At 42.7% G+C, this 121,896-nt stretch overlaps 2 protein-coding genes across 5 annotated transcripts; both read left to right on the top strand.

Annotated features, from left to right (window-relative positions):
• The first annotated feature begins 1,356 nt into the window (after positions 1 to 1,356).
• On the top strand, positions 1,357 to 97,479 carry MAP3K20 (mitogen-activated protein kinase kinase kinase 20). 3 transcript variants are annotated; one of them, XM_049812293.1, is made up of 20 exons: positions 1,357 to 1,521; positions 8,125 to 8,314; positions 33,723 to 33,810; positions 38,043 to 38,144; positions 38,907 to 38,972; positions 39,957 to 39,985; positions 40,097 to 40,234; positions 46,319 to 46,405; positions 50,017 to 50,091; positions 55,585 to 55,691; positions 61,585 to 61,720; positions 74,086 to 74,130; positions 75,073 to 75,103; positions 75,221 to 75,360; positions 76,549 to 76,611; positions 77,619 to 77,711; positions 88,697 to 88,813; positions 90,359 to 90,433; positions 91,493 to 91,643; positions 95,921 to 97,479. In XM_049812293.1, the coding sequence occupies exons 2-20, from the start codon at positions 8,156 to 8,158 to the stop codon at positions 96,598 to 96,600; spliced, it is 2,382 nt and encodes a 793-aa protein (XP_049668250.1). In that variant the 5' UTR covers positions 1,357 to 1,521; positions 8,125 to 8,155; the 3' UTR covers positions 96,601 to 97,479. The 3 variants fall into 3 exon arrangements, 2 of the variants coding, with proteins under 2 accessions (XP_049668250.1, XP_049668238.1); XR_007507481.1 differs by lacking the exons at positions 74,086 to 74,130; positions 75,073 to 75,103; positions 75,221 to 75,360; ... (4 more) ...; positions 91,493 to 91,643; positions 95,921 to 97,479 and adding exons at positions 66,215 to 69,077; positions 69,830 to 71,292 and having other exon boundaries at positions 1,367 to 1,521; XM_049812281.1 differs by lacking the exons at positions 74,086 to 74,130; positions 75,073 to 75,103; positions 75,221 to 75,360; ... (4 more) ...; positions 91,493 to 91,643; positions 95,921 to 97,479 and adding an exon at positions 66,215 to 71,292 and having other exon boundaries at positions 1,367 to 1,521.
• A 9,972-nt stretch (positions 97,480 to 107,451) lies between these two features.
• Positions 107,452 to 117,276, top strand: CDCA7 (cell division cycle associated 7). Of its 2 annotated transcripts, none has more exons than XM_049812324.1 (10): positions 107,452 to 107,536; positions 109,323 to 109,448; positions 109,850 to 109,960; positions 111,450 to 111,701; positions 112,097 to 112,174; positions 112,761 to 112,949; positions 113,379 to 113,519; positions 113,958 to 114,107; positions 114,697 to 114,833; positions 115,151 to 117,276. In XM_049812324.1, exons 1-10 carry the CDS (start codon positions 107,516 to 107,518, stop codon positions 115,179 to 115,181), a joined length of 1,236 nt encoding a protein of 411 aa, XP_049668281.1. In that variant the 5' UTR covers positions 107,452 to 107,515; the 3' UTR covers positions 115,182 to 117,276. The 2 variants fall into 2 exon arrangements, with proteins under 2 accessions (XP_049668281.1, XP_049668290.1); XM_049812333.1 differs by lacking the exon at positions 107,452 to 107,536 and adding an exon at positions 108,296 to 108,808.
• Positions 117,277 to 121,896: the final 4,620 nt, after the last annotated feature.

The raw sequence follows: 121,896 nt of genomic DNA, 5'->3' as shown, positions 1-121,896 counted from the left end.
CACATACATATAACAATAGCCAAATACGAGAGATAATGAGGAGTCGAGATTCTCCAGTGAATGCAAAACCCCAGCATACAGACACTGGTAGATGAGCTGGGGAGCATGGTGTAAAGTGGTGATGGGCACTGAATCTTCCACGATACTGATACAAAAAATGCACTGTCACAGCAGCCATGCGATATGTTTGCCTCAGTAGAAGAATTGTTTGCCCTCCAGTCTTCTGATTCACTTCCCTTTAAGCACGACAGCTTATTTTCAATTTGCAAAAAAGTATTCTGCGACAGCAGAGTACCTCAACACCATTAGAACGTTTGGATAAGAAAGGGTCTGTGTGGCTTCAGAGGGTGGAGGTGGGTTGTCTCTCCCTTTTCTTCCTGACCTGGGGTGACCGTCCTGAGGGCAGCTGGGGTATACGGACAGGGGATGAGGGGGTTGCGCTGGCCAGTCAAGTGCTCCTCTTCTTCCACGCTCCTAAAAGGAGGGCTGGCTATAGCAGTGCAACCTGCGCCCTTCCTGCTCCTAGGGACCTCCAAACCCTCTCACCAACCCACAGCCACAGCAGCTTGGCAACCCCAGGCGACACCCAGCACTCAAAAGATGCTGCTGCTTGCGGTAACACCATCCCAGCTCTGGTGGCACAAGGACGACGAAGCAGTTTTCAAAGATTACGGTCACCTGGTCATGTCGGTAATAATTTTAGATAAATGTAGCCATATTGCCTGTCACTGAAGCAGCAACCCTGGAAGGAAGGAACTCGTGTTTCCAAAGCTGCGGCCATGGCAGCGCAGCCCGGTGCCAGGACTCCCTCCATCTGCAACCGCAGGGCCGCGCTTGTCAACCAAAACCACCCAGGCTGACAGGCCCCGCTCGGTCCAGAAAGCTCTTCCTAGATGTGGCGCGGCCAACCGACAAGCAGCCGCCCTGCCTCCGTCGAAGGCCATCCTCTCCGGTCGGCCCAAGCCGCCCACGGAGCCAACGCTCCATCCCGCTCGCCTCACACCAGCCCCACCGTGCCGGCCGACGCTGGGGCCCAGGGGTGCGCAGGCGGTGAGGGGCCGGGTGCCCCGTTACCCATCAGGGCGTCGGGGACGAGGCCTGCGGGCACGCGGCCTTCCTCGCCCGCCGCCCCACGCACCCTCGGCCGGGCCGGGGGCGCTGCCGTGGGGCCGCAGCCGCGCCGGCCCCGGCAGACCCGGCGCCTCACCGCCCCACGCGCGGCCCGCCCGGCCCCGGTCACCGCGCCCCCTATAGGCGGGGCGGCCGCGCTGCCCGCTACCCTGAGGCGGCGGCGGCGGCGGCGGCGGCCTCGCCTCCCCCGGCGGGCTCGGCGCAGAGCGCGGGGTGGCGCCGCTGCGAGGCGGCGCGGGGGCGGCGGCGGCGGCGGCTCCGGCTCCCCGGCACCAACCGGAAGCGCGGGGGACGGAGCGGGAGACGCGGTCGCGCCGGTTTCAGCCTCCCTCGGCGGTTCCGGGGATCGGCGCCGCTCGGGTCCCGCCAGCCCGGAGTCCCTCGGGGAAGGTGAGGAGGGCGAGGCGCCCCCCGCCACGGCCGGGCCGGGGGGGGGGGGGCGGTGTGTGTGCAGCGCTGGGGTCGGCGGAGCGGTCGGCGCTGGGCGGAGGGCGGGCGGCCGGCGGGGCCGGAGAGCGGGGCCGGGCCGGGCCGCAGGTGTCCCCGCCGGCTTTGACGTTTCCCGCCCGCTGAAGGAACTTTGGAAGTCCGCGGGGGGAAGGGGCCGGGCCCTCCCGGCGCACGGCCTGACCTTGCGTCGCCCCGGGGCGGCAGCCGCCGGCCGGTCCCGCGGCGCCGGCCAACTTCCCCGGGAGGCAGCGGCGCCCACGCGCGGCCGCGGCGTGGGGTCCCGCGGAGGCCGCTTGGGGGCCGGGAGAGGGGCCGTGCCTCGCCGGGCAGGGCACGGGGGTGTCCGCCGAGGGGCACCCGGGGGGTGGGGGGCGGCGGCGGCGGCGGCGCGGGGTGGGCCCACGCGGGAAGGGGGCTGCCAGCTGTTGTCTTCCGGGGGGGGGGGGTGGGGGGGTGGCCGCGGGACGTGGACAGCCGGCGGGTGGCCGGGGGCTGCTACCCTCGCCCACCCCTGCGCTCCTCAGAGGGTGTTTGAACATGTTCACTTTGCGTGCACCTGCTGCGTTTTTCTCTTGTTTTGGGCATAAAATCCCTCAGGTTGGGCTTTGAGGTGTGACTGTCCTTCCCCTCTGTCTTTTTTCTTTCCCCACCTCATTTTTAAAGTAAACTGGCATTCTTTTTTTTTTTTTTTTTTTTTTTGGTATGTTTGCTCAAGTTAGTTCCTTTCTACCGGTATGCCTTTTTTTTTTTTTTTTTTTTTTAATAGCACGTGTGTGTGTGAACCATCCATTACCCCTCTATCCCGCGTGCTTTATTGTGAGTTGTAGCGACAGAGCCATCGGGAAAGCCATGGATCATTGCTTTTTCTAAACTCCAGAAGCAGAAATAATTTGAAAGCAATGGATTAACTGGGTCACTGCCTGAAAACATCATAGCTTTCTGCTGGAGGCACGCAGTTAGATGTTTTCAGGACTTTGCCCTGAAATTGTAAGTCCTCAGGAGCCTGCTTGTTTTCTCTATCAATAATATGCTTTGCATACCAGTGGCATCCTGTGAATAATGGTGACCCTGAGGAGAAGGCAGAAACCCTGACAGAACCACGGCCCGGATCCTGCAGTCGTGCCTGTGCAAAGACCGAGTGACTCTCTGGGCCAGGGTGCAGGTTTAGCTGCCTTGTCGTTCTTGTGTGTTGTTGCCTTTGTAGTCCTGGTAGACATCACTGACGAGGTATAATGTAAGCAAAGTGAGCAGTTTAGGGTTTCTCCGAGATAAAATATTTTCTATTTAAAGTGAAGGCTTTAAACCCGTCAGTCTCTGCCACTGACACCGCTTGGGTGGAAAATAGTTCTTTTCCTGAAGTACTCAAGTTAGGCTTAGTTGAGCTCTTTTGCCATAGCACTGATGGTTGTAAAAATTCAAATAAAATTAGAAATGTTATTAATGGAAGTTATGCAGAATTCTTGGGTTCTGACAAAGAACAGGCTCAAATGTTGTTGCTTCAGTAACTAAGGTAGGCAGAGCCGTGCCTCAAGTCTCACCATCTGCAGGGCTGCTGCTCAGTCTGATTAAGAAAGTTTAGGAATTGTAGGAGTTGTTGACTTTATTTTAACTTATTGGGAGATTAGAAGATTAGGATATATTTAATTTGGAGTTGTGCTTGGAGTTTGTTTGCATCTTATCCATCAGAAGTTCATGATAGAATTAAAGGATCTTTTATTTATAAAAACTTTCTGCTGTATCTCTTGTAGCTCGATATCACTGTAACTCCCTTTTCTGTTTAGACAAGGCAGTGGTTAACCATGTTTTGGTGTTTGAGGTTTTTTTTTGTTGGGCTTTTTTTTTTTTTTTTTTAGGCTAGATAAATATTCTGCTGCAAACCCCCAGGTTGATATGCTCAGGGACTGTAGGCCATGTTAGATACAAAGGATGATTTGGGTCTAAAAATGGATGGTCAAAGATCCTGAAAGCAAATGGGCTGTTTTGCCAAATAAGGAAACTTGGCACATTCTGCTGTGTATTTTAAGATAGCACAAGTGTAGTGTGCTACTACTTTATTGGCAATATGTTGGCAGCATGCCTTCCTGAAAGAAGCACTGAATCCTGCTTCGTGGAACCACACAGTGAAGTGAGGGCAGCGAGTTGTGTGGTTGTTCCCTTTAATACATTACAAAGTGTTTTCCTGGAGTAATTGAATATTTAAGCAGCGTCAGGTGCACGTGCAAGACGAGGGATGCAATTTTCAGTTTTGCAGCCACGCGCTAAGCAAAATATGAGTTGCAGTTATTGTGCAATTTCTGCTAAATTCTTTCCTGCCTCCTGTCTCGGAGTTCTAAGTCCCTCAGTGGAAGCTCTATACTCCGGGAGCAGTAGCCGAATGACAAATAGTAGGGTCTTCTGGCTTGTACATGGAATAAAGCAGAGAGTTGGGCATGGCAGCACTTCCCCTACGGCACAGGCTGGTTTTGGGAAGCTGGGAGGTACAAGTGAATGTGTCGGGTTCTTCCAGTGTTGCTGTGCTGGGATGCAGGGCAGGGCAGCCTGCAGCGGGGTTGGTTTGCAACCCGTCTGCCTGAGTGTGTGGGGGTTCCCTCACCTTGGGGGGGGCCTGGGGGAAGCAGCAAGTGTGGGACCTCAGCCGGGGTCCTGGGAAGGGACCCCCACACAGGTTACTCTGCTAAAGTGCTGTGATCGCAACAAGCCAGTGATAGCGGATGGTTTCCTATACCATGCACTTACTACTGTACCAAACTGAGCTGCTTGTGGCTTAATAGCTTGCTGTAAAGTGACTCTGTGTAATGGAGTCCTGACATATTAAATACTGACGTGTTAAATACTGCCAAACGCAGCTCAGATCTGTTTCTTTTTCCTATGAAATGAACAGCTTCTAACAGCATGCTCAAATAAGTTACAATGAGGAAAAATAGGACACAGAAGATAGAGATGATGTTGCAAGATTACAAGCTCATGTTAACCATTATAAATAAAACAGAAAAATGAGAAAGTTCTTTTTTCCCCAAAAAAGATCCCATAGGAATAATTGAAATAACTAGCAATTGAATGACTTCTTGAAATACGTGTCATTCGCTGTTTCTGAACTGTCGTGTTTTCATTCCATCAACAGCAAGCAACAAAGTGAGGCGACGTAGTGTTGTTCCCCACTGCTACACAACAGTAGTGGTTAAACGCTTGAAAGTGTGTTAGTGGGGAACGGTGGTGCTGATGCCAAACCTTAGTTATGGTGTGTGCAGGCATGCAGGGGAATGGCTGTAATGCCCCCAGCCCCAAGCCTGGAGACCCTGTTGCAGAGGACTGCTCTCCTGACTGCGGAAGTGTAAGGTGTGAGGAAGCACCGTTGTTGGAATGATGCACTCGTGTCAGAGGCAAGTGTAAGACTATGGAGTGGAATGAAATACCTGATTATTTTTTTTTTTCTTAACCATTGGTATAAACTGAGATTGTTAAGTATCTTTTAAAACAGAATGACAGGTTAATAACTGTGTGTGGATTTGTCACATGCAGTTACTCTAAACAGTTGTTTTCTCAAACATAACAAAGAGATTGATCTGTTTAATTGAGGATTAACTACCATGCATCTGAAAACATGGAGTAATATTTAAACAGGTCTGTTCTTTCATCTAGAAGGAGAAAACTGTATACCTAACTTAGGATGTCATTAATTACAGGTCTGTAAATAAAAGCATCCCATGTAAATCTCATCTACTTTCTCTGGAGAAAAGCATCTGGAAGAACCTGATACAAACCAATGAATCATTCTTTAAATTATATTACTTTATTGTATGCTGGTACCTATAGTGTCTGCAGCTGATTGACTGCTGTAGATAAATCTGAAGTTGGGAAGGTGTTGAAAGAATGAACGGTAGCTTCTGCAAATGCTTGTGTGCAGGGCACTGCGTTGCAATTGCGTAAATGTTTAGGTAAACTTTAAGCAGCAAGGAGAACTCATCAGAAAAGTACGCACTTGTATTTATCAAGTGTCTGGTGTGCATGTTGTACCATCCTGAGGTCTGTTTTCTGTGAGATCTTGGAACAAGATCTTGTTCTATGTTAGATTAACTTTCAGAAGTCAAATCGTTTACTTGTTTATATGGATGATTTGGTTCTTCTGGGTGAACAATAATTTCAAATAATTTGACAGCTCTTCAGAACTATTGAATTCAGATAGTGAAGGCCAGAAATATTTGTTTCGTGCAATGTATTTTTCTTTTTGCTTGGTTTTCTATTCCTTCTGCCATTCCAAACGCAACCATCTGTTATCAGCTGTTTAGACTTTCCTGTTAAATTTATGGTCCAGTCGGTGCATATGCTTTTCCCTACAAGTAACATTACTCTTCTGAATAATTCTGTTGTCAGTAAGGAGATTATTCACTGGAGCATAATTATCCATGTGCATAAACGTGTGCAGGACTGTGGCCTTAAATTGTGAGGTCTCTGGGTTGGGAAGCCGACCTGTTTTATTTTTCTATAAAGTGTCACATATGCTTGAGACACCGTGTACACAGTGTTAACTTGGAGCAACTGCTGGAGTAAACGAGGCAAATGAGCTTTTGTTTCTGAAGACCTGATAATTAAGCAGCGCTGGCAGAGAGCAGAAAGTTAAAACTGGCTTTGCCACCTTCCTGATTTGCAGGAGTGACCAATTTCCTTTCCCTTGAGCTTTCTCTAAAAGACATGTGTGAAGGGTGGTGCAAAAAGATGATTCTGGGATGACAGGAAATCTAACGACAACAGCAACAAGTATAAAACGAGAACGGAAGGTCAGCAGAAGAGTTCAGGCACTTGTATCGGGTAAGGAGTTGGCAGGGTAGTGGAAGAATGGACTTTATTTCACATCCCACGGGTAACCCCTGCTCTGACTCTGGGGAGAGAACATTCGTGTTCCTCACCGAGAGCTTTGCAGGTTGGCTGTCAGCGAAAGGTGTGCTTGAAGCCTGCTCCCTCCTAAATGTGATGCCTTCTGTAAACATAGTAAAGTTGTCATGGTCTGGTCAGCGCTTGCCCTTACCCTTATGGGTGGTGAAGAGACGTAAAACGAAGCAGGCAGTTTCAGAAAAGGGTCTATGTTATCTTATGCAGTATGAAGAAAAGCATTGGTGTCTTCATCTCTCATTTGCAGAACAGCTGCAACCAAATAGGGCCAGAAATTGCTGGTCAAATGATATCTCAAAATTTTAATCAGTTTAGCTGCACAATCAGGGGAGCCGGGGGGGGGGGGAGGGGGGTGCGGGAATTCTGTCTTTGTGTTTGTTACGGAAGGGACTGGGATGAAGAGGTTTTGGCAGTTGCCAGTGCTAGGTGTGTTACAGGTGCATTTCCCAGCCCCGGACAACACATAATGCGTGGATTCCATCTCAAAAAGCCCTATGGATTGCAGACTCCCAGAAGATACAGTATGTTTTGGTACGATAGGTAGACTAGTATAATTGGAGGTGTAATTTTCACCCGCAACCCAAAGTCTCTGTGTCTTTTTTTGGCTTGTTTTATTCAAACCCATCTCTTTCACTTTATGCTGATAAGTTTACTTTCATTAATTGGAAGTGTAGTAACTTTTGGTGGTAATTAAAACTACTTTGTCTAAACTGGTGCATCTGAAATGATCCCGCAGCAGGCTTGCACATGGTTCGGGAGGATGCCGTGTCCTGCAGTCCCACTAAGGACCTGAGACTTCCTGATCTTACACCATTAAAAAAAGAAACCTAAAATCAGTCATTATTCAGTCATTTAGGTGATAACGTTTCTTGAAATTCGCTACGGGCATAAGCTTTATCGCTGTGAAATCTCCAAGAAGGACGTTCTGTTCCTCTGGCAGCAGGCATGGGATCATCTCATGAAACTGCCGACACTGGTCTTGGCACGGGCTGCAGAATTTCACATATTGTAACCCAGATGAATTACCGCGTACTTGCGCTTTGTTGTAACACGCGAACAGAACTGAGTCACTTGGGAAGAGACGTTTTACCGTGGCCAGGTTTTTCCACATCCTTGCGCAAAGCACCCCTGCCTTGCACCGAGCACCGGCCGCGCGCGTGGTGCGTGCCAGGGTGCCGCTGCCGGCCCTGCCTGCCGGAAGGCTGCCGGCCCAGCTGGGGTGGTGCGCGCCTCGTGCGCGGCCGTCGCGGCGGGAGAGCCAGCGTGCCTGGCATGCCTGAGCTCCGAGGCAAAAGCTCGGAGCGGGGAGCGCGCTTCCCGTCCGTTGGCACGCTTCGGTTGCGTTGGGGTAGACAGCGATGTGCCTGCCTTTCACGGAGCCGCTTCCATGGTGTTTGGGAAACATCAGTATCGCTCTGAGGAACGTTTTTAGTCATTTCTGTCTCCCAGCTGCTCATAACAGCTCGTGCAAATTATGCAAACGTTTGCACAGCCTGTTGGAGTGTCAGTTCCCAGGCTCTTTTCCTCTTGTGCCCTGCGGATTTTACTGTAGCGTGTTTATGGCAACTGGTTCTGGTTTTGGAGTGTCTGAGCATGGGTAAGAAAGTCCATAAATCCGCAGAGCATATGTGTTAATGAAAGCTTTTCTCTTCACAGGTTTTGCTGTGGTATATTTTGTCATTATGAGATGTCGTCTACCCGTGCTTCATTTGTGCAAATTAGATTTGATGACTTGCAGTTTTTTGAGAACTGCGGTGGAGGGAGTTTCGGGAGTGTCTACCGAGCCCGATGGATTTCTCAGGACAAGGAGGTGGCTGTAAAGAAGCTGCTCAAAATAGAAAAAGAGGTAAGAGTTTACTTTTCACTTCTGTCTGCTGTGGAAACAAGGACAGAAACTCTTTTCTAGTGTCTTCCACCCTCTAGCTAATTGAAGCAAACTACCTCGGGCTTTTTGTTGGTTTAATTATAAAACCCTGTAACTAGATGATGCTATAATAAAGACATACCGAGGGGGCCCCAGCCAAGGGTGTCTCTCATTTAAAGCATTATTGTTTTACTGTTTACTGTCCTCCCCGACTTTTCTTGTTTAGCAGCTCCTCTCTGTCCTGGCCCTGACGAGGAGGAGGGCTAGGTGCATCTGTGGACCTAGTCATTTCCCTTTGATACCGCTGGGCATGTTGCTAGATAGGAAGAGGTAGCGTTCACTGTCTTTGCTTCTGTTTTCTCCTCTACATCTGTTCTCTTAAGTGCTGTGGTTCATGTCTGTATGTTCGCTATAGGCTTAGCGTGTGTTGCTCGGCATTGTCTCTTCCCTGCCTGCTGCAGGTTTTGATGTGGGGCTCCACTAGCTCTGAGTTAGACCAAGCTGAAGTGTGGCTATGACTCATCTTGCAGGAAGGTTTAAGCCTAACCATTCTACCAGTCACCTTCCCTTGCTACGTCCTGCGCACTTGGAATGGCAGACAGGTCCTTGCCAATCATGTGGGAAAAGGCAGAATTAATTGCACCTTTACCATTTAAGGTTGGTTTGAGATTTTTTTTTTTAAAAGAGATTTTTAGGTTTACCTAAAAATCCTCTTGACCCTCAGCTTTGTACAGTCCCAGCAGAGACACAGTGTCTGTGGTTGTCACGGTGCTCCAGTCTGCCTGCTGGTCACCACCACTGATGTAGCAGTGAGGACACACCAGTGTGATGGACAGCACAGTTACTGGACCGCTGTTCCAGCATGACTACATCTAACTGGTATACAATATCCTCAAAGTATTTTAGGAAGACGTAAGCTGGAGAACAGCAGAGCAGCACTAGGGATAATACACTTAGTACACCAAAGTTCACCCACTGCTACAGCAACCGAGTTAGTGTGATTAAGTCATGCTTAGTGATGTGATAAGCATGTTTGATAATGATTAAGCAGTTTGCTGTCTAAAATAATGTGGAACGATCTCATGACCTTTCCAGGATGGTGGGAGATGTATACCTTCTGTTGAATGTCAGTTTGTACTGTTCTGTTTATTTCTACTATTTGTTAATATCAAAAGATATACAAAGACAAGTGAAATTGGTGCTATGCAGTATCAGTAATGCGCTCCTTAAAAATCAACTGGCTGGCAGATCTCAGTAGAGGTCAGTGAAGTATCTTTATTGAATAGGTGTGTTTCTGATGGGATTACACAGGAGCCTGTCCTAGACCTATTGCTAGGTACTTCAAGCATTTTTGAAAGGAAATTTAAAAACAATGTTACTGTATCTTGTGATGGCATAAACCTTAGTGGAACGGGAAATGATAGAGAAAGTAGGACAATCATATGTATTGCTTGACACAGATGGACCATGCAACAAAAATATTTTTTTTAAAACAGCCAAATACAATGTTCAGCTTATAGTAACAAGGAACACAGTTTGTACACTAGGAAAAGGAATATGCTGGAAAGAATTTAGTATAATTTAAGGGTTTATTTAGGGATTAATGAAGACCTGCAACTCATTAAGAGCTCATATCATGGTGCTGTTAGGCAAATTAGATTAATGCCTTTACATATCCAAATGAGGATCAAGTCATCTGTAAGAACCAGGAGTGCTTTATCTTGGTATGTGGTACTGGAGAAATGGGTGTTAGGCAGTAGGTGCAGACCTGGTTCTCTTGTGTTTAAAAGAATGTAAGCAAACTGGAGGGACAGCCCAAGGGGCACTGCAAAACGCACTCAAAGAGTAGAAAGTAGGGAGGCTGTGGGGGTGTATGTTTCAGAAGGGGGTGATGGACATCATCCATCACGATGAGTTGACAGAAGGGGAGTGAGTGCCTTCCAGCACAAAATTGTTTATTTTCCTTCAGACTGGTCATCATTTGCAGCTTAAACTAGCATGATGCATTATAGTTGGGGAGCAGCTTGGTGTGGGCACCTTCTCTTGAAAGTTTTCTGGGGAGGCAGCAGGGAGGCAAGTGGTGATGCTAGACTTAAATAAGTCTAGCAAGTTTTGCCATAACTTGTCTGTCAAAAACCTTAGAGAATTAAAAAATAAGAGCTTGTTTACGAAAATTGCGTTTTCATGTGGAGAAAATGCTGGGCTTGTTTAATCTACTGCAGAAAGTTATTACAAGAGCTAATGGTTGGGATCTGAAGCCAGACAAATTAGAATGGGAAATAAAGCACAAATTATAAGGAGTGAGGATGAGTAACACTTGGAGCAGACTACAAGTAGAAGGAGTGAAGATGGAGAATCCTCTCCATCTCCTCATGTTTTCATACTGAGATGTCTTTTTGGACAGTTGGTTTTTTTGAGTTGTTGCGCTCAAGACAAGAGCAGTATAGTGGCCTGTGATGCACCAGAGACCAACCTTGGTGGCCTAAAGGTCTCTTCTTAACCTAGTGGCTGTCAGTCTGTTTACATATGTAGTATGTTTATCTGTAGTGATGACAATAATGAATGCCTGTGACTGAACTGTGCTGAAAGTCATGGTGAGTCAATGGCTTTTCTGATAGCAATAGAAAAACTTGCCATAACTATCTGCATTTAGTGGATATATGGATGCTTTGCATTTAGTCCAGAAAACTAATTATTACTCTTTCTGGTTTATTTTAAAGGCAGTGTCCTTTTAACTCCATGACTGATTGTCTTGTATTTCTGTTAACTGCTGCCAATAATCCATAACAACTGATTAAAGGGAAAACAGAGCAGATTTGGGAAAAGCTTTTTCAGAGGAATTTTGTGCTAGCACAAGCCAAGTCAACAGAGCTGTGGTATCATTCTGCAAATATGTTATATCTGTTTCATTTTATTGAACAAGCCAATCAAAACCAGCAAAGATCTTGAAGGCTTTATATTAGCTAAGTGGCTAACAAGTTATAACATGTGAAACAAAGCAATTTTTGTTCCAGTATATAGCAGCATATCATACTAAAACATGTGCTCAGAAAAACTTACAAATACTTGGAAGGGTGTTGTTCAGACAGATTTCTTCAAAACTTTAAAATTTGAGAAATGGGAAGACCTCCGCAAGGCATTAACTTTTTATAGATGGGCAGTAAAATGTGACTGTACAGGAAGACGTGTATTTTTGTGCATAAAATACAGCTAAATAGGTATGCTGAGAAAAATAAATATGTTGCAAGGCCTTGATTAGAGTATCAGATCTGAAACTCTGGACAAGACTTCTGCTGATTAAGTAAACCATAGGAGTGTGTCTTGAGTGATTAAATAACATCAAAACCAAAATTAAATTGCCTTTTTTACTGTCTAGTCCAAGCACTTTAGCAGTTTTGGCTTTTAAGCAAGGAACAGGAGTTCCTTGTGTATTGTTTTATGGAAAATCAAACTATCGGTGTGATGTTTATGATGCACGTGGGGGGGAGTAGAAATACCTTCTGTAGTAGGATGTGCACTCGCTCCTTTTGCCCTAAGTGGTAATTATGCGCACTCATTGAAGAAAATTGCACACCTACTACTCGGGAAGTTATTTGATATTTTTGTGAATGATTTATATGAATTATTGGATAAGCCCATAATTTGGCTCCCACTGAAATGGATGGGAGACATTGGGCCCAAAGGCCTTATTCTGCAAATTGCTAGCAGTTCTTTTGACTCCATTATCTTGAGCAGATAACTGCTGAAGTAAGATGTTACAAATGTTGTTTTATGCCTTGCCACCTTAGCTTTTCACTGAATAGCACTTGCCTCCGATTGTCTGTACATCTCTGAAGTTCACCTGTTATTAGTCACTGTTTTTGAAGGCTGTGCTTTTGGTGGCTTTTTTTTGGCAGCTGGCATCTGATCCGGAGTGTGGTTCTTCACTGGGAGATTTATTACTACTGGAATTTTACCTGAATTCTGAATTTAATTTTAATGTCACTGCTCTTTGGAAGTACTCCATGATCCATGAACTGTCTCTGTGCTATTGATGGACAGCAGCATTGCATCTGATTTGCTTGCTTCAGCTGTTACAACCACACTACTTAGGTACAAGATCGTTTGCTTTCATGCAGTACAGCTGTTCCTGGATTCCTTCAAAATGCTGGCAGTGGTCTGTGAAAACTGCAGGAGAGTGGTGAAAAAAAACCCAGTAAAATGTAACTGTGATGTTACTGGGAAAAACTTCTGGTGAACTGACAGAACTAACTTGTGGATAAAAGATGTGAAATTGAGTAGGATTAACTGTGCATGTTTTGTTCAGTCATGTCTATGCAGTGCATTTGAGTTTTATAAGACTCGAAAATAAAAACATGTTTTTACTAGTTTTGATGCTGTATGGCTGGAATTCTGACTACTGTGGAAATTAATTTTATATTGTCAGATTTTCTTGTATGTAATACATGTGCAATAAGCTTTAGGAGATCTTTTAGTGCTTCATAAAACTTTTCATATGGAGTATTGTGCAGTTTGTTCACTTTTTTGATTTCATGATCCACTTCTGGAAGGGACTGTCCAGAAAGCATGGATTGGGCCTGTACCTTCTCTGAAGGGGATGAGTTAAGTATAACCACATGCATGTCACTGGACTTACCTCACTCATGTTTGTAGTCCTAAAAGAGAGCATGTGGTAATTTTGAAGTGGGTCATGAGAGTAAGGACTGGGAATTACTTTTCAAGAGCAACAAGAGAAAAACAACAGAGTAAAACAGAGCAAACCAAACCAAACCAAACTGAAATTGATACTTAGCCCTGACAGGACTAAAAATAGTGGGTGTTCTTGTTGCTTGCAGTTCACAGCTGGTATAGGTGCTTGGGTGCCAGCCTTGAATGACTCTCCACACTGGAACCTGGCTGTAATGAAGGGCAATTTTGATGATTTTTTTATTATTTTGTTAGCTCTTTCTAGGAGTTCCTACTCCCTTACCCCTCTCATGTCTGAGTCAGCAAGTATTGAGAGTGATTCAAGGTCACATCTGCCAAGATATGTCTGGATTTACCTGGTTCCAGCTCGGAGTGGGGAGACGACAAACCCGGTGTTTCCAAGCCATGGTCCTTTGGTGCAGGGCTATTGCTAATGAATGGTGAGAGAGGGCTTAGAGTCTGTGCTATATAGAGGTACGTAAGGTGTAGGAGTCAAATAAATTAACTTTCCAGAGACATCTGCACCTATATTGGAAAATTATGGAGTTCACAAAAAAAAAGGTTGTATATCCCTAGAGTGAGTGATCTCATGGGAACACTTCCACCCCCATATCATTTAAAGAAATACTGCTGTATCTTGTTGTCCTGGTTTCAGCTGGGATAGAGTTAACTGTCTTCCTAGTAGCTGGTGCAGTGCTACGTTTTGAGTTCAGTATGCAAAGAACCTTGATAACACTGATGTTTTCAGTTGTTGCTCAGTAGTGTTTAGACTAAATCAAGGATTTTTCAGCTTCTCATGCCCAGCCAGCGAGAAAGCTGGAGGGGCACAAGAAGTTGGCACAGGACACAGCCAGGGCACCTGACTCAAACTGGCCAACAGGGTATTCCATACCATGGGACGTCCCATCTAGTTTAGGAACTGGGAAGTGGGGGCGGGGAATCGCCGCTCGGGGACTGGCTGGGTGTCGGTCGGCGGGTGGTGAGCAATTGCCCTGCCCATCATTTGTACATTCCAATCCTTTCATTATTGCTGTTGTCATTTTATTAGTGTTATCATTATCATTATTAGTTTCTTCTTTTCTGTTCTATTAAACCGTTCTTATCTCAACCCACGGGTTTTGCTTCTTTTCCCGATTTTCTCCCCCATCCCACTGGATGGGGGGGAGTGAGTGAGTGGCTGTGTGGTGCTTAGTTGCTGGCTGGGGTTAAACCATGACACTTGTTAACAGCTAAGAGGAAATAAAACTGTATTTATTATACCAGAGGGGTGTCTGAAAATGTCTTTGTTTCTTTTTACAGAGTGGTTATTTTGCAGGGTTTTCTATTTTGTTTTTTACGTTCTGGTACAGGAAATGGCTTAGAGCAGTCCTCTTGGTGCTGACAAAGGTATTCCCAAAAGGTATCAAGAGGATACTCGGTACCCTTTCCAAATGGTGGAAGTTGTCAAAATGGGTTCAGATGCCCCAGCTGTTGCATATTCTGTATCTTAGAGAATAAATCATTTTGTATAGGACAGACTTATGCAATAAATCTCTGCTTTTGAGTTTGCCTTACTCTTGGCTTTCATTCAAGGGCTATTTTCTGGAGGACTTTATTTTGTAAATGAATGTCATGTTTTCAGGTGTCATAGTCTCACCGCATTAGATTTTCTTAGTGGGTGCTTTGGATAAGACTGTATCGTAAGTGTTGAGTGGCCTATGTGTTGCAACCAAAATGACATCAAAACCCCACTGGTATTTCGGAGATACCTGTATAATGAAAGATGATGTAGCATTGACAGAATACAATAATTCTTGGGAAGAATAGGCTTTAGTTTAATTTTGTCTGTTTTAAGAAGAAACTTCATTACCCTGTGACTCTGCTCCCCAAAACAATCTCAGAAATGTCGGAGTCCAGGCACAGAAACATATCTGTCTGTATTTTGCTACATTTTATTGTAACGGATTTTTTTACTTATGTATTTAAACATTTTTATACCAAGTTTTTCATTAGATGAGTAACGTCTTTCAGAGTTGCTTCATGTAAATAATGAGTATTTGTAGTATGAGTTGTGTGGCTTACTGAGGTTTTTTGACCAGCTTAATTTGAGATTCTTACTTACACAGGCTTGTGTATACATGTTCTTTTAAATCAAGCCAATTTTGGCTTAATTTGATTTAGACATCAGCTTCACTGGAACTGGCATGTCAGGGCCCAGACTGGCAATCTGTGGCTTCAAAAGTTATTTTGGGTCAATTGAGACATAGTGACTGTCAGTGTTGTCATCTTAGCTTGCAATAAATGAAAAGCAATTTCACAGTGCTGGGAATCTTGCTGTAGCTGTATTTAAGAAGTTAACCTATCCTTTTTTTTAATCAGCTAAACCACCAGATTTTGTACTGAAATTGTAAAGGATTAAGTACACGTGTCCTTCTGATGACTGGTGGGCAGTTTTGAACAGTTACTACATAAACAAACTTGATAAATGGGTAAATTAATAAGCTAAGATGCACCAGATTTGACTGATGCTTCCTTTCACTTGACTTTTGAATCACCCTAAACTTTTTCAGTGTGAAGCAAAATTACCTTGCATGTGCTGCTGGTCAAGAATACATGTGCAGTTGCTGTAGCTTGGTTGAGACACAGGAACTTACTGTGCACCTGATCCCTGGGTTAGGAATATCTCTGTGAGGTCTGGACCCTTTTACCTCAATTATCTTTAATTTTGTTTTTTCAGAAGGTGCAACATCTGCAGGTGAACAAGTTTTTATGCCAGTTTCCTACAAATCATGAATGAACGTTGTTTAGAATAGAGAGAAAATCTGTCTGATTATTTAGAAAGGACTCTTTGTTATACTTTTTGCTATCCACAATATGCAGCCTGTTAGGATATTATTAAATATTCTTTAGTTTCGTAATTAGTTTAATTCTATCCTATATTGTCTTAAAAATTATTCTGTCAACCTGGTGCAAATTTTTGTTTGACAGGGGGTTGCTGAAGTTGCCAGTAGATACTTAGCTGCAATTAAGGCTATTTTTCCTAGTTTTTTGGTTTTGGGTTTTTTTTTCCTCTAGACATGTTTATCCCTTTTCTGCTTTCTTTTTGTATGGGCTCAGTTATTATTTATAATTTGGAGGAGAGGTTGTTTTGCTTATTTCTCCATGCCAGCAACCCTTGACATCAAATGGCAGCTCTTTTGTTTCCCCTCCCACGACATTCTCTGACCCCGAGCTTCTGTTGAAGTGATCAACTGCAAAATGGTATTTTTGGATGTTCAAGCTGTCCTGAAGCTTTGCTGTAGAAATCTCATGGATGCGGAAGAGATCCTTTTGTCTCAAGGTGGTGTGTGAGGCTGTTGCAGGCTCAAGCAATTGAGGGTTGGTTCAAGTTAGTCTTATCTCTTCTTTTATCTAACTACATAGTTTTCTTGAAACAAGGTTACAGTACAAAATTGCATGGCAGGTGAGATCTAGCGGTAACTTTAGAGTATGGTAAGTGATTGCATGTTTGAGTCTCAAGTGCTTTGAGGGACAGCTGAGTATTTAAAGATCTGTGACCTGCATTGAAATCTGTTGGTTTTGTAGTCCCTGGGGACTTTAATTAAATAATTTACACTCACTGCAGCATATAGAATGACAAATTACTGTTTCTGGTGATACCAAAGATGCTGTTGAGGTGTGTGGAAGTATTGTTTGAATCTAATGCAGTTTCGGGCTTGTTGCACGCCCGTGTGATGGTTCAGATAAAGTCAGGGATCTGTGCTGGAGTTGATGTGGATGGAGTTTGGGACCATTGGTCTCCTGGAGGCTGTTTTTTCACGGGTGTATTGAAAGCTGAGTGCGGGGGCCACAGTCTTTGGTTGGGGACCCAGAACTACCCACCATGCACATGGTAGCAGTGGAATTTTTGAACAACATGTTTTGTCTTCTTAAGAGGGCAGTAAAACACTCAGTAGGACTAGACATGCTCTCCTTTACTTGCTTTGTTTTTTTGGGGTTGCGGGTTGGGTTTTTTTTGTCCTTAATTTTTGACTGGCTGTGTGTGAGTTGTATAAGGTCTGGGGCACAAGATTTCATTGAAAACAAAGTTGAAGAAAAAAATATACACAAATATATATCCTAACTTTAAGGGAAGTATCAAAATAAATCTTTTTAATCGTAATGCAACTAAGATTATAAAAGTTATTTTACATTTACCTATTGCCACTTATTAAGGTGCTGCTAGAGAAAGTTTCCTTTTTAAGAGGACAATATAAACAGTCACAAGGAAGCATTCAGACCTGTTTATGTTAGCTGGAGGCTGCAGAGGAGCCCAGAGAACAGCTTCAGCCTTAACTCTTTCTCTCATACTCAATTGATTGCACTAACACACTGGGGAGATGAGGCCAATAAGGGCAAATACGGAGCTGCTCTTCTGATCCAGCTGCCTCCAAACTGCCCTGTTTGTCTTTTTAAATGTATTTCATCTGTTACAGTTCAGCTACTGGGGAAGAATCATATTTGCAAATACATGTTCGTTTATTAGATTAATGTTTCGTGAATCTACATTATGCATAATTTCTATTTAAGAAAGCCAGCTCCACTGGGAAACTGGGTGACTCAAGTAACAGTGACCATTTCTATGCCTCCTTGGTCCCCTCTGCAGCTCAGCTGCCTGATGCCTGGAGAGTGGGGCAGCCTCCTGCACACAGGAGGGGCCCCCGTACGGCTGCACCTCCTCGGCGAAGTAGTGCCTGGCCCCTGGACATCACTGAAAGGGGACACTGCCACACGTCTTCCACTTCTCCTGTCTCTGGTTGCTCATTTATTTTACTCCAAAACTTCTAAATTGAGGTTCCTTATGGCTAAATGTTGTAAGCAGGGGAGAGAAAAAATCATGTCATGGTACATGATACACACCTGACCAAATAGCTGTGGGTTTTGTGTATCAGGCACATGAGTTTCCAGTAGCTGCATCAAAAATAAGCACGGTTTGTAAAACCCCTGAGCTGCTGTAGGAGAAGCGAGGAAGCTACTGGTAGATACAGGAAGACAACATGCAGTTGCTTTGTGCAAAGTTCATCTTTGAAAGGTGGAAAAACCAAAAGGCAAGCATGCAGGCTGGGGGGATGTCAGCTTTTCAATGAAAGCTGAGGCTCTCTGCAAATTTTTATCTGGCAGAGGCAGAATAGGAGGGGTGAGTAGGTGGTTGTTCTGGAAACTTGTTAAAATAATCTAGTTGATGCACCCTTGAGTGAGCGAGTGACATTTTCCAGGAAGATATCTTTTCCTCTTCCTTGGAAGAATCACAGAGCAGAGGAGATGTAGTGCGTGCCTGTGTGCAGTTAGAGGAGGAAAAGCACAGAAATCACTTTTTGTCTAGTCATATAATAACCTCAATTTTTGTAATGTCATCTGCATTTGAGGCAATCCTTTCAAAGATGATGGCTTATAAGCAAGTAGTGATTGGTGGTTTTCCTTTTTGGTGAACTCTGTTCTTTTAATCTCCTAAACCCAGGAAAAGGCTTTTACCTTTGACCTCTTCGTGACGTGTCTGTCTATGCTGAGGTGCTGTATGTGATGTGAGCATGTAGCAACAGATGGATAAAATTTGGAGCTGTTGAATTGCTCTTCCTTTCGGATGTCGCCTTGGTAGTAACCCCCTCTAAGAGTTTGCGAGGGCCCTAAAGGCAAATTCAAGATCCAGAACCCCGCTTGTTAGGACCACGCATTTTGGAGTTCTGCTCTTAAATTTTTCTTTTTTGGTTGTTCATGTATTTGTACAAAGTCTTTATTGTAAAGTCGTCTTTCCAAGCCAGTGTCCCATCTGTCCTGTGCAGAAGTTGGCAGTAATGTGGTTTCTGGCGCTGTGTCCCAAGTGGTTTACTCTGTTCCCATTGCAAACTGCTTCCCTGTTAACACTGGAATTCTGGAAGGAGTCCTGGGACTTTTCACTGACTGGGAATAAAGTTTGGTCCTCCTGGGGTAAACAAGCATACTGTTGTTACTTAATAAATTTGAAATCTGCAGTATGAAACCTCCTACCTTTTCATTACTGTGTTTCTGTGCTATACTGTGATAAGGGAGAGATTCCCTCTCTGTTACAGCTGTTAGAGACAAACGTGGAGTAACAGCACTAAGGGGGTGCCTGGCTCAAGAAATTCAGGGCAAGTGATACTTGAGTCTGTAATGACACTGGCATCGACTGTTAGCCCTAGTGACGTGGTCGTTGCCTTGAAACTGCGACCTGTGTTCCCTTTTTGGGAAAAAAAGCAAAACCAAAACAAAACCAACCCGCAGGCCCATTTCAAAGACCAGGGCAGCTGCTTTGTTTGTCTTCTAAAATCTCTATTTCTGCCTTTTTGCTTGGTCAGTGTTTAGAACCATTAAAAAAGTAAACGTGACATGGGGACTGAAATCCTGCAGCTAGAGCTCCTTTATAATTACATATTCAGCCGCAACCGTACAAAGGAAAATGAGAGTCGCTTTTCCTTCATGTACTGTATTTCAGTTTTCCCTTAGGTTTAAATTGGCATTTTGGACTATGTTCACTGGAGCCACTGAAGAGCTTATCAGAAAAGGAAGGAAACAGAGGGAGGGAAAGAAAGATAGATTTCCAAATGACAACCTTTTGAATAGTCCAAGTTCAATCCCTAAAACAAAAAGTGGAATCTTTTTTTTTTCTAAATAATGTGCTCTACAGTCTCACCTCTCATCTTGAGAAACATGAAAGAGCAAGTAAAAGAGATGACCCAAATCACAGAGTTCCTTTGAAAGAAGAAATTCAGCTGTTTTGAACACTTACAATCAAAGGAAGTGGTTTCCCTAATTACATGAACTATGTGAAAGCTCTCAGAATAGCTCTTCCACCCCAGGATTCCTTGCACTTTAGAAGTTTGCATAAAAGCTCACATGGAGAATCAGATGCAAAGTGTTTGATTCAAATTTTATTAGGCAGAAGTGAGCATACATTCATATCTCTGGGTTTGACAGCTGGTTGGGTTTGGACCGCAGTCCTCGGTTTGATGGATTTCAGTCCTATACTTTAAAATCTTTCACTCTTCCGGTTCTCTGGTGAGACACTCCTTTCAAGAGAAAAGTGGAAATGAAAAAATGGAGAACGGATAGAGGGGTCCCTTTGTGAGCTTTCAGTTGAGGATTCTTCACCCCGATTAGGCTGTTCATCGTTGTGAAAATCCATCCCTGTACACAGCTTTTAAAAGAATGAGGAGTTTTACTTCCTCTCATTTTAAAGAAGCTCTATATCTTAAAATATCTATTTGGAAGAATTGGGATCTGACTTGTACAACTTCAGTAGTATTCTAGCACCGCCATTTACTTCAACCCATCAAAATTCTGAATTCACCTGAGACTTTTAACAAAAAGCAATATTTTCAGAAGGCTACTACACCTTGTGCTTTCTTTTTGTTCATACACAATAATAAAGGTATGTTAGTCTATATTAAACAGTGAGTGTGTATGAAAAGATGCAGGGCACTTCTCAAAGCTTAAGATCTCTGTTCCTCAAGATTTCCTTTTCAAAAAAAGAGTTTTGTTTTTTGGTGGTTTGGGAGTAATGGGAGCAAGCAATGGAGACCTTGAAGCAGTATCAAAATAATTTTTGAATGCAGGCACCTAAAGTTAGATGCATCATTGACCCAATTGAAATGCTCTGTAGGAAATGTCTTTATTTCTCAAAGTTTACTAGCTAAAAATGTAGTTAAATTTTTAGCAAGAGTTATGTCTGTTCATCACAAAATTGTGTGTCCTGAAAGTGCTGAAGATGGGTATCTAATCTTTACCCAGCTAAAACAAAAAATGATTCTTCCTTTCCAAACCATCTCTGAAACTAATAACAAGGTGCCGTCCCTGAGAATACAATATGGAATAATTAATGGTTGAAATGTTTATTAATATTTGCAAGGTTTGCAGTAATGTGCAAGACCATCACACTTACTCTACACAATAGTGATCTCCAAATGGTCTTATATTCTCCACTCAGAGCCAACTATAGTAATTATATCCAGATTTTATAAAAACAGAGATAATTGATAAAATTGCCCTTGAGGAGAAATCTCAAAAGCCCTCCAAACTGCAACAATTCAAACTCAAGAAGGGAAAAAAGCGGAAGGGTTATGACTGCCTTCCAGATACACGGGACCAGCCAAACCCTCTTTAGGGTAACACTGTATACCAATAATAAGGTATCGCTAACTCTACTTCAAGAGAAGAAGAAATGTTTCTCTGGGTGCTTTTTTCCTGCCAATACTGCATCTTTCTTGTAAGTTAGCTTTCCTAAGCTCCATTTCTTTTCTTTTTTGCCAGGCAGAAGGAAGGACTTTCCCTGGAATCAGGGAATTGTCTCCTAGAAGTGAACACCCTCAGCAGGCCAGTGGTGTTGCAAGTAAAGTGCACAGCACAATAGCAGCACACAAGGAAAAGGAGAGGAAATGTCATGTAGCCATACAGCACTGACAGGGTGGAAAAGAGTTCTGGATGTGCCCTCTGGAGAGATGTATCTCGGGCAGCAAAGATTTGTGATCAGTATTGCTAGAGGATGATTTTGCTTGGACGAAGGAGAATGCTTAAAGTCATCCCGACCTTGCCTGACTTGAAGGTCACATAGAAAATTACATTTGCTCCTGTCTGATCCTTGATGGGAGTTGATTTCTCCCTGTATGTAAATTAGAATAGTCCTCAGATGAGTTTTTGCATACCTTTGCCATTGGAAAATGGGAAACTGTGGTATACATGATGATGTTATTCTTCCACACCAAAAGAGATGTTGCAGGTTTGAATGTGCTCTGTGCCACCGAAACAGCACGGAGCTCCTGGGCCCTAGATCCAGCTTGTGAGCTCAGTTCATTGCTGTGAACTTTGCCAATGTAGTCCTTGTCATACTCAGAGCATAAATCAGTTAGTAATTGTGCAAGGACTCAGGCGTTGCTAGAATAGGAAGAGAAATGACAGTTATTTTTGCTGCGCTCAGATTCAGACTGGAATTGTCATTTGCTGCAGCATGTTGCCTCCTCTTTGGCTCTTCAGATACAGCCTGTCGGAAAGAGGTTTCATTGGTACACTGCATGATGTGACCCCAGTCCTGGTGTTTCTGTGGGCTCATGTAATGCAGTGTTCCTGCTTCCTCTGTGCTGTTTCATTTATTGCAGGTCCTTGGGAAGCACAATGCAGGGCGATGGAGGAAGTAGTGCAAGTCAATTGTTTTGTAATCACAAAATAGATCATCTCTATTTTCTAACTGGCCTTTTAAATGTTCTTAATCTCCCACTGGGGTATGTGTGTGGTATTCCTCATTTATTTCTGATGTGTCTGGAAGTTTTCTAATAAAATGATGAAAGTGAAGATTCAAATGAAGTCTGAAGGTGCAGATTACTGGTGTGGAAGTAGAAATTCACAAATGGGGAAATGCTAAAGCTGAATGTGGTTGCAAGATGTTCTTTCCCTTTACATGTTTACCCTAAAATGTACTGTGGTTACATTGTGGAGTATTACTGCAGTACTGTTATTTTCACATTCAACTGTCTTCTATTTAGCGCTTTTTCCTACGTCTGTATTCTTTTAGAAATTTTGGTCTATTCATGTGTGTGAGTTAGAGCAGTTCTCAGAAACATTTTGTCCGTGTTGGAGGATGAGAATTAATGGCATGCGTGATGCTGTGATTTTTTTCACATTTCCAACTCTCCTTAGAGGAAATGCTCCTTGCTTGCACGTGCTCTGTTCTACCAAACCATCGTGAAGGAGTTAGAGCAGGTCTCAGGCTTTGTGTTCTCAGTTTGGCTCATTATTCATTTTTACTCTTTCTGGTGGGTTTGAACTGCAGAGCCAAGGTTGTGGCACAGACATGGGTAGAGGTTACGGCACCTCTGGTCATTCTGTTGTAGTTTTGGGGAAGGAACTGGCTTGGGATATTGCTGTTTGGTTGGAAAAGAGCAATGAGAAAGACTTTTGGCTTAATTTGGTATCCTGTGGTGGTACAAAAACCACTAGTTCCTGCTCCTTTTAAGTCTGCTGTTCGTGAAACTCAAAGCCACTGCCTTCACAGGATACCAGGTCACTCTGTAATTAGTCTCTATCACTCTTCTAGATGGGTTCTTCTAGATTTCCACTTTCTACAGAGTTCAGAGATACTGGTATTCAAGTTACTGCCTTTTTAAACAATTTATTTTGAGGCTGACAGCTTGTATTCTTAATAGATATGATGTCAACATAATTTAAAAAAAAAGTTTTCTGAAAATAAGGGCTTTTAATAACAAAGATTAAAAATGAAATAGTTGTTATTGACATATCTATGTAAGCAGATAGCTATAAAGAAGTCTAGGTAAGATAAGGAGTTCTGTGTACAAGAAATTAATCAAAGAGAAGTAGGGGAAAAGCTGAAGTTACATGTCAGACATACATAGTACAGTAATACTAATAAATGTGTTTTTATGACACTAAAACCAATTTTAAAATATTGCTAGTTTTCCTCTAAATTTTTTGCCTTGGACGTTGGGTTTTTTTCTGAATTATTTTAGTCTCAATGGAAAAAGATTGAGCTACCATGAAGGTAGCTTGAAGAATTCCAAGAAATAATAAACAGTGGATCTATATTGCATAAAGGTAAAAACTTGAAATTTCAGAAGTTTTGTCTGGTTTCATTTTTTGACCATTGCTACCCAGTAGGGGTAGCATTTGAGCCAAGTTTCTAACTAAAATACAATTTTCAATCTTAGATAAAAGTAACTCTTCTGAAAAGTGGGTAAGGAATTTATGTCCTGAAACTTTAGTTTTGTTGGGAGTGGAGACTCTGGTCTGTAGTGGTCTATGTGGTAGTGTGGACATTAGGCAGTGAGCTGCTGTGAAGTCTGCTGTTCTGGCTACTGTTTGATGGCATGGTCCTGGCTGATGGGCAGTCATACTTAGTTGGAGAAGGTACAAGTCAGATTTTGGTGGAGTCCTGTGCTCTTGCTTATGTTCTTGCCAGTCTCAGCAAGGTGAAAGGAAGGTCTGGCTGTAACCAGAGAGAGGATACTTACTGCTTAAGTTGTGGTAAAGAGAAAGAAGAGGTGGTAAATCACAGAGACAGCTTGCTGGTTTGGATTCAGGAGAGAAGATGATACATCACTAGTACATGGTAATACCAAAACTGCGAGCAGATTTGGACAGTTGCACATAAAACCATGATGTGTGTCATTCAGATAATGCACAGCAGTCAGAGATTCAGATTATAGTGACAGCTCATTTTCTTGAACACCCCAGATTTTGTGAGCTTGTGCTATGGCATAGGTAAATGTGGCATGAAAATTGCTTCTGATCCGTGGAGGACTCTCAGACACTTCAGCAGAAGGTGGTCTGTAGTTGGCAACTACTTTCTTTCCTTTCTTTTATGCCAGATGGCCACAGCCAGAATTTCTGTGCTGAAAGTTTTTTGTCTTTTTAAGGTAGGTGGTCTCTGGGTAGGGAGTGATTCTTTGTTTTTCTGCAGGGGCAGGTCATTTTTGAGTGATAACTGGGGAGAGCCTTCTACAGAGCTCTGACAGCCCATGTGGAAAGCAAAACCCCACATGGTTCCTCAGCAGTTGCTGTTAACGTATAACAGGGAGGTGACACATTTTGTGATGTGCTGTTTTCATGAGGGTGGGCTCAGCCTGTCTGATTGAGGAACATTTTCTGGAATTATAACAATCACTGGGATTCATTCCTAAGAGGAATCCCCATCAAGTGCTGTTCCTATCATTAGCTACAGTAGGTTGGGTTTATCTACTCTAAGACAGGCTTAAAGTGAGTGCTCATCAAGAGCATGATGTTTTTTTTCCGTGGTTAAATTGCAGTTTTCATTATCAAGTTTGAGAAAATACTTCAGTGGAAAGATCATAGCTGCTTTAGACGAGTGGATCAGGATCCATGAGTATAGCTGCTGCTGTCTCTGGAGTCTGTGCTAATTGTTCAGTAAAAGCCACGATGATTAGACTTACTCTTCTAAGTTATCTTATCCAGATTCCTTGCTAATACTCTGCAGACCTCGGAAAAATCACTGCTCTAGCTGGATATGTGTGAACATGGCCTTTCTCCAGATACCTTTTCTTTGATATCATTTTCTCTTCTGTTGCTCCTAAGTACTGCAAGAGACTCCTTGAGAGGGGGTTGGTTTTGCCCATCACTGTGGTACCAAATGTCTTTCCAACAAGGTGCTCATGAGACTTACAGTGACTTCGATCTCAGAAGTAATCTCCTTGGATATTTTTCCATTTGTTGGGTCTGGGAAGATTCAGGTGTTGCATATTAGCCATGATACCTGCTCACCTGTGGAGTGAGCAGGGAGTCACAAAGTTTCACATTTTGTTATTCCCTTGCATTTTAGAGATGTTGTGGGTTTTGTTTGGTGTACTCTATAGTCAAAGCAGATTTGCGTTCAAAATGATTGCGAGTAAATGGGAAAATTTCCCAATATTGAGAAGAGAAATGATGATTGCTGAAAATAAACTGCTCTCTGGGAGCTCAGGTATTTCAAACCTGCTTTTTAGTCCACTCATCTATTGTTTCTATTCTGTTGCTGGTATTGCTTTGCAGCTGGAGGCAGTTTCTTACTCTAAATCTGCCTGAATGAAGTATTTATAATATTGCAAGACATTGCTCATTTCTACACTCTTACACCATTACAAATACATAGTTTATGCACAGTTTGAAGGGGTTTACTGACTGCGAATAACACTAGTAAAATCCAAACTACTCGTTCTTGGCAGATCTCCCTTTATCAAGTACCTTAATATTAAATGCTGATACAATCTCAAGCTGTATGCTGCAAAATGTAACGCTCCTGTGAGATATGCTTGGATGTTGTGGATTTCTAGTTGAAATCTGTGTGAAAATGAGTTATTTGTCCATGATCTTTGTGGTTTGTAGTTTGGGTTTGTTTTGTTTTGTTTTAGTAACTGGCAGTGTGTTTGTAACTCAAAATGTCACTTTCAAGCTTATTAAACCTTCTGTAAGGATTTTCTGTAGAAAGTGCCCTTGCTTAGTTTTATCCTAAATGCTGCAGCTTCTGTTAACAGCCTCTTCTGTCGCTGATAGCAAGTTTCTAACTCCCATCATGAGGAACACCAACACCATGATCCTGCAATTGCTTGGTTACTGCTGGGTGGGCTCCATGTGGTTAATTGTACTGGCCTGATGTACGTCAGTGGCAGGGTCGAGCCAGGTAGCTTGATCTAACTGCCTCTTTCTGCGTAAGGCAGGAGGTGTGCTGCCACATCACAAGGACAGAGCTCCCTGTGATTTTTTTGAGAGACCAACTTGCTTTCCATGAGCTCAGCAAGCCTGTGCAGTGTTTTGACAGGGATGTTCTGAATTCACTAGATAGTGCTCCTAATCCCATAGCCTTCAAATTATCCTTAAAACTGCCAAGTTACGTGCAAAGGTTGCTATAAAAATTTATAGGAGATTATAAAACTCAGTTTTCTTTTAAAAGGGCCAGTATCCAATATATTTTACTACTAACATGTCCTCTGGTGTTCCTTACCTCCAAAAATGCCATACACATTTGCTATTGCATGGTGCAAATGAAGTATTTTAAAGTAAATTACATAAGATGGGGTGAACCTGTAACAACACATAATAAATTTATGTCTGTGTTCCTTCAGCGCGGTACATTATGACAGTTGCAGTATCTTGCTTTTTTTTTTCTTCCTTCAAGATTTAAACCTAAAACTCAATACAAGGTATTTAAAGAGTGTTTCTACCACAGGATTTAAAAAAATGAGAATTGTGTGGTGATACAAAACAATGGGTTTAAAATAATGATAAGATGATTATATAGCAATGGGAATTTATTAGTTTCCTTTATATTTTCACTTTTAATTGCTGGGATTTTTAAGAGTGTAGGACATAATTTTGGATGCAAATTTGATGCTTTGAAACATTTGCTCAATCAAAATGCTTTTAAATGCATGTTTTGTATGTCATTGTAGATGTACTTATGAGAATTTAATTCTGTTGTTTGCAAAAGTGCTGGTGGCATCAATCTGAGAATGTAATTTAACCCTTCTTCTCTGTGTGGTTTGTGAAATAGTATCCCTGAAACACTGAATATATGGCTGTCTTCTAAGACATAACAAATGCTGACAGAGTTTTAACTTGTTAATGGGCTATAGAAAGTGATCCTCAAAATGAGTACTGAAAAAGAACCCCAGACTCACACAGATTTAGCGATACGCAGCCATAGTCTTAAGAACTATGATTGCCTTTTGAAAGGGATGGTAACACATTTGTGCTGGGAGGGTGTCCACAGCACTCATCAAAGCATGTGGTAACTCTGCTTATTTGCAGTTAGAAAATCTCACTGATGATTCTTTGACTTTGCTATGTTCATGTGGTTTTCCTCTTGCTTTGTTAATATCAAAGACAGTTTAATTGGTTTAACAAACATTGTCAATGGATAATCACTGTGCTTTGCTTATTAATAGCTTTCTTCTTGGGGACCACAAAACCTTTTTTTTTTTTCCTTACAAAAATTTATGAGAACAGACGAAACACTAGGCAGAGTCCTAAATTTTTATTTTGTATCTGCTTGATTTTTCTTTCTAATATTAAAAACTGTAATAATTGCATAACAACCCTGCTGTAAAATTCTTAGTAGTTTTATATTTCTAAAATTCTTTTCGTATCCCTTTATTTGTTGCATATTGAGAGGAACATTTGTTAGCAATGATAGAACTTTAGGTGTCTAAGACTATGGCATGATAATAATCCAGAAAGAGCTAAATTACATGAACTGTTTCTATATCCTGCTTATTAAGAATTGTATTCAGTTTTCACTTTCGAAAAGACAGAAACAATGAAACAGTAAAAATTATCTGCTGTGGGTAATTTCTGGCTTCTATCAAAACCTTAATGTGCTTTAAAAAGAATCATCGTGAGGCTTTATAATATTTATGTTCAAGCATGTAAAACATAAAAATATCTTGTGAAAAATATACATTTTTTTTTGGCTTAATGATTTGTCAGCATTACATTTAAAAAATCATAAGCCTGTAGGATTTTAAGATGCATATTTTACTAGTGTTTTGTAGCGGAACTGTAGCTTTAGATGCTCATTGTGTTAGTATTGCATCTGTAAAATGATTTGGGCTCATTTACCTAGAGAAACTAATGTATTAGAGACATCATCCCTTATTAGACATCAGTGAATTCACAGGAGATCATTCCTGAGACATGAAAATGGACACAGACTGAATGTATTTTTGAGCAGGAATCTGGAAATAAAGGTTTTGTGTTAGCATTCTATTATCCTTTTTGTATGTGATTGTCAGTAAATAGAACGATTTTAATAAAACATCAGCTGGCCTCTTCCAGCTGCCCTTTTATTAGACTATAAAACCCCCTGAGAGTAGCGAAGTTGCAACTCTCCCAAGAACATGACAAAGGTCAAAGCCTTTAAAATGCTATGAGACTTAGGAAAAAATATCTTTTCAAAGCTGCCTTAAGTGTGTCTAAATATCTCCTTAATAAACATGGCAAGCATTTCTTTGGAAAAGTAAAATAACCAAACTGTTGCATAATGTTATAATAACTATTAGAAGGCAGTTAAGGAAGTTGTATTAATCAGATTCATTAAGTAGCTAACCATGTCTAACCCTGTAATTCTGCGTGGTGAGAAGGTGCCTCTTGCTGTGCAATTAACTGGTTTATTAACAGGAGAGTCGGTTGGCTGCTGGCTGACCCGACGGTCTCACAAGGGGCTGCAGCTATTTCCTGTGTTAATCCTAAACCAGCACGCTCAGACCAGGGTGGAAGGGTAGCCGGCTGTACTTTGTCCTCTCTGTCCAGTGGCTCCAAAGGGACCTGGAAGAAATGGTGGTTAAGTTGCTGTGGGCCTAGTTTGCCCAGACCCAAGCAAAAAAGTCTTTTGATACTGAAAAAACTCTGTGGACAGATGTTCTTTTGCAGATCCAGCTGTGTTGCTGGAATAGGCTGCTAGCCCAAACCCTTGATCACTTCTCTTGACTACAAGTGTGAGCGTAACAACTTTCTAACGTATTTCCAGAGAGGACCAGAGTAACTAAAATATGCTGAGTTGTTTGGTCTTTGCTAACTTTAGCTGCCTTGGGATAGGGAGCTCTAACAAGAGCAGCTGCGGCTGGTATGAGTAGCTGGCAGGCAACAACACAGCTGTATGCAAAGTGCCTCCGTCCACATCCTTACTGCCGTTGCAGCTACAATTAAAGATCTGATGGTAGGGCCTGTCTGCGTTCCTGAGTAATGCCAGCTCAGCATCAGGTGGCCGTTGCCTACATCTGTAGTCAGCGCTGACCTTGAAGATCTCGTCAGGGCTATGCTGCGTTTGCTGCTCTTCTTGCACTGGCAGTGGACAGAGCAAAAGCGAGGTAGGACTTGTGTCATCCCAGTGAGCTGAGGCTTGTGCTGCTCGTAACGAGACCACGCTGTCCAGGTAGCTTGCTTCGTCCCCTCATCTGCTGCTGGCCACGCTCAAAATCTATGTCGGTGGTTTCTGTTCAGCAGTTGCTGAACAGACGAGGCATAGAGGAGGACCCTGGGTTTACCTGCTGAAAATACTGAGGATATGAGTATTCATGCATAGTTGTTTGTACCAGAAGGTTAAGAGCAGCCCTAGCAGGTCTAGAGGCAGCCGTAGGGTGATGTCAGTCAGAGATGATGTAATTGACATTTTCACATTTGCCAATAACCAGAGATTAAACAGGCATAAAAATAAATTAGCCGTTAAGCACTGTGATGTAGACCATGGTTGATAGGATGCAATTAGTTTGTACACTGAGGGATTACCTGAGTTCGTAAGTCTTACACTGTAGTTGTCTTATGAATTGGGTTTGATTTACAGTAACGCCACAGGAGCCAGTAAGTGAGAATTAAATTAAAATGTTTTTAGTGTAATTTGCTCTGACCTTGGATTTCATGATAGTGATTGAATTATGTAAACAGTGGATTAGGTTTGTTTAGACTTCTGAATCCCTTTGCCTTCAAGAAATGGCATCTAGTCTGTAATTCCTTTCAGCAGGACTCTAGAGAGGGACATAATTTTACCCGTGCCTGTGGTGCAAGTATGGGGTGAATGGTTTTTAGCATGGTTTGATGATCAGTACCAGGCTGTGACTAAGCTTATCATGGGACTAAATGTAATACTCAACTCCACTGCAGTCACCTTGTGTGTCTGATTGTGTCTCTATGTTATGTCCAAGGAGTTTGTATTTACGTGTTTGGGTTGTGTCTTTCCTTCAGCTGAGCTCCTTCTAGTTCTGCTTTGATCCAACATTTAAAAAAAAATAAAATAAAAAAAAAAATCTGTCTTTCACACAAAAAAGTAATATAATGAAATAACTGAAGACTTGTTACTTGTCATCACCATGGCTTTAGGAAGGAAAATGATGCTCATTTAAGTTGCGTAAGATAGATAGCAACTTTACCGACGGAAGTGAGCATGTCATGCCCAAGCCAGTGAGGGCTGGCTTCTTCAGTGGCCTTTAGGCAGACAGATGCATGGCAGGATTTTCTTCCAAGCTTTTAGGCGTTTTGGATTTAAGTATGAGTTTGATGCTTAAAGGTGATTCTAAATATTCTTGTAAGTGCTAAGAGACCTTTGAAATACCAGTCTTTAACCACCACTTTGTAATTTGCTACCTGAAAGTCAGTCTTTCATTGAAATATGGCACCTTCTTGTCAAAAAAAGTACAAAAGCTTCAAAGATGTGGATTGACTTGCATCTGGTTCTCACTGTAAGGAATAAGTGTCTTTAAATTGGCTAATAGAGTTCACAGCTGATCTATAGCAACTGAAAAGAGCAAAACTTGAAAGGAATAGTCTAGAATCGCTAGTGCTAACAACAGCAGAGTGATTAAAAGTGTTTAGAAAGGATTTTTTTTCAGAACTAATGGTCCTTAGAAAGAGTTGGCAATTCCGCCCCCCCCGCCCCCAGGTTCTTAATATGGGATATCTGTGGGCAATTAGTAGATGCCTTTCCTTATTCTTAGGTGGAAGCTTGCTTTGGTGTTTTTTAAATCCCAGTTTAGAGTATGAACACCAATGTGAAGATGAGGCTATTAGCCATGGTTGACACAGCATTTCTTCATACTCCTGGAATGCGATCTTGGTGTGTAATATTCTGTAAATAAGATAATCTTAGAAAATAATTATTTTTGAATCTCCAAATAATAAAAGCACTGCGTGTCTGTATGCCCGTGGCAGCGAAGGACTCGTCTTCTTGGCCCAGTGCTCCTATCTTGCTTGTTGTCCATTTCACGGTAGCACCGGGTGATTGGTAGGCCTGGGTTTTGCTGGTGGCTGCAGTGTGGCCCTTCCTGTTGTCCAGTGACTCTGGTGGGCTTTTACGGGATCCAGCAACATCTTGTGTGAGATGGAGGACAGTCACTGGGTTCTGCACATTGCTGCAGTGGAATTGGGAGCTATGGCACTTGGATATGTTCATCATGTGGCATTTTAAATCATTCTTTAAAAAGATTCATCTAGTACTACTTCTATAGCCAGGGTCTAAATACATTATGCTATGGGAAAGTTAAATGTGAGACCAGTCAATTTAATTCTAATGGCCTGTTGAGGTACATGTATTGTAAATATCAGCAGGTGGTGTGCACAGTGCTTTGAAGACATGGATTTTTAAGTACTGTACCAGAAGATAGTTTTATTCCACTCTTCTTGACCAAGGAGTTCAAGAAAAGATGGTCTAGATAGTTTTGTCTAATGTTGTTTGCGGCTGGTATTCCTGTCTCATTTCTTACAATACTCAGATAGGCAGTCAAGGAGTATTAGGTCTCCTGGTTATCCAGTAGTAATGCTGGTAGGTATTAGAGGACATTCCCCAATTTAATATTTCCTAAAGAAGATATAATACAGAAGCTTTTGAAGTGTAGGGGTCTTGCATTTGCTAGGCCGTGGAGGTGGAGTTTTGAATGACTAGGCTGTCATCTGCATCCTCCAGGCTACTGAAGGAGGTAGGAGGTACAGCTCATGAAACGGGCAGTGCTGCTGCTGCGAGTCCCCTGCCTTGGGAGGCTGGTGGGGCTGCAGCTGGAGGGCAGAGCTCCTTCTGCCAACAGATCCCTTGTTGATCTATGGATTCCTTCTCGGATCCCTTGACTGGCTGTAGGAGTGCTGCTGCAGGTCAGTCTTCCAACATGTGCTTAGATAGCTGCCAATTAAATTATTTTGTGGACTTGTAGGTAAGTCAGTCTGCAGTATGATTTGCTGAAAACAGCATACATTTAAAAAATTACTTTTCTGGTATTGTGAAAAAAGATGACTAACTTCACGTTAACACTGTTTCCCTTGCTGAGCAGGCTAAGCAGCATGAAGAACTAGTGGAACCCAAGTTAAGTTCAAAGCTATAGTTAAAGATTTAATTGAATATGTGTAAATATCAGTGCATTACCTAAAGATAAAGGTCTTATCTCAAACCTTTGTTGAAGTTACTCAGAACAGGGTTTAAACAACAATAGCAAAAAATTGAGCCGACACCTTTGTAAGAATGTAGTTACACACGTGTATCATCGTACCAGCAATAAAACACAGGCCAAAAAAATGACTGTTTTGCTATGTCTACGTTTATTACAGTAGCACTACCTGATGTACCATGGTTTTCTGCATCAAAGCTGCTATAGTATTCCTGTTTTCGGTGAATCTACAAAATAATTTAAGTGGCAACTATCTAAGCAACTGTGGGAAGACTCACCTGCAAGTAAACAGCAACACTCCTACAGCTAGCTACTCAAGGGATCCAAGAAGGGATCTGTCAGATCAGATACTTTCGATAAGTTCAGAGGAATTAATTGTGATTTTGTTCTTACTAGATGCTGTTGGCTGGTTTAGAGTTAACATAATCTCAAAGTCTTAAAGTAATGCATTGCTGTAGAGAAAAATATATAATAGCATATCTCTGTATTTGTATAATACATATATTTCTGTAAAAACGTGTATAAAATTTCTTGAATATTTATTTTAATATACTACAGAGGCGAAACTGTTGAGAGACCTTGAATGAGACATCTGACCTTCTTTTCTTGCAAAAATCATTGGGACTCTATGCCTTAATTTGTGTGGATGTGTTCTCATTTCCTCAGTCTCTTTCAAACCTAGAAGTATTGTTCAAGTGGAATTTGAAAGTTTTGTATATTTACCCAGAGTTTCCAAACATCTGCAGCCTGCTCTGAGGAGCAGTTTCAACTGTACTGCTGGCTATTTGGCAATCTCAAGCATACTTGCTCTGTGTATTCAATCAGACTCCACAGCGCATGCCTGGAAACTCCACGTTTCCAGTAAACATTGGATGGAGCTGTGTGTGCATGGTATGCTCTAACAGCCTAAAGTGCTGGACTCGCTGAACCCATAGTACTTTGTGCATAAACACAAATTCTGGATAGGACTGCTGCAACTCTGCCAAAAATCCCAGATCTTTCTTTGAACAAAGTTTTCCAAGGCCTTCAGTTTTTCCAAAGACTTAGCTTCTACATCTGTGCCTTGGCCATGAAAGAATAGTCTGACAAAAAAAAATATATTTTTTTTTTCACCAAACATACTAAGCATTCACCTGCCAAACTCCCTCATGAGGTTTTCAAATGCCAAGCATTTGTAGACAGTCTTTCCTAGATATCTGTGTATTTATATGTTACACATATGTGTATACCCGCTTGGGTATAAACTAAACTACTATAGCAAATGCCCCATTCCTAATTGTCTAACAGTTTTGTTTGCTTGTTTTCAACAGGCAGAAATACTCAGTGTGCTCAGTCACAAAAACATCATTCAGTTCTACGGAGCTGTCATTGAACCTCCAAATTATGGCATAGTTACAGGTAAGGATTTTTGTCTGACCTTTGTCTTGATTCTGTAAAACTCCAGTGTTACAAGGTATTAGCTTTACCCAATTTCAGTGTTTTGCTAATTGTTCTGGCCTTCTTTGAATGTTAGAGTGCTCAGCACTACCTGCCTCAATGTAAATGGCAGTGCTGGAGGTAGAACTAGGCTGGGAGCATGGCTGGTAGCAGCACAGAGGCAGTCGGAGCCTGTGACGTTCTTAATGCACAAACTCAGCACTCCGTTAAATAGAAAGTTTCACTCTGTTCTGTGAATTGCTTTTCCCTTTTAACTGATGTGTGACAGAAGTAGAGGTTTTCATGATACAAAGTTCTGGTAAGTTCTGTGAAAAGGGAAGGCTGAGAGTGTACTCAGAGCAGAGCTGCACCATGAATTCTGCCTGTATTGAAAACAGGAGAATCTGCACTGGGAACCTCCCAGCCATGGAAAGAATTTGAAATAGAGTCAAGGGTTTATTAGACCCCATAAGACAACTCCGTTTATTCACCTAGGTGTGAAACCTAGGTTTCATTCATTCTGGCACTCCTAGAATTACGTAGAGGTTGGGTTTTGTGATTTTGTTGGTTTGTTGGGGTTTTGGGGTTTTTTTCCTATCACCACTTTAAGCTTCCTTCCCTTATCTTGGGAGTTGGTCAAGATAAAAAATTACATTACAGGTAATGTAATTCCTCCCTTTTCTGTATGGGAGAAACTAGGTAAAATAGTAGTAGAAAATAAACCCAAAGCAAAGAAATCTCCAATCTGCTGAAACAAATGTTTGGAGAGGTAAAAACCGTGAAAGTGTGGATTAGGAGGCATGTTTTGGCATGTCTGTAACACTTCAAAGAGCTTGATGCGAAGAGTAGTCTTTGCATGGTGGCACAGTCTAATAGCAGTTTGAAACACTGCCCTTCAGGTTTTTATTGGTTCTCAGATGGTGGACAGAACCTGTGAAAATTCAGTTATTTCTACCTGTCTCTTAGATGTCTGATTATCACAGTAGATGGCAGCGTAATCTGGTGGGAGTGCATCTGAGATAGGGGAGCTTTGCTTACAGGAGTATCTGCCTACTGGAGGTTATGGTGTTGCTGTGAGTACTCCAGAGGTGCATGGGTGTTCATCAGTCTACGCCACTCAGAGGATGCACTGGTGATAGTGTATAGACAGGAACTTGAATACCTTCTTGAAGCAATGAAAATAACAGCAAGTTAATAAATCCAGTAATGTAATTTTACTGTAATTTATAACGTAAGTAATAAGTGTAAATCAGCAAGCTGAGTAACAAAGGAGACGTGTAATCAACAACTCAGGATGATGTCTGGATCAGAAAGTCCTCAGTTTGATCTCACAAAAGGTCAGTGTTCAGAGGACATTTGACCTGCTTGCCAGTCACAGGACAGACAGCCGCTAAAGTAGTTCATTATGTCATTGGGCATGGGGACTCTAACCATCTGTGAAAAAGAGACTACACTATGTAGTCCAATCACTTTGTTACTCAGGGAGCTCTGATTCCATCCTGGCTAAAGAAAAAAGCTTTTTTTAACAAACTGCATTGGTTCTCCCTGCAACTTCCAAGGAGACTGGCATCCCATGGGTTGCAAGGGAAACAAGGTTCCGTTTCCCCACACCATCTTCAAATGAGAGAATGGCTACTGAGAAATGTTAACTGTGCTTGAAATATTTTTTAGAGGGATTTTCACTCCATGATCTTCTGGATGGCCTTCAGTGTTGCAGACTTAATCCTGTGTTTAGTCAGATCCACTTCTTATAAGGGAAAATCCCAAACAAGAATAAATCCTGAGAAGCTAATGTTTCTTCAGAGTGATGGAGATGAGGGCATTCAGCCAAGCGCTGGCATGTACCAAGCAGTACCTGCATGTAACGTCTTATGTGGGATTGTCTAAAGCATTCTCTGAGAAAGGCTACATCTGCAGTCAAAACACGTTTTCCTGCTGGGATGTATGTTAGTGTGATAACCGATCATCCCACCTGGCGAGCTGCTAACATGGATCACGTCATTCTAGATGTCACTGGCTGTCTCTGTCAACAGCAGTCTCAATGCCTAGCTTTCAGATCTGGTTTTTGACCACAGCTGCCTCCTTCCAAAAGGTTCTCAGAGCTTGTGCTCCCCATCCACACAGAAACATACGGTGTATCCCACAGCCCATCACAGACTGGGTCCAGTCAGGCATTCAGAGCTTTTCTTTCTAAAGCAAATACCTCTTTTCCATTATTGACAGAAAATTATGCTCACGATATGATTTCCAAATCCATAAGCTTCTAGTAAAAACCTGTGGCACAATAAATATGTAGAAGCAATACTAAAGGATAGAGCTTTGTTGAATGAAGCTTGCGTGCCTCCGTTCACACAGAGTGGCAAAGGGCTCAGGGAGCTGAGTTGTCCCTGACCCTGGTGGATCAAATTATGCATTGTAAAGGCATGCAAAGCATGCAGCCAGCCTATTCCTGAAGAATCCATTTATAAGACAGATGATGACATCATGGGTAAAAAAAGCTTATGTTTTAATTGAGGAAATGTGCAGGTCAGCAGCTTACTCCTCTTTCGGTGACATCAGAAGCAACACTTGTGTCTCCTGCAGAGACTCCTTTTAGCGGGAGGTCCTGCAGTAATGACCCAAAACTAACTTGCCACTTGAGTGTTTACTTTCAAGCGACTTCCTATTTTTTCCCTCTTTCCTTTCGTTTAGTGCTGTTATCTTCTCATATGGCCTACCATGTTCTAGGCTGCAGATTCAGTCTCATCCCAGAGTTTCCTTCCCCATGCAGCAGTCTCCCAGTGGTTTTGATTTCCTTGATGAGGAGCAATGTTTATTTTTTATGCATTTAACCTATCATGTGTCATGCATTGATTAATATTATTATTAACAACAATTCAGATATATTTGATGTAGTCTTAGAGGGAGTGATCTTGTGGCTGCTTTGAAGTGGCTGAAATTAAGCATTTCAATTGTATACCAGCTGCTTTGCCACCTTAGATATGAAGATTTTGGGAGTTGTGTAAGTAGGTTTTAAATTCTGCCCAAGAAGCACACTGAATAGCCTTGGGAGAGAGGGATGAAAGGCTTGAAATTGCTTCTTGCATCCCCCTGGTCTTTGTGTTACTTGGGCTACACTGGGTGACATGTGCCCACTCTGTCTTGGCAACCAGATAGAAGAAAATATATCGGCTGCTTCAATTCACAAACATCGTGTTGTGTTTTCACTGAAACATGAATGGATGCTAAATAAACATAAAGCTTACTTAATAAATACTAAGCAGAGGAGCTACAGCCTTTAGACTGCTGAACATGGCCTGCAGCATGTGGAAATCTGGCCTGCTTACCTCAGGGTTAGACCTCTAGTTTCATCCTTACATTTTTTTTCATGAACAAATGATTTGATCTGCTAACCCTTTCTTCCTAACAGAATGTTCTATATTTAACATCTGCTTTTACTTTTAAAAAAAAAAAAAAATTAGAAAAAATCCTTTGTTATGTGGCATCATTTGTACGCAGTACTGCTTACCATTGGGGAATATCCTCTGTCTTTGGATACAATAACTCATCCGTTAACTGCTTTTCTGATCAGGAGCAGCAAATGCACTGTTTAAATATGTAAGAATTTGAAGTTATATAAAAGTGGCGCTATGGAGGTTTCAGTTGTCTCCATTTTCACACCTAAATGTGTGTAGGTGTAACTACCTTGTTACTCCAGCTCTCAGACCTGCGAACTCTGACAGTTGGACTGGATTCCATCTGCCACATTTGCAAACACCAATGGGCCAAAAAAGTCCTTGTTTGTACCTATATAATCCTGCTGTGGGTTCCTGTAGGTGTAGCTGAGAGAAGTTAAGAAAAAGGTCTGTTGATTCTGAACAAGGAGCATCCAGAACCTTTTACTCTGGAATTTGAACTGGTTTGCCTTAGCTTTCTTGACACCAGACCTTGCTAATGCCTTTTCATTTTAATGCCTGTTGTTATATATGATTTTACTTTTTTTTTTTTTTTTTTTCCTTCCCCCAAGCGGTAGATTATATCTGTGTTGGGATAATCAGAACAAACTACCACTCTTCTACTACACTACAAACAGTATTAGCTGCTGGACTCAAATTCTTCATCATTAAGGCAGAGGTTGACTGCTTTCTGGAACTGGCAGTTTCCATTAGGTCTTTCAGTTTAGGTGCAATATTTTAAAAAGTCATGTGAGTGACTTTGTTGTTGTTTGTTAACAGAGTATGCTTCTGCTGGCTCACTGTTTGATTACATTAATAGCAACAAAAGTGAAGAGATGGATATGGATCATATCATGACCTGGGCAACTGACATAGCTAAAGGTAAGCAAGATGAGTAGTGCATTACTATCGTACACAGCCAGCAAAGTGTACAGCTGGAGATGCTTTCCTTATGAAGTCAGGAATGCCTTCCTATACGTTCCTATTCAAATTGTAAAAAAAGCCAAACAAACAAACATAAAAAAAGCAAACCCCATTCACTATGCTTTTTAATGTGTTCCTTGGTTATTTTGAATCTGAAATAATTTATGGAGTGAAAATGGCTTCTATGAGCCAGTTTTACTTCTGGTTTGCCCCTGAGTCCCAAGAGGATAATTTTGCTGATGTAGAGTAATTATGAGGTAAAGTGCATAATTATCCTTACATTTGATTTGAATTGGGACGTTTAAGGAAGCTAAGGGCTTATTCTCAGCAAACATACTGAGATTCTTCATACAATAATGCAGAACAAGCTGTTTCGTCCTTTGTATTCTCTGTGACCAAGAATTACTGTAAACTAATGAACGAACAGTAAATTCATGTATTGGCTTCCCTGTGTAGGCACCACATTAGAGAAAATAACTAAATGTGACGTTAAAAAGCATTAACATACCCATATAGATGCTCTGAAAGATATATGAGCCTTGCTTAGTGGTTTTTTTACTCAAAGTAGCTTATGGGAAGCTTTGCTTCTCCTGCAGCATATGGCATACTGGTATGCCAACTCGTAATGAATACAATTAATGGGAACCAGAAAACATGACTGCTGATAGGTGATGGCCACGCTCAGCCTGCCTAACTAGATTGTTCCCTTGTTTTGTGTAGGAATGCACTATTTACACATGGAAGCTCCTGTCAAAGTAATCCACAGGGATCTGAAGTCCAGGAATGGTAAAGTAGCAAAACACTGAAACGCTCTGCATTTACTGTTACATGTTAAAGTAGCGTTTAAATCTGTACCTGAGCTTTGTGAACAAGCAGAACTAACTAATGCCTTGGCTGTCATCAAGCTGCACTTGTTGAGGCACAGAAGAGTCTGTTCATCCTCCCCATCCTGAGCCTGTCTGACCTTTGTTACAGTCCCTGGCATCATTTAGAGCATTGTGGAGGGCTCTTTCAAGTTGTGTCTTGCTGACCATGATTGCACCCACCTTATCAGCTGTCAGACATTGTCTGGACACTCCTCACTTCCTTTTTCTATTTGCAAAGGCTGAGTACCAGGAAAGGCTGGCAGACACCAGACACAATAGACTGGATAAGTCTATTCTTATATTTCTTATCTGAAAATCTTGTCTTTACTGTGGCCAGTTTTGAGGTCTGACAAATATTCATGCTTTTGAGTAATATGCACTCAGCGTGGAACTGCGCTGGTTAATCTGTACTTGGCAGCTGACAACCATGTATGAAATTTGCTGAACGTTGGCTTTTAACTGAAACTTTCACTACTAGTAGTGGGATAGGAGGGACACAGATTTTTATAATGCACGTAGGGAGATAATAGTCAAGAAAAGTTTAGATCTCACCTCAGTTGTAAGTTTTCTCCTTTTATTAATGAATCTTTCAGCAGGCTTCTTGTTAAGCCTAACTACATTGGGGAGAATGGAGTTTATCTGTATTTTAGCTATAGTTGTATTGTTATCTTTGAACTCAGTAAGGCCTGAAAGGTTTTGTGTTTGTTCAGAGGCTTGCAGGTATTCAGCAGATGTTCTCTAAAGCTTCTCAAAGAAACCAGGACAATCGTGTATGTGTGCCTTTTCAGGTGCTGGCTCACCGTAGGATCATTTTTCTTGATAAAAAAGCAAAGTCTTTTGCTGTGAAAATGTATTGTGTTTATTTTTAATAGCATTCTTGTAACATTGTTTTTTCATTTTTCAGTTGTTATAGCTGCTGATGGCGTGTTAAAGGTATGAAGACTTTAATTACTTGTAGAAAGATGCTGCTGCTTGACTCGATGTTTTGATGCCTGATGAATGAGTTTGGTACTCTAATATCTGTTTATTTTTAATTTTTGCCAGATCTGTGATTTTGGTGCCTCAAGGTTCCACTCCCATACAACACACATGTCATTAGTGGGCACTTTTCCATGGATGGCCCCAGAAGTTATACAGAGTCTCCCGGTGTCTGAAACATGTGACACATACTCGTACGGAGTGGTGAGTGCCTCTCATTTCCTTACGTGTAGTAGCAGATCACTAGTGTGACAGAATTCATGTGATGCAAGAACAACAATTCTAAATAAGGACAACAAAAAAATATCACGCTTTCTTTCAAGACTGACCCATAATTTATAATTGCATGCTTGAAAATTATAGGAAGAAGGGTGTGTTGCATGTTTAGTAAGATCCTTATCTCATTAGATTAGCAGCATGCCAGTGTGGGAAGTGCATGTTTTACCACAAGTATTCAGCATATGTCTGAAGGCTTGCAGGAGCCACTGAACAATCTGCATCATGAATCTCTGCTTGTGTTTTTTAGTGGAACAGAAGAGAAAAAAGGTTGTTGTCTTGCCATAGGTGTGTAACAGGATGAAATGATTAGGATTCCATGTTTCATAAAATGGAGTATCACTAATTTTATATTAAAAAGCAAGCCACTTCTCCATGCTTAATTGTTTAAAAGACCCTGCTATCATTAGCTGTGAGAATAGAGACTGTACCCCTTGGGGCAGTAGAGGCCCCATCTAAAAAATATAGAAAAGGCCAGCATTGCTTTGCCATTTTTCTGAAGGAGGAGCAATCAGTTATAGTTCATCAGAATGTCAGGTTTGCAGGAACAGTAATGTGAATTATTTCATTCTGTCCCCAGTTAAACTCTAATTTGGTTTTGCTCTGCAATACAAAAATAGGGTAGAAGTAGCCCCAGTCAGACCAATTGTGTGCCTAGCCCTTTAGCCTTTCCCTGAGAGACAACAATAATGAATAGTTTGGGGGGAAAAGGAAAGGAAGTGGGGTTGTAGTTACCATGCATATCTGTGTATTAACCATTTTTGAGTTTGGATTCCACAGTGGGTGATAGAATGAGGAATTCTTTCAGTATCTGTCAAGTATTGCCTCTTCCTCTTTGAAGGATGGGATGAGATAGATGTGAGGGACGCACTATGGTTTTAAGCTAGCACCTGTGGCTTTACATAGCTAAGCTGATGTCCTGATGGAAGATGACTTGAACAACCAGTTGTTCATAGTGATAAAAATGTGAGAGATTATGTGGCGTTGCTTACAAAATGGAAAGTTGAAGGTTTGCAAGGAGGGAGAAAGAGCCTATATTGGCAGTTTGAAAATCCTTGCTTATTTAATTGAACTAGGTCACAAACAGTAAGAGAACATAAGCTAACAAATGTTAATGTTAATGTAAACTGTTACTGGAAGCAATCACAAATTACCCATTGAAGGGAAGCATTCCAGTTTCAAAACAAAGCAAAAATGTTAGAGGAGAAATTCCAAACGTGGTCTTATAGCTCAAGCTGCTCACATAGTCATCTTGGTGTGAATTGGCTTTAAGTAACATTCAAGAAGTGGGAGAAGGTAAGAAATTGTTTAACATCTTATCATGTCCAGTATTACCAGAGCCTTGGGAGCAGTATGTTGCACATAGGTTATTTTTCCTTGTCCAAAAAGTAAAGCTCCTTTGACAGTTCTGTGCTTGGAGGTGAAACTCAACTACCCTCTGTATGAAAACAGTTCAGTGTTACTAGAGTATATTAATGTGGTTATGGGTGTATAGTGCTACTTTAGTATGCCTACTAATATATGACCCACATTGTTTAATATATTGTTTTTGAGCTAATGGGGTCGACTATGGGTAGAAGCTTATGAAAATCATAAGCACTTAGGAATGAATTTGTCTTTTTATAACTCCAGTCTTGGAACACCATCGTTTTCAGAGGAGTTACAAGGATAGAAATTAAGAATGGCAGTGGCCCAAGTTCTCTGTTGATGAAATTACTGACATAATGGGGTTATACTAGCAAGAAATTGTCCGAATATAACATCGAAAGTTGGAATCTCCCTATAGTAAGTGTTAGGCTATCACAGAATTAGCAAGGAGACTGAAAACAAAACAAAAAAATCTTAGAAATGGTATTTTTGTCTCTTCAAATTACTATAATCTATAAAAACAAAATGCAAAGAATCCCTTTTCAAAGTGTAACACTTGCCAGCAGTTTTTGTGCTAGAGAGACAAATCTGCTTTTCTTCAGTTAAAGTCCTGTTAACAAAGAACAGAATCCTTTCAAATGTAAACTAGTAAGATGCTAGGAATAGATATTCTGTTTGCAATATTTGTTGCCTTCCCCATGGTTTTCTTTAATTTATTTTCTGCTATTTTTTTTTCCTGACTGGTTTTTCTTTTTACAAACCAGTCTGTGATTTTAAACATTCTGCTTAAGGTGTGCAAGAGTTTTTTTCTATGAAGTGTCAAAGACTTTCTGCAACCTTATAGGTCTGAGTTGCTCCTCAGCTGAAGTGAATTTTCCTCTTTGTGAACAGTTGCATACATGTTTATAGCTAATGTTCAGATTAGTTTGTCCTGCTCTTCACGGATGGTTAAACAGTTCTGTATATTCTCTTTGAGATATACAGTAAATAATTTATAATACTGCCATGAAATGCTAAAGCTAAATGTTCCAGGAGATTCATTACAACACAAAGACAGATCTTGCACTTTCCTTCAGCCATGCTGTGATTCTCTTTTCTAATCCATTTCCAAATCCATATTCTAAACAACAGATACCAAGTGTTAAAAGCGATCAACCCAGAAATTGACTGCATGTCATTGTGTGTGTTGCTCAAAAACGATTCCTTGCATCTCTTCCAGTTAGGAAAGTGTATGCGGAATGACAATGTTCACTCTAAAAGCTATTTTGAAATCATGAAGATATATGCTTAGAATATGTTATCCTGGCAAAACTATTTGTAGTGCACTGCAATGTGTGTTTGTGTATCTGTATAATTGTGTTTAATGTGAGAAAGCTTATGCAATGTAGCTGAATTGTTTTAACACTTAAAAGAAGAAAAATGTAAAACCATTAATTGGCTATTGGTAGCGTACAGACTGCCATTAAATGTAGCAGCTGTTATGCTCCTAGCAATAGTTCATAGATTGCTTTAGCTATGAGAACATAGGTTATTTATAGAGGGAATGTTGGCCAGCTCCAGGGGTTATCCCTTATTCTTTTTGAAAAGAGTTATGAGATCTTTGACTTCCACTTGGATGAATGCAGAGAAGACTGACCTAATTTTCATGCCTAAGGGCAGTACCTCTAAGAGTACACTTCCTGCTCATGCTGTACTTCTGCTAATTGTGGTTCCTGACCCTCATTTGTGAACACTTTCCTGCCAAGAGAAAACATTTCTTTTTTTCAGTGAACATGTTCAGAGTGTTTGCTTTTTCTCAAATTACTCATTTGGATGTTCCCTATCCTGTATGGCACTTTGAATCTTTATTAGCTTTGCACTGGGGTGGGGATGTGAGGGGTTTGTTGGTTTTTTTTTTTTCCTTTTGGTTGTTGCCACATAGTTGAGAGGATAAGAATTGAAATGTACAGCTGAGCTGACAGAAGTAAGTGTGTGAGCTTTTTCTGAAGACCATATAATTCTTATTCTCAGCTTCATGCATAGGGTGAACAGTCATAAATTTGTCTCTCCTTTCTGTTTCTCTGTATGCAAAGAAGAGCCCAACATCTTCAGAGGCCGCAGCTTACAAACCACTACATTAAATGATCTTGCTTTTGTTTTCCATCATTGTGTCTAGCTTGGCTGTTTCTCTGTAAGCACCTACTGTCTGTCATCACAGAGATGTGATGTGATCAGGAAAGCAGGTGATCCTCACCATCAGAGATGGGAGGGGAAGTGAACCATGCCAGTCTCAATTAAATTACACCAGAAATGGAAGATAGATTAATTTCCATATGAGGTGAGCTGGGGAGCCAGTTCTGGAAATGAACAGAGTGTATCTCGCAATAAAGAGGCCAGGGTAAGTCAGGTTGAGGTGTTTTTTCTGCTGCTGAATGACCCTGGGGACAGGAAGAGACAAATGGGAATGCAGAAGATATCCATTTGCTGCTTTTTAAAAGACTGATAATGCAATCATTCACCTTGACTGATGATTCAGAGCAGCTAATTCATGAGATGGGGTTGAAGGTCCTATAAAACTGAAGATGGAGACACGTCACCATTGGAAGGAAAGGCTTTATCTACACTATTGGCGTGAACATGAAATCTGCATTGTTGTTAAAACATTTTCTAAACCTGTATAAATAAATACAAGGATTTCTGACATCCCACTCTTGTATCTTTTACTTTCTTCTACTATTAGTAAAAAATAAGACATTAAGAAAAAATCTTCATATTGTGTCAGATTGCTGTACTTTTCTTGACCTATGTGCAGTCTTGAAGTGTTTTAAGCTAGCACTGTTGGTTTAGGAAGGCAGTGATCCATACAGGCAGTGGAAATAAACACTAAAGGTGTCATGATAAAGGAATTCAATGCAAAATGTTCTGCACAAACTTATGTGCATGAATGAAACAAGACAACCCTAATAATTTATGGTCTTCTGAAAGAAAGGTAGCAGAGGAGTAGAGTTTTTCTGCTCAGTGCTCTTGGAGACATTTAGCATGTGTTTCATTATGTTCTTTACTTGGATGATGTATTTAGATACTGCTCTATCTGAAGTGCAAATTCAAGTTTCTTCTCTGCGGTTTCATGGTACAGCCGTACAGATGAGGTGGTTCTGCAAGGCTGCTCAACTGCATGTTTGATTTGGTCCAGGGGCTTTCGTTTTAAACTGGCTGTTTTGTACACGGCTTTTTTGTCTGAAGGACACAGGACTGCTAAATTATTTCCTTCTCTCGCAGTTAAATTTCCTTCTCTACCAGTAGAGAGATGATAATTGGTATTACAAACTGAGGTGCCTTTTTTTTTCTTCTAAAAGGAATGAATTGAGGCAAACAGGAGAGTTCAATACCTCTGTGATAGCTTTCCCCATGTATTTCTTATTCTCAGGAAGGTTGTCCTTTTATTTATTTTTCCAAGATACCCTTACCTTTACTGATCAGTCTTCTGACTCAAGCAGAATTATTCAAATAGGTCTATTGATGGAGCACCCTGTTTGCTTGATTAAAGGCCCAACTCTGCTTCAATGCATTTTTTCTGCTTGAGCAGCATCTGCCAATATTCTCACATTTTCTTTCTAATTACCTTCATAGCTGGCCAGAATCCATTTAAAATGATGTAGCTGGAATAAGCTTGGGTACTAACCCAAGTAGTGAGGATACAGAGACTCGCATAAGGATCTTAATGTGTTTGGTCAGATCCTACATAAATAATGTCTTTTTTTGTTCGTATGCTTGCTACATGAGCAGAAGAAAAAGGTTGTATGTAGATATTTGTAACAAGGTACGTATATGAAGGTTTGCATTTAAGCAATAAAAAAAAGAGACATATACAAGTGAAAGTACAAAGTGCCTGTTAATTTGGTCGAACTCCAATGGCAGAAAAGCAAGTTGGATTCACTGACTTGAAGCCTTTTTGGTGATGCCAAACTCTTTTCTACAGAGTAGCATTGATTCTCAGGTACTGTGTTACCAAAGTGCTAAAAGCATGCGAAATTAGGAGATCTTTCCATATTTAAGGACAGTGCATCTATAAGATACTGACAAGAACAGAGTGATTTTTTATATGCTATATATTGTTTAGTTTAACATAGTCACATACTTGGAGATAAACAATTGTAGTTTTACTTGCAAAATTATATTCAGTATTTTCATAGGCGTATCATAGGAGCAAAATACCATTTGCATCGTATTCTGACTCCTGAGAAGCACTAGTTGCAATCATATTGAAATATTTTTAAATGCAAAATGACTACAAAGCAAAGATGTGTCTAGTTGGGGCTGAGAAGTAGAGGAAGAGTTCATTGTCTTCCCAAGTCTCAACTGCCAAATGTGAACTTTATAGTGGTTGAAGAAAGTAAAAAGCATTTTCCATTGCTTTCACAAAATTGCAGGCATTAGACCCCACACAACCCAGTTTTTCATCTGGGCTTTTCTGTAGAGGAAAAAGCAGAAACATTCAAATTAATTTAGTGAGAGGATCTTGCACACAAACACTGGTCCAAGTTCCTGCAAATGGAAACTGGTTGCCTGATAATTGGATACAGAATAGTGCTGTATCAAGGTTTAATAATGTATTTAAAATACAAAGTACAGAAATAAAAATTCTTTTCTTTTTTTCTGTTCCAGGTTCTCTGGGAGATGCTAACAAGGGAGGTCCCCTTTAAAGGCTTGGAAGGATTACAAGTAGCTTGGCTTGTAGTGGAAAAAAACGAGGTAAGACTACGTTTCTACATTCAGGTACATAGATCAGAAAACAGTATTGGGGTTTTGCAAAAGACTTTTTCATCTTCTTCAAATTGAAAGTAAGTTCACGCGTATGGAAAGATTAGCAGTAGGAGCTAACACAAAGGGTCAAAGTGATGTTATTCCTCATGAATGGACCCTTTACATCTAATTGTTGCAGCTTCACGTCGTGATGCTGTAGATCAAAAATTGTACAAGTACTGTACTAGTTTCTCAGTCTCAATTGTAAAACCTAGGGGTTTGTTCTTAGTGATGAAAGAAGCCATTGCGTCCAAGGTAGGGGAACAGTTTAACTCCATCTCCTGCGTTTAGGACATCTTTTTACTGGCCGGGAGTTGATATATCTGTAAGAGACCTTCAGCTACTTCAACTTAACTCTCCCAGCAGGAGTCACTATAGTACAAGAAACTGCCGCTTAGATGAAAATTTCAAAAATAAAAGAAGAAAAAATAGTTTTAAAAAAAGACAGAAATTACAGTTTTGCCACCTACGTTCAACACTACATTGAAGATGAGCTCCTCACTGGTATCGGCAAGGCTGTGGCATAGCTGTAAGCCTCCTCATGCAGAGTCTTTCCATTTCAAAAGCACTTCAGTGGTGTAAACACCGTTTGTACAGTTGTCCCCAGCCTCGCTTTTCTTCTTCTCACAAATTGAGGCTTTCAGTTAGTTGGACATGTGAGCGTATATCTGAACACATAGTCCCTTGATATCAAAGACAGTAACTACATTTAAAAAACATTTAAAGTTGTGACTGTACCACACACAGACAAGCATGGAAATCCTCCACAAAGATGAAACCTCCTCTATCTAGACACAGTGGAAGCTTGGGAAACATTACAATGGCAAGGCAGTGGCTGTACAATACGGATTCCTATTATTCTACATAAACTGTTTCTCAAAATGCTTCAGAGTTAAACAGAGGAGTTAGGTTTCCTCCTCTTAGTTTAATATTTTTTGTTGGTGTTTTTTTTCCTCTCTCTTTTTTCCTTCTATTTGAGGACTGGATTAATTCCAGTGAGTGATACTGTGATATACTGATTAGTTGGAAATGCTACACTAACAGTGTGAAGATTAAGACTGTAGTCTTCTACAATGTTTATCAGAGCAGGAGGCACGATGAGACTCTTTCTCCTGGTTTAGGAAAAGCCAAATACATCAGTTTGAAGGAGGAACCATAAAGCCTTCCATCAACAGTATTTCTTTCCTATCCCTACCATGTGCAGTTTTACGTAAGGGTGCCGAGTGGCATTGGGAAGATTGTAAAGAGATGTAGTCACGTGCTGAAAGATGTCAGAGGGTACAACACACATTTCTCTACAGTTTTCCAGAGCAAAGAACTGTGTAAAATACAGTATGAACAAAATGTGGACATGACGACTATTTTACTCATGGCTGAAGAACCCTAAGGGGTGACATTTTCAGAGCCAGCTGTTTGTCTGCCAGGTACCACTAGCCCGTTGCTGCCATCTTCTTTGGAAGGGTGCCAGGGAGCTTAGAGGGCATTAACACTTGCTTACATAGTTTTTATTTTTTCTGGCCATGACTTAGGGAACATGCCCAGCATAAACCTTGTAAAAGTCAGCTTGTGCTACTTTTCTTCATAATTTCTGTGTCCCAAAGCAAGTGTGAGGGTCAGGTTCTGCTCTCAGTTCAATCTGTTGACATCAATGGGGTTGCATGATTCCAGTTCGCAACAGAACTGAATCACTGTTGAGCCAGTCCTTCATTTTTTGCACTGCAAGTGTCTTGTTAAAATCAGTGTGGGACTGAGGCCAAAGTGTAATTGCGTAGGGTGAAAAATCCCCCTTTGCAAAGCCTGAGCCCAACAAATGAAGTGGATTTTAATGATTCTGTATGGGTCTTCTTTGACTCTGCATAATTTCACAGTGTTATTTTTATTCTGGTAGAGTTTCTATATAATTATATGTATTTTTTTAATCCAGAAAAGAAAAACATGAGAGTTCAGATTATGCTAGGTGTGATCTCGTAATAAACTGCCACAGAGAAACGTCATCTTTATTATAATAACGACACTTTTGGAACCTGCTACCTCTGTAATACATGACAGATAACATTCTGCACAAGCGAGACACATATAAATGGTGATTGCAGCTAAGTTTCCACCTCCTGGAACAGCAAGGGTTACAGACAAATACTGTAGCAAGACTAGCCAGTGTATTTTTAGGCTAATGACTCAACCAGAGATCGAGCACCAGTACAATTTGTTTATGCATTGTACAAATTTCTCTGTATTGCACAGAAAGCTTTGCACCTTAAGTTATTACATTAATTTATTAATCATACTCCTGCAGTGCCCTAGCTCAGTATCTCATGTTTCCAGTTTTCATGGTGTTCAAATGCTTGTGCAGCAGAATTTGTTAACTCTGCTTTGGCTGCTGCGACTTGCAAGGCTGTGCAGGTCACATTGCAGTAATGTAATGGTACGGTTTGACACAACTTGCTCTGCTTTGCTTCTGAACAAGAGTAGGACAGATCAAAGGGTCTTCCTGGCAGGTTGGTCTGAACAGGACTGTAATACCTGGTTCTCACCTGTTAACAGGACATGGAACCCCTTTTCCAGCTTGACCCCTCTAATATTTGGACCAAGTTCCTCAGTGAGCTGAGAACTGGTATTTTTTATCTACATATTTTTTTAATTTAGTATGAAACATCTGAAGTCAGTTAACTGAAGTCAGTTAAACTGCCTTAGCGAGAGCAGAGGGGTCTCCTTATATGTGTAATGTTGTTGGGATGCACGTTTAATCTCAACTGGAGAGGCTTCGATATCTGAATATGTATATATGAGACTCGATTTGGTTTTAGGCTTTCCGTTGTGGAGGCAGAGTCTTTAAACTAAAAGACTTGTAAGACTGACTGAGGGAATCTTTTAACGGTTTAAAACTCTCAGCAAAGGAAACCAAGTAAGCTTCAAACTAATTCTCTGTAGTCAGTGGTCCTGGCTATAACCAGCAACTCCTTGTCTTCAGTCATCAGGAAATATTTATATGAGTTCACTGTGCCCTGTGAGTGCTCTCTGAGATCTGCATGTCCTCATTAATCCTTCTGACCACAGGCTCATGAAATGTCTCGTGTCATGTAGAGCTTCACTTAACTCTTTTTAACTCACTTACTGCAATCTATATTTCAGCCATTTGTTATCTCAAAAGTGATTATAGTATTGTACATCTGGATCATCTGTGTGGGAGAAAGGAATTAAGGCAGGCTGTTCGTTACACCTATCTTGACAAGCATCTTAGAATACCATGCAGTAACCTCCACAAACTATTATGTTTTCATATTAAAAGTTATTTGCCTTGTTTTCACTTCCTTGTCTCTAAGCCTTCTTAAGCAACTCCATTTGTTCCAATCCTTCTTTATAGGCCTATTAATTAATTTGTATGTCTTGCTAGTGTTAGTAATTTTGATTTTTCTTTTTAATATGTCAATCTTCAGGTTTTATATTGTGGTTAAAAGAAGAGTGTGTTTTACTTCTTTAATTGCATTGCTTTTATGGGAAATCTATTAGTAGTAGCTTAAAGGGGAACATTTCCAATAACTGGTACATTCTCCCTCCTTTAGAGATTAACCATTCCAAGCAGTTGTCCCAGAAGTTTTGCGGAACTGATGCACCAATGTTGGGATGCTGATTCAAAGGTAATTTAATTTCTGTTTGATTTCTAAACCACCACTCCCTGCCTTGTTTTGCTAAGTGTGTTAGTGTTTCTTTGGAGGACAAGTCCCAGCTAACACCATTGCTGCATGCTAGTAGACACGTTTCTTCACAAAGATAGCTGAGGCTGACTCTTTTAATGTGTTTACATATTTATATCTAAATGTCTGTCTTTCCCTTTTAATCAAGGGTTATTATGCTACTAACTTACCTGACTACTCAAGACAATGCCTCTAAATAGGGTGAGATAGCAAGAATGTAGCCATTTTTGAGCAAGTGAAAAATTGTTCTTTTCTGTTTTCTTTCAGGAGTTAATAGTTAATTTTTCTTGGATATATGTGAGCATCACGTATGAAATATCTATTTCAAGGTCCAACTTTGATGGCTTCCTTGTGTTGAAAACATGTAAAGAATAAGTTAATCCCTAAAATGTGGGTTGGAACAGCAGCAGCATTCTAAATTAATGTTAAACCTCTCCAAATCTTACCCCTTAGGACTTTGAATGATGAGCTTTATGATGATTATACTGTAATAATATAATAATAGAAGTACTGTAATATACTGTTTAACCATGAAAACAGAGTAAAAATACAAGTCAAAGAGTCAAACCATTGTCACTATTAATCTGCCTCTGTGAGAATTAACTAAAAGGGAAATTAAAGAGAGTGTTTACTCAGCAAAAGCTTTTGTAGGTTATGGGAGTTACCTTCTTTAAATTGACTCTGCTACCACCCTGTTCTACATAAAACTGGCTGGAAAGAGCCTGTGGACATACTAGCTTTATTACCAAGTATTAGCATCCATTTCCTTTGTCTATGAAGGTATTTGAGAGAGGGAAGGATAGATAAGGAAAGGAAATTATGCTCTTTTTCTTAAGTCAAAGCACCAGCAAGAACTTTGCTTCTTTAAAATCTGAAGAAAGTTAGCTAATACTTCAGAGATACTAAGATTAATCCCAAGTGAATTATAGCGCTTAGGTGCTCTAAAGCTAGAACTTGTTATCACCAGAGAGTAGCCATAGAAGAGCAGTATGAGAAAGGAGATTTCCCTTCTTGGTTTCTTTTTTTTTTTAAGCAAGAAGTTGCTTTCCTACAGAATAGAAGCCTGAGATCAATCATCAGTGTGTGGTTTCCACATGAACAACTATTGAAATGCCATTCCCCTAATATTTCCCTCTTTATCCTCTCCATAGAAGGGGCAGGAGGAAAATGCTTTGAGTCTTTGAATCTACAAGTAGACTGTTTAAGTTCTAGGTCTGTAATTACTGAAGAGCACTTTCCAGTGGTATCTACATATCTTAAATAACTATGCCCAAGCATCAGCATCGCTACCAAATGCCACAGAAGAAGAATTATTGGAGCGTCTTTTGTGTAATTGCAGGACATACTAGAAAGCTCACTCTCTGGCTTGCTTTAGCCACATATGTGTGTCCAGAAGGCTGTTGCTGTTTTTCAAGGAGAGGGAGGGATCTGCATGTTGTATAAGAAGGATGCCCGACCATCAGGCTGAGTTCTGTGTGCCTGAGTAAATCACCTGGGTGTGGGCTGGTTCCTGGGAGCGTTATTCCCAGAGGCGTCTCTGAAGTGTGCAAAAGAGTGAATCTCATGTTAGATGAGTTTTTCTGACACTCTGCTCTTTGCTACTTTTTTCATGCAGCTTCTCTTCTGTTAAGCAATTATAAATGCTTTGTTCACATGACTGAAATGGAGTAATCTCTGGTCACAGTTTGGGCATGTGACTGACTTATTCAGTCATGTGTTGGGAAAGGATCGCTACTTAGAGCTCTCAAAATGCCTCAATAAAAGGTTGTGTGGCCTGCATGAGCCAAAAGATGGAGCACACTCCTCTAAAATACCGCTCTGTGTAACGTTCCCTTTTCCCCAGGATTAGCTTTAGAAAATCAGGTAGTCGATGCATGCACAAGTTACTGAAGGTCAAGTGGGGGTGAGCTTGAGGATGTCAGCTGCTCAAAAGCAATTGCTAACGTGTATACTTTTAGCCTGCAGAAAGCACAAGGTATCTTTAGGTGGCTTACCCCTGAGAAAAGAGGGGGTGGAGGCTAAGGAATACACTTGAAGAGCTGCTGCAGAGCAGCTGGAGTGTCAAACACTGCTCACACCATACCTTCCTTATGGGAATGGACAGAGTTATTAACTTTGCTTTAAAATCTTAAGAATTTCTTCATACGTGGAGAAAAATGTTCATAGTGCATTGCTTCCACATGATATTTGTAATGGTAGTCTTTATAAAGTTTGAACTGTGCTAGTTGAAACAGTCCCTAGTGGGTTCAAAGAATTTTACTGAAATGTTAATTACTAATTATTTTAAGTCAGTAATTATTAAAGGACAATCTCCGTGGTAACTAAGTATCTTAAATAACTACTTCCGCATGTTAAAATCCCTACCAAACAAGCTGCTTTTGCTTGGGTACTAGATAATTGTACAAACAAGGTTGCTCATCACTGGTGCCTTTGTTTACTGGGGATACTTGCTTCTGAAACACAGGTGAGTGGTTCTTTCTCATTTCATCTGTTCCTTCAGTTTATCCCCACTTTAACATCAAAGATGTTTATAAATTACTAGGTATTTTAATGGAAATCAGAAACCTGGGAACAGAGAAGCAGCAAGAAAGGAAAGCCATGTGGATTAAATATTCTGGTTTTATGCAGACCTATTTAGTAAGAAATACTGAGTGGAAGGAAACAGTAAAAACATTAGCCAGAATTATTTCTAGAGGGGCATATATTTTAAAGATTTTTGTGTGAGACATCACAGATATAAAGGGAAACAATTTGCAAAGGCGACTCATGCCTTGATATTTTAAGAATCTCTTATAAGGAATGACTTGAGATGCCTGATTTTCTAGAAAGTGCTGAGCAGTCATCCACTGAAAATAAGACTTCTTTTTTTAAAAAAAGCTTCTCATCTTGGGCTCCCAATTTCAACAGTCACTTCTTGCCAGTTTTAGCCAAGGTATCAGCCTGCACTTAGAGTGCATTTATTAAAAATGAAATTATTCTTGCCTAGGGGAAAGAAACCAACAAAACCCACATGGCAGTTGTAGGCTTGTGTCTTCCTGTCAGCTTCGCCTCCAGGGAAAGCTGGTACCTGTAAATCTGGCAGCTACAAAGCTGGCAGGGTAGCTGCTGGCTTTTCACAGAAACTGCACAGCCAGAGATGTACAAGCTTTGTCAGTACTGTGTGACTGTGCATTTGTTCCAGGTCTAGTTGCGCAACTCAACAGTTCCTTGGCCTGTAGTGTGGGACCTAAAGAGTGTGTGTTGCTGCTCCTCCCAAATCAGTTGGTGCTTTCACCCACCTTTTGTAAAAGCCCTGTTCTCTGTCATTATCTGCACTTCAGTTGCTCCAGGCAGACCCAACTATAGGGTTGACTGTGCTCACTTAGTGTCAGCCCTGCCCTATACTTCCCAGTATACCCCCAAGAAAGGAGCAAGTGAAACTCACGGAAGTCCTTTGTAAAGGAACCCTAAATAAGCCATAAAATATGGTAATTAATGCAGCATAGGGATGTTTGCCCTTCATCTCTTCCTGAAAATAGGATTAGTTTAGTAAAGGCACATTATGTACCTGCCAGTCCTTTGGACAGTATCTAGCAGCACCACCACCCTGCTGTATTGGTGGAGACCCACAATCTCCTGTCTGGCAGTTTCCTCACCATTTGGGAGGCCCTTGAATCCCTTGAACAGTTCACACCCACTGGAGTGGTTACAAGAGCTGCAGCTGTAGCAACAAGAAGGGTGTGAGGGCTGTTGGAAGGTTCTCCTGCCCCAAAACTGCACCAGAGTTGTCCGTCCTGGTTGGTGCCAGGGTTGAATTTTGTTCCCTGTACCCCCGGTGCGGCACACTCCCTTATCAGGGAAGTTCGTGCTCTTCCAGGTCACGTTCAGAGGATCTGCTTAGCCGTGGCAGGTCCAGCAGCATCATGCATATAGGGGGGGCTCCTGCTCCCCCCCCCCCCCCCCCCCCCAATAAATGCAGGGGGACCCTGCTGGTTTCCACACTGGCACTAGCTCAACAAGTGCAAGCAATGTGCTGCTGAATAGACCTGCTGCCACGCTGCTTGGCGCACCCAGGTTGTCGCTCAATGGGCGCTGGGCTGGGGGCCAAATCGCGTAAGCACATGGTGGCTGGGGCAAGCGCTGTCTGTTGCAAAGAAAATCTGCATAGCTCATCCAACTGCCTGTTGCCTGAAATCATGGAGATGGACCAAAAAATGATAGACAAAGCCTCCAGTTACAGCCGAATAGTGCAGCATTACAGTATAAGAGAGCTTGTCTTTTTTTTTTGTTATGCATTTGACACTTTTTCATGCTGTTTGACATTTAAAATAAAGAAATTGTCTTTCTTTTATAATGTGGAAATCACTTGGATCTTCCTGGGAGAGACACCTCAGCATTGTTCCTAATTGTTTTTGTGCTCCCAAATTAAAATGCACGTTTTAATTGCGGCATCTGTAATTTTAGCAGAAATGGTATAATTACAGGCGCGATAAAGAGAGAATGTGCATCATCCTCTTATTATGTATCTACATTTTGTTTCAACCTTTTGTCTCAACCTTGTCTGGGGTCTGTCAAACAGACTAACAGAGTCAGCGCTCTTTCAAGAAACACATTTAACTGTGGCTTTTTTCAGTTTTCAGTTATTATCCTACTTCACAGCTTCCTTTTGGGGCGAAGGGGAAAGTAGAAAATACAGAGAAGTTTTAACTGCTCTCTGTGACTAGTGAGCACAGTGGGTGCTGGATGGAGAGCCATGGAACAGAAAGTTCAGTAAATGAGCCCAGGACAGAAGAGCGCAGACACCGCTGACATGAGCTCAGCTGCCAGGGGAGACATCCTCATCTAGCCTCAATCTTCACTTCTTCCCCAGCTGCTCCTGAGGTAGCTAAGTGAGAGGTTTTTCTGGAAAGTCTGTCCTTCTCTGCAAGAGGGGAACTGCAGCCAGAAACCCTTTTTTGATGGGCAGCTAAATAGCTTGTTCACACATTAAAGAGTTTGGGTTCCTACCTGTGAAAAGCCATCTGTCTTAATTACCAGCTGGTAATGGGTCCAGCCTTCTCTTTTTGGCAGTATTTTCCTTCTTAGCTTGAGGAGAACTTTATTCTTTAGACTTAAGAATCTTGATGGATATTGATGCTACTAGTGTTGTTTAATGCTCTTCTTGAGCAACAAAGTGTTTTACTGGTAGATAGGGGAGACTAAGCTAAGGCCTGAGTCCTACAAGCTTACGTAACTCTTTTGAAACGGACCTTTTCTTCAATGGGACAAACAAAAAAAACCAAAACCCATTTACAAATCTACAGTCATCTTGTAGGATGCTGTGTTCAGAAAGCAGCGTTCCAACTTCTGTTGTTTGCAGTCTTTCAGTTGAAAAATTCCTGCAAATAATTTTACACAGTGGTAGTTGTATATGAATGCAAATGCTGTGTTTTGTTTTGGGCTTTTTTTTGTCTTCAGAAAAGGCCATCTTTCAAGCAGATCATTTCAATCTTGGAATCTATGTCAAATGACAGCAACCTTCCAGACCAGTGTAACTCATTCCTGCATAACAAGGCGGAGTGGAGGTAAGTTTCCTTCCTCCCAAGATGAATTGATGTGGTTTTCCTTTGAAATGGTATGAGTCCATATTCTTTTCAGAAAGACATCAGACTTTGATGATGTATTGGTAGAAAATATCTATGCTTGAGGTATTTTCAGAACATAACTTACCTTGTTTTTCAGGAATGCCCAGAATGTTGTGAAACTTGTATTAGGAGCCACTGTACTTAGCTGTACCCTATATTTATTACTACACTGGTTTAGGTGTCTTGGTATTTATGGTTTCATGATTCACTTCTTAAAACCAATTATGCGTTTTTAGTCAATAGTGTGAGGGCAAAACAACTCAGGTATATGTACGTTTGATGCAATTTTCATAGGAAGTGTATAGGTGTATGTTTATATTTTAAAAAAGATAAAGGGCATAAAGAAATATTCAGGTCAAGCCTGCGTTTGTCTTCACTTGTACGTGTGTTGCCATTTTTTTGTGCATTCTCTCCTTTGTACGGACTTTGTGTCCACGCATTCGGCCTACGCCTAGGCCAGCCCTGTTTTGGCATAGTGCACCAGCATTGCTTAAGCATGTGATTTTACCTATCGCTGATTGTAATTTTTATTCCTAAGTGATTATAAATGGAGATGAGATTTGAGAAAATTTTATTACATGACACAGGTTTTTTTACACTGTAAAAGTTTCAGCCTATTTTCTATACATGCCAAAAATTCAAAAACCTGGTCCCCAAAGCTCATTTGTCAGTTGGAAAGCTTGCTGCCTCACAGTACATCCTTCTGTTTGGAAAAGAAAATTGAAAACAGATCTGCATAGGCAGAAGATTTTTGCCAGATGATCGTGCCTCAGTCTATATTAAGAAGAGCTGGCCCTGCTCCAGGTAAGCTGGGAGCAGAAATACTGCAAGATTCCCTGCCTGCAGCCAGCGCAGGAATCGAAGAAACCTGGAGCAGGGGTGCGCGGAGGATGGGGAAGAGCACACGGAAAGGCGGCTTGTACCAAAACCGGCGTCCCAGTTTCCTCCGCAGCCCTCCAAGGAAAAGCACGACGTACAGTTTTAATGGGGCGAGTGGAAAAAGTGAGCCGACGGTGGGACGCGTCCCCGGTCACACGGCGGGACTATAAATAGCCTGTGCCGGGGCCGGGGCCGGGGCCGGGGCCGGGGCCGGGACCGCTCCTGCCCTGACTCAGCAGCGGGCCGGCGGCAGCCCGGCGGCCTCGGCGACCGGCGGCGGCGGCGGCGGCGCGCCACCTCCTGGCGACAGCGACGACCTGCGCCTCCCCGCCGCCGGGCCGGGGCCGCGGGCGCCGGGGACCGGCCGGCCCGCGCTCCGCCCCGGGACACCGGGGGCCGGGGGACTGGGGGACCGGCCGGCCCGCGCTCCGCCCCGGGACACCGGGGGCTGGGACCCCGGGGGCCGGGACAGCGGCCGGCCCGCGCTCCGCCCCGGCGCCTCGCTCCCCTGCGGGCGGCGCCGCGAGGTTCCCCGGCCGGAGCGGCCCCTTCCGCTAGGTTCGGTGCTGCCTCTCGCCAGCACCCGGCGCTCGTACGTTCGTCAACGATTTTGTCCCCGTGGCGTTGCTTTGACAGTGGATCGGTACGCCCTCTCGCCCCCCCAGATCCACATTCTAAGGCTCGGGACAAATGTCGGGTACTTAGAAACGTATTTCTTGGCCACCATTACTTAAGCAGACTCTGGACTTCATCCTGTGGTGTTGGTAGCAGACAGAATACAAGGAGGGCTGGAAGAAAAATATCCCCCGGGGCTATACGCCCCTATATAGCAAAAATATTTATTTAAAAGATAAGCAAGTACTCAAATTCCTTTAGGAAAACCAGCTGCTTACTGCTTGCTAATGCAGCAGAATAAAAGCTGTGGTAGTTGACATTTGGTAACATTAAACGTCTATTCTTTTACTAAATTGATTCATTTCTTGGAGTGTGACTCAGGTAGCCCAAGTATTTCTTGCAAATTTTATTCTGATGCACCTAAATTGCCCAGATGAGGAGTGGCTAACTAGGTGTTAATGAGAAGCCATGGAGAAACAAAAAGTTCTTCGGTGGCTTTTTTTTTTTTTTTTTTTTTTTTTCTTTTGGAAAAACTTCTTGCCATGGAGACTTGTTTTAAAGGTAAAATTAGCGCTTTTTTTTTTTTTTTTTTTTTTTTTGGTAAGAATAAATAACTTGGAGACAAAGAAATACAAGAGAGAAAATACAAATTCATGATGGGGCATGATTTGCCTGAAAGCAAAGATGATTTCTGAATTAAGCCAAAATGAAAACACGAAGTGCAGAAAGAGCGCAAGTCCTGTGGGGACTTGCTCAGAAGCTGGGTAAGAGGGGCACTCTCTTGCCTGAATTCTGGTAATGGCTGCCTTCCCTGATGCGAAAGCCATGTTTGTATGGAGGCACTCATGAAGGTTAAGCCAAATTAACAGAAAGTATGCAAAAAAATATGCAAGTTAAAGTAGATTAAAGACTTGTATGCATAAAATGATCCCAAGGGATAAACAGACTTAAGACCATTTCTGAGAACAGTTGCACGGAAGTTTAATGGGTTTTAATTTCTGCATTGAAAAATCTTTGCTTTTACTCATTGCTTTATTTTTTTTATACCATAGTGATTTGCAAAGAGATAGTTGAAGCAGCAATAGGAAAAGAATGAGATGTGTTACCAAGAAATAGGGAATTTTAATGAAGCCTGGTTATAAGAGCCCTGGAGAAGAGTGGGCTTGGGAAAAGCGAAGGTTACGCTTGTTCCTTTGAGGAACCTCCGAATTAGTGATCCAGATACTGTACTTTCACAACGGTACTGCACTTTTCAAAGCAAATCAAACCTCAGACAAGCTGGGTTACATTTTTTCCCACTCTTAAAAAAAGGCAAGGTGAGGTTCTTTCTGTATAGGGATGTGCAAGAAATGCATCTGTAACGGCGAGTAACAAGAGTCTTCAACAACTCTGGGTGGCTGGTGTGAAAACTGAGAGTGGGCTGAGTGTATAGATGACTGACAGAGGTGATAAAATAAATGACACTTTGACCTATTTTTAATGTGGTCTTATTTGCAACATTTACTGGGCTTGATGTTTATATTAATAATACATTTTAACCTACCTGTTCTATCATTTCCTTAAAATAATTCAATATCTTATTTCCTAACTGTTCTACCCTTCATATTTTTGTTATTTAATCGAAAAGGGGCACTGTATTACGACTAAGTTGCACAGGTCTGCCTTATGTCTAAGTTCATATTGTGTGATCTTTTTAGAGCTCTCTCTCAAGTCGCTTTTATTACAGTAGGAAAAAATTGCTGTTGAAGTAATGATGTTCCAATTCAGTGAGAGATCACATTTGCCTGCATTTAGTCATATATACTAACTGCATTTCTCCTTCCACGAGTGGCTGTTCTAATGATTAAAATAGTCTATTAGTGATACTTACGTTAGTGTATCAGTAGCAATTCAAGACATATAAACAAATGCCAGTCATTGTTTTTAATCTGTGACTGCTTGTCATTATAGTTTCTAATAATACAGTATACATTCTTCAGTGTCAGAGAGCGAGATTATTCTAGAAAAGCCGGTAAGCTCAGACTGCAGAACTACAGAAGCAAACAAATCCACATGCCCTACCATGTATAATGTTTCAAGCTGCTTCATTTATGAAGTAAGACTCATTAAGTGGGCAATGTACGGTAGCTTTCTCTTTAATTACACAGTTTTATTATACAGTGGAATTATTTTTCAGAATGCAACTGTTTTCACAGACTGACCTTTTATTATAAGAGAAGTTTCTATCTAATGAAGAGAGGTAATTACAGCACAAAATAGACTTTTGACATATAGAAAGCTATTGTTACCAGGATTTTACTAGTGCAGAATGTTATTTAAAAGAGAACTTAATTTACATATTTTAAAAATTATAGAGTTGCGTGTAAGTAGCAGTGATGTTGAGAGACAAACTAAGAAAAGTGGAGCTTGCAACTATCCTCAAATTGCTCTGTAGTTCTCACAGTAGATTGCATAGTATATGTTGCACCTGACAGAAAAGGTTTATGATAGGGAAATGAATGTTTGGAGGGGAGTCACTTTCTGACCTTCTGTCCAGTGCTTTTTAGTTTTGTTCTTTTATTGTCTCTTCATTAGGCTGTGTGACACTTTCTACCCAGCACTGAGATCAGCCTTGACCTTTGCATGCCTAAATACGAGAGAGAATTTTGCTTGAAATCTGAAGCATAGTAATTGTGAGGGGCATTTGTTCTGACCACCACATGGAACAGCTCACTCAGCAGGATTTAAGTGTGATAAATGCCCTTGCCCCAGGTGGCTGATTTTTGCAGTAGAATTAAGTGTGGTGGTAGTTTGCAGTAGAGTTCGCTAGTTATTCCAGCTCTGAATCCTTTCACTGTACTTTTTTAGCATTACTCTCTGACAGAGATGTCTTATTAAAATAAGAAACCTATAAGATTTGGAATATTTAAATTATTTCATTTACTTAAATAGGCTATTTGGGTATGCATTTTCCCACAATGAGAGCCTGAACTCCTTTAGGTTGATACCGGAGAAGAGCTTAATCATTCCATGCTAGGACAGGAGATTTACGGGAAGAAATAACTCTCTTTTTTTCTCCCCCAACCCCCCCCAGTAGAAATGACAACGAACTCTATTAGTCCTTTTATTTTCTTTTTGAAAACGTCAGAAGGAGCAGATTTTGTTTGCAGTGTGTTTACAAAGGAAAAATGTTGTGAAAGTTTGAGCAGAAGATTTGGCATTGCAGAGTCCCAGTAGCTATCTTCAGAGCTCTCTTCAGAATTTCTGTCTCCTTAGGAGCTTGCTTTCTCTAGGAGGAAAATGAAACGCTCTGATTGACTATTCCTACAATGTGAATAGGAAACAGTCAAAGTAATAGTCAGGGCACAGGTGGCAGGCAGCGCACATTCTCCCAAACAGTCATGGAAACGGTTTGTTAAATGCTAATACAACCTCATACAAATTGGAGGTTTTTCTTTGGCTATCCCACAAGCCAAAAATGTGGCTGAACTTAGTGACAGAATTATTTTTCTATACCTTCTAGTATACACCCATGCATTTGTAGTGCAAAACTCATTAAACTCTTCTCCAAGAGCAGGTCAGTTCATGTGTTTAAAAGATACTGTCCATCAGAAAGCATATCAAATGAAACCACTTTGTTAAGAGAAGAGGTACACGCAATGCAACCCAATATAGTATCTGAAGCTTCTTAGAGTACTGCCTTCACTTCCTGCCTTTCTTACTGTTCACACCTTTTCATGTATGGAGAGAAGCAGAGAAAAGTAAACCAAATCCTTTTATTAGCTGTTCCTAACTTGAGAAGCTTGTATTTGTAACCATTTGCGAGGCTGGGTCGTATCATGGTTTATATTCTTGCTCTTGTATCTTCACCTAGAGAAACAGGAAGGTAAGCGGGAAAAACACCCCAGTGCTGCTTCTGTGTATTTTGAGTGTAAGTCCCAATAATACTTGTAGCCAAGCTATAAACCCACACAAATGGGCTTCTTGAACTGACCATATTGAGTTGCTGATGATTGTCCCGTTACCAGTTCTTAATGCAGTTTCTTTATGGATAAGATCATGCTTCATGATGTTGAGGGAAAAGAAGGCATTTTAGTTCTTAAAATGTTGTTATTATATGGCATTTTACTCTTCTAAATATTATTTTTCTTCAACTGAAGGTAGTATGGTTATTCTCAAGTATAAACATTGCCGGTTTTTCTTAAAGCTCTGAAAGACTTTGCATTTGGTAATTAAATGAACTGCTTGAGTTAGTATTGTACTTTTCAGCTTTTCACATTTAATTAACATTCAAGTGGGAACTATGAACAATTTATATCTGTCAGGAAAAGACAAGACGTAACAAATTGTCTCCGTGCAGATGTGAAATTGAGGCAACCTTAGAGAGACTAAAGAAACTGGAGCGTGATCTGAGCTTTAAAGAGCAGGAGCTAAAGGAACGGGAGCGACGTTTGAGGATGTGGGAGCAGAAGTTAACCGAACAGTCCAATACTCCTGTAAGTAGACAATAATTCAACCTTTCATCTTACTTCAGAAAGTATTTGGAGCTTTGTCTATGAAAATCTAAAGACACACCAAGGAAATAGAGCCCTTTTTCTTTAGCTGTTCCTTTGGGCCAGTTAAAAACTATTTTATTACATCACTGCAAATAACTATACTATTTTTTTTTTATTTCATCTAATACATTAGATATTAGATATTGCTGATAGTTCATATTGTGCCATGGGCACTTAAGTAGTTTCCCATTGATTAAATTATAGTTCTTAGCTTTAAAAGTTGATTGCATTCAATAAATTCATTTTTCAACTAGAAAGCTATTGACTTTAATGGATGCAGTATTTGGTCTTTTACGTAAGAATCATCTGTTTCTTGCAGAAGAAGTCTTGAGAAACCTATGTAGATTTTTTTTTTTTTTTTTTAATTCTGTTGTTTTTCTTTGAGAAGAAGCAAATTTCCATTCTGTGAAAAAGGGGGTCAAAATTTGAAGCTTAATTTAGGGCTTTGTTCATAATTACAGTTAACATACTTGTACTGGCCAGTTATTAGCTGTTAGGACTGCCATATTTCTATTAATAACTTGAACAAAAAAACTTTCTTGGATTATCTTGAATTTCTTAATGAAATATGATGCTCTTGACTACTGATTGGCAGAGGGAGGACCACAGGGTTAGTGCATGGCTAGACATACTACAACAGAATTGTTGTTAGGAAAAATACTGCATTACCTACTTGTTTTTAAAGCACTAGCCAAAACAAATACCAAATTGAGATTGCAGTAGCATATGATTTTTCATATGCACAATTTTATCCTACTTATAACCTTGATTCCAGCCAGACCCATTTATATACAACTTGTTTTTAAGGCATAGCTTATTGCTGTTGTTTGAATGAAGTTGCATTCATGTTCCAGCTGTGAACATGCAGTAATGAAATCATGAAGAATGAATGTTTTCCTATGTGCAGATACTGTATGTTCTCAGTAGATATCTATGCCTGCTTTAATGCTTGCAAAATTCCAGTAACTGAGCTGTGGGCCATCATCTATCCTGAGCACAGCATGAGACACAGCCTTAATGAGCAAATCTTTTCACGAGCAAGGCCCTAGGGTTTTTTATGCTGTACTTGCTTATGACTTCTACTTTTCACTTAGAGCTGGCATTGCTGAAAGAATAAAGCATTGTGCTAAGGCCTATTGTGCTAAGCATGAACTATCTTTCTGCATAACATTAACCCAACTCTCCTATTGCATTTAAATGCAATTTCTTCTAATAGAGAAATATAGGTTTGTTTTTTCTGTAGATCTTTAGTGAGCTGTTACACAGAATGGCTTTAAAAAAAGCCCTTTTGTTGGGAAAAAAAAAATTGACATACTGGAAAAAATTGGCTTGTTCAAGCAGGTTTGGTCTTTTCATAGCAAATGAAGTTCTACAAGGCACTGGTTACAAATACAGCTATATTTTAGATTCATAGCTGTAAATAATTTGCAAAATATCCCTGGGCATTCTGTTTGCAAGCTGTAATCCTTGGAGCCAAGTGTCTCCCTCCCTCTCTTGGTTCAGGGTATATCTGCTCAGCAGTATCAAACTGGAGGATTGCAACAAGGAGGTGCACTGCTCAATTTTAAGCTACCTTGGCTGTAAAAACAATAGTAAAGATACAGCAACCAGAGCTAATAACACAGCTTAGGGTGCCCACTAGGCTTATACCTGGTTCTTAACCAACACTAGGCCTTGTTGTATCTTAGCTGGTACTGTCATCCCTGCTTTACGCTCTGCAGTCACTTCTTTGTTTTGCTCTGCAGCAAAGACCAGAGGCCAGCAAATACTATTGAAGTGGTGTGCAGGAGGAGAAACTCAAAGCAAGTGAGAGGAGAACAGGGAAGCTGTCTCTGCCACTTGATTCTCCAGTGTTTTAGGGTTGGTAGACACTTCATCCTGCATGGTAGGTAGCTATGAGTGGCAGGCTGTTCCTAGTCAAAAGAATAAAGTATAGCTTTATATACATGAGCATGTGATTCCCAGGCAGCCCAGGGAAGTGGTTGAGTCACCATCCCTGGAGGTATTCAAAAAGCGAGTAGATGGGGTACTCCAGAACATGGTTTAGTGGGCATGGATGATGGTTGGACTCAATGATCTTGAAGGCCTTTTCCAACCTAAATGATTCTATGAGAGAAGGATGAGGCCAATCTTTTAAAAACACTTCTGTGAAAGCAGTGTTTCTCCCTGCTCTTGTTTTGACCCTGTTTCTGCTGTGTCTTATGCAACAGACACCTTTGAGTCTGATCTCTGCCAATTCCCATTGTGCAGATCTCCCAGAGCCTCTTGCACAAGGGGATCTGGAGCTTTTTGGAGGAGTAAAATATATCCATAGCTGTAGTGAAATGGGAGACTTCTTCTGAAAGAGGACCTGGCTTTAAGAAGGGAGTGTATGTAGCTAAGCTGAAGCTCATATTTAGAGGAAGACAGTGAGCAAGACATGAAATCCAGATATTCACCTGTGGTGCCGTGCACCTGCAGGTGGTCATTTAAGAAGAACAGTGGCTTGTACAGAGACTGGGGATCCCAGCCATCTATAAAAGTGTCTTCATGATAGTTACCATATGCAGTGCGACACCAAAGGCAGGGCCTGTCGCAAAGAGCTCCTAAGTTCCCCAGGTAACAAGATGGCAAAATATGGAGGAAGGTGATCATAACTTGCAAAATGAGCCACAGTTATGGCCCATTCGCAGCTTGCCACTGCCAGGCACTGCACAAACACTGAAACGTGTTTTAGAGGAAAGCTGTTTTGCAGCTTTGTTGCTTTTTATAGGGAGTTCTTCCCGTATGTCAAGGGATGCTTTTCCATGGATCTAAAGTGACTAAAACTCCGCTAGCTCGTGGAAGAACTACCTGGCACTGAATAATGTGTGCTGGCTGTCTTGTTTCTGTGGCTAGATGTTGTTTTTAAAACATTCCTACTCTTTATCAGTAGGAGCTTTTGGTGTCCTTGATCCAAGTAGCGCTCTGTTGATGGTGTAATTGTTTTTTTCCTGTACAGCCTAGCTGCAGGTTCTTTCGTCACTTAGCCATTAGAAGCTTGAAGAGTATTTAGGTCACCCCATCTCCCAACTTCTTAATTTTATTCTCATTTCTTAAGCCATGATCACAACACAAATAGAAAGCCTATGTGAGTAGGGAAAACTCGAGAGGAACAAAAGACAGATATTGTCCTTTTTAATGATAGACAACTTGTCAATATAAATTGTTTTGCCAAGAAGTGGGCACTCTTTGAGCAGCCTGGCCATGAAGCCTCCTGTCTTACAGACCAGGGCATCACCATAATCACCCCTGTAACCCGTTGCGACCAACTGCCATTGACACTTCAGTCAGTTTGCTGATTAGGTTAAAAAAAGATATGGAAAACTGTGAATTTTGGACAGGTATTTTTGCAAACAGCTTTGGAAAGAAAGGCCAGTTCAGGTGTTCACACACAGCTCTTTTGCTGTTGCTTTAATAGGTAGTTTAATGTGATATGAAACTCCTGAGTTTTTACTCCCTGTGGAGAACAGGCAAGTGTGTCACAGAGGTTCCTAGCCCAGCCACTCTGAAGAGGCATTAATCATTATTTAGCTTGAGAGGGTACGTTTCATTTGTTATTACAAACAGACTGGGTCAGGAAAATACTGTTATTTGTAGGTGAAGATCAAATCAGTGGAGATTTAATATGATGTACAACCAAATGGCAGATATCTATTGATATCACTAAAAAAAACCCACAAAAAACCCAAACAAAAAAAACCCAAACAGCCAAGCTGAAGAAGCTGACCAGCTGACCAAACAGCCCCTCTTCCCCTGCCTGCCTCTCCCTGGGACAGCTGCCAGAAGCAAGGTGCTGGTACGGGCTGGAGGCCGATCCCCGTGTCCTTTGCATTGGTGAGAGGCTTGTTTCTGATTGTGGCCGTCGCAGGGTGCCCCCTTCCTCTCCTTTTGAGTATATGCTCAAAACCAGTCTTTGCACAAATAATACTGCTGCTGTTATTTCTGGTATTTAGAGGGCTGCTACTTCTGCACCAAACTTTGGGAGCTTGTTTGGGTTCTCTGATCTTAATGTGATTTATTCTTCAATCCTGAAAGTTTCAATTAAGCAACTCACTCAGACTTATGTTGTACCTGTGTTGCCTTGGGAGCCAGTCCCCCTGGCTGGGAAATGTCACATTCTGGTTTACGCTGTCCAAAATGAAGGATTGAAGAGTTTGAACCTTCTTTTGTCATGAAAGCTCTGCTACCTGTGGTTCTTGCCATGCAACTCGGTGATTTTGCACTTCCGTTTAAGAACAATGACCCCAGAATGAAGCTGTCTGGTTTAATGAATTCTTACTTGATCTCCGTGTTTACATTCACTAATCGTTGTGCTTTCTGTTGATTGCCAACTAATCTGGTGGTGTCTTTTTCCTTGATTTTTAAATTGGTTCTAACTTTCACTTTTGCTCTGTCCTTTCCTCCTTTAAATAGTTTTTCTTACCTCTTGCTGGAAGAATGTCTGAGGAGTCTTACTTTGAATCTAAAACAGAGGAGTCAAACAGTGCAGAGGTGTCATGTCAGATCACAGCAACAAGTAACGGGGAGGTAGCTGGCATGAACCAAAGTCTGAAGGCCTTGATGATGACGGGCTTTGGGGATATCTTCTCTCTGAACCAAGCAGGATCTGTCCTGCATTCTGGAATGCAGATAAACATGCAAGCCAAAAAGAATTCTTCTAAAACCACCTCTATGAGAAAAGGAAAGAAAATCAACGTGGCTTTGGGTTTCAGTGAATTCGACTGGTCAGATGACGATGATGATGATGATGATGATTTTGATGATAGCAGCGATAGCAGCGAATGAAATCAGTTATAGAATTAACCCTGAAATTGGTTTTAGCAAAGCAAAACAATAAAGTTTTAGAACAAGAATCCTGTCAGTTTGGTCTGTTTAAATCCTGTAAAAGAAAAAAAAAAAAGAAAAAAAAAAAGAGAGACGTTTTTCAGGCTGAGCATGTTTGTGTGTAGAAAGACATGTTTTTGTTTAGATTGTGCTGACTTATTTCTGCTTTGATGAAATTTGGAACTAAACTTTTCCAACTAATTGAGATTATTATTATTATTTTAAGAACCGTGATTATATCTATAATTCTTGATGCCTGATTACAGAAACTATGGCTTGATAAACTTAAGATCTGAAAATATTGGGGGAAAACTTCAATGCCTTTAATGCCATTAATGTACTTCAAATTTTTCTTCTGTGTTTTTTTGTCATTTCCCTTACCCCTTTAATTGTCAATCATATGAATATACTTGTACTTCCAGATTTGCTATTCTCTACAATCCATTCTTTCTTACTGTTGCAGTGAAGGGGTTTGCTATGTTTCAAATTTAAAGCCTTTTTCAGGGTGGCATTGTAGGAAGTCACAAATAGGTTTCTAGGAAGAGAGAAGCTTGGTTGAGGGTAAGACAGGGGTTAGCTAAATACACAGTTTAAAAACTGAATAGCAGCAGAATCCAGGTAATCCCTATTAGTAGATGATTTGTATAAATGTTCTTTTTCCCCTCACATGTGTGCGCATGTGTATATAATTCACTCTAGCAAAGCGAACTGCAATCAGACCTCTGCATGTATTATCAGATATTGTGATCTAGAAGCTAATTTTCAGTTATGTTGATGTAAATCCAGGAAGCCTCATTAACTTTGAGGGACTTACTCTTGTACCTGAGAGTAAAAATCAGTGTTAGTAAATTGATTCTGTTGCATCTCCTAAGCCTTGTGTGCTACCCTTATGAAAGGACGAAGAGAAGCCACAATGACATTTCAGCTTGGGCCCTACTGCTGTGGCTTATGTGAAATTCTCTGTGATGGTGGTAACATGAGGAATATTTACTAGTCTCTGCATACCTGTTTTTTGCAGCTAAATCACCTTTGAAGTATTGCCACTGCTGTTACGACTTACCGTAAAACTCAGTGTGTAACAATCTGCTGCAATAATTGCCTGCCAGGCACTTATGTTGAGAGCAGCAAGTACGTTTCTCCTGATGACCCCTTTAGTGGTGATGCAGAAGGAGGGAGGGAAACCAGTGAGAACACAAATGCAGGTTAGAAAGAAAGATGTTGTAAAATATTTGCCCAAGGAAGAAGGGCAGCATTTCAAAAGAAAAATGTTACTGTCTAGTTCAGCTGTAGTGGGAATAAGCCATCAAAATTCCATTCTCAATTACTGGAGGGGTTTCTTTTATGAAAACTTCTGTTTTTGAGTGGCTTCTTTAATTATAGGCTTGCCTGTTACACAGCTCTAACCTACGTATTATGGGGAGTGTTTTTGTAGATGGCTTGGAGAAAAATGGATACATTAGATAACAGCAGGCCTGAAATCATTACATGTTCACTCAACGAAAGAGAAACTTCTTTGAAGGAGTTTTTCTGGACTGACGAGTGGGCACCTCTTTGGGTTGTGAGAGAGAATTGTTTTATCCTTAAGCATCAGCACTGGTCTGGTAACCTGCAAGGCAGCGAGTGCTGCGCTTCAAGCTAGCCTACTCCACTCATTTTGCACAGGATTAGACCTTTAATTTCTGTAGGATGTAATCCCACATTCCACCTTGTTCCTAAGGGTTGCGAATCTATTGGTTCAATGTTAACCCTCTTGTATCAGAAAGCTTTTCTTGTAATTTAAATGATGTAATAAGCTTACAGAGTATCCCAAGGAGAAGCTTGCTCCTTTGGCACAGGTAGGGATGGCTTCTTAGGTCCATCAAAGCAACCTGATTTTAGGGAGAAAAAGGGACATTGAAGGGAAAATAATTAACTGGAAATGAGAGCAAATAGGCTGTTTCCAGTGCAGATTTGTACTATTTTTGTAAGTCTATCTCTGCTAACACCCACAGCAATGATACTATTTTTGTAACTGCCACTTTGCACCTGGGAAAATTTGATGGATTTGTGTAATCTAATCTGTGCACTTTAGATCTTAAGATGTGTGTCATTGTGCATAAATTACTGTACCACATAAGCAATGTAGGGTTGTACAGCTTTAACTGAAAATGAAATTTGGTTCAGTACATTTAGTATTCAAAAAAAACAAAACAAAAAATCTGTCCCTAGCCTTGATGTTTTGCACTTTTTTAGCATCTGACAATCTCAGGGCACTTCATGCACGTTTATATTTGCATGGGTTTTAACTGAATTTGTAAATCCACTCCTTTATCTATACAGAAGTAAAAATAGTCCTTAAGTAGTATGACACAGGTTTTCATAGTTGCAAAATCACAAGATTTAAGTCCATCTTCAAAGGTTTTCTGCTTACCCAAGTATGTAACTTATTTCAGCAAAATATCATCAGAATTTGGTAGCACGGTCATAGGAATTTCCACTATCTACTTAGTTCCAGTAATTTTTTATGAAAACAAAGATGTATTTTTTTCCCCTTTCTTTCCCCATACATTATTTGTCAAAGCAAATTAAGCTATGTTAAGGAAAAATTTAAACTCTTTTAGAACTTACCCATGTGTTCGAAGTAGCAAAGGTGGTCTCTGAATTGTAGAGAAGGTGATAACATATGACAAAATCTTCTGATGCAGTTCCCTTAAGATAGTCTTATACTTAGGATATTGGCTATGCTTATTAAAACAAAAATAATGGTACTGATTGCGTTTTTACTTTCCCGTGATGACTTTCATACCAGATATCTCCAGTTTACAGGCCAAAAATCATATGTGAGAATCGAGCTGTGTTGTTTCTGCCTCTGATATGCCTCTCACTAAACAGAGGTTTTGGAAGTGGCTCTGGTGGACAGGTATGTTGGTTGGAGGAGGTCAGAGTATTTCATCTTCCACACCTGATTTTGCTCTGCAGTTCCACCCAGCCTGTCTTCTGCCTGTGTCATCACCAGGATACATAGATCTCCACAACGGCTTACGGCCACATAGTTTGTCAGCTTATGAAAGCACTAACCAAACCCAGAAAGTGTTTCTCTGGCTGCTCTGGGCTGTGAGCAAAGCCACCAAAAGCTTTCCCGTGCCTCGTATACCTCTCAGCTCACTAGGCCCCACCAGGCCTTTTGGGATCCCAGTTTTCTCTACCTTCCGTAAAGCCCTGGAGGTATCTGCAGTAAAATAATATTGCTGCATTTGATGGAGGGGAAAGGTAAGAACCAGGCCTGAACTTGTCGTTTTTACCTGGCTGTTGTATTGCCAGCATTGACTTAGATGGGTATACATGGCCCAAGAGAAGAACGGTGAGGATAGGCTTTTGGCTTGCTTAAAGGTACAGGGTGAGGTGGGACCAAGGCAGGATGTCCAACTCCCTGTCTTTTCCTTCAGCAGTGGGAAAAAACGGAAGGGGGAATTAATGGAGGAAAACTTCTGATCTAGTAATTTTTGTGATAATCACAGTACCACTAATTCCTTGGAGTAGCAAGTGTCCTAAGGTACGGTGTGTGGTGTGTAGGTGTGCTGCCTTACCAGCTGGCTGCGCGCTGCCTGACGTGGAGATGGTCCCCTCTAGATGGGAAGGGCTTCCAGGAGGTGAGGTCTGGCGCAGCTCCTTGTCACACAGTCATGTTCTTGACCTGACGTTTGTTTTTCGTTCCAGCAGTTTTGTTAGGTGTTGATTCCATTTCCTTCTGGGTTTTAAAGTGGTTGTTCCGAGTTAAATATTTGATTGACAATTATTGCTATCAGCAGTAGCAGTAAATCCATAGTGTGCATATAGCTGTTAAGTGTTTAGCAGTGTTACTCTGTGTCTTTAGTACTGTAGTTCCTTTTTCTGTAATCAGGCAGCTTTTACAGGTTTTTAATAAGGCCTCTAACTTGACAGAGGTTTTAGCTACAGTCCTAGGTAGAACATTCAGGTAGAAAAATAAGTTCATTTAGTAGTTTTCACAGCCCTTAAAATGCACTAGTAGGAATCTGGAGGAGAGACCTTTCCCTTTTCCCCCAGACTTCAACTTAGTGTACACTGTAAAATCTGCACAGAGATATCTGATGTGCGAAGATTTAATTTTAAAACTATAGAACCAACAACCTTCTTTAAACATTTTATATTGTGTGCTAAATATTCATATGCCTTTTAAAGTCAGATATAGTCCACTGCATTTCTTGCTTTTGCACTACTGAAGAAGTTTTTTACTGAATACTCTAGGAGTCAATGCTACTTACACTTCAAGTGTGAACGGATGAAATTTGAATAGAAAATATTTTCACAGTGTTAGAAAATTTCATTTTCCCTTCTGAAAAAACAAAGCTGAGCGCAACGCCTGTGCCAAAACTCTTGTGCTGTAAACTGAATATATCATTTGTGTGGAACATGCGATGTTACACTTCTGTGTGGTAAAACCTTGCAGCGTCAGTTATTCTCTTTATTGCACTTGACATATGATGTCTTGTTTTATTCACACTGTGGATGTGATTTTCCAGTGTAAAACCAAAGCAAACAAACAAAAAGAAATCATGCGATGTATGCAATTTCCTCGATTGGTGTCAAACTTTCTTTTGATGTGAACTTTTTCCTTTGCTTCTCTTTGTTCCAAACTTCTATTTTGCAATAAACATTTTGACAGTAAATTTTATGCATCCGTGTCCCTGTGTAAAATGCTGGTGTTTCAAGAGGTTCTATATTGTCTGCTGGTTTAAGTCACTTTTTGTATTACTGTGTGACATTTCTCCTTTATTCTCCCATCTTTTTTTAAAAAATCTTTGAAATAATACAGAACATACTCTACCACTGGTTATATTTAAACACGGAAAAAGCTGAAAAAAATCCATTGTGCAACTGAAAATGCAATACTGAACTTATGCAGTAAATTATTCAGTTGCACAAATTATTGTACCAGGCTCCTCCCGCAGCACCAGCCGGTTTGACTATAAGAACCTACAAAGGGCAGGACCCACTGCCTTCCTAAGGATGTTTACAATTGCCACTTGCCCTCCCTTGTGCTCAGGTGTTGCCCCCAGCACTACTTTAGTCCCACAGTATCCTGCCCAGGCTGCGGGTAGCTGTTAGCATAGGGAATGCCTGACTAACAGCAGGTAGGTCGAGAAGATTGGCTGGAAGTATGGTGTAGTAGAGAGAAGAAGTCAGGAGGGTCTCTCTTTCTCTGGCAGACACATCTTCCCTTCTGCCACTTCACGCTGATGCCTTTGGTTCTGTCCCTTTTGGGGAAGCAGTGGGCAAAAGGATGAGTTTGAGGGTCTGCTAGGTCCTCCACACAGAGGTGGCTTCAGCTGGTCTCATGGGTGGTTTGTGCCCAGCAAGGCTTGACTGAAGTATTGGTGGAGGAGGAGGAAGAGGATCTGAAGAGTCCTCAAAGTGGGGTGGGCAGCAAAAAGTCATATATCTGGAGGCAGAAGTCAAGGGGTGTTGGGCAGTCACAAGTCCTTCAATGGGAGGTTCACGTGGATGCTGCAAAGGGTGTTCCGCAGCGATGGCTGAAAGTCGTGGGTGGATTACACTCGACCCTGGTCTTGTGCATGGAGGGCCAGGGAAGCACTTAGTGGGCAATTCTGCCCTGGCGCTCAGTGTTCAGCTGGAGGCAGGCAGGGGTGAGTGCCTGGGGGGGGGGCATGCTTGGCCTGTGGGTGGGGGCTGGAGAGCTTGTGGGTGGCCGGGCTCTCTGGAAGAGGTACCAAAGCCTTGGGGGCTGGTGGGTGACCGAGCTGAGTGTCTCATAAGTCAGTGTTATGTACATCGAGTAAGTTTGCAACTACATCGTGGTATTGAGCCTTTGGGAGCCACTGACAGTCCAAATATATACATAGCAATTAATGTTAACCCTTTAACTCGGTAAAAATGCCAAGAAGGTGAAGCTTGGAATACCGTATACTTAAATGAGTACAATGACAATCAGTATTACAGTGACATCTCCTGTGTCAGTTTTCAAATCATCCCAGAATTTCACTTAACGCAGCCATTCTTCTGGGCATCCTCTGTGGTTTCCTTGTACTTCAAGAGCTAACACCATCTTGCATACAACAAAGTGTGCCCTGTGTGGGCTGCAGCAGTGGAGGAGGCTGGGAAGTGCTGCACTCCCCCAGCCTCAGGGGAGCAGTTATGAAGCATTGACAGAAACCAAAAGAGACTTGTCTGTACAGGAAGACTAGCCACAGTGACCCAACTCCAAATTCTGCTTTCACTGCTGTCTAGTGACAGTTTTCCTTCTTTTTGCAGAAAGTACCCATCACTCAGGAGAGTGGTAATCACAGCGTTATTTTCATTGTAGAAATCAGGTGGTGCCACAGACATAGCAAAAGCCTTCCCGTAGTGTTAGAGCCAAGAGGAGAGGCAACTAGAGAGTCTCTCACCATCGGACAGTTTACTTTTGCTTCCTAAATTGTTTCTATCGGAGATCTGCTGATAATTTTATCTACATAAAGCAATGGGATTGATTTAGCACTGCCACCACGCTGTTGGAGTCAGCTTGTGGTCAGTGTGAATCCAAGGGTTTCGTATGTCAGTATGAGAGGTTCAACAAGGCCGAGTGCCGGGTCCTGCGCTTGGGTCACAACAACCCCATGCAGCGCTGCAGGCTTGGGGAAGAGTGGCTGGAAAGCTGCCCGGCAGAGAAAGACCTGGGGGTGCTGGTTGACAGCCAGCTGAATATGAGCCAGCAGTGTGCCCAGGTGGCCAAAAAGGCCAGCGGCATCCTGGCCTGTGTCAGAAATAGTGTGGCCAGCAGGAGCAGGGAAATGATTGTTCCCCTGTACTCGGCACTGGTGAGGCCGCACCTCGAGTCCTGTGTTCAGTTTTGGGCCCCTCACTACAGGAAAGACACTGAGGTGCTGGAGCGTGTCCAGAGAAGGGCAACCAAGCTGGTGAAGGGTCTGGAGATCAAGTCTTATGAGGAGCGGCTGAGGGAACTGAGGTTGTTTATCCTGGGGAAAAGGAGGCTGAGGGGAGACCTTATCGCTCTCTACAACTACCTGCAAGGAGGTTGTAGTGAGGTGGGTGCTGGTCTCTTCTGTCAGGTGGCTGGAGATAGGATAAGAGGAAATGGCCTCAAGTTGCAGCAGGGAGGTTTAGGTTGGATATTAGGAAAAATTTTTTTACTGAGACGGTTGTCAGACATTGGAATGTGCTGCCCAGGGAAGTGGTTGAGTCACCATCCCTGGAGGTATTCAAAAAGTGAGTGGACGGAGTACTTCAGGACATGGTTTAGTGGGCATGGTTAATGGTTGGACTTGATCTTGAAGGTCTTTTCCAACCTAAATGATTCTATGATTCTATGAGAATCGCAGCCTAAAGTCCTGCCCTTTGCAGGGGAAAAGGAACCAAATAAAATCAGCCACCAGACTAAAATTTGGGTGGTGGGGAGAAAAACGGTCAGACGGTTTTCTTTTCAATTCATATCTCTCACACAGTTGCTGCCCTCCTTTGATATTTGTGCGTGGACCGAAGAAGATGTGGTGAGTATTTTGTGTTAATGCGGCCAGTGTTGCACTGCTGAAGCTCTCTAACAAATTACAGTGGGTACGGAGGGAGGGAGAGCCAGATCAGAACATCTAGGTGAAATTTTACTGCTATTTGGTGAAACTTGTGTCCCAGAAAGGCTTTAAAATGGCCACAAGTAAATTAAGGACTCAAGTGACCTTCATAAAACAGCTGTGTTCTCCAATGTCCAGAAAATAATTTGTGCTGGGAGCTGCCAGCAGCCAGGAGGGTATTCCTGAGTGATCATTTAAGGAATGTGGAAGTGCCCCAAGACCTGTCTGAGCAAGACCTGTCCTGGACAGGACAAAATGGGTTTGAAGGTTTTATCCTACTGTGTGCCACCAGGATGGCAATAAACTGAAAGAAAGTTAAGGGATTTTTAAGGGGTGTAGAATCTCTCTTCAATATAAAACAAAGGCATTGAGTCTTTTTTTTTACCTTTTTATTCAGTTAAGAGGCTAAACAAGAAACATCAGTGATTTATCTCTAGCATAGTGATGTGTCATAGTGATTTTAATGTCCCATCTAGTACCCTCCTTGTGTGTTGTCCATCATGGGGTTGTTCAGCTAACGTTTACTGAAGGACTCTCTGGAAAGCCAGTGCAAAAGCCGTAATAGCCCTGGCTTCTTAACTTCAGCCCTTTTAGCATGTGACAGGTAGCTAAGCTTCTGCTTCAGTCATTTCTGTTGTTCCTCATAATGACAAACTGAGGGAGGTGGCTGCAAAATAGAAGGCAGTTTTAAAAAGCTAAATAAAAGTAATCACTTACTATCGGTGAATCTTGAGTCCTTTAATCCAAAGTTAGAAGTATTTTAAAATTTTGTTTTAAAATGGAATGATTACTTGCAAACTCCAAATAACTGCAATAGAAAATTTTGATAATGTGAACTTCAAGACTGATTCCTCTTTTTTGCAGTTTTTCTGGATGCAACAACTTACTAGAAAAGGTAAAAGCTATTCATACGTACTTTCATATTCACATTTATTAATATGTATACATTTGCTCATCTTCTCCCTCCAATAAAGCACCCTATGGATTTCTGAATAACCTCTTTTATCTTAAGGCGATGCTTCTGGTGAAATGAGTGTATATGCTAGCTTGTTTAAGGACCATCATATCACTGGGAAACGATTGCTTCTTCTAGAAGAAGAGGATTTAAAGGACATGGGAATTGTTTCCAGAGGACACATCATCCATTTAAAGGTATTTAACAGCACATGTTGAATGTTGCAATAGGTTATAGTGTGAATGTTAAGAAGGAGTCTATGGGTTTTCAGAAGTGTTAACAACAAAAGATGTTATAGAGGTAAATAGAGAACATACTTGGTATAAAAAAACCCTAGAGTTGCAAGTTCATATGGATCTAGAACCCAAAGCAACCTGAGCACTTTATGAGGCATGAAAATGTGCTGTGGTCTTTATACTCCTCTGCAGTTTTTCATTTTCTTTTAGGCTGGACTGTCAGTACTGCTAAAGATTTGCCTAGGAGGGCCATTCTCCCAGCCAAAAGCTTTGGGTATCTTCAGAGAGAGTTCTCCCTGAAGATTTCTTTTTAGCTGAGGAGGGAGCAGATATGAAAATAGTTATTTGAACCAAAATGTCAAAAATTCTCAACTTTCACATCTCATCTATAGCTTAAAACATACTTGGACTAACAAAACTCCATTAGACAACTTCAAGGCTGGTTGACAGCCAGGTTGCTTTGCCCTTAAAATTTTGTTTCATGGTGTTTTAGATATCTAATATTTGTAATGAGTTAAGAAAATCATGGTCTGGACCATGACAGCAGTAAATAGTATTAATATTGTATCCACAGGAGAGAGTTCAGTTTCCTGGCAGTCAGTTTTGGAAAAGGATTTCTCTAAAAGCAGCATGTATAATTCTGTTAGGTCTCAATGATTTTATACCATAATCTACTAGTAAAGAGCTACTTGTATCCTAATTGCTAGTCCTGCAACTTTAGCTTCATAAGTCACACAGATTTATTCCCCTTTTGCTCATCAGCCATTTTTTTCCATGCCACACACCATTACTGATATATTTCATTTACGTTTCCTACAGGGAAAATTACTGAAACTTAATAAAGTCAATAATGCCCAAAATGAAAGATTTCAGCTTCCTGGGTTGATTGAGCATAAATAAAAACAACCAAAACAACCCCCCAAACATTTCTTTCTCTGATTAAGCAGATCTGATTCTGAATGCGAAATGGGGCCGATCTACCACAACAGTTTCCACAACAGGGCTGTATTTTAAACTCTTCTCACATGCCCTAATGTATCCACAATGGGAAACACAGTGCATACAGAGTTGCACTGTTTTTCATGCTGGTATTTGCAGTATGAGATACTGAATAACTCTCATCTGATTTTGTTGATTTTTTTTTTCTAGACTGCTATTGAGAAGTTAACCCATGACTACCTAAATCTGTTTCATTTCCCACCATTAATTAAGGCAAGTCTCATTGTTTATATAAGAAGTGCTTCTCATGTTGGTATGAATATTTTACTGTTCTCGCGTCCCAACTTCCCTACTCTTCATGGGAGGGCAAAGCAGCAGTTCCTGCAGAGGCTTGTGACAAATGCAGAGGGTCAACAGCAGCAATGGGTCACATCAGAAGAAGTAATAGGATAATAAAAGTTGTTTTCAAGGAGGCTCTAAGATTTTATCGTGGAATCGGTAGCATTAAATTAAAAGACTACTGGTTTCAATTCCTTTGCTGTCATTAATCAGAAATTACTCTTAAGAGCCATTCCTCCCAACTGGTGCCACTGACTGCTCACCACTGAAGAACAGGAGAGCCCTGGCCCAGAATGAGCCCATCGTTCCTCAGCTCGTTAATGTTACAGGAGAGAAGGATGATTTATAATGTCTGGTCACCCTTGTGTTAACCTATTGGGTTTCTGATATCAGTAACGAGAGCCACGTAAAAGGGAGAGAGTGTTTGGGAACCTCGGGGTTGCCAGAGCAGATATTTGCCTGATTTAATTCGGTGAGCTAATCAAGCAGTTCTAGACTCCAAAGCCTGAAGTAGCTCTTTTAGTCATAATTTATTGCACAGCTATAGAGTGAAATCCACTTGAAGTGAATTTACATACAGCGAAACCCCGTTCCCCAAAGGCAAAAATGAAAGTTGGGGCTTCGCTGCCGTGCCACCTGCAATTCCAATAGCAGTGGCTGCCAGGATGCTTGCAGGGGCACTGTGCCGCACCGGAGCGGCTCGGCCAGGAGCAGAAATTGCACAGCATCGCCCAGGTGCCATCTGTGGCATGCCGAAAACCCGTGCAGAAGCCCTGGCCCCTCTTGGAGCAGCGTGATGGCGGCAGAGTGGTGGCTCCTTCCTGCTGCCTGCCAGACTTGTAGCATCTGAAAGGCAAATCCTTTCTGCCACCAAACGCCTTGCTCCTGTCTCCCAGGGGGTTGTGGTAGATGTGAATTCTCACCTTGCCTTTTTTTGGCAGGATTCTGCAGGTGGAGCTGAGGAAAACATAGAGAAAGTGGTGAATCTTGAACTCGTTTTTGGTTATCACTTGAAGCCGGGAAATGGTCCAAAGGTAAGCTGGGAGCGCTGGATCGGTTGGTTTGGTTAACAGTCACTACCCAGAGGGTCCAGTATCTTCTGGACACAAAAAGATAATTTTCTGTGAGAATCCTCTTGTTTTGGAAAGTGCTGACCAAATGTCAAGGTGGCAAACGGGGCTGCATCAGTGATGGGGAGCTGCACCCCAGAGCAGGCGAGGAAGAAAAGAGTGGCACAGAAAGTTTTGACTGAAAGCTTTTGTTTCCTTGTGAACAATGTTTTTAACTGCAATTTTTGTAATTTGGGCTTTTGCTTTGTTCCTTTCACCCCAATGGGTGTGAAGTAACAATCCATTTATGCAAAAAAACCCCACTCACAGTTGAGCAGTGCCGTATTCCTGATGTTAGCGGACAGGCTATTACTTTTGTCTCAGCAGAAAGTTGGTGTCTTTCTATGCAACCAAGGGGAGTTTGGAAAATACATGGTATGTATGGCTGCTGGCTGGGGAGGACAGGACTGGCCCTGGTGGTGACTATGTTCACTCACGGTAGTGGGGAAGGAGGGAGGGCTAGGTGCAGCACGTTGCAGATGGCAAAACTACTGTGCAGTGGCTGGTAAAAGGCAATTACCAGCATGCCACATCCTCATCAAACCTCAGCTCCAAGCCGAGCTGGTTCAAGGATCTCTCGTTACACCCTGTGTAACAGGACCATTGATGACTCCAGATGTTCCAGCAAAGCATTTCCACCATGTTGTCTTTTCTCGAGAGTGAGGTTTGTCCCATGCTTTTTGTTTTCTTTATCCAGCCTGCCATGGACTCTGTTCAAGGGTTTTAGAATTAATCATCTATGTGGAAATGGTGTGCAAAGCATCTCTGAGTTGGAGTCAGGGGTTGTGACAGCAGGATTTGTTTCCTTTTGTATTTGACAAATCTGCATTGTGTGTCCACCCTAAACTTGTGGGTGGCTGACTTTCATCTTGTGTTATCTGGCAGCTTTGCTTTCATGGCATATTGTTTGCAGAAGTCTCTTGATTTCTGTACTTGGTGGTGCTTGCAGGGAAAGCATTTAGGTTTGTACTTAGTAGGAACTTGGACTCGTACTGAAATCATTTCATCAATTTGAAATAGCTTTCTGCTTTTTGTCTGGAGATTTCCTTTTTTTGTTTGTTTCTTTTATCCTAAGCACTTTTTTTTCCTATGAAAATCTTCTTTATCACTGTGCGAATTACTTAGACTGTCTCAGTGTTCTTGAATGCATGTAGCTTATGATGCTGTACAGCTGCTTTTTTGTAGGTGTGCATCTTTCTCTCCTATGTGCAACTTTACAAGGAACTGAAAGTCCATGAAATAGCTCTCATCTCCCTTCCATTTTCAATATGGGTTGTGAGCTGTAGTGTAAGGAGGTGGGCAACCTCCCCCAGGAAAGTGCAAGAGAAGGAGTGAATAGGCCTCTGAGTGTTGGAGAGAAATTCAGGTTGCACTAACGCCTACTAAGTTTGAGGACAAGTAGGTATTTTAGCCTTGATGGCAAAATTTGCAAATGAGACAGTGTGCCAAAGTCTACGGGACAGAAGCTGAATGGCTACAAGAGGACAGGGCTAGTTCAGTGGGCCTGCGTAGTGCCAACATAACCTTTGCAGGTTTCTGATGTGCCAAAAGAGAACCCTTTTTTTGGTCCTGCCTTCCCCATGACCTCCTAATTGGTCCTCTCTGCTCTGTCTGCTGTCGGGCCCCTTCCTAAGGAAGCCATTCCCTCTGCAGCCGTGGGCGCATGCCGGGCATGCCTTCCCTGGCATCCGCCCCACCACAGCGCCCGTGTCCCTGATGACATTCTGGGGAATGCGCAATTTGTCACCTGAGTTTCTCTGGGCTGGAAACTTCTGTCTGAGATCTGCCTATTAACTCATACCTGCCTTTAAAGATGTGGCAGCTAAGCTGGTTTTAGAGAGTGGACTGGAAGGAGTAGCCCAACTGAGCTTTCCGGCAGGATGCTAGGGCCAATGTGAGCAAGGTAATTGGGATTAAACATAACACTGACAAAGACTGGTGTGGTACATACAATATAGAAAATTTGGCTAGCTTGCTGCTTTGAAAAACCCTGGATACAATCTTCTAGCTCCCCTAGAGGCTGCTTTAAGCCAACTACTGGTGCCATCCAGATTTGTTGCAAAATGAATTGGAGATACTGGGCAAACCAGGATTGAAGGGTTTAAACTTCTTTTACTGTCACATTTTTGTGAAAGAGTGGTGCCTGTTGCTGTAAAACTGGGTCAGCAGAAGCATTTGGGATCATACCTTCCACCATCTTTATAGCTAAAAAGCTGGCCTACATCAGTTTAAAAATAAATTTCTCAAAGGAACTTTACCCTAATCAGTCCCTATAACCAGCTGCCTAGCTAAGAAGTATTTCTCCTGTTTTAGCCATGAGGAGAAAGAGGCAATAAGCTCAAATCTGGGTTACGAGTTGAGAACGTGTGTTCCCTGGGTGATGGGTAGACTGCTAGACCTGTGTACATCAAGGGAGGTTATTAGGCTCAGCTGGGAGCTGGTGCAGCGCAGCAGGAAGGGCTCTGTACAAGGGAACAGGTCATGCTGGGAGGTTTTACCCCAGGCTGGCTCAGTGCTGGTCTCCTGGGCGGAGTTGCCATTAGTTATCGTAGTGCATCTTCTGGTGTAGTTGCACGTGGAAGCAAGCCAGTCCCTGCACTTGGAGGTGGCTCTGCCAAAGCGTGGGACAGGACAGACGTGTGGGACAAAAGCACGCTCCTGATCCGAACTAAAGCTCTGGTCTGGGCGCAGCGTGACATGCCGCAATGCCACAGGGCATAAAAGTGCGGGATGAGCTAGTCCAGGACCCAGAAACCATCTGAGGGGTGCAGGTTCATTCAGATGCGTTTGACTGGTCAGAGCACAGCACCCTCTCAGGTGTGAAGATGGTTCCTCGGGGCACAGGTGTCCTCTCCCTGGCACTGCACCGAGCCCCATTGGCACAGCCAGCGCAGCTTCTCCGTAAGCAGGCAGAAACTTAAGGGTCTTGGGAATGGCAGTGCCTTTTAGCAGGGATCCTGATGAATATATTTCAGGATGGCATTCGAATGTTCAGCCTTGTCTGTACACTGAAGGAAACATTGACTTCCCAGTATGCGACTTTACCAGCCTCAGATTTGTTATCTAATTTAAACTGCATCTTCTAGTGGGATTATGTTGGTTTCCACCAGCTGACAGATGCAGTCATTTCATTAAAGTTTCCTTCCCTTTTTAGCGGCATCTTTGGAGGTGATGAAAGCTCAGTTGACCTTTGTGCTCTCTGAATGCATCAGGAGTGAGCGCTGCAAAGCTAACATGGTTTTTAGAGGTTTCTTTTCCAACTCTTGTAGTTTGAGTTATGTGGTTACTTCCATTCACTTCCTTTTAATGACCTTTCTGTACACAATTCCCACGGAGCTGAAAGGTGATAGATTTAGACATTTTATATGAATTTTTTTCCACAAATTAAAAAAAAAGGGGGGACACACACCAATTAACTCCAAGATACCAAAGAGGGTAAAAAACCAAACCCTGGCAATTGTGGCTTGAGCTGATTCACAGAACTGCAGAGGGAATTTTCAATGGCTTTCTCATCCTAGGTGGCTCATTAAAATTTCCCAATCAGGGAAAGGTGTCTGAGCTGTGTCGGCTTCGCACTGATGAATCACCTAACCCCTTAAGAAGGATGGTTCACAGCCTTTTTGTCTCCTGTTGATGCATTCTTTAGTTTTGGTCCTCAAAAGGGCAGATTTCACCATGCCTTTGAATGTTTTCATTTTTTACCGTGTGGCACAATCTGACCTATATCCAAACACAAAGCCTTGAAGTTGGCTCACCATTTTGCCTTATTTTTCCCCAGTTAACCTCTCCCTCCATTTGACAAGGTAAGGAGCAGAGCCTCTTCAAAACCTTCTGCTAACTGTGTGAACTATTTTCTAGCCTTGAATATCCAAACTGGGATATATTTTAATGCTACTATATAAATGTGTAGTGCAAAAGTGAATATAATATTAAGGCTACTTTAGAGAGACATTGTGACCAGCTCTTCATGTGGAGAAACCCGGGTTGGCAAAATGCAGGCAGTATCAGACAAAACAGTACTGCAATAGTTGTTGTAACTGGAATGCAGTTGAGGTTGAGACCGTTTCTGCTGCTGCTTCCTCTCCACCCTCCCACTACATCAACACTCATAAAACCTTTCTTTGCTTTCTTAAAAATAATTCCTAGTTCAGACAGACATCATATATCATCACCAGTTCAATTTGCCATGTAAGGTACTCCTCACATTACAAATGTGGGGGGAAAAAAAAAAGCAAGGGCCAAGGTCTAAAATGTAAAATTCCAGTTTTGTAGTTTTTCAGTCACGCATATTCCCCACACTGTGTAGGTATTTTAACCCACTTCGGTAAGTGAAGCCAGCAGAGGAATTGGCTTTATCTGATCCTTCCTTTGCAAGATACTTTCAAGTACCTTGACTTTCTAATGTGGAGTTATTTAACCTTATCTCAAAACCTCATCTTCTAAAGCCTCTCGCTTTAATTACATCTCAAAGCACAATGCTTTCACTACTAAGAGCTAATAGTTAGTGCAAGAATCAGAGTAGCTGTGTTTGTGTGCCATTTTCATAGATTTGCTCCTATTCTAATAAGTAGTCAGTAAAGGGGTAAATAGTTTGTGAAGGAAAAACAAAAAATCACCTAAGCTGTAAAATAAAACCACAGCCAGATTTAAATATAACCAGCACGATTAAGAACTGGTTAATGCAGTCTGCCAAGGAGGTGGATCAGTGGTGGGGTGTTAAGATGTTTAGTGCAGGTGATCTGAGCTCCTTGTATTTTCTTTCAAAAAGGCTTTTCTGGACCACATATTGTTTTCCACGAGGTGGAGTTGGTTTAACTCTGTCACCTCCACTGGGATTGTTCCAGCTGTAGCGTCCAAGAGTAACTGAGGTCAAACTCAAGCCAACACCTTTTAAAATCCTTGTGTAGGCAGTGCTGAGCCAGGGATTCCCATCAGAAATGATTCCATAAACCCGAAGAGGCATATAGACTTTTCAGCTAGGTAATTTGCTCACTGGCCTTTCTAGACTTTTTTAATCTCAAACTTTATTTTTCTACTTTGGCCACTCTGACTTAACTTGCCGCCTTCCACACGTCGTTTCTCACGTGTACAGCCTCGGTCATGGATGCATCTGCAGAAACACAGACAGGTTCCCAGCGGTCTGTAGGCTTGGCACGTCCTCTCCAGACAAAAGCCTGGAAGAGAAGCCTCTGTCCCCGACGTGCGCAGGACATGTCCAGCGGCCCCGCCGTGCCTTTCCCGGGCTCCTGCACCCTCGTCCCCGCGGCCAACGTCCCGCAGGGCTGCGAGCTCCCCGTGTGCGAGCTGTAGTCTCCGCACCGCCCCACCGTCGGTGGGGACATGGTGTCTGCACGGCTCCGGCGCCTCGTTCCCGCGAGCGGTCCGCTGGAAATGCCGCTGGAGGACAGAGCTGGCTCAGGCAGCACAGGAGGGCACCTGCGCCGCCCTCAAGGAAGGGACTCCTGTTTTTCATGCTTCCACCTTTACAGTCCCGCTGTCGCAAGCAGGCTGCTCATGTGGATGATGATGATGCCTGCAGCCGCAGCAATCCCCGATTGCTTCTGATCACATGGCAAGGGCAGCTTTGGGTAAATGCTGTGGCAAGGCTCGGGACCGCTGTTATCGCAGAGCTCTCCGTCTCAGCTGCTGCAACCTGCTCTTCTTGGGGCACCAGCCCCCAGCACATAGCGGTGCCCGGTATTTACCATTTTGTTCCCCTCCGCGGCGGCACAGAGCTTCACAGCGCTGGATGTTAAAGAAAGGCACTGCCAGGGGACAGATATTTTTGGTACCGCCGGGTGGTCTGCATAGGTGTTAAAAAGGCCTTGTGCTTCTCCAGGCGAAGCTCCAGCCAGCCGCTGCCTGTTGCCTTGCAGAGGAGTAAGGGCTCTGGCTTTCGGAGGAGGCACCCAGGCAACTGATAACATAAATATTTCTTTCTCTTGCTTTGTTTCTGCACGTTTTAAGACCATCTCTCTCAGAAGGCCTCCCCTCCGCCCCTGTTTTTTCTGCCTGCACAGCTGAAACAAAACCGGCGGTGGAGCCACCTTCTCTCGCTGGAGCCTGGCTGGCAACAGCCTGCCCTGACCTGAGACACCAGCCATTGTTAAGGGTATAACACATTTACATATTTTGCAATAAAACATCAGTTATTTGCATTACTGTGTCAAGTTTTATTTGATTCTTTCACCTAAAAATGACTCATTTTCCTTTCTTGTATTTTAAAAACCAACTACTCTAAGCTTGTTTGAGAATAATCAAAAATTGCCCATTTAGCTAGAAGTCATTTTCTTTTCAAAAGGCAAATGTTATTTAATCTTTCAGCTGTTCATTGTGCCATCATAAATACTTTCTTTTCAGCACAGTTGTGGGGACTGAAATGAGCCCACTAATTGCCTCCCATTTCGACTGACATGTGGTGGTTTAGTGGAAAGAGAACACAGCGGGGAGAAGGAAATAGGAGGCTGAGAAAATGAGAGCTAATTATTTTCACTGCCTCATGTCAGGCTCTGTGTCAGCCTTGTTTTTACAAACTGGAAGGTTTAGCACTAAATAAAACAAACTGGCGTCATGTTTTTATATACTGGCAGTGTCATGGAAGCAGCTGCACATCTCAAAGACAATATAATGCCTGCATTCGCATGGACACCATCTGACAGCCACTGTGAGCCACTGCTAATGAGGATATCACAGTGGTGCCAAGTGAAAGGTGCTGAATTATGTATGATTCTTCATCAGTGCAGCAATAGTCCTGTACATCATTATGAGACATTGTTTTGCTGAAGAGATTAAAACATTCTTAGTTCCAGACCCTGCAACCTATACACGCTACAAGAGGTTATTAATGGAATTTTTAGGGAGAGTTTCTTGTGGATTTCTTTTTGGTTAAAAATATCTCATGGGACAAAGCCGTGGTGGGTCATGACACTATATATATAAAGAAGAGAAGCAAATTAACCATAATTGTGTTATCTTCCTTTAAATCCGGAATAATAAAATATAGTGTAGCAGGGTGATACATAATGATAAATAACCCAAGTGCTGTCACTAGATGTTCAACTCTAATGCCTTTAAAACAGCAGGTTTCAGCAGCTGAGATAGATAATAGCTAAGAATGTAAAGGAGCTTCTGGGGACCTAAATCATCAACATGCTACTACTTTTAGTACCAGCATGACCAACATTTTTTTCATACTTGTTTCATCTTGCGTTACATCTTACTTTTCTTCTAATATCCAGTTGCCTGCTACAATGCTGTTTCCATTTTTTTCTTCAATCTTAAAAAAAAGAAAAGTTTATTGCAACCACTGATTTTAAAATGAATCCTGGATTTGGGCCTCCTTGAAAAATTAGGTGTCTCCCCAGCAAGAGTTTTAAGCTGTTGTTGCAGGAGACATGTTTGTTGTTTAAAGCCTGTGCCTGATCTTTTTCATTTCCCTTTTGGTTTTTGTTGCAGACGTTAGCACATACGGGGTTAAAGGAGTGTTGTCACCACAGTAAGCTGGAGACTTAATTTTTAAAGTGTTCTCATTTTCTATTTCGAAGCTGAGGAGAAGTGGCTCAAAATACATATGGGATTTGCTTTGCTTTTCTACAATCATTTGCAGAGGCTGCTGATTTATTGGCTTTGTCCAAGTGTTATTTGGAAATGTTTTTCACACAAAGTTTTGCTGGTTGTGCCTCCCAGTTCTGAAACTAGGGTTTTTTTAAAACAAAAAGCTGAAATTCTTTATTTAAATCAAAATTGAGCGGGTAAATATTGGGAGGTATTTTAGTGCTTGAATTACAATATGTCCAGGGAAATCTCTTTGAAGGACTTGTGTAAGTATATTTATCAACCAGATATTCTGAGCAAGCCATTTCCAAATTATTTTCCCACATACGTCTGGCACTAAATGTCATCTTGATCCAAGAAATCTTATGGCTCCAATTCATCAAAGAATTGAAATACGTATACTTCATTATTCTAGCCAAATTTTTGCTTAAGGGGCTGAGCATCTCTCTCCTATTCATCACTAAAAAAGAAACTAGAACTTGATTGGAAAACAGGGAAATATGTCCCTTTCTGCAGCACACAAATCTCGCATTATTTACTGCGTGGTTGAAGAAAATGGTTACCAAGTTTGTAAGACAAGTAACCACCTACTTATCTTAGATATTTCCCAAGTGCCTTGACTCAAAAGTCACCTAGCTGCTGTCTTTTCTCCTTCCTTTTCCTTCCTTCCTTCTCTGTCTTTTCTATCTTTTCTCTTTTTCTCCCAGCCTCTTTTTCCCTTCCTCTCTCTTTATTCCCCTGTCTCTCTCTCTCTCTCTCCGCCCCCCCCCCCCTTCCACTGATGATTTTACAATGAAAACGTTTCCAAATAAAATGAGACGCAGATTTTTGAGTAACCAGAGAGGGTATGCTTAGTGTGGTAATTTGCCCTTTTGGTGTCTGTGCGGTGTGGCTGGAGAGGACTCCAAGGAGGACCGAAGGTTTGGGGGCTGGATTTGAAGGACAGGAGCGTGTTTTCCTTTCTCTGAAGCTGCAGTTCGGAGCCGGGGAAGGCGGTGTTTGTGCAGGGCTCGTGCATCCACAGCTGCGTGGGGCAGCCTGATTCGTTACCGCACGGAGAGGGCTCCTGCGTGCGCGGCGGATCCGGTGAGGGGCCGGCCGCTGGCAGGTGCCCACCGCCTGCCAGACCCTGGATTTACACAGCTTGTCAGCCTGTTCTTTAGAGATGGTCATTTGATTTATGCTGTTTATTAAAACGAGCTCACGTTTGTCATATCTGGTCTGTAGCGAGACGTGAGTGAACAGCACAAAATCCTGAGTCGTGAAGACACAGGAGCCTGGGCACAAGGTGCGGCTCTGGCTCTCGGGTGCTTGACACTGGTCTCACGGCAGGAGAGGCGCTGAATTATAACTGGAGAATAGTATTTTACGTCAGTGTTTTGTTCTTTCCCTGGCTCGGGTGTTTTTGTAAAACTTGGAAATGTCATCAAGCATCTTGTCTCTAACCTTGGGTTCAGTCTGCAATAGGGAATCCAGGTAGCATGAATTTAGGAAGTCCTGCAAAAAAGTCCGGCAACAAGGACAGTGTGGGCAGGGAGAGGAGCACAGTTTGAGAGGTGAGGAGGAGTCAGACACAACTCGCTTCGCTGTTGCTGTTCAGTTACATAGCACGTACAGTCCTCAGCCGATGTCAGGGCCAGGGCATCGTGCCGTACCTACGTGGGAAGTGACAGGCGTAACCCTGAGTTAGCTCACAACCCAAAAAAGCAGGACAGAAAAAGGATGTGCGAAATGATACGGTCCATGATCAGGAAACGGAGGCACAGGGCGACTTTGGCGCCTTATCAGGTTGCGCAGGAAGCTGATGGCAGAACTGGAAACCACTTGGCACCTCCGAGTCTCAGTCCGGTGCTCTGATCACTGGACCGCAGTTCCCATCGCTCAAACTCGCACAGGGCTGATGCGAAAACCAACTCACACGTCCACTCTGCTCGTAAAACGCAGAAGCTTTCAATGGGGACAGATGGACACACAGGGCCAAATGCTTTCATAAGCATAATTTGTTGTTGCGGTTCGGAAATGATTATACTCCAGTTTTCTTTTATCTTGGAACTGCCAATTCAATGCCTGATTGAAAGCTTTGAGACTTCTGAGGGCTGAGCTCCTATGTTACATTTATGAGAGATGCACGTGCAAACACTAGCAGATAATCGCATGTGCGAACGGATACTTTTTAGGCTGCTGTACGTTTGTGTGTGCAAATAACTGCTTACGCAAGCCCTTGGCCCTAAGCGGCCATCTGTGTCCCCATTGAAAGTTTTTGCGTTTTCTGAGGAGAACTGGGGAGGAGACTGCCTCCTGCAAACACTGAGACCGCACCTGCCCGGCCGGCGGCGTGCGGCAGACACAGACCCTCCTGAACCCCTGGTGTGTCTGGAGGAGCTCCTGTCTCTGTGAAGGGCAGATCTCCTGCCTGCACAGAGATGGAGACACTCTGCTTCCCTGCAGCCCTGTTATCCCTCAGGGGACTGATTTTTGGAGGGGCTCAGTGCACCGGATAGTATCTAATCCCCAAAGCACCTACTGGGCACACCAGCAGATGTTGGCTGGTTTGCACCATGGACAGGCAGTCTCCGGTCCCCAGTGGGAGCCTCCCTGGCCACAGGCGCAAACCCCGGTCCCAGCGCTCAGCCCGCGTGGGATGTTCCGCACGATGCTGCCAGAGCCGTCCGTCAGCTTCTGCAGGCTCGCTCCTGTGCAAAGTGTTGGACGTTGGCCCCGTGTTCGGCTCATGGGATTATTTAAGGATACCTTTCATTGCTTTGGTTTATTAGACTGACTATGATGAATTTCTAAGCTGAGCTCAGTGCCTCGCTGGGCACTCAGTATCTGAAATGTGAGCTGTAATAACCAGCTCATCCTCTTGCCCATTATTTGAGCGACTGTCTTAACGGTGTTTCACAGACCCTCTGGTTATTTGTTCCTGGGTTCACTGGGAAGATGTCCTTGGAGCTGGCTGTGACCCCGAGTGACAGCTCCCACCGCTGCCCTGTGCCTCCATCGCCACGCGGGCGTGCAGAGCTCCCGCCACGGCCCACTGGAACGGGCTGTCCGTCCAGGTGGGGATCCACACCTCTGAAGGCATCTAGACCTGTCAGCATGGTGACTGTCTCTCAGGGTGACCTAAGAGAAGAGTGAATGAGAGAACCCGAGGGTTTTCCGTTATCAACACTTTTACTGGAAAATGTGCATATCCTAAAATATACGTATGTTCCTTACCTTTTTTGTTGGGTTATTCCCCCCCCCCCTATATTGAGGATTAGGTTGTGGGTTGTTTTGGCTTTCAGTTTTGTTTCATTTTGTTTTTTTTTTATTTGTATTCTAACAATCCAGTATTCTTTTCTTATTATTCATAGGATTGTAAATGGAAAATGTACATGGAGATGGACGGGGATGAAATTGCAATAACCTACATAAAAGATGTGACATTCAACACTAACCTACCTGATGTAGAGATTTTAAAGATGACGAAGGTATTTACAGCCTTAAAGCTTTCACGAATTCACAGATCTCAAACAAAGACATTAAAATACCACAGCAGTCGACTTTTGTGCTTGCAGAAGCTCAATCTCTTGACAGCTTTTAAATAAAATGCACATTTTAAACAGATTTGTATCATAATAGGAGTTAGGTATTTTGGTTCTCTTTTAAGCTGACAATAATGTTAACAATAGAAAAATAAGAGAAGGAACAAATTTATATTTTCTTGTTTTAATTCCATCTTATGTCCTCTGAATTTATTACCCCTTTTAAAGAAAAGAATGTTCAAAAATGACTTTCCTTTTCAAGAGAAGAAAGTGATTTAAATGTTCCAGTTTGAAACTTCATGTGATTTGTCTGGGTTGTGGGGGTTTTTTTCCTCTCTTTCTTTTTTTTTTTTTTTTTTTTTTGACATGGTTTTAGAACTTTTACATGGTTCTAAAACTCCCTTTTTCATGCAACGGTGGGTTGCAAAGACTGAAACCCATCAACTGACAGTACAGCACTGAACATCTGCAATTAAGTGTCACTGGGCATTTCACCTTATTTCAGAACCTGCATGTAAATATTTACCAGCCAGCATTCAGACTGCTTTTACCGTAAGAAACAGAAGCTTTGTTAATGCAGAGGGCATACTGTTTGCTGTTATTTTAATTGTTTGTTTTTATTAATATGCTCCACTTGATAATAGCTAACAAAATAAATTCCTAAATGAAAAAATATACGGCTTGATTACCAATTAGAATGCTGCTCTAATGTGCACTGATAAAACCTCCCAAACTCCTGAATGCTTTTAACCTTGAATTTTTGGGGCAAATATTGTGGGGAACCTTTGGTTATTTTTTCTAAAGGAAAAACTGAAAATCAGATTCTCAACAGTCATAATTTTAAGGAAAATGTGAAAATATGATTTATTGCCAAAAAGGATTCTCATGTTTAATTCATGCTAATACTGTTTTTATAGTTAGTGATTTCTGGAACAACACTTATGATTTTTTAAAATTACTATTATTATTATTTTTTGCAAAATAGTTTTCTATTTAATTTTCATCTTGGATATTTTAATTTTTTCCTTAAAAAAAAAAAAAAAAAAAGCTTACAGTTAAATAAACTAATAACTAGATACAATAACATTAACTTTTCACATACTTCAACATTTTTATATCTGTCAGGGAATATCTCCGAGACTCTCTAGATATTTATTCTTGCTGGCCTCTGTAAGTCTAGCAGAAAAAAACCTGTACATGCACAAAAATGAAAAAGGTTTATGCCCCCATGAAAACATTCGATGTTGTCTTACCTACTGTCTGTTATTTTGTTATTTATAGAAATCTCTTCTCAGTTTCCTTTTGAAAACAAGGAAGTAAATAATTCCAAAATATATTGCTTCGTCTCATAAGAGTTTAAGAAAAGTATTGATATTAACAGTACGGGAGCAGATGAAAAAAAGGCAAATGTTGAAAATATCTTTGGGGTGTTTCAGAAACAAGTCAGGAGATGAAGAGCACCTTATAAAACTCCCACCATGTTTTTTTCAGCCACCATTTGTAATGGAGAAATGGATTGTGGGGATAGAAGAACACCAGTCTGTAGAATGTGTTGTTACATATGAGGTAAGCTCTAAGAAACAAATTAAAAAATTGTTTATCCAAGATAAAACCTACATGGGAGGTGTGGAAGCAGCATCCTCTGGCTTTGTTATATCCTATAATCAAGTCTCAGCAGCCTGTAATTAATTGTAAAATCTAAAGTTCAGAGCAAAACCTGAATGAGGTTTACAGAGACAATATCCTCAGACTGCTGCCTGGGATGGCTCTTTTTCTCAAGGACAAAAACTCCTTTTGCTTGAAGTGTAATGGTCAGTGTTGTTTGCGTTACTTGAAGAGACTGTTTCCTTTTCAATGAAGTGCTAATTAGGAGAGCAGAGTAGCAACAGGAGAAGAAATAAAATAAGAAGTCAAGAGTAAAATAAGACAAAATAAAACCTGGAAGACAATTTAATGTGATAGAAATTAGCCTTTATAAAAAGAGTTTGCAGTTACTTACAAAAGTGTTTTTATAAAGACCAATGCTGTGCATCACAAGGAGGCTAATAATTGAGATTGCAGCACTGTCCTGAGCAAGGATTCAAGCAGTGATGGAGAGACAGGGAAATCCTGGACCTTGCTGGCCTGTCTCAGAAGTGAAGAACAGTAGTTTTCTTTCAGCGTGAAGTTTCTCACAGGAGTCATAGGCCCTTAACAGCAAATTGAAGAGCTTGATACTCCAGGAAAGTTTTGTGGAGGGTCCCCCTGTAAAAAATACCTGCTTAGTCCTAACTCCTTTGGCAGAAAGCACTGCCCATTTGATGCTCACATTAATAGAACTAGTAAAATAAATTTTTGTGTTGTAGAGGAAGGCCTTCGGATCTTTCCTCCACATGGTACATGAATTGAAACAGTTATTCACTACCACATTTTTAGCATAATCACAAAATACCAGCCAAAATTATCTAGAGTCTAAAAATACTTGAGAACTGGCTAAGTGGTTTTTCAAAACAGACTCTATATTGAAAACGCTGCTGCCGCCCAGGCACTAGTGGAAGTTCCCTCGTAGGAGAGCTTAGTGGGTTGTGTGTTGTTTTGTCCTCATATGCGTTACGTCCTCATGCGTGTTTTGTCCTTCCTGAGCAGAGTGACGTTAGAGCTCCCAAAAGCACCAGGCACATCCAAGCTATCTGCTGGAGCAAGGTGAAAGCGCAGGACGAGGTCGAGACAGTACAGCTCATGATACAGACCTCGCTCCCCAACTCGGAGGGGAATTCACGGAGCAGATCTGACTCAAGTAAGTCAGTACTTTATTGCTGACATGGGCAAGGTGTATATGGGGAGAACAGCAAAAAGTCAATGCCATTATTCTGTTCCAACAACAGAGCACACCTTGCAGCATCAGGTGGCATTGTGGTCCCTGTGATGTCTTCGTAGATGCATGCAGGAGAACCCTGGCATGTCTGACAGCTTAAAGGCTAAACTTTGGGTAGTAACGTTCTATATCATGATGTAGTTTAAGGGGGATGACCTGTATGCTCCTATTGGAAGCACGCTGGAAGCAGTCAATGGCAATTAGCTACAAATCTTTCGTCTACTGTGGTCGCTTGCAGCTGCACATCAACAGCAGACATAGAGCTCAGATCCGTCTGCTCCAAAACCCCAAATGCTTCACATCTTCCAGTACTAAGCAGCCTTAAATCTTGACACTTTTTCCACCCCTTCCTTGGGTCGGCTTTGGGTCAACCTTTTGATCCCCTCCAGTGTAGGTCACTGGGAGAGGTGTTTCCGCCTATGGTCCAGGCTTCTTCCGCTCTCTGTTGGCTTATGTGTACACATCCACAGTAGCCTTTCCACAGTGGCAGGTGTGCTGTTCTCCAGAGTCTGCTTGTGGACGCTGGATCAGGGGATCAGCTGGCAAATCTGCCCTTCTCCAGATCCACCCCTCTTCACCAAGACAAGAGAGTGCTCAGCTTTGTGGAGCCAAGTGTATTGGCATAGCAGGAGGATTTGGACTGAATTATAGCACCCACACGAAGTGTGAAGGGCCTGGGGTGAAGATCTGTTTCTCAACCAGGATGTCAGCAAGGCATCTGCTTAGAAAGGAGACAATCTCACAGATGTCTACCCTCTATCTGTTGGCAATAATGGAGTTTTCCACAGCTGTTTTGAGGATCTTGGGAGCCAGTGCTTTTAGCATCTTTTATCCTGGCTTTCTCTCTCTGCAACCCAAACTCAGCAGGAGTGCTTTGGCCAGCTCTTCCCTCCTGCTCTTGGCCACACAGCACACAGGCAGCTTTGCACAGATGTTGTGCTTGGATACAGGACACCTCCTGGAAGAGATGCGTGGGTGCAGATTGCTCTTGCTCTGGCCAGTGCTCTTGCAGGGGGGGCACACACACCAAGGCTGTAGCCTCAGAAGCTGCACGTGGGGTGGCAAAAAGTCCCCTGTGGGCAATACACTGTTTTGACAGGTACATGCTGCCAACCTGGCAGACCCCATAGGTCCTCCTGATGTCCTGCTTTGCTGTGAGGAAGAGTGGAAATCTTCCCACGGCACTTTTCTTCCACAGCTCAGCCTGCCCGTTTGAGCGAGCCCTGGCTCATCATTACCTGACTTCTTGAACAGTGTTTGTTCTGGCTTCTGGGGCTTGGCTTGTTCGGTGAGATACATGTAATAGTACAGTGGGCTCTACACTGCAGTCTTCATTTCCTAACTAAAGTATGCCACTGACATAGTCAAACTCAACTCAGTTGACTCTAGCACAGTTCTGCCTTTAAGATTTGCCGTTCTTTTTGTAAAGGTGTTTGTTAGCCACAGCTGTTTTTCTCATTGATTTCACAGTAGGACTGCAGAAATGTTTGGGTTGGGACAGCTGAGGAGCAGCACAGGAGCTGGAACAAGGTACCAGTCAGCAGAGAGTGAAGTCTGATTTTGTACACTGCTGCCAAATGTAGAATGGCCTCGTGGATTGAGAGGTGCTGCGTTTAGACTACAGACACATCAAAAATGGGTGCTCTTATTCCTAAGCAGTTATGATCCTTTTGCAACACAACTGTGTTTTGTAATGCAGATGGGACATAGAGCATGTCCTAAAAGATACATCTTCACTGCAGATAAGCTCTGCTGATGGAGATTACCCTGGTTTTGGGATGATGAGCCATACAACCGTACCAAAGTGTAGTGGTGTATCTTCACAGGCTGGCTCTGCCACAGTAAACACAGCTGCTTTCATTTTTTTGCGGTGAGTGGTGGGAGAGCTTGTCTGTCCCTTTGGCACATGGAGGAGTTACACGAAGGCACGGATGTATTGTCAGCACCCAAGTGAATAGGAACAGTTCAGAGGACGTGGGTTACCAGACAGCACAAAAGGTGTCCCTCAGTTCTAGTAAACTTTCTGGCCTGTCTTCTTGACCAGACCACCCATCCCAGGTTTAAAACACCACCAAATCCAAGCACAAAGGTAAGGGTAATACCTGCCTAAGAGGCTAAAATAACCAGCAGTGAAGGTACTACCTCTGTGGGCTGCCACATAGAGCATTTAATTCAGTGTACAGAGTTGGTGGCTCAGAGACCATATGAGGGAGAAGCCCCCCAGCCCACGAGAGGTGAGAGGCAGCCCCACAGGACACACTGGGAGGTCCCTGCTGGGCAGCTGGTCCCTGGGCTAGCGACTGCGGCTGGCTGTAAGGAGCAGGGACTGAACAGCTCGAAGCTGCTGAAGGGACCCCCTCATGCAGGACAGCATCGGCACTGGTCCCACAGGGCATGTGGTGGCCACCTGAGAGCTGATAACAAACGAAGACCCAAACTTAAGTCCTGAGCCTGCTGCTTCCAAGTTTACGAGGTCTGTGTTTTACATCCACAGCCTTGGTAGGAGGGCACAGGGGAATGGCAGAGGAGAAGGTGTCTAGCAAGTACATTTCAGCATGCATGCTTCTTTTGAAACCGTGACTTTCAAGAAGGTTAAGAAGCAGAGAAGGCAATTCCCATCTGTCTTTCCGTGAAAGGAGGTTCATCTCTCAGTGCAGCCAGAGCTATCTGCTGTGGCGGTGTCACGCTCGCACGTTGAGAGGAAAGACAGTTTCCTTTTGACATATTTGACGTTAAGTTGAAATGATTTAAATCTCTTGGGATTCAAGCAAACTCTGGGGAAAGGAGGAATGGAAGAGACCGTCCATTACGTCTTAACAGCAGCAATCCTAACGAGGACAGAGCCGCTACCCAGCTCCCATAAAACTCCCCACAGCCAATGCAGCATTGCAGCAAGAGGCAGAGGGCCCACAGCATAGGGAGTCTTTCTCTGGAAAACCAGCAAAAGGCAAGAGAGGAGCTGGGGTCCTCTGCTGAAGAGAATAACATTTTGGTCGCATTTATGCTGCTTCAAGCTTGCAGGGTTATGCTTTCCTGTTGGAATGATACTAGCAATCTTTAAGGACAAGTCATTCAAATCTCTCTAGAGCAAAATTATTTAAGCTGCTCCCCATGGGTTTTTGGCCAGAGCCATGGCCTTAGATAAGGGGAGAATTCCTGGTCTCTGCTCTACACATAAAGTAGCAAACCAGGCAGCCCTCGCAGTTCAAATGGAAAATTTACAACTATTGTATTTGCTGTAGGCTTTCATGCAAACCACAGGACTGACTTTCAAAAGTGCTTCAGTCTGATCTCTGGGAGCTACAACTTTTGTTACAACCCCAGGGCTGTGACAGTAGGTGAGAGGGAACTGTAATACCCCGAATCACTCACAGTTAAGCACTGTCTGAGCTATCCTGGCTGAAGCCTTCTGCCTCACCAGCTTTTCCACATATAGAATTGATTTTCTGCATGAAACCAGACAGAGCGGTGTAGCTGGGGCTTAGACTCAGTATCTGGAGCATGCAAAGTGGATTGACTTCTGAATTTGTAGTAATAGTAACAACCGAAGTGGCCCTGGTTGTTGTGGAGTGTAGCAGTTTGAAGAGGAAATGGAGCAAGAGGAGGTGAGTCTGGCTGCCGCAGTGGGGATTTGCACTGGTGTCTGCACCACCTCTGTCTCTGTGTTCGTCTGCGAACAGCGTGACCGTGCCGGCTGGGAGAGACGCAGGTGGAGGGTGATGCTGCAGCGGTGCCAGCACCTTGGGGTGCCCACTCCATGCCTGCTCTGGAGGTCACCAGGCACTTTTGCAATGAAAGCTGTGGAGAAATCTGCCGAGGCTGCCAGGAGCATCACAGGAAATGTTTAAAACCAGGTTGGGTTAAGACCACTGGGAGGCGCTTGGGAGTGGGAACCCACCTGAACAGCCAAATGGATGGTTCAGTAAGTGTCTTCTAGTCTAAGCTCCATAATCTGCACTGGCATCAGAAATATTTGCATCACTTGCTATTTTAAAAGTCCAACATTATGGTCAACTATAAGGTTGAACATAATCAAACCTAGGGCTATTGCTGCAAGGCTGGGAGGGAAAGGGTGGTTTGAGATATGTTGAGGTTCTTCCGAGACAAACCCTGGTGCCTAACCTCACACCTTCGGTAAACCAGAGGGTGGTTTTCCATCAGTTCACGGAAAGCTGACTCTGTTTCCATTTCCCTGCCAGGCATCGACAGCCAGTGGATGCAGACGCTGCGGATGCACCAAATAGCAAAAGCCATTTCTCTCCAGCACGGCCACCCCCACAGCCCGACCACCGTCACCCACTACCTGCCCTACCTTCGAAGCCAGGACTCCTATGCCGCTGCCGTGAGGAGGACACGCGGTCCCGTCAGTTACCAGTTCACGTCCATCAGCCCCTCCAGAAACTCCTCTCCCCTCTCGCACAGTTTGGTGAGAAACCTCTCGAATTTGCACCTGAACTCGAAAGGCAGCAGCACCTCCAGCACGGCCTCCGACACCCCTTCGGAGAGGGACAGGTCTGCCGGCAAAGGCAGAAACGCCTCGCGCAGCGGGAACTCCCGCAGCTCCTCGGACGGGCGGTGCAGCGGGACCAGCTCCCCGGTGCCCCCACGGCACTCGGGAAGAGCCTGCAGGACTTCTTCACCAGTGGCCCCCCTGGCCTCCCAGCACCGCAGGTACCCCCGTAGCCCCCCCCAGCTCAAGGCCATCCCGGGCATGCCCCCGCAGGGTGAGAGCGAGCCCAGGAGGGGCGAAGGAGAGAGCAGAGTCAGCGAGGGGGGGTGGATAAAGGTGCAGCATGCAAAGAAGCCCCACAGGCAGACTGCCGGCAAGCCGGGGAAGGAGAGGCCCAAGGGGAGCTGGCGGGGCCGGAGGACGTTCTGAGGGAGGAATTTGCCCCTTTATTTGACTGGCGGTTCAACCTTGAGAAGATACGCCCGCTCCTGTTTACTTCACCACACGGGAGCTGGGATGCCACCTCCCTCGCTGGCGGGCGCAGCCTAAGGCCTGCCCGTGGAAGGGGAGAGCTGCCCACCTCTCCTCCTGTCATGGTCAGTGCCGAGGGATTTCATTTGATTTTCTCCCCTCTGTTTGGCTGCTCGTGTTCTCAGCTGACTGGATAGCCACTGATTTTCTTAATATTTCAATAATAAAATCAGTAAGGCACAGCTGGGTGCCATAACGAAAGGCTCTCCATTTCATCCTTAGGGAAGGAGTTGTGCTGCTGCTACATCTTGCCTCGCTTATGTCTCCAGATGCCAAGTCCGGCTCTGAGGGGGTCTCCTCACCCCCTGTTCAGTCTGCTTCTGCCAGGGCTATAGGAAGAAGTACTATTTTTATCAAACCAGCATAGTCTGAAAAAACAGGAATGCAAGGAGATTTTTCTTCGGGTCCATTCCAGTAGCTTCACTTCTCCACTTCCAGCTTGCCATCCCCGCTCAGGAATTTCTCACCTCGCTCATTACTAACAGCCCCAACACCAGCTACCCAGCACCACTGAGCACACTCTGTCACATACACGGTTGTTGTAATCAGAAGGAGAAACAAAAAATAAGCTTTATTCTTTTGGGGAAAAAAATAAAAATAGAGGGAGAAAAAGGCGTTTCCTTTATCATAGTTACATCTAACCCCACTGAGGTCTATGATAATGTTTATCCCTCAGCAGCAGGCATTTTTTAATTGAATTTTTAAATGTGGCCAGACTGTGTCGCTTTTGTCTTTCAGTCTTCAGGTAGTAAAGACAAGGTCAGCAAAGTTTCTGATTAATGTGGTCTTTAGCTCCACCGAGAACAAAGACATAGCTGTAGACTCGCTTGTCGTCAGAAAGTTTCTTCTTGGCCTTTTCACTCCAAGCTGATTTCACACAATTAAAAAGGAAAAAAAAAAAAAAAAAAGTTAGGGTTTTCCAAGATGCAAGAGGGGAAAAAAAAAAGAAACAACAGATAAAGGGAGCTGAACCCAAAGCAACGCATGATACCCTCTGAAAGCCAAGAAACTTTAAATTAGAGATGTCTTTGAACAAGGTGCTACATACCATCCATGCCAAGCGGTGCTCGCTGGCACACAGTTGTGAGCGATGGTGGAGGAGCTGCTGGCTTGTCACCCCCTCGATGACCCCCATCACCATAGTCCTGTCACTGGACATTCAAAAGGACATGCAAATTCCCTGCTCCACACAAAGGCCACTGCTGGGCGTACACACAGCTCTCCTCCCTCTGATTCCCACCAGCCCCAATGAGTGCTGAGCCCCATGGTGGGTTTCCCAATACCTACCAGAGTGAACTGGAACACACATTTCATGAATTCAGGACAGGGTCCACCAAAACCAATGGAGCAGGACACAACTGATACCAAGTGTTGGGAATTGGATCTCTGTCATTTAAGCACCATTTCCTCTGACAACAGTTAAGAGCAGAAAAAATAGTAAGAAGCTTTACCTGAAAGTGAATGGGGCTGCACGCGAAGCTCTGTGATAACAGAGCTTGCCACTTTCTTGTGGCTTCAGACTGGTTGAAAGCTAGCTAGTAACCCAGCTTCTGGCCCTGGTTTACTGAACCTGACAAATAATTTGGGGATGTGGACAATCCACCACTGGATGTTTCTCTGTCACAACTTAGCGGGACACTGGGATTTTGTCTAGGTTGGGGATCCTTCCCTAACATTTCTTGCCATGACCAAAATGGGCTGGAGGATACCAGCTGATAGTAACCGTACCTGACGGCACTTGCTGGAAATGTGCTTGTGTTATTAAAATTTGGATATGAATTTCAGGAAGCGAGATCTTGTTTCACGGTTGGGCCTGCACAAATCCTAGAAAGAAACTGCAAGAGTTTGGAAAGTTACATTTCTCTTCCAAGGTGATGAGGATGGTGGTGTAGTTGTACAAGTCTGAAAACAAGGCCCTACCCAGCAGACACTGTGGGCTGGTGGTGGCAATTCAAGATTTATCAGCTGCCTATGGTTGATTGTCAAGATGTCCAGCAGGATTCCTCTGCTGTTTGTAAGCTATTTAATGCTGTGCCTAATTTTAACCTGCAATGCACTGTCTGTCCACATCTGTTGCGTTAAAGCGTTCATTAGCATTTAAAGAAGGAGCGGATGGTATTGATCACACCTATTAAAATTAAACAATCGTGCAATAGTGACTGATTAGAAATCCTTTTGCTGCAACAGCATTGCTGGTTAAAGCAACAGTGAGTGAACTTGTCAAAAAAAAACCCAAAACAAAATCTCAGCAAGATCTAGTTTTCCATCTCATTTTTATCACTCTTAATGTGGCTGCTCCCTATCTTGGTAATAATTCATTATAAGTCAAAATGTGCTTACATTTTCACCCCCCAGTACTTTATGAAGCCAAGCAATTTATCTCCATGTTTAACCAACACGCAGCTAGAAGATCGTGCACAGCAATGTGGAAAATCAGACTGTCTTGGGCAACTACACTTCAGCAAATGTCTGCGCTTTGGAAAGGAGCCATGCTGCGTTACCCTAGGGGTTTTGTACAAGTCTGTTAAAGCCAATCATATTTAAGTACCAGTAGGTCTAGATTTGCACACTAGGAGCTGGACACACTGCCCTCCATTCATACACATATACTCAGCAGTGCTACACCCTCCCCCCGTGTCTGACTTTGCAAGTGGCACAAAATATCACTGCTGTAGAGCCGCCTGTTGTTTTCGTGGCTCTCCTTTCTCTTGGTCTTTGTATCTCCATGTGCTGATGTTCCTGTTTTCTTAATCCCCAGAAGGTACCTGCATTTTCCTTTTCCATAGTTCAAAATGCTCTGAATTATAAGAAGCTAGCTCTGGGATGGCTGCTGGAATGGATGATGAAAAATAGTGGAGAACTCATGAAGGCAAATTCAGAACTGGGCGTCCAAAGTGAGTGGGTATTTGCGTCCAGTGGGGAGAACGTTTACAAAATCAGATTTTCTTTTTTTTTTTTTTTTAATTAAAGTGTGAGACTGTGACAGTCAGAGCTTACACAGAATCTGTTTCTTTGTTCAGCAACATTTTATTCTGGATCTTGAGTTGCCCTGCTCCCTCTGGGTGCCAGACATCGGGAGAAAGGTTTCAAGGTGAACAGCAGTGTCTCCCTCCAGCCATTAGTTCTTAACCCTGCCGGTGGGTTGGGAGGGAAGAAGTGATGCTCAGCTCAGACAGGAAGAGCAGGTCAACCTCAGCATTATGGTCCTTGCCTGAAACTTTACAGGCTTTCAGCCCATAGCTGATGTCCTCATGGCATGAACAAAAATGACACTGAGACTTTTTTTGATTTTCTGCCAACAAAATGTGTGGTTGAATTTTTTTAAGCTTCTTTTTTTGTCTTTCCCATATACCTAAGGATGTCTTTAAAAAAAACCAAAAAAACCCAAAAAAAACCCAGGAGGATGGAGAGCAGGCACTTCACACTGAGGTTAGCAATCATTCTTCTTTAGCTCGGCAAGGTGTCCCAGAACTGGGTCTGAGCCTGGTGGATATTGGCTTCCTAAGTACACAGATTTCCCCAGCAGTGCTTGGGTACCTGCAGCTACCGTCAGCAGGACTGCTCCTAAGAGGCGAGTGTCCTGGGGACCCGCTCTGCAAAGGGACCGACAGCTAGCCCAGCAGTGTGGTGTGGTGCTGCATGGGGAAGGGGCCAAGTGACTGCACTCTCGGGGCACGTTCCTTGTGTCCTGCAGGTCAGAGGCACGTATGCTGCTGTGCTGCAAACCAGCTGGCTGTTCCAGCACCTGTGAAACTCTGCTCCTAAGCATAGGAGGCAGCACATGAATGTGAGACTCCCTGGAGCAAAAACATTGCCCACTCCTGCAAACACAGACTGCTTTTGTTCACATGCAACCAGGGCTCGAGGGGGCTGCCCACGTGCAGCTTGCTTGACAGAGCCGAAGGCATTTCTGAAAGGGGGAGAGCTGCTCAAAGCGCTTTTGTAGCTGCTCATCTTCTGCCTGGGTGGGGAAAGGATGAAACGGCAGAGTAACCCATCTCCCAGCTCAACCCCTCACACAAGCCTTTCCTTTTCCCGCAGAGTGTTTGCAAATTCACAGAAGGATGATTGTTGCAGAGGTGACAGCCCACTGAACAGTCCAAGGGGCCCTGAAATCATAAACAACCCCAGGCTGTTCCTCACCCTAACCCCTTGTGACATGAGTAGACCGTCAATCTATCCCAGGGCAGCGGAGTTGCAGTGGTTGCTTCTGATGGCCCGGGCAGGAATTTCACCCAGGTCAGTGTTTGATTTGGGCAGTGCTGTAATCTCTCTCTCTTGCAGGATTTCTAGTTGTTGCTTTGGCCTCATATGGATTTCAAAGCACATACCAAAATGTTATGCCTGCACTGGGCTCATCAGGAAAATAAAAAGAAGTAATGGTCAGAGAGGGGAGATGGGGCGGCTGTCGGATCCCTTTTTGCTGGGGAACGTGGCTGTCAGGGTTCCAGCCTGTCCGACTGCTGCCACTGCGCTGTACTCCTGTGCTGTCGGGGGATCTAGTCATACTGACTGGGTGGGATGGGACCTGATCATCCTGCACTGATGCTGCTGAGACCTGCCTGCAGCAGGGGGGGTGCCAGTGGCCCCTCTGTCTCCCCATCTACACTCGGACCTCAACGGTGCCATGCCAGCGGACAAAACGCTGCCATGCCCCTGGGAACGGTGGTTTTCAGGGCTGGGGATCATGGGTGTCATTGTTGCTGGTTGATTATTTCTGTGAAATGCTGGAGAAAGCAACCCCAGTTCCTGTTCAGCTGGGAGGAGAGAGTGCCCATTCGCGCCTCCCCCCCGCAGTGCTGCCACAGCTCAACTAACACCCCGTGAGAACCTGCTTTCTTGCTGGCATCAGTGTGAAACAAGGATGGGTGGTTTTGGGCATTGTTTACTTTTTAAAGAAAATACTTGCCACTGCAGTTTTGCTCTTTCTACCCTGCTCCCACTGATTACTTTCTCGCAATTGGCCATGTCTGACAGCAATGCCACCCTCCCTGGGGACACACCAAAACCCCATAAGCTGACCATGATCTGGCAGCTTGCTGAGCTGATTTAAGGAGCCCAGACCCTCTGCATCCCCTCTCCCTCCTCACTCAGAGTGACAGCCCCTGGCCAGGTCACCCCTTACCACTGTCCTCCTCTCCAGCTCAGCTGATGCTGCTTAGGATCAAAATCCAAGTATTTTAAGACTTCCTATAAATCTACTGCCAAGAATACTGGACCATGCATCAACGAATAAGCACTTGATTTTTTTGATTGTGCTAGAGAATGCACTTTGACCTAACTATTATTATTATTATTACTTTAGGCTGGGAAAGACGGGCGGTTGCTTTTGTAATTGTAGAAAAACCCCAAACCGAGAGACCTCCTGACATCTCACGTCACTAAAATGGAACCAAATAGCTGTGCTACCTCTGAAAATTACATCTGACAGAATTATTTTCTGTATATGCATCCACCATAGAAGGGTTTTTACATAATTTTCTTATCTAATGAAGTGCCAAAGCTTAGCAGTTCAAGCCAGTTTGTTGCAAAAAGTTAGAGGTTATGGAGGAGAAGTCTATTACGGCAATAACACTAATAAGGGTCTGCCAAGATCACGTTTGAGTACATGTAAATACAGGGCATTTGAGATTAACATCTCGGAGGACGGAGGAATGGCGCTGGAAGGCAGCGGCAGCCCAGGGTGGCCAAGAGCTGGGGGTAAAGCGTGTGGCCCCTCTCTGTAGCTCCCACCCCAGCACCACCTACGCTCCCCTCAGCTGCATCCCACCGCTCATGCCCCTGCTGCCCACCTGCCCCGAGGGTCAGTGCATCCTCCCAGAAACTTCATGAGGCGGTTTTGCAGGTGGCGACGGACTACAGACACGAACACTGTGCTGTATAGAATGAAGTGGCTTAATATACCTGGGACTCAACATATGCATTTATTTTCCTGCCTTAGCAAGACAGGTGAGGGTTCCCTGCAGCAGAGAGAGGGCATTTCCCTCATGCTGTGAAAAAACACAAGAAAGCCCTGAAACCTTGAGGTGTGCCCTGGGGAACCCCCAGCAGGCAGTAGCGAGCCCCGAAGGAGGCTTTCTACCTGGTGTCCCCCCGCTTCCTCCCTCCTGAGGGAGCTGCCAGGAGAGAGGTCCCTGGGGTTAGGCCACAGCCTGTCCCTCCACTCCCATCCTTGCCCAGCAACCGCATCTCGCTGAAGGCTGGTGGAGGCAATGCAAATCAACATTCACAAAGAGGCAGCGGCACAGCTTATATAAAAGAGCAAAAAACCAGACTGCAGTAAGCATTTTTTATTATTTTCTGATAGCCTCCTGTTTCCCACAGCTATGCATTTGCGGAACATTTTGTAAGCAATTTCTTTATGAGACATGTGACTTACTCTATTTTGTGTTTTCAAAGGGAAATATAAATCAAAGCCCAAGAGTGAAAGGGCTGGGATCTTGAGCTTTTAAAAGTGGCTACTGCATATCAACAACAGCTACTTTTGATCAACATTTTTTGCTATGCATTTTGTGGAATGGCTACAGGATACTCAAATGAGCATTATAATTACACTCCCATAATGTGCATCACAATGCTCTGGCTCCAAATGATCTGCTACGACGTATACTTGGAATAATCATTAAGATTTCTATCAAAACTGACCACGTGTCAGCCATTCTTTTAGTGTGCGGATGAATATAGGTTCCTAGAGGCATTTATCAACTGTACTTTTTCTCTCTTTGGCTCTATTTATGCCTTTGGTTTTCCTTCTCTTATTCTTCCCATTTTTATGGTCTCGACAGTTTGTGTCAAGGAAACATGGTATCGAATAGGATCAGACATGACCACCTTCAATTCAACATGCAGGATGCATCTCGACCCAGCCTTTACTAATAAGGAACTTACAGCAACGCACAAGGAGATACAAACCTGTTAAATTAAAAGGAGAAAATCTATTTTTCCTTGGAGAGAGAAAAAAGGAAAAAGATACTAATTGTATTGTGGAGGTATTTTGTGGAGCTGGTACAGTTGGTCTTGGCTATAAACTGATTATACATACTTAATATTTAAATTTACATTTATTTTACAAATTCTGGTTCTACCTATCAGACCACAATGTCTAAGTATTTACCGTTAAAAAGTACTTCATAAAAATTCATGTGCAGCAAACGTGTAGAGGTCTGACTATAATTAAACCTCCAAAAGTGGCCATCCTCCTGCTTCTATATAAGAACAAGTATCCTTTCTGGGTTGCAATCAATAGCCGGTTACCTGATTATACACCTTATTATGTCTTGTAGAGTAGTGTTAGCCACCGGAGGGTGACATGTGAACAAATACATATGCTTGCATCAGATCTTTTACGGAAACACACCTTTCAAGAGAGAGAAAAACAATTAGTGTGTGTTATAGGTTACCGATTTACAATTTACATCATAAATCAATGTCTGATTATTTTACTGTAAAATGTTTTTAGCTTCATTTTGTTGCACTAACCGTTTCAATAACACACTATAATTTGCTCAGATGAAGAGGTGATTGGACAGCTCTTACAGAAATTTTTAATTACTGTCATTAGTGGCTGCAATCTTATTCTTTTCTATGGAGCTAAGATACGTGTTATTGCATTGTGCTACAGGTACTCTGCAGTCATGAGAATCCAAACTCTCCCTTTCCTCTGAAATACATGCATCTATAAATCTGTGTCACTGTGCAAGCCCCATCACAATAATTACTAGCATCACACAAACACTAATTAATGTATCCACATGCTATTTTAGGCAGGCAGAAATGTATTGCTCCAATTTAAAAAAAAAAAAAAAAAAAAAGGGAAACTAGAGCATAAAGTGTGTTTGCCATAGTTAAGATAGTAAGAGCATAGGAAAGCCAGGGATGGGGCAGCAGGGGTCCTGCCTCCAGAGAGAAAAGCTGTGGTGCAATGCCGACAGCTGAAATCTGCGGGGTGACATGGAGGACGGCGCCTATCCTTTGTCCCAGCAGAGCAAAGGTCACATTTACTGTTTCTGACAATGCAGCTATTGTTGTTGGAGGTCCACGTTCTTGCTACTGCTTGAAGCTCCTAACAAGTAAACAACTTTCATTGCCCCAGATGGATGCAGAAAGCGTTGCACGCTCAGTCTACTGCATGTCCCTCTGTAATTTCAGCCAATTCCCTTAGCAGGTCTTCCAAAGGCCACTACCATGTACTGACAACTAATTTCAGGGACAGATGAGAATTTAAGATACTATTTTCCTGGAAACACCTGATAAAATACTCAAGATAATCTTTGCTGACGTAAACCCTGAGGGGTGAGCTTGCCCCACAGCTGGGCAGCAGGGGAGACGGAGGGGCTGGTAGCACTGGACAGGCCATGCAGGACCTGCACGGGGACACCAAATGGGCAGGGATGTTTTCTTCCACTCACATTAGCCTAATACGAGTTAAATGTGGCTGAAAATGGAGGGTTAACCCAGGCTCAGCTTTGCATGTCCTCAGCTATTGCAAATAGCTGGATATAGGACAGTGGTGCTGCCTAAGTCTCGACAAACATTAAGAAACTTCTGCCATCACAGTAAAGCCAGTTGGTTCAGTTTGTGCTGCCCATCCACCGAGGGCATCTGGGCCCTGCAGGGTAGAACAGGGGTGTGAAGGGCATGGGAATGAAAACAGAGGAATGACAGCGGCACAGGTCACAACAACCATCTCCTGAGTTACAGACCTTCATTTTCTGGTACCCTGCACTGTACCGCAGGAAGGGAATCCCCTGCCCTTCACATACTTCCCATTTTTCTTCTCCCTTTCCTGCCGCCTTCTACCTAATCCTCTGTAAAATATGTGAGCTGACATACACAATTTTCAATAAATTAATTCTTTTTCACATGTTAACAAAAAAAAAAGCTGAAAATACAGTTCACAAAATTTCCTGCCTGGTTCCCCCATGAAATCCTTGCTCTGGCCTATTAATTTTAAAGCCATTTGACTACATGTGTTGTTTGAAGAACGATGTTTCCATTAAGTGTTAAATGGAAGTATGCATTCAGCTAGCCCCATCAGTACTCCATAACATTTCATATGATGCTCTTAAAAGCTGCGAAGGTTGGCTACTTTTCTAGTAAAATCCTGATAATAATGATTCAAGATGTTAAGGGCTGTTACTGTTGAGAAACTGGATCTCTTAACTACATCAAAATTCAAGAAACATCCCCCCTTCCCAGCTGAGCTGTCTTGGTTGGAAACCATCTGGGTGGCAATCCTCCACTAATGTGGATTTAGAGGAATCGAGTGTGGTCTGGTCTCCAGAGAACCAGGTTTAGTTCATCTGCTTTTGTGTGAGCACTGAGAAGCCAGCGGTGCAGGTAAGTATGTAATTATGGGCTTATTTAAAATGGAGATTCTTTTACACAACAGATTGCAGCGTGCGCCGGAAGAATAATGCCGACAGAAAATAGAAAACCTCCGCGAGGGCTCTTGTACTCTATTGTGCTGTAGCCTATTTACAGGCTTTGGCTTAGAGATGATGCGTGGTTTGCTTTACCGAGGCGCAGGTTCGCGTACGGGTTGCACGTGCACGGGGCCTCCTTCCCTTGCGCTGATTGCAATGGGGACTCGCCTGCTGTCAGGAAGGCACCTGGAAATGCTGAGGAGCTACAGTTGCACTGATACTGAGCCCTGCTCAAACCACAGGCTAAACGGAGGATTATAGCGAACACTGGGGTCACAAATCCCACGCAGCTTCTTCAGGGCTTCTCCCGTTACTACTGCTGCCAAATACTGGTCGCGTGGCAGTTACTTGCTGTGTTTAACGGCTGTATTTGATTTAATGCGATATTACAAATGTTACATAAAACGGTTTGCAATGACCAATGATCTATTTTCTTCTGGCCTGTCTTCAAGTAATGTTTTGTTTGCAAAGAGCAATGCGGCCAACTTCTTCGCAAAATCCTGTCGCACCGCTGTACTCCGAGGGAGCAGAGGCGATGGCCGTCACCCACAACCTCACTCCTAACGCTGAACTGTGCTCGTGGTGCAGCGGCAAATAACACTTCATTTACTGTGGCAACGCAGGAAATCACGCGTGTTGCTGGGTGGTTTTTTTTTTTTAATACAGTGCACTTTCACTATCCCGCTTGGCAGGCACTGCTGAACGCCGGGGCCGGTGCAGCCTCACGCTCCTCAGGGCCCCGAGGGGTGCTGGGTGCCCAGGGGGTACGCGGAGGCTGCCCCAGGCCTGGGGGCAGCCAGGACACCGGCCCCTGCCTTTACTTCGTGGAGAAACCCCCTCTGCCCCTCAAAACTGGCAGGTTTGGGGGTTCTATTTCAGAGCCCTAGGCACAAACCCAGGCTTGGCACATAAAATGAAACATTTTTAAGAAGAGAGAGGAGTTGGAGACTACGTGGGCTCCCCCGGCCGGGGGGCCCTGGCCCCTCATCCCGCCGGGGCGGCTCGGCGCGGGGCGGGCGTGGCCCCCGCGCGCGCCCCTCCCCTCTGGCACGCGAGTCCCGCGGCGTTCCGACCGGGAGCTTTTCGCGCCACAGGGCCAGGCCCTTGCAGCTCCACAAACCCCGCACCGCGAAGAGAAAAAAAAAATACGGTCCCCGCACTAACCCCTCCGTGGGCGCCCCGGGGGAGCAGACAAGCCCCTCAGCAGGGGTGGGCGGGCGGGCGCGGGGTGAGCACGCCGGGGGCCCGATTCCCAGGGGTCGTCAGCTGCATCTGCCAGGACGCGGGCGCCAACGCGGGAAAGGCGCCGCCGGGCCCCGCCCCCCGCGGTCCCAGCCGCTTTGGCGCGAACCTTCAGTTCCCCGGTTGCTCGCCCCGCCACCGCCAGCATGGGTCTGTCGCGCCCGCAGGTGAGCGCTGCCCGCGGCGGGGGGCTGCCCGCCGGGTTCGCGGCACGGCTGCGGATCGCCGCTGCTGGCAGCGGGCGGGCGGGCGGGTGGGGGGAGGGGGGAGGACGGTTGGCAGTGGCGCTTTCGCGGGGCCCTGCGGCGTCTCACGGCCGGGGCACGCCGGGCTGCGGAGAGGCTGGTGGGGTCGGGCGGGGCGAGTGTTTGGGCTGGGGCTCGCCGGGCACCCCGGCGGAGCGGCGTGGGGGCAGCCCCGCCACGCGGACCGGCAGCCCCGGGTCTCCTGCCCCGCCGCGGTGCTGGGACTCCCGGTGCCCCGCGCGCGGCGGTGCCCTCGCCCGCCTGACCGGGACCGGGACGGGGACGGGGCGGCGGCTTCGGAGCCGTGCTCGGCGGGGGGCAGGCGGTCCGGCGCCAGCCCCCCCACCCCAGCGCCCTTCCCTTCTCCTTCTCGCCTGGCGGCTGCCCCGGGCGCCGCTACGAGGGAGGGCGCGCGGGCGGCCGTTGGGCGGCGGCGCGCGGGGGGCCGCCGCGGGACGGTGGGGTGGTGGGGAGGTACCTCAGGGCAGGGGGGAGGGCGGCCCCGCTGTGCGGGCGTGGAGCCCGCGGTCTCGGGGGAGCGGGGCGGAGGGGGTCGCTGTGGGGCGCGGAGGCGGGCGGCCCCGTCGTAGCGGGAGGCGGGGAGAGCGGCCCTGGCTGGCGTGAGGGGCCGCGCCCGAGGCGGGGGGAGAGGCGTATTTGCGTGCCGATGGCGGTCCCGGGTCTCCCGGCCTGGGCTTCGCGGTGCTGGAGGCCCGCCGGGGCAGCCCGGCCCGCCGCGGCGGGGTTTCTCCGGCTGGGCGCTCCCTTAGCCGCGGCAGGCGACGCCAGAAATGGCCCCTTTTGTGTCTGGGGCCGCGTCCGTGGCAGGCCAGGCCGGGCCGGGAGGCTTTTCTGTTCCTCGTCAGCACCGGCGAAACTGTGAAGCGTGGGCGAGCCTCAGGGGTCCTGCGAAAAGCAGCCTGCTGAACGGTGCTGGGGGGAAGACGGAGGTCTTCAAATTGCCCTGGCCAGTTACTGTTTAAGCTGTACTTATAAAATATTTGGCCCGGTCGGCTGTGCCTGTGAACTGGTATCGGTTAAAGCGCTGGACTTGGGTGGCGTCTAAGTGTGGTTGCAGCAGGCTTGGCCTTAGGGTCGCTGCCACCCTGGGGAGGTAAAATGAGACATTGCTAGTAGAAACAGTCCCTGGGAAGTGAAAACCTGAAGCTCATCAAAAAAAGTTCTTTCAGCCTGGTAATAAAATTAACAGAACATCAAGCTGTTGTGTCTAGAACAGTTGTTTCGGTGCTCCTCTTTTCTGTGGATATGATCCTTAGTCCCGTCCTTAACAGCTGCAGTGTATTTAGTGTGTGCCTCAAACTAAAAGCAATTAATAAATCAGAGGAGATTTCTAGGTACTATTTGTGTACTTGTATTTTTTTCCAGCATTGTCTATAATGAGTGCAGGAGGATATGATTTTTGTGTATATTTCCATGTGGCTGTTTGCATAAAATAAGTATGTCTAAATACTGAAAAAAACTCTTCTATAGCAATGATCAGAAATGTATCAGAGCAGAAACTATTCCCGTTTCTAACTTTGGCAATTCTTTTGAAGCTGCTGATAATTCTGCTGACTTGAATACAAGAAGACTGTTAAACATCCTGAAATGTTCAGACCTCCTAATCTTCAATTTAAGGATCTTCTTAAAAGCTAGTGTGCTACAGTAGGTCTGTTCTATTAATGGTGTTGATATTGTCCTTTTGTAGCGCCGAGCTTGTTCAGGAAGGAAAAACTTCATGGTATTCCGAAATACGAAACTGATTCCCATGGAAACATCCTCATCCTCCGATGACAGTTGTGACAGTTTTGGTTCTGATAATTTTGCAAACACGGTAAGTACAGTATAAGAACAAATAAAACTGAGTGTGCAGTGCTAGTAAAGCTTGCAAAAATGTAAAGCTAGTAAATGTTTTGTGCAGGATTAAAACCACTTGTTCTGCTTATGTTTTTGTATAGTAGTTATAAATCTATGCTATATGCTGTAATTTCATTTCAGTCTTCACTTGTGCTTCTAGGTGGTAAATGTTGGGAACAAATTACCTATTTATTCTAGCCTTTGAAATGTCACCTAACCTAACATGCCTGATAATTTGCAACTGCAGTTCTGAAACCCTTTGTTAATTGCCTTAACTATTCTTTTTCTTTATTAAGAAAGATATTTGCTTATAGTGCACTTGTAAACGTCAATCATTTTCTGTACAACTTCAGTTAAAGGATATTTTATTCTTCATAGAAACGCAAGTTTAGGTCTGATATTAGAGAAGAACTGGCAAAAATTTTTCATGAAGCCTCTGATGATGAATCCTTCCCTGGTTTTTCAGAAAACGAGATTCAAGATGCATTGGTAAGACAGTTGATTTTGGGTGGCAATTTTAAATTTAAATTCTTACACATTCTTAATTGAAAAATAATGACAGCTTCAGCTTGAAAGTTGAATGTTGTCAGAAAGAGGCATCATTTTATTTAATTTAATGTACAGTCTAAGTAGTCATGGTTTCATTTTCTTTCTGCCTCAGTAAAAATCCCCCAAGCTTTGCAAGTTCAGAATAAAATCTGCCATATGGATTTTGAAATATAATACCTCTTAAAACTGTCCTTGCTGGATGTTACTCTTTTAGACTCTTAACATTTCTGGTTTCCTCAATATGAAATATTATGCTATCCCATGGACTCCGGCAAACCTGAGAAAAATTTCTGTGTTTATTGACATGCAGTCAGACCTGCACTCTGACAGCATAACAGGAAATGATGTGCTGCTTTAGCAATAGAGAAATAGTGATAGGTGGTGAAATCTGCCTTCCTGCTTTTCCTTGACATCAGTGCAAGAGCAGTTTTATTGCTTAAAAAGACCAGTAGTTGATATTTAGTAGTGAAGATAGAAGTAGTACCATGTTTGGCATAAAATAGGTTTTTCGTAACTTCAGAACAAGCTGAGGAATTACTAGAAAACAATGTCTTGCTGGAAGAGGACGTGTCTGAGTTAAATAATAGACAACAGTAAAGAGAATAAGTAGGAGACAAAGCTGGAATAGATATGTAAGAAAAAGGAATCAGAACCATATACCTGGTTTAATAAAAACCCTGTACAAATAAGGATTGCTATTTGAGACTGATGGTCTTGTGCATATGAAGCAGGAAGCCTGTTGTTACCTATGACCAAAATAAGACTGTCTTACTGAGTCTAAACGTAGAAGTCAAAGCCTATTGCAAAAATGGGCTTTTGACTAAAGAAATTAATTTCTGTCCTCACTGAACCCTTGGTTCTTGAAAAAGTTCTAAGCAAAGCATCAGAATTCAAAGATAAGAAAATACTGGGATTTTATTCATAATTATTTCATTGACTGGCTCTAGAAGGAAGTTTTCACTTGATAGCGTTGATACTGCAAGATGACTATTCTTGACAGCTTACAAACTTGGGTTTGACCCTGTGCTGAGAACTGTAGTGACTTTTTTTACAGCCAAATACAACACATTGCAAAATAGAGCCCTTTAAAGGCAATTTTTTCTTGCACTCGCACACAAACTATCTTTGCTATTAGACCTGCAAGTGACAGTTAAGACTGCTGTAACTGAAACCAAGCTTTTTCTGATGTGTTGCGGCAGTACAGTGTGGTTCTTCCTGAGAATTTTTTATCCCTGTGTCCCCTTCTCCTCCTGCCCCCTTCCCTACCTCCCCCTTAAAATATACTAGAGCAATAGGACTGGAGATTTGAACATCTAGATTTCAGCCAGATATACACTTTAACCACCCCCAAGCAAAGTATTGTTGAACTGTATTTAATTGCAGAGCAACTCACTTGGGTTTATATGCTTCCATTCTGGTTTGTTAACAGAAATTGGAATCGGATTCAGAGGAGAATGATACAAGTGCTGAAAGTGAAGTAGCTCAGAGAAGGCAGAAATGCCCTATTCCTCTAAAAGTAGCCATGAAGTTTCCCCCTCGAAGATCGGAGAGGAGGAAGGGTGCAATGGAACCTCTTCCTGAAAAGCTGATGCCTGCTCCAGATTCAGATTCTGACTCTGAAGAAAAGGGTGCCATGTTTTTAGAAAGAAGAGCTTTAAACATAAAGGAAAACAAAGCAATGGCAAGTATTCAATGTCTCCCTGGGGACCACCCCTTCTCCCCTGCCTTTCCTCCCCTTTGGCTCATTATGTGAATGCATTAAGAGGACTTTACATTCCTAGTATTTAAATCTGATAGTTTATGTCCACTGGCATGTGAAAGTCCATAGGCTAAGTACTTCAGTAAAAATCTACTGGCTGCAAGCCTAAAGAATAGGGCATCAACATAATACATTTGAGCTTTTTCAAATTACTTGCAGTCACTATAATATAAATAAGACATAAAAGTAAAAAGTTGAAGATTAACTGCATTTTCTGTAAGTAATTGTACTTCTAGCCAATTGCCCTAATCTAATAGTCTGTAATAGCATATAAACACCTTTTTAAGGGTCTGCTTCCCTTTTCTTTCCCTTGTTAGCTTGCAAAACTAATGGCCGAGTTGCAGAATGTTTCTGGTATCTTTGGTGGGAGAAAATCATTGCCAACTGTCAGTCATGTAAGTATAAACTGAGTTTATAAGTAAGCCTTCAGATTTCTGAGGGTCAAATTCTGACATTACAAAACAGGACTCTCAAAAAACTTAACAAATGATGTAAGTCTAAGTTCAGTTGAGAATTTTATTGCTTCCTAAAATAGGCATCCTCATTGTGCAATTCTCTTTTGATTTACCACTGTATAAAGCAGAATAGATTAATTCGTAAAGGTTAGGTGTCTCCACAGGCCAATAAAACTAAAGAAGGTGCTGTGTAAATATGTATTTATGCAATGGCTGGAGATAAGGGGGAGAGTTCAGACTTTGAAGCTCAAGCATGAATATTCTCTGAGTTCGAAGCCTTGAAGAAAACCTGACATTTGGCCTAACTAGGTCCTTAAAGAAGGTTGTGTTGTGAATCAGCAGTGTAACAAATTTCACTGCTAATTTACCTGCAAGTTGTGTGGAGGTGGGAACAATGCTCACAACGCTCACTTCATCTTTGAGAAAGACAAAAGGAAGGCATGTCTTCTGGGGGAGGAATTCATAGTAGGGACAGGAACTGTCTGGGTTTTCACCTGTTTCATTAGGGGCTTTTAAATTTCTCCAGGGACCAAAGCGACTTCCAAGGCGTTCATTGCCCAGAAGTGCTTTGAGGAGGAACCCAGACCGAAGTTCTCGACCTCACACAAGATCTAGGTCCCTGATTGAAGGTCCTCCTACTCCTTTACCAGAAGAGGAAGATGATGACCGGTACATCTTGGTGAGAAGAAGAAAAATGTCTGATGAAGACCTGGAGGTATGTTGAGGTTCTAGTTCTCCTGTTGAAAGTTGATCATGAAGGTGGTTTTGTATCCCTTCAAGAAAATAGCAATTCATACAGAGTTGATCAAGATTATGAGTATGCCATGGCCTGGGAAGAAGTACAGAAAATAGCGTGTTGTATGTGTTCTCCATTTCCCTCCACCTTGTCCTTGAAAAATCATTTCCTGTTGCACTCCAGCAGGAATTAAGCAAGATCCAGTAGCATTTCTGCACCCTGAAAGTGAAAGATCAAGTGAAGGTGCTAAAGCCGCATCTGTATCATATGTCTTTGCAAAGATCTGTTATTGCTTTTTTAAATATATGATGGGTATTTGAGACTTTGGCATTGCTTTGAAGATCCCCACCTTGTTTCTGTAGAGTTTTTGCTGAAACTAATACTAAAAGTATTGTCTTCACTATTCAGCATGAAGCCCGAACTCCCAGGAGGGGTCACCGTGGTGCCATGGCTTTTCCACACATTGTGCGTCCAGTTGAAGAGATAACAGAGGAAGAGCTGAATAATATTTGCGGCTCTGCAAGAGAGAAAGTATATAACAGGGCCATGGTAAGTATATTCCAGCTTTATGAAATGCATACTTTGTGAAGTAATTTTCTTGTTATTCCCTGCTTGTGGTTTAGCATCAAATAAAGCAGACTCCCTCTCACTGAGAGGAAGGATGTGATTTTTGGGACAAGTATGCCTGAGATCTTGAAACATCATCTCATACCTTTCCCTGAATTTATAGAATGGCCTGTGCCAAGCCAGTTGGCTTGCTTTCACCCTGTAACTGTAGTATCTAGGTGGTATTAGCTGACGAGAATGATTAACAGACACTGAAGATGCAATGTTAAAACAGTCTTGGTTCAAACTTGCAAGGTGGCTTTCTGCTTCAGGATAAGCACTGCTAGCTGCCAAAGAGATTGCTTGTTAAATGCTCTATTCCCCTAACTAAAGAGCCATCTTTAACGTCTTGTTTCCTGAACTAATTTCCCTGTGTTCTAGGGATCCACCTGTCATCAGTGTCGCCAAAAAACCATAGACACCAAGACAAATTGTCGTAACCCTGATTGTGTAGGCGTACGGGGCCAATTCTGTGGGCCATGCCTCCGCAATAGGTATGGTGAAGATGTCAGAACAGCATTGCTGGATCCGGTAAGACAGTTTTGAATATTGGCTTTATTGTGATTAACTTGAGCAGAGAGGTGCATTGGTTATTCATAGTGAAAGAGTTTTAGCAGGGGAACTGCTTACAGTGCAGTGTAGTACATCATGCAGTCCTGTTTTGATTCAAGCTGAATCACAGAACCTTGTGTTGTATAGAACTCATTGTAGTTACTACTTTTGTATCTTTCTTTGCAGGAGTAAACTATAAGAGCAGAGCAGCTGCCAAAATATTCTTGTATTTGAGCATCAGAATAGTGTTCTCTTTTGCCTTGCATTAGTGCTTAATGCCCTATGGAAAGGAACTGTATTGTGGACAAAGTGCTGCTGTTGTGGGCAGTGGAAGTGGTGCAGGGGTTGAGAGTAGAATGCTTCCTGTGGTTATGTGCAAGGCAGGCAAAGGAGAGCTTAATCCCTTAGACTGAAGAATTTGTACTCTTGCACTGGTTTAGACAACTTCTGCAGTGCTGATGTTCACTTGCAAACCTGGTGCAGAGCAGGGCCCTCTTTTAAGTTGCGAGTGTGAATCATGTCTGGCATTCCTGTTCATTTAAAAAGGCTTGTTGTCTGTCTTGTCTAGACCTGGAGGTGTCCACCATGTCGTGGAATCTGCAACTGTAGCTTCTGCAGACAGCGAGATGGCCGATGTGCTACAGGTGTCCTGGTCTATCTGGCCAAGTATCATGGCTATGACAATGTCCATGCCTACTTGAAAAGGTAAGTATGCCATTGTGTCAGTGGCATGGCTCTGCTCTAAGTGGGATAAGCAGCTCAAAACTGGGTGAGGGGAGCTCTCCACATCCCAGTTTTTCAGGTAGATCTCAAGATCAGTCCATGTTGCCTTTAGAATCTGAGATTTTGCCATATGATTTTTCTGACATGTTGGTTCTTACCCAAAACAAGTGGTGTATCCACTCTGTCTTTTGGCTCTCAACTTCAGCTGTGTGTATTGTCAGGGCTTCCATTAATTTGTCTGAAGAGTTTCCAAACAGTGTTTTGCTATGAGCTAACTCATGTTTTTACTTGTCTTTCAGTCTGAAACAAGAACTTGGAATGGAAGACTGAAGCTGTGACTGCCTTTAAATTACATACTTTTTTTCACCAATGTCATGCTATTGCCTACAGTGAATTGTTTAATCAAATGAGATTACAAAGCCAGTGCCTGCCTTCCCTCCCCTTTTGGGTAAAAAAGGCTAAAGAACTTTCACTTATCTCAGTGCAAATCAGAGTTGGGAAAACTGTTTAATGAAGGTCTCTGCCCACAGGCCATTGTTTTCTTTTTAAACAACTTTGCAAATTGGATAGCATCAGTCCTTGCTTTCATGCCAATAACTTTTTTTTTTTCCTGAAAGGAGATGGGGCTTTAAGCCATTAGGGTTTTATTCATGCAGTGATCTGTGATGCAGGTTAATTTATGCTTTTAAGTTGATCACAGAAAGATACAGATGTTCTGAAAATTCAGGGCACTGTTCCCCACAGAACCAAGTGGGGAAAGGTATGTGCTTAACTCCCAGCCAGCTTCTGCTGCAGTACAGACTTACTGAACATAAATGATCAAGTAGAAGCTAGGAATTCTCTAAAACAACAATGCATTCTTAAGTTCAAAAAGGAAGCCCTAAAAGTTGCAGGTGAGCAGTCTCCAAGCACTAATATTTGGTTTTATAGAGTACTCAAAGTGCACATTGGCCATTTTAAGGGAGATTCTCGAAGTGACTTAAAAAATGCAGCAGCAGCAGTTGGGGGTGGCACTTTGTATTTTTGCTCAGATGAGAGGCCGCTGCTGAAAACTTCCACAGTACTAGACTATTGCCTGTTGTTGAGTGATGTGAACATACTGGTATACCTTGTGGAGTGACCACTCTGTCTAAAACAAAATGTACCCTTCATTAAATTACTGGGTTCTCTTCTCCCTGCTCTTGCTGCAACTGCAGAACTGCATCTTTGCAGAATCAGCACTGGTCCTGGGGGAGAGAGATGCCTCCAGACCAGGGTTTGGTTAAGGAGAGGGGTAATGGTTCATGTGACTGTTGGCCAACTACAAGTGGATGAAAGATGGTAATTTGTTGAATTTGGTTATCATGAAAAGGGCCAATGATAAACGACTGGAATCAGAAGCCTGATTTGTTTTACCTCTGGAAAAAAATTAAAAAGCAAGGACTTTCTAAGCTAGAGTCCAGCTTAAAGTAAGTTACTCTTCCAGTTGTATGGAGCAGCATAAACGTAAATAGATAAATGTTCTCAAGAGACACCCTAGTTGTAGTAACAGATGAGGAAGAACGATTGCCTCACCAAAAAGGCTTTTAAAAATAAATAAAGGGAGATGTAATGGGTTGCATACAGTTTGTGAGCACTTACAAATGTGGTTAGTGCTGTGGTCTCTTTCTTAACAGTCCAGCCGTATTTCTGTATCTGGCTCTGCATGATTATAGTATAGAGGATATTTCACGTGATGTTGCTAATGAAGCCACGAGTACAGCAAAAATGGAAGTGAGGAATTCTAATGTGCTGTGTGGATGGGGTCTTGTGTACTCAGTGCTCTAGAAAAGAAGGTGCCATGAAAATTGCATCTGGGGAACCACAAAAGTGTATAAATGCGCTTAGTTTGGTTATGGAAACTACTGTATTAGCTTTGTATAACATTTAGAATGCAATGTTATAAATAATGTACAGTTGAATAGTAGAAGAATCAACTTGTTTTTATTGAGCACTAGAACAAAACATGGTATTAGGCTTCTCTGCTTGCACAGTATTTGCACTGTGTGTATACATAATGATCCACAGTTTGTACCTTTCTGGGAATTACATCAGTGTGTGTGGGAGGGGAGGAGAGAGGAATTTAGAAACAAAAGCTATTTATGTCTCGGACTTGCAGTTCTGTTTCATAAATCATCTGTCCTATTGAAAATCTCGTGTCCTCTCTTTGTCTGTTTTTATAGTGTGAATAGCTGTGCAATCTGAGGTGGAGAGTGCTCTACCCTCTAGGTACATTTCCTGAAGAAGGAACTCTAGAAATAGGTGTTCTGACAGATGAGTGTGGGGTGGTTTTTTTTTTTTGTTGTTTTTTTTCCCTCCTAATGGCTGGGATTGCCTTCTGATTGCTAGAGTGTGAAAGGACTGTGCTAAAAGCAAACCCTTGTGTCATATCACAGAGACTGCTGTATTTCTTAAGATCTACAATGTTCTGTACAAAGTTTTTTATTTTGAAAATAAAAAATTTCTGCATTAGAATTTTTGCCTCTTAACTGTTTTTAAAAAGTCCATTAAAGGTGTACTTAGACTTTACCACCTTTCAGGTAAACTTCTGTTGCAAAGTAAAGAAGTTGGTTGCTCCCATCATTCCTGCGGGAGCAGTGAGACTAGGACACTTTTCTTTCCCCAGCCCTGTGTCCCTAAACCAGGCTTGCTCTGATATTCATGCTGCTTGGGTTGAATTGTTTGGTACCTGATGACTAGCTTGTGATGGTACAAATACATAGGTGCTGAATTCAGGCCAGATACAGACTTTAAGCACAGTGCTATATGCTTACTCTTCTGCTTTTTTTTCCCCTATGTTTTTTTTTTTTTAAACTGGATGCCTACATACTGAGCTCAGGAGGGTGAGGAGGATATTATAATTTTGGACACTAGTTGAAGTCAGGTGCCTGCCACTATATAGATAGATAATCTATGGTTTTTTATTATTATCCCCCTCCGCCAAACAAATGTAAATAACTTCTCTTGGGAGCTCTGTGCTGGAGCAGATTATTACCTGGGAGGCCTTGATTGCAGGTTGACAGTGCTGAAGACTTTCTGATAGTTATGCTGCTTGCTTTTGCATCAGTGTAACTGGGTCTAGAGAGAAGAGTTACATGAGACTGTGACAGAAGATGGCACGAAGCTGACCTGTAGTGAGAAAGGAAACGGGAAAGAAGTGATCAGAGTGACTGAGCTGTCCCCAGGTACTCTACTGGTAAAATCCTCATGTTCCTCTCACGTAAAAGCTTTGTTTAGATGCGTTACCCTTCATCACGCTGCTGCTGATGCGAGAGTAAATTTGTATGTGATTGTGTTGTATGTTAGTTTACAGTTAGTGCAATGGTTTTGAGGTGTCTCAATACACCTTTTCCCCCAAGCCTCTGTACCACAGCTGCTTAAGTACTGTTGATATTAACTTGACAAATAGTTAAAGAGCTCATGGTTTATATCTGCAGCAAATGGGCAGCAATTTAAGAAACTTCATGGAGAAAAGATCCTAACTCTGTCAACTTTAAAAACAAAGATGGGTGGAAATAGAGTATCACTGTTAAAGGAAGAACAGAAGAATGAACCTCATGTGTGAGGTAGAATGACTGCTAATTTATTGAAAAAGGCTGTATGAGTTGATACTCCCTCACTACTCTCAGCTTTAGGGCCAGGTGACCTTGTGCCTAGGTCTGATATAACTTCTAGAGTTTTTTTGACTGGTATAATTATTTATAACTGCTAGTAATACAATATTGAAAAGACTAATAAGCAAATTACACTCTTAAATTCCTTGGACCTTTGTTCCCTGTATGGGAGGTGTATGGGCAGGGCATTTGTGGCTATGTGATAGTCTGAGAGATATGCTAGAAGGGTGAGTATAGCTTTTTTTTTTTTTTAGTCAAATATGTAAATAAAACCCCAAGCTTACTTACGAATAAACTTTTCATTACAGTGATACAGTACCTACTGATGGAATTAGCCAAAACTTCCTTAGTATCTGAAGATTCCCTTAGACTAGTATGTAGTAATATATATGTTACTTGCTTCTTCCCTGTATCAGTTGCTTTTTAATTAACCCAAATGGTGAAGCATTAGGTCTCTTCAGATCTTGAGAGAAGAGGTGTTTTGTCTTCCTTATTTAGCAAACTTTTTTTCATTATATGCAAGTTACAAAAATAGCATTGGGGTGGTGAAGCAGCATACACTGTACATTACAGAGCAACACACTGAGCTGCTTAACCGGTTACATTAGTGTAGGGAGCTGCAATGGAAATTTTAAAAATCGGCATTAGCTTTGGAAACTGGCCCCTTTCCCTTCCTAGCCTCATGGGCTAATATACCTTTATTTTGTCTGCCAGAGTCCTGAAAACATATTTTGAAGAGAAAAGCAAGGAGATGGTAACATAACAAAGCATCATCATCATTTGCTTGGGTGGGCTAACGAGATCAATAAGGGCAAAATGGTTGCATCTGGTCAAATAATGTCTTTCAGCGTTCCAGGGTGTGGGAACATGGCTGACTTTGAAACCTTATTTGTAATGCACAATGTGCATTTCAAACATTTGGCAAGAGTCACCCACTGACCTCTGCTGGCATAAACTAGTTTGTTCTCTCAGTTTTTTGGTAGTGCAGCACTTGCACGGCTAATGGCGTAAGATAGCGTGGAGATTTTGGAAGCACGCCTGCTGTTCTTTCATGTTCTTGGCCTCACAACTAAAAGTGAGTAAGAAGATGCAGCTTTCCCTGTCAAGTACAGGCTGGCCAGCCTATGAGGGCCTAAATGCCAGCACCCAGGTAATGGCTGTGCTGTATCGTAGATACACATGAGTGTATTGGCTCCAGACGTTAAGAGAGGACAGCATCACACTTTTATGCTTGGGTCTCGCCCTTCTTCCAAATAATATGCCTGGCACTCCTAGATAGGTGTCAACCCCCCCCACAAACCCTTTGGTGTAGGAGTGGCAAATGGGAGGGCAATTGTATGTTTGAACCCAAAAATGTAATGATCAGTGCTAGTGGTAGGAGTCCTGAAACCAGAAAAGGGGGGGGGGGGGACGGGGGACTGGGAATCCTATTGTGACTGATACTTATATGAAGTTGCAGATATTCAATTTGTATGAAAACATGTATAGAGCATAGAGATACAGTCATATTAAACAAGATCTGCTTGCTGCTGCTTGGTACAGGCTTTCTTCCAGCTAGAATTGATCAGGCTCTGGTCACAAGGATGGCAGACAGTTCTGTTATGTGAAAAAAATAAACCAGAAGTCATGGTATGGTCAGGATGATGTAAGAAGGCATTGCATCTGTCTCTTTACTAGTAGTACTTTAGTAGTATTTGTGCTGATCACTTGAACTAGAAAAAAAATCACCTGAACTGTAGATCCTGCTGCGTTGAGCCTTACTCATACAATCTTTCCCCTGGAGTATGTCTGCACGTAAAACTTGGATCCAGTCCTGAAAATGGAAACAAAACATTACTGAAATTATAGATTTGTGTTTGGGCTCAAGTTAGCTTTATATCCTTACCTGTCTGTTAATATCATTGCAGGCAGGAAGAATGAAACTGTGTGCTAGGTTGTGTCAAGAGGTTTAAGTAACAGAAGCCTATGGCAAGCATCCTCATTTTCTTTTAATCATGTACACAGTAACAAAGCAATCCTACCAGCACTCCTTTTGGCCTTGCTTTGCTTCCTTTTAGCTTGAACGCTCATGTAAAAGTGGTATGTTTGTGAATTGCTACATGAACTGTATATTCACAATTGACCACCACCAGGGCTGAGGGTGAGAGGGCTCCCACAAATACAAAAATTTGTATTGTTCATGTTTTCAGAGAATTAGCAGTTATGTATCTCCTCCCTGAATATCCAAACAAACTCCTGTTTGAAAAAAAAATCCTGGAAAGACTATACTGAACATTTAAACATTTTAGACTTCAGAGATATTTAGATGTTTTCTATTTTTCTATATAGCTGAAGTAAAACAAGAAGTTCAATCAGTGTCTACCATTTTGTTTAATATTTTGGAGATTGACCATCTTTAGATGTGCTCTAAAGTTCTGGATCTAGAGGCTTAGCTATGTTACTACTCAAATGTGAATGAACATAGGCACTCTTATCTTGCGTGATTCTCTTCTTATATAGCTTATTAGCAGATTTTAGCAGTAGGAAAGATCCTATTTCTTACTGCTTTTGTGCTATGGGTTTTTTGTTGTTGGGTGTAGGGGGGAGTTGGTTTCGGTTTTGGGTATTTCTTTTTGAGGCTGGTTGTAATGTGAATACAAGTGATAACAGTGAATCATCAGGAAAAAAAAAAACCTTTGGAAGTAAGCCAGAGTCAAATTCTTTTCTCGTGCTCTGTTCAATCTGCTTCCTCTTTAAAAGAAAACTTTCACATTAGCAGAAAAATAAATGCTTAGCCAGAGTTCTTTTTGTGTCCCTTTCAGCAGGGAGAAGGGGATGAGTGTGCCGAGCTCAATGCCCATGCTGGCTTCCTCCTGCCGTGGAGAGTTAACACTCTAAAAGCTTTTTCTTCCCCCTTTATTTCTGTTTCCATTTAATTCTTATGAAAAAGTTGCGATGCTACGATTTTGGTATTGGAAACCAAGCACAGAGTTTTGTTGCGAGGAACTGAACTGCTTTGATATAATCCCAGTTTTCTCTGGGAGAAGTAACTTCTAGTTTTTAAATGGTTGCTGTGGCTAGAAAACAGCATCTGCACTACAAAGCTCTGAAGAGTACCTCCAGTAAATAAAAATATACCAGTATATATGGTATCTATGTGCCCATTACAGCATACAGATAGTGTTCTGTGAAAGCCACCTGGTATGATCTTAAACAAGTCACTTTTTCTACAGCTGTAAGACCAAAACCTCATTCATCCCCATGTAGCTACAGCCTGCTTTAGAAAAAATTAACAATTGGATATTCTTAACATGATTACAGTTGACTTTCATCAAGATGTGCAGACTTAATCAGAGCAAGGAATAATGCTTTTTTTTTTTTCTGTGTGCTTTCTAAGCACAGACTGGAGATACACACCCTTTCTCCTTGCAAAC

Source organism: Accipiter gentilis, chromosome 1, assembly GCF_929443795.1.
Source record: "Accipiter gentilis chromosome 1, bAccGen1.1, whole genome shotgun sequence".
Classification (NCBI taxonomy): Eukaryota; Metazoa; Chordata; class Aves; order Accipitriformes; family Accipitridae; genus Astur; species Astur gentilis.
This window is presented reverse-complemented; position numbering and strand designations above follow the sequence as displayed.

Bases quoted from the DNA above. Each gene is read 5' to 3' on its own strand.
- MAP3K20 (XM_049812293.1), top strand. From the start codon at position 8,156: ATGTCGTCTACCCGTGCTTCATTTGTGCAAATTAGATTTGATGACTTG. The intron at 88,814-90,358 runs GTATTTACAGCC...TGTTTTTTTCAG, and splicing joins AGATTTTAAAGATGACGAAG to CCACCATTTGTAATGGAGAA. The intron at 91,644-95,920 runs GTAAGTCAGTAC...TTTCCCTGCCAG, and splicing joins ACGGAGCAGATCTGACTCAA to GCATCGACAGCCAGTGGATG.
- CDCA7 (XM_049812324.1), top strand. From the start codon at position 107,516: ATGGGTCTGTCGCGCCCGCAG. The intron at 107,537-109,322 runs GTGAGCGCTGCC...GTCCTTTTGTAG, and splicing joins TGGGTCTGTCGCGCCCGCAG to CGCCGAGCTTGTTCAGGAAG. The intron at 113,520-113,957 runs GTAAGTATATTC...CCTGTGTTCTAG, and splicing joins AAGTATATAACAGGGCCATG to GGATCCACCTGTCATCAGTG.